The sequence below is a fragment of the Pinus tabuliformis genome, chromosome 5_2 (assembly GCF_031772625.1).
Source record: "Pinus tabuliformis cultivar Carrire ecotype Pingquan chromosome 5_2, CPIR1, whole genome shotgun sequence".
In the NCBI taxonomy this organism is placed as follows: Eukaryota; Viridiplantae; Streptophyta; class Pinopsida; order Pinales; family Pinaceae; genus Pinus; species Pinus tabuliformis.
The window spans coordinates 702530180-702674358 of NC_142306.1; the positions used below are offsets into that span (position 1 = coordinate 702530180).

At 36.7% G+C, this 144179-nt stretch overlaps 1 protein-coding gene and 1 long non-coding RNA gene across 2 annotated transcripts; one reads left to right on the top strand and one right to left on the bottom strand.

Moving 5' to 3' along the window:
• Positions 1–10233: 10233 nt before the first annotated feature.
• On the bottom strand, positions 10234–105955 carry LOC149161078 (putative serine/threonine-protein kinase PBL7). Its single transcript, XM_089436875.1, has 2 exons — positions 105238–105955; positions 10234–11167 (listed from the first exon to the last, which is right to left on the bottom strand). Exons 1-2 carry the CDS (start codon positions 105815–105817, stop codon positions 10536–10538), a joined length of 1212 nt encoding a protein of 403 aa, XP_089293001.1. The 5' UTR covers positions 105818–105955; the 3' UTR covers positions 10234–10535.
• On the top strand, positions 52548–59213 carry LOC149161079 (uncharacterized). The gene is made up of 2 exons (XR_016261831.1): positions 52548–57109; positions 57230–59213. It is a non-coding gene; the product is annotated as an uncharacterized LOC149161079 (long non-coding RNA).
• Positions 105956–144179: the final 38224 nt, after the last annotated feature.

The following is a 144179-nucleotide window of genomic DNA, read 5'->3' on the forward strand; positions in this document are numbered from 1 at the left end:
AGTGTAAGATGAGACTCATAAGTTAGAACAATGTAGGTAGCTATCAATTTCCATTTCACTCATAAACATAAGAGTAAGGAAGAACAAAGAACATATGTATCATTTTCCATTTCATGTCACAAATGAGGAGAGACTAAGGAAGAAGAATACAATAACTATCCATTAATTCCATACTAAAGAAGAGAAAATCATATAGCTATCCATTTCTATTTCAACAATGAACAAATATTAAGAAATAACAAAGCACATAGATATCCATTTCCATTTCACTAATAAGAAAAGACCATTGCCATCTATAAATCACATTTAATTGAGAAGCATGGAATAGGGTAAAGCAAAGAATATAGATATCCAACATAGGTTAAGTAATAATAAGATAACAAATAAGGAAGAACAAATATTAAGTAGAGACTAATAAGGAAGAACAAATTACATAGTTGTCCATTTAGATTTCAGTGTGAGCTCAGACTATTAAGTTAGAACAAATCATGTAGCTATCAATTTCCATTTTGCTCATAAACATAAGAGTAAGGAAGAACAAATTAGATAGGGAGAATTTTCCATTTCATGTCATAAATGAGGAGAGACTAAGGAAGAAGAATGCAATAAGTATCCATGAATTCCACACTAAAGAAGAGAAAAGCACATAACTATCCATTTCTATTTCAACAATGAGAAAAGATTAACAAAGAACAAAGCACGTAGATATCCATTTCTATTTCACTAATAAGCAAAGACTAAGGAAGAGAAAAGAACATTGCCATTTATAAATCACATTTAATTGAGGAGCATGGATTAGGGTATATCAAATAAAATAGGTGTCCAACTAAGATTAAGTAATAACATAACACAAATAAGGAAGAAAAAAGATGAGAATAATGAGTTAGAACAAAGCATATAGCTATCAAATTCCATTTCACTCATAAACATAAGACTACAGAAGAGAAAAGTAGATAGGTAGCATTTTCCATTTCATGTCACAAATGAGGAGAGACTAAGGAAGAAGAAATCAATAACTATCCATTAATTCAACATTAAAGAAGAGAAAAGCACATAGCTATCCATTTCCATTTCAACAATGAGAAAATATTAAGGAATAATAGAGCACATAGATATCCATTTCCATTTCACTAATAAGAAAATACTAAGAAAGAGAAAAGCACATTTCCATCTCTAAATCACATTTAATTGACAAACATGGATAAGGGTAAAGCAAAGCACATAGTTATCCAATTAAGTAATAACATAGCACAAATAAGGAATAATAGAGATTATGTAGAGACTAATAGGGTAGAAAAAGTCATATAGCTATCCATTTCCATTTCAATGTGAGATGAGACTAATAAGTTAGAACAAAGTAGGTAGCTATCAATTTCCATTCCACTCGTAAACATAGATAGCATTTTCCATTTCATGTCACAAATGAGGAGAGACTAAGGAAGAATAAAACAATAACTATCAACTAATTCCACACTAAAGAAAAGAAAAGCACATAGCTATCCATATTCATTTCACCAATGAGAAAATATTAGAAAAGAACCAAACACATAGATATCCATTTCCATTTCACTAATAAACAAAGACTAAAGAAGGAAAAATCATATTAACATTTATAAATCACATTCAATTTAAAAGAATGAATGGATTAGGTAAAGCAAAGCACATAACTATCCAATAGAAATTAAACATTAACAAAAACACAAATAAAGAAGAACATAGATTAAATAGAAACTAATAAAGAAGAACAAATCACATAGCTATTCATTTACACTTTAGATAAGACTGATAAATTAGAACAAAGCAACTAACTATCAATTTCCATTAGAGTAAAGTAACAGTAAAGGGAAAACATAGCTAGCATATTCCATTGCATTCCAATCTGCCGCAAGTATGCTCATAGATAGATCGTGAGCATCTTGACCACCTTCATCTTTTAACTCCAACGATTCTTCCTCTTCCTCTTATTTTACAGAGTGATTATCTTTATTGTAATTGAATTGTATCTGGTACTATCTTTTATCATCATAAACTTCATCAATATCATCTATATTGTCATTGGAAAATTCTCGCTCAAAGTTTTAATGTTCTAAAATTTCCAACATTATTTCAAGGAGATTTTTCATATTTGTTCAATATTTTTTAAAATAACTCTAATTAATATATATATATAATACATTGATTACAAGATATGAGTTTCGTAACTCTTCATGGAAAGAGTACAAATGCTACATGGAATACAAAATATTATTGTAAGTGAAAGAGATTCAATTTTCACTAGAAATATTTGGACAAAATTATTTTCTTGTTTAGATACTCAATTTAATAACAACTCATCTTATCATCCTCAATATGATGAGAAAACTGAAATTGTGAATAATTTTTTAGAAGGATATCTATATTTTTTTGCATATGATAAAACAAAAGGTGTTACCATTTATGAACCTTTATGGATATCATCTTCCATCCATCTCATCAACCTTGAAAGGGAATATAAAAAACTTAAAATTAGAGAGCCACACACAACACCAAAAAAATGTTCTCAAACTATTGAAGGACAACTTGGTTGTTGCACAAAATAGGATGAAACAACAAGTACATCATCCTCACAGTGAAAAGGGAATTTGAAATGGGGGATTCGCTATTTTTGAGACTACAACCATATAAACAAATGTCCCTCAAGAAACAAAAGAAGGAAAATAAATTAGTACCAAATTGTTATTCTTTAAGGAAATCTATGATAATTTCCTAGTCCAAGCTATTCTACCAAAGATTAATGAATAAGGAAAAATAATACTAGAACCAAAAATAATCTTGGAAACAAGACTAAGAAGCTAAGAAATCGAGCAATCATTGAGTACCTCATCAAATGGAAAAACCTACCAATTGAAGAAGCTACATGGGAAGATAAGTTGTTCATGCAGAAATATGCATGGATATTCAAGTGTTGAGGAAGAATAAAGCAATAACTATCCATTAATTCCACACTAAAGAAGAGAAAAACATTTTGCTATCCATTTTTGTTCAGCAATGAGCAAAGATTAAGGAATAACAAAGCACATAGATATCCATTTCCACTTCAGTAATAAGAAAATACTAAGGAAGAGAAAATCGCATTGTCATCTATCAATCACATTTAATTGAGGAGCATAGATTAGGGTAAAGTAAAGCACATAACTATCCAACAAAGACTAAGCAATAACATAACACAAATAAGATAGAATAGAGATTAATTAGAGACCAATAAGGAAGAACAAATCATATAGCTATCCATTTCGATTTCAGTGTGAGATGAGACTCATAAGTTAGAACAACATAGGTAGCTATCAATTTCCATTTCACTCATAAACATAAGAGTAAGGAAAAACCCCTCGATCGGGGTGTGGTAGGTACAAAGCAGTGACAGCAGATGAGGTGGGCCATAGGGCATGGGGGGTCGAGGTGAGAGCAGACACCCAGCTGGCTCGAAGGGCAGAGGTGGAAGTGGACGGTGTGAGGCCATGAGTGCAGGTGGGGCAGCAGGAAGTACAGGGCATTGGGGCAACAGGTAGTACAAGGCTAAGGCAGATGTGGACGAGGGTGGAGGTGAGAGACAGTGACCTGGTGTCAAGTGCAGGAGCGGGTAGGCAAGAGCAGATGGCAAGTGGCAGGGCGGAAGGAGTAAGCCCACGACAGGAGCAGCCGGCGGTAAGTGTGGAGTTATGAAAGGCAATTATGGCAGTGTCAGGGAAACCCCATCCCGAGTAAACCGAATGAGGGAATGGGTGGCAAAAGGAGGACGAAGGCACGTGGAGTTTCCTTTGGACAGCAGGCGAGGCAATTGGACAGAGAAACAAAAAGGTAAGACAGTTAGGAGAGGAGGCATTTGCATGTAGAGTGCGAAGGCAGGACATGCTGCAGAAGGTGGTGGAAGTGGGATGGAGGACGTTGAGCTGCGACCATGTTTCGTCAGCAAGATTTGGTATGTTATGTTGGCTCCCATTCTAGACTACCTGACAAAAATTATTTCTACAAAGGATTACTGGTTAACAGCTATGGTAACTCAAGACTCAGTAAGAGTAGAGACCTGTTTCTTTTGGGGCTCTAGCGCGTTAACCTAGAGTGATTTTTCTTGGAATGTCATCGAGGTGAGCAGGTTCGGGAACTCTGTAATGGATCTCTTGGTAGAAAGGTCCCAAGGGACTGTGGCTCGCTAGGAAATCCTTTGGGGTTTTCACAATGGAGGTAGAATGAAACCTGTCACACCGGTATGGTGGAGTTTGTGGCCTGGGAGGGAAGGAGTTATAGTCATGGGTGGGGGGTCAGTTTCTTTCTTGGACCCGGTAACAAGGCTACATATTGTTCGACTCAAGTTGAGCCCAGATCTGGCTAAAGGTCGCGAGTTCAAAGGTAGTATTAGGGGTAGCAACTGGGATAGGGAAACAGCAAGGAGAAAATCCTGGTCCCGCCCCTCTAATGGGACCTAGAATAGGGATGTCTGCATAATTGTTCATTCTGAAAAGCATTATCTCATCCGTTGGGGTGGGGATAAGCAGGGGGGGAAGAAAATTTAGTAGGGAGGAGAAACAGAGAGACCCCGTGGGAATTGGAAAATTGGGTTCTTCAAAATTCAACAGAGAACCACTGTAATGAAGTGGAGGAAAAAAACCTCAATTTCCTTGAGGAGGAAGGGGGGAATTCGGGTGTTAAAGAGGGCCACTACAATTCTCCAAGCTATGAGTGATTGGAAAAGCTCGGGCCGAAGAAGCCTATGTTTACTCTGTTCAAAATAATTCTGACTTATAAGGAATTTTCACTGGTTTATGTTTTAGGTAATATAACTACCAGAGTGCAGTGAATCTCGAAGTATCGAAACTCATATAGTGCTCCAACCCAGGAATAGGGGAGTAGCCCAGAAAAGGTGAGCTACCTGAGGAAAAAGGAATTAAGCTGGGAGGAGAACGGGATGGCAAAGGAAGGAAAATAAATGGGAAAGAGAGGAAATAAAGGAATGGGCAAGGCAGGAAAAAAGACAAAAGGGTTGGAAGAAACCTCCAGCAGAGGACCAAATAAAAGAGGAAGGAAGACCGGGAAAGAGAATATGCAGAACCTAATAAATGAGTACGTGGTTGGCACACTGTCGGAGGTGAAAGCACAAATATCCAAGTGGGAGAGGGAGCTAAACCATAGTATAGCAAATCAGAAAATCGAGGCAGAAGAATGGGAAACCATGGTTAAAGACCCCAGGAATACCAGAGGACATCAAACAATGTTCCAGAAAACAATTCAACGGTACTGGGTTATGAAGAATATCCTAGCCCGAGAAATGACATCATATAAGGAGCGAGAGGAACCGGAGGAGGCCAGACCAGTTGAGCCTAGTATGAAGGATCTGCATAGGGAGATTGTAGTTGTCCAGATGCAATTGTACCGAAACAATCTCACGGTGAATAGGATTGAACAAAGCATACAGGACATGAAGAGAAGTGAAATCCCGGGATCTAGCGCGAAAGCCCCAGCGCCGATGGACTCATCAGATGAATGAAGAAGGTCTTCAAATAGAATTTTGTTTATATGTCAGCTAGCATTTACTATTTTAATTTGAATTTTATAGTAGATAAAACTGCCAATGTAGCCTGGATGGTCATGAAAACTCTCTTTAAATTTTGGACAGCATTCGATGCAGACAGGTGGCCAACAGACCTGGTTTCCTGCGGGCAGGTTGAGGCCACCTGCAATTTTTGTTAAAGATATACTTATTTTCAGAAAATATTAATAGAAAAAGGATCTACCAAGCTTACACAAAAAAAAAAAGAGTAAGGAAGAAGAAATCACATAGGTAGCATTTTCCATTTCATGTCACAAAAGAGGAGAGATTAAGGAAGAAGAAAGCAATAACTATCCAATAATTCCACACTAAAGAAGAGAAAATCACATAGCTATCCATTTCCATCTCACTAATAAGAAAAGACTAAGGAAGAGAAAATCACATTTCCATTTATAAATTACATTTAATTGAGGAGCATGGATTAAGGTACAGCAAAGAACATAGATATTCAACATAGGTTAAGTAATAATAAGAGAACAACTAAGGAAGAACATAGATTAAGTAGAGACTAATAAGGAAGAAAAAATCACATAGCTATCCATTTACATTTCAGTGTGAGATGAGACTAATAAGTTAGAACAAATCTAGTATCTATCAATTTCCATTTCAACCATAAGCATAGGAATAAGGATGAGCAAAGCACATATGTAGCATTTTCCATTTCATGTCACAAATGAGGAGAGACTAAGGAATAAGAATGCAATAACTATCCAACAATTCCATACTAAATAAGAGAAAAACACATAGCTATCCATTTCCATTTCACTAATAAGAAAAGACTAAGGAAGAGAAAAGAGCATTGTCATCTATAAATCACATTTAATTGAGGAGCACGGAATAGGGTAAAGCAAATTACATAGCTATCCAACAGAGATTAAGTAATAAAAAAGCACAAATAAAGAAGAAAAGAGATTATGTAGAGACTAATAAGGAAGAACAAGTCATATAGCTATCCATTTCCACTTCAATGTGAGATTGGACTAATAAGTTAGAAAAAAGTAGGTAGCTATCTATTTCCATTTCACTCGTAAACATAGAGATCATTTTCCATTTCATGTCACAATTGAAGAGAGACTAAGGAAGAAGAAAGTGATAACTATCAATTGATTCCACACTAAAGAAGAGCAAATCACATAGTTATCCATTTTCATTTCACCAATGAGCAAAGATTAAAAAAGAACAAAGCACATAGATATCCATTTCCATTTCACTAATAAGCAAAGACTAAAAACGAGAAAAACATATTAACATTTATAAATCACATTCAATTTATAAATCACATTCAATTTAAGAGCATGGATGGATTAGGTAAAGCAAAGCACATAACTATCCCATAGAAATTAAACATTAACAAAAACAAAAATAAAGAATAACATAGATTAAATCGAAACTAATAAGGAAGAACAAATCACATAGCTATTCATTTACACTTCAGATATGACTAATAAATTAGAACAAAGCAGGTAACTAGTAAAGTAGCAGTAAAGGAAAAACATAGCTAGCATATTCCATTCCATTCCTCTCAGCCGCAAGTACCCTCACAGATAGATCGTGAGCATCTTGACTGCCTTTGTCTTTTAACTCTAGTGATTCTCCCTCTTCCTCTTATTTTACAGAGTGTTTATCTTTATTGTAATTGAATTGTATCTAGGCATGTCTTTTATCATTAGAACCTTTATCAATATCATCTAATATTGTCAATGGAAAATTCTCGCTCCAAAGTTTTAATGTTCTAAAAATTCCAACATTATTTTAAGGAGATTTTGCAAATTTGTTCAATATTTTTAAAAATAACTCTAATTCAAATTTATATATGTATATGTGTGTGTGTGTGTATATATATATATAATTTAATTTATAATACTAATGCACTAATTACCAGATATGAGTTTCGCAACTTTTCATATGATCATGTGTTAACAAAACAAAATCAAATCACCAACAAGATGTTCTCAAACTATTGAAGGACAACTAGGTTATTACACAAAATAGGATGAAACAACAAGTGGATCAGCCTTACAGTGAAAAGGAATTTGAAGTGGGGGATTGACTATTTGTGAGACTACAACCATATAAAAAAATATTCCCCTCGAGAAAGAAAAGAAGGAAATAAATTAGCACCAAATTATTATTCTTTAAGGAAATCTATGATAAGATCCTAGTCCAAGCTATTCTACCAAAGATTAATGAAGAAGGAAAAATAATGCTAGAACCAAAAACAATCTTGGAAACAAGACTAAGCAGCTAAGAAATAGAGCAATTACTGAGTACCTCATCAAATGGGAGAACCTACCAATGGAATAAGCTACATGGGAAGATAATTTGTTCATGCAAAAAACACACATGGATAGTCAAGTGTTGAGGAAGAATAAAGAAATAACTCTCCATTAATTCTACACTAGAGAAGAGAAAAACACTTAGCTATCCATTTCCATTAAGCAGTGAGAAAATATTAAGGAAGAACAAAGAACATAGATATTCATTTCCACTTCACTAATGAGAAAAGACTAAGGAAGAGAAAATCACATTGCCATCTATCAATCACATTTAATTTAGGAGCATGGATTAGGGTAAAGCAAAGCACATAGCTATCCAACAAATACTAAGCAATAACATAGCACAAATAAGGAAGAACAAAGATTAAGTAGAGACTAATAACGAAGAATAAATCATAGAGCTATCCATTTCGATTTCAGTGTGAGATGAGACTCATAAGTTAGAACAACGTAGGCAGCTATAGATATACAATTTACTCATAAACATAAGAGTAAGGAAGAAGAAAGCACATAGGTAGCATTTTCCATTTCATGTCACAAAAGTGGAGAGACTAGGGAAGAAGAAAGCACATAGGTAGCATTTTCCATTTCATCTCACAAAAGGGGAGAGACTAGGGAAGAAGAAAGCACATAGGTAGCATTTTCCATTTCATGTGACAAAAGGGGAGAGACTAAGGAAGAAGAAAGCACATACCTAGCATTTTCCATTTCATGTGACAAAAGGGGAGAGACTAGGGAAGAAGAAAGCACATAGGTAGCATTTTCCATTTCATGTGACAAAAGGGGAGAGACTAGGGAAGAAGAAAGCACATAGGTAGCATTTTCCATTTCATGTGACAAAAGGGGAGAGACTAGGGAAGAAGAAAGCACATAGGTAGCATTTTCCATTTCATGTGACAAAAGGGGAGAGACTAAGGAAGAAGAAAGCACATAGGTAGCATTTTCCATTTCATGTCACAAAAGGGGAGAGACTAAGGAAGAAGAAAGCACATAGGTAGCATTTTCCATTTCATGTGACAAAAGGGGAGAGACAAAGGAAGAAGAAAGCAATAACTACCCATGAATTCCACACTGAAGAAGAGAAAAACACATAGCTAACCATTTCCATTTCACTAATAAGCAAAGACTAAGGAAGAGAAAATCACATTTCCTCTATAAATCACATTTAATTGAGGAGCATGGATTATCGTACAACAAAGAACATAGATATCCAATAGATATTAGGTAATAATAAGAGAACAAATAAGGAAGAACATAGATTAAGTAGAGACTAGTAAGGAAGAACAAATCACATAGCTATCAATTTCCATTTCAGTGTGAGTGGAGAGTAATAAATTAGAACAAATCAGGTATCTATCAATTTCCATTTCAGCCATAAGCATAAGAGTAAGGGAGAACAAAGCACATAGGTAGCATTTTCCTTTTCATTTCACAAATGAGGAGAGACTGAGGAAGAATAATGCAATAACTATCCATTAATTCCATACTAAAGAAGATAAAAACACATAGCTATCCATTTCCATTTCACCAATGAACAAAGATTAAGAAAGAACAATGGACATATATATCCATTTCCATTTCACTAATAAGCAAAGACTAAGGAAGAGAAAAGTGCATTGCCATGTATAAATCACATTTTATTGAGCATGGATTAGGGTAAAGCAAAGCACATAGCAAAAATAAGGAAGAATCCATATTAAGTAAAGATTAATAAGGAAGAACAAATCACATAGCTATCCATTTTGATTCAATGTGAGCTGAGACTAATAAGTTAGAACAAAGCAGGTAGCTATCAATTTCCATTTCACTCATAAGCATAAAAGTAACAAAGAAAAAAGCACTTAGGTAGTATTTTGCATTTCATGTCACATTTGAGGAGAGAATAAGGAAAAAGGATTCAATAACTACACATTAATTCCACACTAAAGAAGAGAAAAACACTTATCTATCTATTCCATTTCAGCAATGAACAAAAATTAAGAAACAACAAAACACATAAATATCCCTTCCCATTTCACAAATAAACAAAGAAAAAAAAAGCATTGCCATCTATAAATCACATTCCTCCAAAATTTTAATGTTCTAAAATTTCCAACATTCCTTTAAAAAGATCTTTCAAATTTTTTCAATATATTTAAACATAAGTCTACAGAGATCTTTCATATATATATATATAACAACATATTAGTTTAGTAACACTTTGTATCCTAATGTATACACAAAACAAAAACAAATCACATGATTATTCAGTCCCATTTCACAGATCGTGAAATTTTACATGTTCAAATTAAAATCTTCACCTATACAAAATAGTTTAGGTTCAAAAGCCTATCCTCATTTGTGCTCAACTGACACCACAGTAAATGGTAAACATAAATCACGTTCAAAATAAATCTAATTCAAAAAATTAGCCTATGCCGAAAGCGAAGTAGTGCAAAAAATAAATAAAAATCAGAAATATATTAATGTTATTTCTGAATATGTCTATAAAAATTTCAAAATACAGTAATGCCATGTCTGGATATGTTTACTGTATAGGTCAAAGCCTATATTTTCAAATTGTATCATATTCATGAGTCGGTTTGCATTAGCAAATAACTGCTAAAAACGAAATTACTGATTTAACAATAAAATTATAAAAAATTAATAATAAATATTAAAAATAAAAATAAAAATTATGCATTTCTAATTATATCCATCAGATTCACGACCTCTGCCATTGAGGGTCTGTTACCTCTCTCACTTTCTAAGCAGAGATTAGCAATTCCGATCATTTCCAGCAGTTCGTGTCTGTACTCAAACATTTCGGGCAAACTTGGATCAACAATTTTGATGATGTTGTTCGTGTCTGTACTCAAACGATCTGTGCGAGTGCGATTTACCAGAGCCTCTGTTCCAATTACTGCTCTTGAACCTGTTACAAGTTCCAGCAATAGCACACCAAAGCTATACACATCACTCTTAGCCGAACATGTGTGTTCACTCACGCATTGCGGATCCATGTATCCAGGAGTCCCAGAAGGAGTGGTGCGTGTAGATCGGTTATTTTTTGGGCCCAACTTTGCTATCCCAAAATCAGCCAATTTAGCAGAGGAATCATTCTCCAGCAGGACATTTTTAGACTTAACATCACGGTGAATTATCGGGGGATTTGCTCGTTCATGAAGATGTTTCAATGCCTCAGCAACCTGACGCGCTATCTTCTTACGAGAAGCCCAAGATAGTGGACCTGCTACACCCTGGTTCTCATGCAGACGACTAAACAAGGTCCCATTGGCAACGTATTCAAAGACAATCATTTGGTCACCTGCAAATGCGTTATCCATAGAATTGTTAAAATTACATTCAAAGCAGCCACTCAAGTGGGTTTAATAGTTAAGAGCATGCAAATAAGTTATTGATAGAATTGTTAAAAGAATATAGAAAGTCATAATATATATATATAGTTTGAATGGTTTTAATGGTTAAGCGTATGTGTTCTTGCTTTGGTAGAAATGGCTGTCGGAAGTGGGTCCTTGTCCCATAAACAAGGGGTCTTATACACCAATTTGATGTTAGGTTAGCTATGACCTTAAAATTAGATAATAATAATGATAATATAAACAGATTGAATGTTACCGGCAAATTAGATAATAATAATGATAATATAAACAGATTGAATGTTACCGGCACTTTAAATATTGAATATGAGATTGGAGTATAAGATTGTGGAAAAGTGGCTGGAAAGAGCATTAAAAGCAGTACAATTTGTTGAGGGCAACTAGACGTTGAAGCCTGTTGAATGATTAGAATTATAGAGACCATGGTTTGGTCAATAACCGTGGAGTTTCAATACAGAGTAGTGTCACCACAATTTTGGCTTGAAATTAGCGGAAATTCAGATAGAAATTTTGAGAAATCGAACTAGCTGCTAAATCTATTTTGCTTTTAAAAATATATTTAAACACTGGTATAATTAAATTAAAAATAAAAAAATAACCCTCAGACCGTTTCAACGATAGTTAATGTGAGCATCATTTACCGACCGCCCCGAAACATGGGAGATTATCCAAATTTACTGGATAAACGATGCATCATCGAGGAATTCATTAGGAAAAGCCAGGAGTGCAAAAGAGACGATAAAAAGAATCATAAAACAGCTGCACCAAGTAATTAGTTAAGAATGCAAAAGAGACGATAAAAGGGTTCATAATTTGACAGTTGAAGTCACCAGTATACCATCCATGAGAATTGTCTAAACATGCGAGTAATCTGCTAATTGAACCATTTTTGTTATTGTTATGTACACAGAAAGGGGAAATGACCTCAAAATACAACTACTGTAAAAAGCAAAAGATTCGCAAAAGGAAACACAAATGTTAAGATTATAATAATATTATAGTTTGTAATTAAGGTTTATTAAATTAATCATATTAGATTTTATAATATTAGGGTTTTTATTATGATCTATGAATAGGATTTATTTATAGTATTTGGATTGATAATATGGGTTTATATTAGTATAATCACATTTAGTTGTTCATAATAGGTTTGTGTCATGAGATGGTTGACATGCTTAATGTGTAGGAGTCACCTAAGGACATCCCAAATCATTTAGAGGGCATCTAAGCCCTCAAAATCAGCTACCACACTAGCCCTTAGCATGATTGTATTTTCTCAACATCTAAAGGGCATCTAAGCCCTCAAAATCAGCTAGGGATGACACCCTTCCTAGACCACACTAGCCTTTAGCATGATTGTATTTTCTCAACCAATGACTTTTACACCATAGAGTGCATTAATAAAACACCTTATCATGTTTATTCTAAGCCCAGTAAGCATTATTAAATTTAATAATTAAAGAAAATATTTTTCTACCCTTTAACATGGAGTGCCTTAACAATACACCCATTTACCCTCAATCCCAAACCCATGAACAATGAAAAAATAATTAAAAATAAATAAAGACAAAATTTTAAACACTTAGAAATATTAAATTCAATTTAAAATTACAATATGCTAATTTTATAAATATAAAAAAAATTAAAAAATTAAATTAGAAATTAATTTTTTTTGTTTAAATAAGTAAAGAAAATAGCGGAGAAAAGACTATCTTACCCTTTCTAATGATTCACATGGAGTGTTGCTCCAAATGAGGAGGAAAGTTAGACAATATATAATAATAATAATAATAATAAATAAATAAATAATAAAATGTATTGTGAGCATTTTTTCTCATTCAATTTTTATTGGTGTCTATATAATCATTCTCTTAATTGAATGAGAATTTAATCTCTTTTAAGTGTTCACTTATATTGGTTTTCAACACAATTGTTATAACATGCCGAACTTATTGAGAAAAAATATAAGTTTTTATGTTTTAACCTAATCATCATTAACCAAAAATATGTGCAAAAAAATGCTACAAATTTACAATAAAATAAAATTTAGATTTAGACTTTTTACTACAAAATCTATAAACTTTTTATTTGATTTCCCAACTTAAACAATAGAGTTTGCAACTTCTGCAACTTCCATAACATATTTAGTATTTTAATTCAAACCTTATCCTATAAAACTCCAAAAGTCATTCATTCAATTTTAGTACTTTCACCATACCAACATCAAAACTTTATGAAAAACAATAATCACTTGTATCTAAATCTGTATTGTATCGAAATCTAAATGTTTAAATAAATTTCTATAAGCTCATCTTCTTAATATAATGTGAATTTAATATTCCACAAAACCAAAGCGTTTTACAGTAATTTTGTACTCTTATGTTACAATTATTTATTCCATATACTAAAAATATTAAAAGCTTATTCAATATACTAAAATATATTAAAAACTTACTTAATTAAAGCACATTTAATATACAGAATGGAAGGAAAAATGACTACCAAAAACAACCACTTTAAAAGATTAAAGACTTTCAACGACTGTAATGCGTACTGCGTGGGTTAATTTAAGTGATGAAAAGGTTTATTTAGTAATTTTATGGTATAACATATATTTATCAGTATTAAATATTTTTAATTATTTTTTTATTTTTTTAAATTTAAATATAACTAGGAATCAAAATTTATTTCATTTTTAAATCTTTTTATTATGAAATTTTTGGTCAGTTTCATTATTTATGGAGAGATTTTAGTGGTTTATTGAAAATTTACATAAGTACAAAAAGTAGAGATATATATTGTCTTAGATTTTAGTGGTTTATTGAAAATTTATATAAGGTACAAAAAGTAGAGATATATATTGTCTTATTTTTTTGTGAGATGTTTTATTTCTTTAAAAAAAAAAATTAGTAAAGGGAATTTCTTATTCTCCTTTTTCACCCACCATATATATATACACAATTTTTTCATTTTATTAATAATTTTTTTGTTGAAATTTTATGGCAAGTGCAGTAAATTCTTGTTTTCATAATTACTTCCTAATGATTCTCAACCAACATTTCTAATGCCACTCATATTATTGAATAATTACACATATAAAATCTCAATAATTACACATATAAAATCTCAACAATAAATGCAGTAGAAAAAATAAAGATCAAAGAAAGACAACCATGCACAATAGAGACAATATTTTTACCCTAGGAAACCCAACATGGGGAGAAAAACCCAACAATCTTTTCTTGAGGATAAATTGTCTATTAGCAAGCTTACAAATCAAAAATTTGTCTAGAAATTAGTGCTAATATACAAGTCAAAATACTAGTCAAACCTGGCCAAACATTTGTGGGTCAATGCTGGTCAAACTAGCCAAACACTCCAAAGTAAATGATGGTTAAACTACCAAACTCTGCAATCCACTTGGCCTAGTTAGACTTGGTCCTCTAGTCAACCCGGACCTACAGTGAAATCCACACATGCGGTTGTGGTCGAACCCACACATGCGACCTCTAAAACTCGGTCAAATAGCTCAGTGAAATCTCAATCATGTTTGATCGAGATAGCTTAGTCAACTCTTAGTCAAATTCAGTCAACTCATTCAAACGTGCAACCTTAAGAAGAACAAAAACAATGATGAAGACGATTCTCCAAAACAGGTTTCTCCTTAGTTGAAAATTTCTCCTCCACTATAAAAGGTCAATTGAGCTTTCTATGCTGATTATTTTCCTCTCACATGCTTTTCTATTTATATAGAGCTCTAATGTTTAGTGCAGACCCATTAAGGTAGCTCCTGATCACAAGAAACCCCTTCAATAACGGAGCCTACATCACAACTCAACATTAGACTAGAATAGTTTACCTCACAGTTGGGTGAAAAACCCCATTCAATAAACAATTCAAACCCGCTCTATAAAAAATAGATCACTCCAATCCATCTCGGAGCACAATGTGAGCATCGTGCGCCAATCTCCCCTAGCCAAATCAGCATGGCCTCATGGGAGAAAGAATGTCTTTGGACCATTCACCCCTAACCAAATGAGCATGGTCCCATGGGTGAATGTATCATTCTCCCCTAGTCAAATCAGAATGACCCCGTTGGAGAATGTTTGCTCGATGCTACAAAAGCATCAACGCTCCCTCTCAGCAAGGGAGACATTATGCTTCATGCCAAGCTTGTCTCTAAAGTATACAAACTTCCCCCTAGGAAGAGGCTTGGTGGGAATGTCTGCAATCTACTTGTTTGTGGATATGTACTAGAGTGTTATGAAATCAGCTCACAAAAAGATAGAAAAGATAGATAAATGCCTTAGAAATAAGCCTCTTCAAGGGGGCAACCTCCTTTACTTTACATAAATGAACAATTCTTGGATGATACAAATGACAATACCTCCTTTCTATATATAGGAGTCTAAGGGGTCATAATATAATCAGAGCTGACATAACAATAATAATGTAAGGGCACAATAATAACAATAGTGGACTTCTATGGGGCACAATAATAACAATATGGGGACTACATGGGCACAACAATATAATAAGGGGGTTGTACTAATAACATTAAGGGGTTACACTAGTAGTATAGGGACCTAACATGCCCCTCTCCTTCAAAAAGTGTTGTCCTCAACGCTTGAGTAGTTCTTGATGCTTTTGTATAAAATTCTCATCCTTCCATGTGGAATCTTCAGCGGGTAAGTTCTTCCACTTGATGAGATACTCTGAAATTGATCGATTTCGTAGTTGCCAACTTCTCGGTTCTGTGAATGCTTCAGGTTCCAATATGATTTTTCTTTCCTTGTCAAGTTCTGGTAATATTGTTGGAACTCGGATCTTCAGAAACTTTTGAATGAGTTCCCACCCTGCTTCGCCATTCTTCCATTCATCCCTTGCTTTGTTTATCAAATTTGGTTGGATAATTATACCAACCTCTACCATTTATGCAACCATATGTTCAATTTCACTCCTTTGGGCATATGGATATCTATAAGCCCTGATGTTTGGAGGAACATTTCCTGGAATCAAATGAATAGCGTGATCATGATCATGAATACGTGGGAGACCTTTGGGGGTCTCAAATACCTTGGAATGATTGTCCAATACTTTTTGGAGATCTGGAGAAATAAATGATTTCAATGTAGGAACCATTAGCAAACATAATTGTGCAATTACGCCTCGTTGTTCTTTCTTTAGAAGCTTTGTCATTCCATTAGAGCTGATTATCTTTCTTGGTTTCCCTGTGATACCCCTTAATTCAACTTCCTTTCCTTTGAAAGAAAATTTCATGAAAAGTTCTTGAAAATTAAAAGTTATTGTACCCAAGGATTGTAGCCATTGGACTCCTAGTACAACATCTGCACCACCCATTGGAATGGAAAGCATTAGGCTATTCAATACATATTCTCCCATGGATAGCTTGATATTATGGAACTTTCCAGAGCAATTTATGGTTCCTCCACTTAAAACTGTCACTTGACACTCTAGTGTTGGATGTAGGAAGCAATTCAATTCCTTGGCTATCTTACAATGAATAAAATTATGGGTACTACCTGAATCAATCAACACTGTTACCTTTTCCTTCTTGATATGTCCTTCTATCTTTATAGTTTGAGGAGTGGTAATTCCGACCAATGCATTACAAGATATGGTCGAATTCATTTCTTCTTTCTCTGGGGTTGGTTCCTGGTGAGTATCATTTTCTTTTGATGTTTCTTGATACTTTTCTTCCTGATATTTCACTGCTTGAACCTTCTTCTTCTTGATATTTCCTTCTATCTTGAGAGTTTGAGGAGTGGTAATTCCTGCCATTGCAATACAAGATATGTTCGGATTCATTTGTTCTTTCTCTAGGGTTGGTTCCCGGTGTATATCCTCTTCTTTTGACGTTTCTTGATCCTTTTCTTCATTAGGAGGCCTTTCTTGTAGCAACTTTGTCCCACCTTCCTTCAAACCTTCCATGTCTTTCTTCAAATCTTCCATGCCTTTCTTCCAATATGCTTTCATACCATCGATATCGGCTTCCATGGCATAGATAAAACTATTTATCTTTTGCTTCTCTAGAATATCATTTATCCTTATATTCAATTTTTGAAAGTCCCCAATGTGCTCTTCCATTGAACCCTTTTGTTTGAGATTTATCAATTGGCTAAATAAGGTGTTTCTCTTTCTATCCTCATATTGTGTTATCACTTCCTCCGTGAAAATTGACCACGTGACAAGTGGTTTAACAGAACAAAGCCCTTTATACCATAAAAATTGATTCACTTCTAAATAATTAGATGCAATACGTACCTTTTGTAACAGTGGTACACCATGTAGATCAAAATATTTCTCCATCTGTAGTATCCAATTTACCGGATCCTTTCCATCAAACTTCGTCATCTCGCTTTTTCTTGATTTTAGGAGCTCGATCTTGAAATGACTGTAACTCTGTAATTTCAAATCTTTAAGTTCTGAAATTTCGGCCTGTAATATCCCTCTAAGTCCTCTTTCTAACTCCTCTAGTTTGATCACAATTAGATTCCCGAAGAAAGATTTATTCCCAATATCCCACGATGACCTAATTATAGACTAGTCCAGCAGAGTGAACTTGTACGACGTGCCACATGTCATTGTTTTAACCTTGGGTTCTGAAAACTATACCGAAACAAAATACATTCCATCCTCTTTCTGTAACTTCTTACGAAATTTCAATCTGATGCTCACAGAGAAAATTATGACGATTTTCCCAAGGTCACCTGTTTAGGATGTAATTTAAGAGTCTGCAAAAACCCTAACTTCCTCAAATCATATATCAAAAAATATAGCGAGCCAAGATCTGAAATTCGGACTCCTAGTTCAGACTGATTTCTTCACAAATGGGTTTTAGTTTTAGCTTTTGAAACTTCGTAGTGAAAAAGTTATAGCGAAAATTCCACGATGACCTGTTTTACATGAAATTTTGGAGCTTGCAAAGACCCTAACTTCCTCAGATCATATATCCAAAAATATAGTGAGACAAGATCTAAAATTCGGACCCGCGGTTCAGTGTGATTTCGTCTCAAATGGGTTTTTTTTAGCTTCTGAAACGTCGCAGAAAAAAAGTTATAGCGAAAATGTCACAATGACCTGTTTGGAGTAGCGAAACCCTAGAATCCAAAGCTCTGATACCAAATGTTATGAAACGAGCTCACAAAAAGATAGAAAAGATGGATAAACGCCTTAGAAATAAGCCTCTTCGAGGGGGCAACCTCCTTTACTTTACACAAATGAAAAATTCTTGGATGATACAAATGACAATACCTCCTTTCTATATATAGGAGTCTAAGGGGTCATAATATAATCAGAGCTGACATAACAATAATAATATAAGGGCACAACAATATAATAAGGGGGTTGCACTAATAATAATAAGGGGTTACACTAGTAGTATAGGGACCTAACATGCTTGTCTATTTATATATAGAGCTCTAATGTTTAGTGCAGACCCATTAAGGTAGCTCCTCATCACAAGAAACCCCTTCAATAATAGAGCCTACATCACAACTCAACATTAGACTAGAATAGTTTACCTCACAGTTGGGTGAAAAACCCCATTCAATAAACAATTCAAACCCACTCTATAAAAAGTAGATCACTCCAATCCATCTCGGAGCACAATGTGAGCATCGTGCGCTAATCTCCGCTAGCCAAATCAGCATGGCCTCATGGGAGAAAGAATGTCTTTGGACCATTCACCCCTAACCAAATGAGCATGGCCCCATGGGTGAATGTATAATTCTCCCCTAGTCAAATCAACATGACCCCGTTGGAGAATGTTTGCCTGATGTTACAAAAACATCAATGCTCCCTCTCAGAAAGGGAGACATTATGATTCATGCCAAGCTTGTCTATAAAGTATACAAACTTCCCCCTAGGAAGAGGCTTGGTCGGAATGTCTGCAATCTACTCATTTGTGGATATGTACTAGAGATTCATTGCTCCCTTCTGCGCAATGTCTCGAACGAAGTGATATATGATCTCAATGTGATTCAACCTGTCATGAAAAAATAGATTCTCCAAAATCTTGACACAACTTTGATTATCACAATATATCAAGGTCATATCTAGCACCTGATCAAAGAGCCCTACAAGAAACTTTTGAACACTACTTCTTGACTTGCGGAAATGACTATGATATACTTTGCTTCTGTTGTACTGAGTGTGACATAATTTTTCTTCCTACTAAACCGGGATATCATGGTTGATCTCAAGTTAAGGTAGCACCCCAAGGTGCTATTTCTATCCACTACACTCTCAACCCAATCAAAATCAATATATCCCTGCAGCCTCACTTCACCACCAGAGACATATCTCATACCATATCCAATTATACCATGTAGGTACCTCAACACATGCTTCGATACAACCCAATGTACATACCTCAGCTCAACCATAAACTAGCTCAGGGTGTTCACTGCAAAACAAATATTTGGCCTGGTGTTAACCAAGTACATCAAGGATGCAATCAACTTTCTGTACATTATGGGATCCACCAAATCTGAATCTGAAGTGGAATCACTCAACTTATTCAGATTTGTCTCTATGGGTGTATCCATGGACTTTTAGTCCATCATATCGAATCTCCTCAAGATCTAAATTCTATACTTTTCTTGTCCTATAAAGATCTCACCAAGTCTCTGCCACACCTCCAATCCCAAGAAATAATGCATCAAAACCAAGATCCTTCATCTCGTGTTGAAAATGTAGCAAGGAATGGTTTGTTTGACTTGTGCCTTAGTCAAAGATGTTAATTCAAATTCAATCTCATAGTTGCTTGAGTTAGCTTTCAGTTAACATGCGTGATGTGGCCTATCACTGAGTTATTATCAGTTAATTCGAGTTAGATGGATTTCAGTGAGTTGTGTACTAGTTGATGGCTAAAATTAGTTATTTAGTGGATTTAACTCTAGTGTTTGTTAGTTAACTGATCTCTAGTTCTAGAATAGAGATATTTTTTATTTTAGTTGAGTAGTGTACTTTTAGTTAACTCATCTTACTCTCAGTTAACTAGTTGCAAAAATTAACCCTAGTGGGTCATGTAATTTGAATTTCCTATTGAGATTGAATGAAGGCACAAATTGTATTTATTATGGTACATAGGTTTTTGTGTGTAGAGATTGAGAAGCAAGTAGAGCAATTCTTGTTATGCAACCAGATCACAAACAAAATAAAAAAATAGATCGATGACTTGAAAATTGGCCTCTTCGAGGGGGAAACCTCCTTTACATCACATAAATGAACAATTCTGGGATGATACAAATGACAAGACCTCCTTGATATATAGAGGAGTCTAAGGAGTCACAATATAATCTAAGCCTACATAAAAATAATAATATAAGGGCACAACAATAACAATAGTGGGTTTCCATTGGGCACAATAATAACAATAATGGGGCTACACTAGTATTATAGGGACCTAAAGTGCCCCTCGCCTTCAAAAACAGTGTTTTCCTCAACACTTGGGTAGTTCTGGATACTTCTATATAAAATTCTCATCCTCCCATGTGGAATCTTCAGCAGGAAGTTCTTCCACTTAATGAGATACTTTGAAATTGATCTATTCTGTAGATCTTGGGTTCTTGTTTCCATGACTGCTTCAGGCTCCAATATGATTTTTACTTCTTCGTCAAGTTCTGGCAATATTGTTTGAACTGAGATCTTGTCACCGATAACCTTCTTTAAGCATGAAACATGGAAAATTGGGTGTACTCAGGAAGATGCGGGCAACTGCAATTTGTATGCCATAGTACCTATCTTTTGCAACACCTTGTAAGGACCATAATACTTTGGTGTATTATCCTTCTTAGCTTGTTTGAGGGACATTTGTTTGGATGGCTATAGCTATAAAAATACCCAGTCACTTACGTCAAAACTTCTTTAAATGTGATGTTGATATTCCTGTTGTTTCATTCGATTTTGTGATAGTGTGAGGTTATGTTTTAGGAGTTGGAAAACTTATTGTTGATGCTTGATGTGATCTTCCACTGCTTGAACCTCAGATTTTTCTCTTAAAGATGATGCGATGGACGGTGGATGATATCCATAAAGTGCCATAAACAGGGTCATTTTTGCCACCATTCAGCCATAGGTAAGCATTTGACCCATTTTGTTTTTTTATCAAATACAAAGCAACAAAGATATCCTTCCAAACATTTGTTCACTATCTTAGTTTTCCCATAAGATTGAGGATGGTAAGATGATCTATGAGTTAATTAAGTATTAAGATAAGAAAACATTGCCTCTTTAAGATGTTCAAAGGCCTTAGTTGCTTCTCGAGTCCAAGAAAATGCATCTTTCTTCAGTAATGTTGCTAGAGTCGTTGCTATTCTCCCATAATTCTTAATAAACTTGCGATAATACCCTTGTCAACCTGAGAAATCCTCGAAGATGCTTTAGGGTTGTGGGGATTTTCTATTCCTTAATAGCTTTAATTTTGTTAGGGTCTACTTTAACACCCTCATGAGATACAGTATGACCCAAATTTTCCACCTCTTTTACTCCAAAGAAACATTTGGAGGTTTTTGCATATAATTATTTCTCTTCCAATAGTTTGAGCACTTTGTCAACATGTTGAACATGATCCTTCCAAGACTTGTTGTAGATTAGTAGATCATCAAAAAATACTAACACAAATTTTCTAAGGGTTTGAAAATGGAATTCATCAAACCTTGAAATGTGGAAGGTGCATTAGTAAGGCCAAAAGGCATGAACAAAAAATTCATAATGACCTTCATGAGTTATGAATGTTGTTTTCGAAATGTCTTTAGCCTTCATTCTAATTTGATAATATCCTGAGCGAAGATTCAGTTTGGTGAAGTAAATTTCTCCGTGTAATTCATCCAACAATTCATCAATGATAGGAATGGGAAATTTTCTTTAATAGTGAGCTTGTTAATCTCCCTATAATATGGAAACATATATCATGATCCATCCTTCTTATGCACCAATACTACTGAATTATACTGGCCTCTAGCATTTCTGCAACGATACATTCAATTTCACTCTTTTGGGCATAGAGATATCTGTAAGGCTTGTTGTTTGGAGGAACACTTCCTAGAATTAAGTGAATATCATAATCATGAATAGGTGGGAGGCCTTTGGGAGTCTCAAATACCTTGGAGTGATTGTCCAAGACTTTTTGGAGATATAGAGAAATGGATGATTTCGATGTTTGAACCTCTAGTGAGCATAATTGTGCAATTACGCCCTGTTGTTCTTTCTTCAAAAGATTTGTCATGCCATTAGAGTTGATTATCTTCCCTGGTTTCCCTGTGATACCTCTTAATTAAATTTCCTTTCCTTCCCAGAAAAATTTCAAGAAAATTTCTTGAAAATTAAAAGTTATCGTCCCAAAAGATTGTAATCATTGGACTCTTAGTACAAAATCAACACCACTCATTGGAATGGAAAGCATTGGACTATTCAATACATATTCCCCATGGTTAGCTTGATATTATGGAACTTTCTAGATCAATTTATAGTTCCTCCATTTGCAACCATCACTTGACACTCTCGTGTTGGATATAGAAAACAATTCAATTCTTTGGCTATCTTACAATGAATAAAATTATGTGTACTACCTGAATCAATCAACACTATTATATATATATATATATATATATATATATATATATATATATATATATATATATATATATATATATATATATATATATATATATATATATATATATTTGATATATCCTTATATCTTAAGAATTTGAGTAGCGGTAATTCCCGCCAATGGATTACAAGATATGATCGGATTCATTTCTTCTTTCTTTGGGTTTGGTTCCTGGTATATATCATCTTCTTTTGATGTTTCTTGTTCCTTTTCTTCCTCCTCTTCACAATCTATGTTAAATAATTTCTTCTCAACACACTTATGATCTTTAGTGTATTTTTTATCACAGCTGTAACAAAGCCCTTTTTCTCTCTTTTCCTCTATTTATTTTTGTATCAACCTTAGGTTGTGGGAGGCTAGGAGCATCAACACTTCCATATTTATAGTTGTGAGTGGTAGACTTCCTTGTTGTCATAATTTTGCTTTCAACTTTTCTTGCCACCTTGAATGTCTTTTCTAATGAATCAAGTTCCCAAAGGTGAACCTCGTGTTGGATGGTATCCTTTAATGTCCCTATGAAGACATCAATATTATGCTCCTCTAGAATAACATTTACCTTGATATTCAATTTTTGGAAGTCCTCAATGTGCTCCGCCATTGAACCCTTTTGTTTGAGATCTATCAATTGGCTAAATAAGGTATTTCTCTTTGTATCCTCATAATGTGCTACCAACTCTTCTACAAAAATTATCCAAGTGACAATTGATTTGTGATAACAAAGCCATCGATGCCACATAAACTAATTTTGTTTTAAATATAAAGATGTAATGTGTACCTTTTGTGCATGCAGCATGTCATGTAGTTCAAAGAATTTCTCCATCTGTAGTATCCATGTTGTAGTATGGTTTCTGGATCCATCACATTTTTTTTATTATCCGACGTTTCGAACTAACTACTGTGGTTCATCATCAGGAAGTACAAGGATGTGAAAGATTGATCTCAAGGGAATGTCTAATAAATAGGTAATGGATGGAGTATAATAGGAAATGGCCGATAGGTAAAACCTAAAATTTAAAGAGGTTAAATTAATAATTATGTTATTAATATACATATATACATATTTTGCTTAAGGTAATGTTTCGAAAAGGATGATATTTAGGTTAATGTTAATAATATTTATTATAATATTACCTAATATTAATAATCTAAATTAACATTATCAGTAAGTGACCATCAAACTTCCTCATATATATCTTTGGAATGTGGTGGGTCTTAAACCCAACATTAAAGTTTCTAAAATCATAATTCATATTCCTTTTTTCCTCATCATGATTTTCATGGATTACCTTGTCACCACTCATAAGTCTTTCTTCTAGAAACTTTTCCAAACCTTCCTTCAACCCTTCTATATTGACATTCAACATTGCTCCAATGTATCTTTTAAACCATCATTCAAAACTCCGATTTCCCTTTTTATACCATCTATCTTAACATTCATCATAGATTCCAATTCATTTTTTGTTACTTTTTGCAACAGCGAAATTTGTTGCACTTGGTCTCCTAATTTTGACATATCATGTTGCATTGCTTCCTCTTCTTCATATGTCGTAGTAGAGCTTTGTGGTTGCTTACTAGGTATATCCATTTTTTTTAGACATTATGGAATCAAACAATGATATCTATGCTTCACTATTCCCTTTGAATCACTTCAAACTTATTTTATGCAAAATTTAAAAAACAATACACACATTTTTCTTTCTTTTAGGAGCTCAATCTTGAAATTGTTGTATCTTTGCAATTTCGGCTTCCAGAGGTCTAAAATTTTGTGCTTTGATAGTCCTCTAAGTATTCTTTCTAATTCCGCAAGTCCGACCAAGATTGGATTCTTCAAGATAAAATTATGTGAAATCTCCCATGATGCCCTGATTATGGACAGGTTCAGTAAAACAAACTTGTATGAGATTCCAAATGTCATTGTTTCAACATTCAGCCCTAAAATTGATACAGAAGAAACTAGAGTTTGTTGTCTTTTGGTCACTTTTTATGAAATTTAAATAGAATATTCGATGAGAAAGTTATGATGATTTTCCCTAGGTTACCTGTTTGAGACTGGATTCTGGAGCTTGCAAAAACCCTAACTTCCTCAGACCATATCTATGAAAATATAGTGAACCAAGATCTGAAATTTCTACATGAATCTCACCACAATTTCAGTTCGTTGTGGTTGAAATTTCAGCTTCTGAAGCTTCGTAGAAAATAAATTATAGTGAAAAAGCCAAGATGCCTTGTTTGAAGAAGCAAAACCCTAGAATCCAAATCTTTGATACCAAATGTTATGTAACCAGATCATAAACAGAAGAAAAAATAGATCGATGACTTAGCCTCTCTGAGGGGGAAATCTCATTTACATCTCATAAATGAACAATTCTTGGATGATACAAATGACAATACCTACTTGATATATATAGGAGTCTAAGGGGGCACAATATAATCTGAGCCTACATAACAATAATAATGTAAAGGCACAACAATAACAATAAGGGGGCTACACTATTATTATAAGGATCTAACAATTCTCTTGGGAATTGCACAAGGAAATAGGAGAAATTCCTATTTTTTAGGGGCTAAATTCCACAAGAAAATAGGAGCTTCCTTGCAGGTTTATTTGGCTAAGTGTTGGGCAATTCTTGAGAGGAGTTCATCAGTGTTGCAGGGGCTTCTAATTAAATCAGATTCTTTGTAATTGATCATATTTCTCAATTGATAATACAAGCAAGAATGGTTTTTCCCACTTGGGTTCCCTAGATAAATTTCTATGTGTGATTGTGTTTCTATTCATTGTTTTTTTCACGGAATTTTGGTAGAGAAATCCTATGTATTTTGCATATCAGTTTGCTCCCATTAATAGTTGCAAGATTTCAAGAATTTTCTACATGGTATCAGAGCTAAAAACAAGATAGAAATTGAGTTCCTTGATCATATTCAAAGTGCATTGAAGGGAGCATCAGTTGGTGCAGTAATTCTACAAGTGTAGGAATCATGTTAGTCTATGGTTTGAGGATAGAACATGCCCTAGAAGGGACATCGAATTTATCTGCACATAATGAAAAAATGGAGGTTGTGTTAGGTGATAATGGGGTTTTGAAATACATCAAGACTGATATTCCTAAACCTCATGCATCACATGCACAACAATTGACTCAATGGAGGAAGGACAATGCCAAAGCTAGGAGTATGATCCTATAAGAAGTTAGAGACTATATTATTCCAAATTTTCTTGCGAAGGAAACAACATTCCATATGTAGAAGGCCCTTACTGATCTGTTTGAGAGTATTAGTGATGCCAGAAAACTCACTTTGAAGGAAAAAATGAGGAACATTTGAATGGGAAAAATTGAGTCCATTGTTGCATATCTATCCAGGTTTGCTCAAGTGAGGGATGAACTTGGAGGTGTTGGAGAGATAGTTCCACTAGTAGATATTGCGAGCCTTGCTCTTCGTGGACTTCTTAAATCCTGACATGGTTTCCAATATGTAATGAATGGTAGAGATAAGCTCCCTAATTGAGAGAGATTGTGATCAGATCTTGTGCAAGAAGAGATAAGGAGGAACACAAGGGATGAAGTCTCATTTGGTATGGAAGATGAGGAGAACCTTGCTTTAGCTGGAAAAGGGAAGAAATCCAAGGGTGAGAAGGCCCAAGGTAAAACCAAGTCTAATCAGAATGGAGGCAAGAAAAAGAAGGATATTAGAAAGATCAATTGTTTTCATATGCAGTAGCAGGAGGAGAAGCAATATTTTTTGAGTTCGAATTGGATTTCTCTTTGATATCTTGCATGGAAAGATCAGTGTGGAGTACTAAAAAGGTATGTTTTTGATGACTATTTCAGTATCTTTTCAGTAGAACTTACAAACCTTTTTGCATCATGAACTTGGAAAACAATAAAGAATTATAACAAAACATGTGAGATTAATATGCAAGACTAAAACGCTGACAATTGTCATTTCCTTATGCAGGAAGGAGTGAAAACGAGGAGTTGTCGTTCCAAAGGAAAGGACAAAGACAGGATAATCGTTGTCCCTTTGACGGGAGACCGAATGCAAACACGGCAAAGCAAGTCAAAGCAAATCGGCCCAGAAAAGGAGTTGGGCGCCGTTGTCGGGGATGGTGCTGTCAACCCCCCTTCTACCATGGCAATTAGTTCTTCCCAGCTGCTCTGTTGCTGGGTGAGGCTATGACTGATAATTAACCGAATCAACCCATGATGACTAACAACTGACTCTACATGCTGTGCCTTTTTAATGCTCCGTGCAACATCATGAAGTAACGAATTCAAAAATGCAGGTAAATTTACAGAGCATTTCTGCTTTAGTACAGCTAAGAGTTTAAGATGTCGTGGTCTTACCACGTCTTTTCTGCCTTCACAGGTGATGTAGCTTTGCACGGTCTTTGCCAATTCTGCCCAGGGCTCTCCTAGTGTTGCTGGCAGAACTCCCTTTCCTTTAATTGCCAGGCTCTGGCCTTCGTCCCGGAAGATTTCTATAATCTTCTACAATCTCTCCTTTTTTAGCGTCCATACAAGTCCGGTGGCTGGTAGTCCCGAGACTTCTGCGATTATGTCATCGGTGACTGTTATATGTTTCCCCCTCACTGTGGAGTGATCCTCCTGCAAATTCTGCAGGAATTCAATTGCCACCGTCTCGTTAGACTCCTGCAAGCGATTGAGATAAGTCAGCCACCCTGCTCTTGCCAGGATTTCCCAGGCAGCAGCGGAGACTGTCAACACCTGCGGTTCCCTCTGGATCGATCTTCCTCCCATGGTCTCACTGCAAACTCTTAATGGAACGGCAGCTGTTCGTGCTTGTTGAAACACAGAGAGGCTAATGGACGCAAGACTTGCTCAAAAAAACAGAGTATACAATAGAAATGGCTTATGAACAGCAATTCATGCAGAAAAAATAAAAATAAAAATAATATGCCGTTGAGCTGTGCCATACCCTAGTACACAACTTCCTGAATAGTGAGCTGACACGTAATCCAGGGAATGATGAGGTTAACCTCCCCCCCCGTAATGTGATAGGCTGTCCCAGCCGTCAAATAAAGGAGCAGCGGCCGTTCTGAATCAGAGTCATAAAGGAACAGCGTATGGCAATGTGCCATGTTTACAAAAACAACAAATTACCGAAATCGAGGGATAACGTTGGATCACTTATTACGTAAGAGGCTGCTGTGATATGATGCGAGGCTGGGGGGATAGGACATCTATCGTACCTTCCAAATATCATGCGGTCATTGTCAACTACTCTGCCATGATTGGTGATAATAAATTTTCATGTGTTATATAATTCGGGACATGGTATATGATTAATTACTAGGATATAAGAAACAAAAGGATATTAGTAACTTACCTATTGGTGTAAATAATGTGACTTCAATACCATTAACAGTGCTCTGCTGCCGACAGGTGTCCATAACCTTGGCAGAGTTGTTTATTTCACCCATGGAACCATGATCCTTTGTGTATACTTAGGGAATGTTGTGATGCCAAAATGTAGGCCATTATGCTGGCTTGGTGACCAGTTAACCATAATGCCATTCACGAGGAAGGAGTGAAAAGTGGGCAGGTCGGCTCGTGAAGACCTCCTGTTCCAAGGGTTGTTTATTTGATATACCTTTTGGACCATATCCCTAGTGTGGTGGCCATAGTGGGAATGCCACTTCGCTTTCATCCTCATGATCATGGTAGGCTGGCTCTTGATGAGATCCCATATCCTGCATTTGACAACTTATAAGTGATGTTTGCTCTTTTTTTTTCTTTTTTTTCATAAAATACTTTCCCTTATTTATACACAAAGGGTGGTTCAACACTCCTTAAGAGTAGGAATGGTGGAAGAAGTCTTAACATCTCAATAGGAAGATATGAACCCTTTGCTCTTATTCCTAAATAATAATCAAGGGGGATTAAAAGGGATCATCATGATAAAGATAACCAATCAGAGCAAAATTAGTAGAACAATGAGAGCAAAAGATGATAAGTAAGTGTGTCCTTCCTTTTGTCCTCTTGCCAATGCAAAGCCTTATAAAGATAGCGATTTATGATTTGCTGATTTCAGTATGTTGTGATTTTGTATCCATTGCATAAGTGCATAGCTGTATTCTAGAAGACTTGAAAGAACAGGAGCAATAAGCATCCTCAATTTAGATCAGCAAAAGGAACGAGCTGTTTCTCAAGGAGAGCAAAAGCATGCTAGCGGTGTTCCTTTTGGAAAAAGGAACAACGAAATAACACAAATAGCAGAAAATGTCGTTCCTTTGAAAAAGGAACAGCAGAACATTACAATGTCGTTCCTTTGAAAAGGGAACAACAGAAATCAAAAAATGTTGTTCCTTTAGAAAAAGGACAGCAAACACACGGAAATTCCGTTCCTTTTGAAAAAAGGAACAGCAGCAATCAAAAATGTTGTTCCTTTGGAAAAAGAACAGCAAAACATGCAAAAATGCCGTTCCTTTGGAAAAGGAACAATGGAAATCAAAAATGTTGTTCCTTTGGAAAAGGAACAGCAAAACATGCAAAAATGCCATTCCTTTGGAAAAGGAACAACAGAAATCAAAAATGTTGTTCCTTTGGAAAAGGAACAGCAAAACAAGCAAAAATGTCGTTCCTTTGAAAAAGGAACAGCAGAAATCAAAAATGTTGTTCCTTTGGAAAAGGAACAGCAAAACATGCAAAAATGCCGTTCCTTTGAAAAAGGAATAGCAGAACAAGCAAATATGTCGTTCCTTTGAAAAAGGAACAACAAAAATCAAGAATGTTGTTCCTTTGGAAAAGGAACAGTAGAAACACACGAATGCCATTCCTTTGGAAAAGGAACGGCAAAAAATCGAGAACGCTGTTCCTTTGGAAAAGGAACAGCAGATCACACAAAAATAAAGAAAAAGATGCAAATGACAGCAAAACATTAATTCAAAAATATGTACAAAAATGATTCAAAGAAAAAGAACTTATGTACAAACTGTAAAAAAGAAATGAATTCCTTAATGAATTACAAGTGAGGAAGACTTCTCTTCCTCCCCCAAAATCTCCATATCAGAATCTTAGCGTAGCTGCTGGCAGAAGGACTCCCGAGTGAGTGGTTTGCGATAGAGACGAACTCGGTGGCCGTTTGCCTTGAAGGTATATCCAGAACCGTCAATAGTGATTAGAGTAAGGGTCCCATTGTCATGTACCTTCTGGATTTCGTATGGTCCCAGCCAACGAGTCTGGAGTTTCCCGGGGAAGTCCTGAAACCTGGAGTCATACAAAAGAGCCCAGTTTCCTTCGTGGAAGACTTTATTTTTGATGAGAGCGTCATGCCATTTAGCTCGTTGCTGTTGGATAAGGGCAGTATTTTGAAGTGCAAAGAGCCTGATTTCGTCCAACTCATTGATCTACTGTAATCGATTAATCTGTGCCTCGATTAGATCTAAGCCAACTTCTTGTGTTGTCCGTAATGTTTGGATTTAGAATTCTATGGGAAAAATGGGTTGTTTTCCAAACACTAATTGATAAGGTGAGTAACCAGTGGTACTTCTCCATGTTGTTCTGTAAGCCCAGAGTGCTTCAGGTAGTCTGGCAGCCCAATCACGTCTATGTGACACAATGGTTTTTGTTAGGATTGATTCTATTATCTTATTGTTGCTTTCTACTTGCCCATTTGCCTGTGGGTGGTATGGAGTAGTGATTTTATGCTGGACATGATAGTTGTTGAGTGTTGCAGCTATTCTATTCCCAGCAAACTATGGTCCACCGTCTGTAATTATTTCTCTTGGAAGTCCATAACGTACAAATAGTTGGAACAGGAACTGTATGACAGAGTCCTCTGTAGCTCTGGGCAATGCTTCTGCTTCAACCCACTTGGTGACATATTCTGTTGCCACCAAAATATATGTTTTCTGGTTTGATGATGGGTTAATAGGTCCAACGAAATCAAGAGCCCATCGCTCGAATGGTTCAATGACTAACTGTGGTTTCAGAGGCATCTCATCAGACTGACCAGGGCGTCCTGCTCGCTGGCAACTGTCACAGGCTTGGACAAATTTCTTTGCGTCTTTGAAAATTGTGGGCCAATAATACCCTGTCTGCAGCACTTTATGTCCAGTTCTGCGCTCAGCGAAATGTCCACCACATGGTCCATCATGACAGGCTTTTAAAATGTCAAAGATTTCATCTTCTCGAATGCATCTCCTGATATGCATGTCTGCCCCTGTGTGAAACAAATAGCCCCCAATCCACGAGAATCGAGCACTCTTCTGAACAATCTATTTCCGCTCATTAGGGGTTAGATGTTTCGGTAGTTTACCTACTGCTAGGTAATTCGCAACATCAGCATACTAGGGTGTTTGAACAGTGACAGCAAACATATGCTCGTCCGGAAATTGATCTTCAACTGCTGTTGCATCGATTGGTTTTGGTATTCTTGAGAGAAAATCGGCTACAGGATTTTCTTTGCCAGGTCGATCCTTGATTGTGATATCAAATTCCTGCAATAAAATCCGCCATCTAGTTATTCTTCCATTTGTGACAAGCTTGTTTGCTAAATATTTTATGGCAGAATGATCTGTATACAAGATTACAGGATATCTAGTAATGTAATGTCTAAACTTATTGACAGCATGTATTACAGCTAGGAATTCTTTTTCAGTAACAGTGTAATTTAATTCAACAGGGGATAAATTTTTGCTGATGTAATAAATTGCATATGGTTTTTTATCCTCCTCCTGCCCAAGGACTGCTCCAATGGTTGTATCTGAGGCATCAGATGATATCTGGAATGGCAAATCCCAATTTGGTCCTCGAAGGACTGGGGTTGTGGATACGAGCTTCTTCAGATCCTCGAAAGCATGTTCACACTTTTCTGTCCAAAGAAAATCAACGTTACTAGTTAGTGCATACAAAGGTGCAGCAATATGCGAATAATGTTCTATAAACCTCCTGTAATAACCAGAAAATCCAAGAAAATTGCGTACCTTTGTTTGAGTAGTAGGAGTGGGAATAAGCAAAATTATTTGGAAAACAGAAGCATGCCACCAGTACATCCGAGCGTCCAGAAAAATGCAAGGAATTGGCAAAGCGGAAGCATGCCACCGGTACACCCGAACGGCCAGAAAAACGCAGGAAATCGGTTCGGTCAGCACGGATACATGGGAGGCTAGAAAAGCTCCAAGAAAACACCAGTCGGCTGGTAGAAATTGGAGATGAGCAACCCTCACGATCTGAAACAGAGGCCGAGCAATCTGAAGAAGAAGAGAAAGAAGAGGTCGAGCAATCTGAAGAAGAAAATGAGGAAGGAGTCGAGCATTCTGAAACAGAAGTTGAGCAATCCGAGCAGGAGGAGGAAATGGAACAGCAGGAAGGTAGCCCATTGCAGGACCCTGTGGGAGAAGATGAATTAGCCGAAGTCTTGGCCAACATGGGTGAATATGGCCAACCTTCCAGTCCATCAGACCTCCATGACGAAAAGAAACCCCAGGAGGAAAATGCACCTGAAGAACCACATGCAAAGGAGGCAGAAGAAGAGAATCTGCCTGTTCATGATAAAGAGACGATAGGAGATACTGAACAGGAACAATTCGTTCCTAAACAGAAGACACCGGAAGAAATTCCAGAGGAAGCAGGGGAAGAAAGAGAAGTCGCCCAAGAAATGATAGAACCAGTTAGGGTTCCTCCCCCAGAACAGCCAGAGCAGAACAATGAAGAAATACCCCAGAAGGAAGATCCGGGGACTAGTCACAGTCCAGGCCATAATGAACAGCCTGCTGTTCCTTCTAAGGAAATTTTGGAAATCAAATAACTCTGAAAGGAACAGCAGAGATTATTGAATATAATAGTCCAGCTCCACCAGCAGATTAGGATCTTGAAAGCGAGGCAAAGGGTAAAATAGACTTCAGGAAGGAAAAATGTGACCACTCCAGCAAAATCCCTCAAGGAAAAAAGGCGGAAGACTAGAATCCATCCTGCTGTTCAAAACCCCGACGAAAATCAGCCTGCTGTTCCAAATGATGCTGAAGAACAGATTGTTGTTCCAATTGAAAAGGAACAGCAACAGACTGATGTTCACGTTAAGATAGAAATGGATGATAAGGAAACTCAGACGGAGGCACCACTTTCGGGAGTGATAAGGGTTCTGAACACAAAGCAACGTAATAGGAAAGTTCAAGTAAAACTCCTGGCCTCCACTACTGCATGGAGAAGAGATCCAAAAACAGTAACCCTGCAAAAAGGGTTGAAGCAAGTTCAGCAAGAGGTAGAAAAGCTTAGAGAGCAAACGGTCCCTCGCGAAAAATATGAAGAGCTACAGTAGCAGCTTAAGAACGTCAATCAATCCGAAAGCCAGGCTTTGAAGGTTGGCGGAAGGAACAAGAGAAAGTCACAAAGGTAACTCGTAGGCTAGATATTGTTATCAAGCAGATGGATACCTTGTGTTCTTTATACAATGACGTCTTAGCATGTAGAGCCCCTGCCAAGAAATATGCCCTGTTTCTACTGGAACGGTATTTGCAATTAAAAATAAAAGCTGTTAAAGCAGGTGCTCCCATACAAATTAACACTGTCAATGATTTTATAGACTGTTGTAAGCGCTACGGGGTAAAAGTTAAGAGATTGCTGTGTGAGTTCTATTTACATAACCTTGTATTAGACTAGGAGACCGAGCTGAACCCTGGCCCTTTTGTTGGAGACATCCAATTGCAGGCGTTCATCTCATTTGGGGTTAATCAGATTAAATGGCTTAAAGCCTATAATACTTTCCAGAGGCAAGAAAACGGCGTAGGTTTGTGGGTAAGGGTCGAGCCTAGGAACCTAGTTTAGTTGTGGAAAGCACATAGAAACCTGATGAAGACTCCGGGTGTATTTGAAACATTAGGACCCATGCATGAGGCACTCATTCGACAGGGATTAGATTACTTTCTTTCTATAAAAGATCTTGCCATTGATGCAGCTAAGTTTCGGTATCAAATCTCTAATCCAAATATCCAGCTCAGGGAACCATTTAAGTATGAGAATTTTAAATTAGTTGCCGACCGCTTGCACCTCTATGGCAAAATCATTTTGAGGGCGGGGCCATCCTGGTTAGGATATAGGTTCCGGAGCTCAATTATTTGGCACCCTGCACCCGCATATCAAGCCCTGTATGAGATGCCCGAGGGTCAGACAGGCCATCTCTTTGACTACCTAGTTACTCATCATGGCTGTAGGCCTCCACATGAGATTCCATCTCCAGCCTATTCTCTCACTGCCTTGCATGTCAACTACAACGTTTTCATGAGGGCATGAAACAGGGTAAGCAGGGGGGTGTGTGGAGTACTAAAAAGGTATGTTTTTGATGACTATTTCAATATCTTTTCAGTAGAACTTACAAACCTTTTTGCATCATGAACTTGGAAAACAATAAAGAATTATAACAAAACATGTGAGATTAATATGCAAGACTAAAACGCTGACAATTGTCATTTCCTTATGCAGGAAGGAGTGAAAATGAGGAGTTGTCGTTCCCAAGGAAAGGACAAAGACGGGATAACCGCTGTCCCTTTGACGGGAGACCGAATGCAAACACGGCAAAGCAAGTCAAAGCAAATCAGCCCAGAAAAGGAGGTGGAGATACCAGCTCAGCGCAGGAGAGAAAAGAAATGATTGAAGATTAACGGTTTGGCAAATCCCTCAGGATCCTTGATCCTGAGGGATCACTGTATTATCTATTTTTGCACTTAGACATCTCCGCCGTCACCCTTATAAAAGGGACAGCACTGTTAGCTCGAGGGAGGAGTTAGAGCGTTAGACATGATTATGTTTTTATGTAATTTCTGTTAAGATCAAAACTTTGATCATCGAGTCTCGATAAGAACTGGTTTATTGTAATTTTGCTTTATGCATTAATACAAGTTTGGAGATTACTTCATCTCTGAGTCTGGATTAACTTCAAGCGGTGTACCCCTGGAGGCTAAGGGCCCGGCCCTGGAGGACACTTGCTCCTGTATTATTACATTTGGTTTATGCGTGGTTTTCTTATCGTCATTATTTGGTAATCTGATGTGTTTTATAAGTTTACATCACAAGCTCTGTTATATTTAATTCATTAAGGTTTCTGCAGAGAGAACTATTGTATTGACTCTGCATTATATTATCGTTCCTTTAAGAGTTGATCGAATATTGCTAGTCTTCACCGTATACTATTACTATTCCATTACAGAGCTTTTGTGATGTGCACCTGTTTAGCAATGTTACGGAATTCATCTTGGGAATTACGTTCTTTACGATTGTTGGATTTATGAGCAATGTTGTTCTATCATTGAAACGCAGTCGTATTCTTTCTAACCGAGATTGATACTTGGATCAGATTACTACTTAAATGTGTTGTGTGTGTATATGGTTTTCCAGTGCTGTTCCATAATTCATCCGTAATCAGTGTTGTTCCATTAGTGTGTGATGTTCAATTCGCCCTTAAGAGTGAAAGATTGCCGTTTGATTACGATTAGTGCATTTGATTTGATAGATTAAGTTTGTTACTGCTTGTGAGATTTAGTTGCTGTTCTATTTCTTAGTTGCTGTTCCATTTAAGAATTGTTGTTCAATTTCAGACTTCTTGTTCGATTTCTTAATTGCTGTTCCATTTCTCATTTGCCATTCCATTTATTTAGAGTTGGTGTGGAGAACAATCTACAGTTGTAGTGAGCATTGGCATTCACTGTCCGGCTCCCAGATCCATGATCTGTTCTATGATTTCCTTTTCCATCAGTTTCCAAAGGGATGGGTTATTACTACTGAACCCTTGACTGATAAGTACTTAGTCTTTTGAATGTGTGGATTGGTCTTTCAAAGTAGTTACGCTGTAGACAAGCATCTGTTTACTCTTGTATTTATGAACGCTGTACTACTAGCATTACTCTGACAAATGATAGCCTCAGACTGAGACACTCTTTGAAATAAACAAACGTTCCTGGATTGACATATTAATGTGAGGTAATTAGAGGTGAAAAAGACCCTTTTTATAGCTCTACACTCAGTTCGAGGCAGAGTGTGGTGCATTGACTCAGGGGGGTTCATTCCACATGACAGGGAACAAAGATCTCTTCAATAGTTTGGAGGAGAAAGACATGCAATTCCATATCGAGCATGGAGATGATGGCAGATACTTGACCAAAGGAGTTGTTACAGTGACCTTTAATAGGGAGTTCAATTCCCTTCTCCATCTCAAGAATGTGATGTATGTCCCAATATTGAATAAAAACATTGTCTTAGTAGCAACCATTGAAGACAAAGGGTATGATGTTGTATTCAACACAGGGAAGGCCTATCTCAAGCATTCTACTTCAGGACAGGTCAAGCAGATTTGTGTTAGGATCGTGAGCCTCTACAAATTGGAGGTCAATGCATTTGTAGCCTTGGGCAGCAAGGCAGAGACTTCCCAAAGTAGAGATGTCATGGTTGAGCGAGAGCAAGATAGAGATCTCAAGATGGAGCCTCGGCCAGTATCTCAGTTTCAGTCTAAGCTAGTGAGTAATTGGGATGACTAGTAGGATGATGACAAGGACCATAGCCCAAGACGAGTGGAGACAACCACTCAGTTAGAGACTTCCAGTATAGGGAGATTTCGAGGCAAGTGGTAAAATTATTTGGTTAAGGGAAATCATAAGAGAGTTGAGTCTCCCAACACCAAGAAGTAGACACCTAGATACACAGGGCACATTGATCCAGGTGGATATTGGTGGCCACCCGCCAAGTCCACTTGGACCCCCACCATTGTTTCTTTCAGCTTTTCAATTTCCGTAATTGTAGCACAGTTTACTATTTTTAGCAATTCTTTTGGTCCTGAACTTTCGGAGCCGTTTTGAGGCCCTAAACGATGTTTTTTGGGAAAATTGGGAGCATCACTTCCCAAAGTTGTAGTTCTCGGATAGATCTTTCTAATGAGATATTATATGCATCAAACGGAGATCGTATGCCAAAGTTACGACCCCGGGAAGTTGATGTACCAATTTACCCAAACGTGGGCCCACAGTTTGGCGTTTCATCTTCTAGGGTTAGGTTTTTGGATGTTTAGGGTTTTCCATTGTTTCCCAATAATAAATAGTCCTTTGAGCCTCATTGTAACACAGTTCAGAGGCATGTAGCTGCCACATCTCTTCTCAAAGATAAGCTACCATCGCCCTAGCTGGTTTATTTCCATTTCTGTCTGTAAGCATATTTCAGTATTTTACATTAATGAAATGAAGTATTATTTCCACTGCATCTCTGTGTTTATGGTTATCTCTGTAATTTGTTGCGTTCCTGTTTAAATCCGGATCAGTGGTATGAGAGCGGTCTGCTTTTTTTCTCTGTTTTTCTTTGCATGTCCCCAACAAGGTCGGGATATAAGGAGTTAAGGCTTGAACTGGTCGAACCTTTGCAAGACCAGCCTCGCAAATCCCGACGGCCTCCCATGGAAGATGAAAATAAAGACGAGGGGGCAGGAGATCCTATCAAAATCTTGCTTGAAGAAGCCCTCGAGCAACAAAGGAATGCAATGATGGACAGTTTTGCCTAGATCCTTCAGCGGCTAGCTAAGGGCGACACATCGGCTTCCAACAGCTACTCTGGAAATGCCACACCGTTTAAGGTACAAGTTAATTTTGAAATCTCCATATTCAAGGGTCAGATAGATGCAGATACCGTCAATAGATGGTTAAATCTACTAGAGGGTTATTTTTCTGTTCATGGATTTTCCATTCGGGAAAAGATTATTTTCGCTCTTCTCAAAGCAGCCCCCACGTCAAGGACTGGTTGGAAACCTACTACCAGCAGAAGGATGAAACTACAGGCTCCCTATTTTCAGCCGCATCCACTTGGAATTCATTCCGGGATGCCATCAAGGAGCAGTACTACCTTGTCAGAAGCTATGAGGATCAATACATAAAGTGGACCACGCTGCAGCAAGGAAGGGACCAAGACGTGCCGAAGTTTACCAATATTTTCCATACCCTTCGCACAAAGTTAGGTATCAAGGATTCAGAGCAGCATTTGGTACTCATATACCGCGGCTGCCTGCACAAGTACATCTAGGAAGAAATATAATTCCTAAACATCTCCTCGCTCGACACGGCATACCGATATGCCATCAGGGTCGAGCAAAAGTTTAAACAGAACAAGCAAGACTTTGGATCTGCAAATCCAAAGCAAGGGAAAGGTGCCCCCAAACCACAGAACAAAGGACAAAGCCAAGGTGGGGCGGCCCAAGACAACCTGCCAAAGTTGCAAGCAAAGAACAGCGCCGTGAAGCCAAAAAAGGACATGGGAAAGTGGTGTGAGTTCCATAAGAGCTCCACTCACAACACAAGTGAGTGTCGGGCCAAGTAGTCACTGGTGGCCGAGCTAAAGGTTTCAGAATCAGATGCATGTTTCGACTCTGAGTCAGAACCCAACAAGGGGAATGACAAAGGGAAGCAGATTATCGATGCAGAGCCCAACGCCACCGTTTCCACCATGAAGATCCAGAAGGAGGAACCCGAAGATCCAGAGGAGGAGGAGCGTCTCTTCCACTCCCAGATGTGGGTAAAGGGCTCCCTACTACAGTTCATTGTCGACAACGGGAGCCAAAAGAACCTCATTTCGGTAGAGATCGTGAAGCGGCTAGGCTTACCAACCACAGCACATCCACAACCGTACACCATCGGGTGGCTTCACCAAGGACGGGATCTTCACGTGAGCCAGCAGTGTCACCTTCCATACAACATCAAGCCCTTCACAGATGAGGTATTGTGTGACATTGCTTCCCTTGAAGTTTGTGATGTATTATTAGGACAACCATACTTGTGGAAGCGACATGTTGTGTATGAATCAAGGCCCCGTGCTATTATTGTTACATTGGGAAATAAGTTTTATAGGATACCGGAGGTAGCACTGCCTACTACCATCTCTTTGGCTACTGCAAAATATTGCAGTAAGCTCATTTCTAAAACTGAGAAATTTGTTTTCCTGATGATACGCCCTCAAGGAAAGAAGAAGACGGTGGCCACGACCTCCAAATAGGGCCCCTCCGCACGATAACTACAAATTGACAAGGTCATGGAGGAGTACAAGGACATCTTCACCTCCCCTGTAGGGGTTCCTCTACATTGTCAGGTCAAGCACTCCATTGATCTAAACCCAGGTGCATCGCTACCCAATGGACCAATCTATCAGCGCTCCGTTCGGGAGAATGATGAAATCAAGAGGCAGATTCAAGAGCTGTTGCAGAAAGGTCACATCCATCTGAGTTCATCACCCTGTGGGAGCCCGATCGTGTTGGTACAGAAGAAGGATGGGACTTGGAGACTCTGTATTGACTATCGGGCGTTGAACAAGATCACTGTCCATAATAGGTACCCGATCCCACGGATTGATGACCTCCTGGACCAACTGAAGGGGGGAAAATATTTCAACAAGATCGATTTGAAGTCAGGATATCACCAGGTACCAATCGAACCCTCCGATGTGTGGAAGATCGCCTTCAAAGCCAAGGAGGGCCTTTTCAAATGGTTGGTTATGCCTTTTGGATTGAAGAATGCTCCTGCAACCTTCATGAGGATAATGGATGACATCTTGCAGCCATTCACCAACTCATTTGTAGTGGTATACTTGGATGACATCCTGATCTTCAGCCAAAGTTGGGAAGAGCACCTCCACCACATCCGATAGGTTCTCCAAACACTGCAGCAACACAAGTTATGTGCCAATTTGGAGAAATGCACTTTTGGCATGACCCAGGTTCAGTATCTGGGATACATTATTGATGAACAGGGGGTGCATGTGGATCTAGCCAAGATCCAAGTCATTCGGGATTGGCCATCTCCAACCACTCTTACAAAGCTCACAGCTTTCTAGGCCTTGCCAACTTCTACCGTAGGTTCGTGTTGGGATTTTCTCATATCACTTGGTCCTTGAGTCAAGTCACCAAGGGAGGAGCGAAAGCAAAATTCTTTTGGTCTGAATCTCAATAGTAAGCATTCACAGAGTTGAAAGATCGCCTCTGCTTGGCACCAGTGCTTGCATTACCAGACTTGCAACAACCATTTGAGGTCAAGACAGATGCCTCTGACTATGTTATTGGGGTAGTCCTTACTCAACACGGGCATCCAATGGCACATCACAGTGAGACACTTTCAGACACAGTCCAGAAGTATCCCACTTATGACAAAGAGATGTATTCCATTGTGCAAGCCTGCTGACAGTGGAAGCATTACATTTTGGGGAAGGAAACAGTCATCCACACAAACCACCGACACCTGCAGTTCATACAAACCCAAGGGAAATTACAAAATGATCGCCATCAGAAGTGTCCACATACCTGCAACAGTTCCATTTGAATATCAAGTATAAGAAGGGCAACACCAATAATGTTGTAGATTGCCTCAGTCGACCATCAACAATGGCATTAACCACTGTGCTCAACTCTTGTGGGCACGAGACTTCTGATTGGCTACTTCTCTACAAAAGCGACCCAGAATTCGGCCACACATACCAAAAACTCTTGGAGGGTCAGCATGTTTCAGATTTTCACCTCCAGGATGCCCTGTTATGCCACTTGGGTCACCTTTGTGTTCCTTCAAGCGAGCGTGCCAATATGATTTTGGAAGCACACTATAGTCGAGCTGCTAGGCATTTCGAGGTCGAGAAAATGGTGGCAGTACTGCAGAAGTATTTCTATTTGCCGAATCTTCGACAGGATGTCGGGAAGTACATCAGATCATGCACTACCTATGCCATTGCCAAACTGACCATCAAGAAGCAAGGCCTCTATACCCTGTTGCCTACCCCTAGTCGACCTTGGGAATCCATCTCCATGGATTACATGTCAGGCCTTCTTTCCACTAAGCATGGAAATGACTGTGTTTTTGTGGTCATCGACAGGTTCTCAAAGGTGGCCATTATGGCGGCCTGCAAGAAGAATATCACAATAGAAGCCACTGCTGAACTCTTCTTTGAACTAGTGTGGGTACACTTTTGGATCCCATAGTCTATCATCTCAGATCGGGATAGTAGGTTCCTTAGTACATTTTGGTCCAGTCTCTGGTCGATGTTGGACACCAAACTCACTAAGTCCACAGCCTTCCATCCTCAAACTAATGACCAGACAGAGGTTGTCAACAGGATGATCGTACACATTCTGCATGTATAACTCAAAGCATCCACGCACAAGGGATGAGAGCCTCCCCTATGTTCAGCACAGCTACAACCGGGCTCTCCACAACTCGACTGGCCACAACCCTTTTCAGGTGGGCTTGGGATTCTAGCCACTATGTCCCATTGATGTGGTCATGCCATTTGCAGCTACTCACGCAGATTCGGCTCACGTCCAATCCGAAACAGATAAGGCAAACAACTTCATTGAGCACATCCAACATATTCGCCAGCAGGGCCATGACATTCTGGAGAAATCAAATTCCAAGTACAAGCAGCAACATGATCAACATCGGGTGCCACACAAGTTTCAGGTGAGCGACAAAGCCTGGTTGTATTTGCAAAAGGAACGCCTTACCGAAGCCTATCGGAAACTCAGACCACTTCGATATGGTCCTTACACCATTACCAAGGCTATGGGAGACAATGCATTTGAGCTCAGCATTCCCCCATTCCTTGGCTTGCACCCAGTATTCAATGTGGACTGCCTTCGGCCATACTTTCCACCATTACTAGACACATCTGACATTGCAGAACAACTTACACCCACAGAGTTAAATCCAGATTGCATGGAACAAGCTGCAACTGATCGGATCATGGACACACAGATCAAGCACACTTGCCAGTAGAATATCCAACTGTATCGAGTTGTCAAAGCAGGCCAACTCCTTCACTAGGGCAAGTGGCTCACCAGGGACCAAGTTCAACAAAAGTTTCCTCATCTCATGGAGGAACTCAACGCAATGGGGACCATTGCTTCCTAAGGGGGAGGAATGATCCAGGTGGATATTGGTGGCCACCCGCCAAGTCCACTTGGACCCCCACCATTGTTTCTTTCAGCTTTTCAGTTTTTGTAATTGTAGCACAATTTACTATTGAACTTTTGGAGCCGTTTTGAGGCCCTAAACGGCGTTTTTTGGGAAAACTAAGAGCAACATGGGTCCATGGACCTATGATTTTCTTCCCAAAGTTGTAGTTCTCAGACAGATCTTTCTAACGAGATATTGTGCACGTCAAACAGAGATCGTATGCCAAAGTTACGACCCCGGGAAGTTGATGTACCAATTTGCCCAAACAGGGCCCACAGTTTGGAGTTTCATCTTCTAGGGTTATGTTTTTTTATGTTTAGGGTTTTCCAATGTTTCTCAACAATAAATAGGCCTTCGAGACTCATTGTAACACATTTTAGAGGCATGTAGCTTCCACATCTCTTCTCAGAGATAAGCTACCATTGCCCTAGCTGGTTTATTTCCATTTCTGTCTGTAAGCATATTTCAGTATTTTACATTAATGAAATGAAGTATTATTTCCGTTGCATCTCTGTGTTTATGGTTATCTCTGTAATTTGTTGCGTTCCTATTTAAATCCGGATCATACATGGCTCTTTCTAGTTCAGAGGGAGCAGCTGTAGCAACCGAGAACTTGGTACAGCTGAAGAAAGATCCGGGTGGATGAGGTTCTTCCAAGAAGCCCTTCCTCGCTAAGAGGGAGTGTTGAAAATGTAGCAAGGAATGGCTTCTTTGAATTGTGCCTTAGTCAAAGATGCTAATTCAAATTCAGTCTCATAGTTACTTGAGTTAGTGTTCAGTTAACATGTGTGTTGTGGCCTATCACTGAGATATTGTCAGTTAATTCGAGTTAGATGGCTTTTAGTGAGTTGTGGACTAGTTAATGGCTAAAATTAGCTATCTAGTGGAGTTAACTCTTGTGTCTTTCAGTTAATTGATTTCTAGTTCTAAAATAGAATAGTTTTGAGTTTAGTTGAGTAGTTGACTTTCAATTAACTCAACTTACTCTCAGATAACTGGTTGCAACTGCTAAAATTATCCCCAATTTGAATTGTCTACTGAGATTCACTTAAGGAAAAAATGTATTTATTATGGTACAAATGTTTTGTGTGCAAATTTTGAGAAGCAAGCAGAGCAATTTTCTTGGGAATTGCACAAGGAAATAGGAGAAATTCCTATTTTTTAGGGGCTAAATTGCGCAAGGAAATATGAGCTTCCTTGCAGGCTTATTTGGCTAAGTGTCGGTCAATCCTTGAGAGGAGTTGATCAGTATTGTAGGGGCTTCATGCTTGAAGCTAATTCTTTGTAATAGATCAGATTGCTTAGTTGATAATACAAGCAAGAGGGGTTTTTCCCAGTTGGGTTCCCTAGATAAATTTCTATGTGTGACTGATATATGTGTGATTGATCTATGTGCGATTGTGTTTTTATTCATTTTTTTCTTTCCGAAAAATTTTGGTAGAGAAATCTTGTGTCTTTTGCAAATCAGTTTGCTCTCATTAATAGTTGCAAAATTTCAAGGAATTTCTACATCTCGAACTTCGACGCAAAATCCCTCTTGCACCCAACAATGAGCCTTTCTGCCCCACTAAGGAATAGATCATCAACATAAAAAACCAAGATCAAAGGATCACCATTAACAACCATGAAGTATAGTTTAAGATCTACATCACTCTTGGTGAAGCCTACACTCATCAAGTATCCATAAATCCTAGAATACCATACCCTAGGTGCCTTCTTGAGTATGTATAAAGCCTTATTCAATCTACAAACATGGGACCCCTTCCCATGTACAAAAAATCCCTGAGGTTTCTCCATGTACACTTCCTCTTTAGTCACACCATTGAGGAACGTGGTCTTTACATCCATCGGACATAAAATCCAACCCATAACTGAAACAAGAGAAACAATAGTTCTGATAGAAGTGTACCTAACGACTAGAGAAAAAACCTCCTCATAGTTCACTCCCTCTTTTTGGGATAACCCTCTCCCCAGAAGCCTCACTTTGCACTTCTCTATGTGACCATCTGTTGCATGCTTGATCATATAGATCCACATGGAAGTCACTGTTGACTTCCTCTTTGGTCTCTAAACTATCTCCCACTCATCATTCTTCATGATGGACTGATATTTCTCCATCGTGGTGTGAAATTTTCACTATTGCAGCTACTGGAAATTATTCTTCTAACTGAATAATATTATGTGCATTTTATTTACTATTACAGAAAACAACAAATAAAATTATTATTGCAATTTTCACCAAAAATAAAATGCACTACAGAAACAAAATTGGAATTGAGAACATAGAGCACACACACACACACACACAATAAAATTGACATTGTTATTTTTGGACAGAAGTCCCCGAAAAACCCAATGTGGGAAAACTAATGCAACAGATGAGGGTTTTATTATTATATGTAGCAGTGAAATTAAAGTACATTATTCGGATGCTCAAACTAGAAATCCTCAGCAAAATAATCTGGCCAAAAATTAGTGAAACAATTTTTTGTCTCACCCGACATTGATCTAGCTCCAAAACTAGCACAAACTAGGCTGCTCAAAACCCCTGCATCAGCCTCTATGTTGCCTCTACGCACACCAAACTCGCACTACCTATGGAACTGCTATGATGTTGTCGTTCTTCCCAACTCAACCTCTGAAGATGACTCCCTTGGCCTTCTGGAATTTTTTTAGGCCACTAGCAACTGAATCAAACCTCTCTCTAGTGAAATCAAATGCCCTCTGAAGTTTCCTTCGCAGTCCCTACGCAACCTCGCTAAGGAAAACTTGGCCCTCTTGGTGCTGACTCTCTGACACTGGAAAAATCCACCGGATTCATTTTCTCTACTCCCTCTAGCCTTTGTGTCCTTTCTAGCTTGAACTCTTCTTCCCTGCTCGACCTCTGCAGTTGGATAGCTCGATCTACCAAGGAACTCGCTCTCCTGATGTGTCTTCTCCATCCCTATCTTCTGCTCTTATAATCACTCATTGGCGAACCAACGGTCATGATTAGATCCCCATCAATGGCTAGGATCATCTCAAACTCAATTCGTGTGAGTTTCTAGAGCATTCTCACCTTTCCTTAATTAATTGCTATTAATTAACCAAATTTCCTAAGTTAGGAAAAATTTAAATGATGGTTAATTAATTTAATTAAGGTTTTTCGCAAGCTTATCTTACAAAACATTTTTTGGGTTTTGAATATATCGCGTTCTTATCCTCTCTGACACAAATCGAGACTATAACACCTCTCTGATGCTACAAAGACTAACACTCCCTCTTAACGAGGAAGGTGTTCTCTCCCATAACATCTTCCCTCGCGTTGTTAATGTCTAACAACTATGACCACCTCTCACTGCCCACCAAGCTACTGTGAATACTCTAATTCACCTGTCAACCCTATAATTGAACCATATTTCATCTATGTTGTTACTGACATTGCATTGTACCACCTTGTACAGTTGCATTCTCATGTTGTTGTTGCTGCAATTGAAAAATCTAAATCAATTGTGTCCCTGTACTGGCTCTGCATTTGTCTCATGAGTCTCTAACTGCAACTAGCCTTTGCATTGTCTATTGAGTATCTATCTACGCCCTGACTATTTCTGCACCCCTTAATAAGTAGTTGCAACTAGTTCTGCAACTATCCCTCAAGATCTGGTTGTGCCATGTTTAACATCGTGATCCATCTGCTACTAAATAAAAAATAAAAAATTGGGCCCTTATTGATAGGGTAATTATTCAAGAGGAAACACTTGTTTGATGTAGTCCTCCTTGGACATTGCTCAAATGTCTGCAACTCTAGGAACTAGAGCTCAAGATCTCTCCACCACTCTCCTGGAGGTATAGTTGAATACAAAGTGAATTCGTCCTCCAACTTGTTGGACAAATTATCGATCTTTGCCGAATATGCTACCTGCTCGTGCTTCTCCTTCTTCTTCTTGGGACACTTGGTAATATAGTGACCAAACTCACCACATCTGAAGCACTTGATCTTCGATAGATCTTTCTTCTTCTTTTCTTATCCCTTTGAGCTTTGTCCCTAACTGTGACCTTTCTTCGCCTTCTCTTTCGATGCAAGAGCTACGTTCTCCTCGTCTTTCACACTCTTCGGTCCTTTGCTACTGTTGCTACCGATAGTACTCTCGACAAGAGAAAGCCTCATCTCTTCCTGAGTGAAATCACTCCTCAATTGATCCCATCCAGGTAGTTGATCTTATCTAGTGATACCTTGGACGAAAGTTTCCCACTCATTGGTGAAACCGTTGAGAGTTGTATGTACTAGTTCACTCTCATGAGGTGTCTCTCCAACTATTGCAAGCTCATCTTATACATTTTGAATTCTAGTGAGATAAGGAGTGACTCCACCCTTATGAATCCTAGTGGTCCTCTACTTCTCTTTCAAGAACATATTCTAGTTCTCGAAAGGATTATGGAAAAGTGTTGCGACTGCATCCCACATTTCTTTGGCCATATTCTTTGCAGCTAAATGTGAGACTATAGGATCTTGAACTCCATCGAGGATCACTCTCTTCGCTTTGGCCATCTCCTTATTGTAATTCTATATTTGTTGCAGATATGTAGGTATGGGTATAACTCTTTTTGCATAAGTCTTCAAACCATGCTCATCTAGAAAAAAAGTCATTCTGGCTTTCCAGATACAATAATTAGAGGCTCCTTCAAGCCTATCTTGATCTTGAAGTCCTACTGAGGCCATTTATGTGAAACTCAAATATGGGAAAAAAACTGGAATATCCTACTTTTCTTGCTCGTTTGCCTGCTCTACTACTCGCACTCCCTCCTAGAATGCACAGATCTGTCCTGCTACTACCTTATTCTATGTAAATCTCATATTTCCTCCAGAAAACTAGATCTGGAAACTCTAGAAAATTCCTTTATGTGTGTGCTTTTTCTCTTCTATCTAATGCCGATCTGCTCCTACAAAACCTGTTGCAAAATCACTGTGCCCAGATCTGCTCAACGATCTAACTAATCTGCTCACTGGAACTGCTTCTCAGAAACACCACTTCTTGCAAATCACTATAACTAAGGCTTTTTGAATTTTCTACTACCTGCAAAATGAAAATCTAACCCCTACCTCTACTAATTTACACACATGGCCAACCTCTGCATAGATCCAAAATTTTTTCCTAAAGAATCCCTCTGAAGCGGAAAAATTTCTCCCTCGTTACTAAGCCATTGATCTGTCTTCAACTCTTCTCTAATACCATGTGAAACTTTCACTATTGCAGCTACTGGAAATTATTCTTCTAACTAAATAATATTATGTGCAGTTTATTTTCTATTATAGAAAACAACAAATAAAATCACTACTGTAATTTTCACCAAAAATAAAATACGCTACGGAAACAAAACTGGAACTGATAAAATAGAGCACACACAAAATAAAATGGACAACAATATTTTTGGACAAAAGTCCTTTGAAAAACCCAATGTGGGAAAATGTTGCAGTAGATGAGGGTTCTATTATTATATGCAGCAGTGAAATCTGAATACAATATCTGGATGCTCAAACTAGCAATCCTCAGCAAAATAATCTGGACAAAAACTAGTGAGACAATTTTTTGTCTCACCCAACACTGATCCAACTCCAAAACTAGCACAAACTGGGCAGCTTGAAACCCCTGCGTCAACCTTTGGGCTTCCTCTACGAATTAAAAATTCTCACTTCCTGTGGAACTTCTCTGATTCTGTCATTATTCCCAACTCATCCTTTGATGATGACTCACTTGGCCTTATGGATTTTTTCCCAGCAACCAACAACTGAATCAACCCTCTCTCCAGCTAAATCGACTCCCTCTGGAGCCACCTGCACAACCTCATTGAGGAAAAATTGTTCCTCTTACTGTTGAATCTCTAGCACTAGAAAAATCCACCAAAATCATTGTCTCTACTACCTCTAGCCTTTGTGTCCTGTTTGGCTCAAACTCTTCTTCCTTAACCTCTGCAACTAGATAGCTCAATCTGCCAAGGAACTTGCTCTCCTAATGTGTCTTCTCCATCCCCATCATCCTACTATTATAATCTATCGTTGGTGAACTAATGACCATGATTAGATCCCCATCAACAAATAAGATCATATCAAACTCAATCTATGTGAGTTTCTAGAGCATTCTCACATTTCCTTAATTAATTGTTATTTGATATCATTTTTGGGATTCAACTGCGTTAAGTAAGTCATTCAAACGTATGACCATTTCCATGAGAGGTAGTCGTAACTGACTAATTTCTCATGATTTTTGAATAGTTCACTTAGCACTCATTGCATCGGGTGATGCTCACAGGGGTGAAGAAGTGGGATTGAAACTAGTGAAATGTGGAGAACGAATCACATAGCATCAATCATCACTTCCGGGGCTTGCACCCGGTAACCAGGACTTCCCAGGAGGTCACCCATCCCAGAACTCCTCTGGCTCAAGCGCGCTTAATTGTTATTAATTAATTGTTAATTGTTATTAATTAACTAGTTAATTGTTATTAATTAACTAGTTTTCCTAAGTTAGACTTAGGAAAAATTTAAATGATGGTTAATTAATTTAATTAAGGCACTTCACAAGATTATCTCGCAAAACCTTTTCTAAGTTTTGAATATCTCGCATTCTTAGCCTCTCTAGCACAAGTCGAAACTAGAACACATATACGTTGCTAAAAAAACTAACAAATGGCATCCTTGCAAACCCATTGGCCTACTTCCTCCTCATAACTCTAAGGCTCATAATCAATGATGTGGCTCATCAATGTTATATAACATGAGAACCTCTATGGTTGTTTTCTCCCCCTGAAAGTACCCTTGGGAGCTACATGCTTCTCTACATCCTACAAGGTGTCACAAAGCCATGCCAGTCTCTTCCTGGTCACTGCGATATTTCTAGGCATGTCCACTGGCTTTGCTGGCTCCACTGACTCCTCCTGATAGTCTAAAGGATGAATAATGGTACTAGATCAATCCACATCCTTCAGAGCCTCTTGCTCCTCACTATAAATCTCCATATGAAACTCTCTAGACCTCCTAAAGGTTACCTTCTCATCAAAGTGACATCCCAAATAACCTCAATCTGATGTTGTCCTAGAATGTAGATCCATGTCTTCCGTAAGAAATCGTTAATGAATGTCACATAGTGTATGAAACCACTCAAAGATGATATTTTCATCAGTCTGCATACAACTAAATGTAATAGATCCAAGATTCCATTTGATCTCCTATCACTGTTCGGAAAAAATCCCTCGGCATTCTTTCCAAGTGGAAAACCCTTGCAAACACCCTCAAGCTTTGCCTAGAGATCTAGAAGACCTATAACCATCTTCCTCAATGTTGGAAAATCCTTGTAATGTAGGTGAGAAAATCTCTGATTCCATAGCTCACATAAACAAATATTTTCATGTACCAATTCCTAAGGTTGACATCCTAACAATCCATATAGTCCTCGCTCTCAAACACCAATCACTCCTGCTAAGTCTATGCTCAAGCCCTTAGGCCATACAAGAACCCGACCATCAACAAATGCAACTTTGCAACCTTTATCTTCCAATGTTGAAATAGAGAGCACATTCTTCTTTAATCTTGATACAAACAATACATCTCTCATGTGTAGAGAATCTCTAGACTCTAGCTGAATTGATGTTGTCCCAACTCCTTTCACTGCATACTTGGAATTATCTTCAAGTTCCACCTGCAATGTTGAATCCTTCTCTGACAAATATGTGAGAGAATCTTGTGAACACGTCATGTGCCTAGAAGAACCACTGTCCACCAACCAAATATCACTATTGTCTGTAATAGTGCCTGTAAGAGCGGAGACAAAGAAATATTCTTTTCGAAGTCCATTTGTAATTTCATCAAGTTTATATTTTGTTGTCTTCTTCTATCATAAATGCTCATCATCAACATCAACATCAGTTGTTGACGCATGTTGCTTCCCCTTCCTTTTCTTATGAGGGAACTGGGAGGCGTAGTGACCAAAAGTATGACATTTGAAACATCTGATCTTTTAAAGATCCTTCTTCTTCTAATCTTGAATTGGAGCTTATTTTCCACCTGTATTCTTCTTATCAAAGTTTTATCTTCGTTTTCCTTTCCTTGCATGAGCTACAAGGGCTTGAGTTTCTTCATCCTAAGGTCTTTGCAAGTTGTTATTGGACAACAATCCGGCTTCCTCTTGGACACAATCAGTGCAAAGTTGACCAAAATTGCGCATCTCAGCTCATGCACAAATACCCCACACAAATGGATCCCATGAAGAAGGAAATCCATTAAGAGTCACTATAACAAGCTCTGCATCATCAATGGTATCTTGAATACTATAATTTGATCTCTCAACTAGAAGACTCTCATGAGATAAGAGGCAATTGAATCTTATCTCGACATCATGATACTATGAAGTTGATGCCTCAAGGCTAATTTCCTACTAGAGTTCTTACTTTCTAACAATCACACCAAGGCATCATACATCTCTTTGGAAATATTCAACTCAACATGTGGAATCAAGATCATCTTAGCCTTTGCTTCATGCTTCTTATGCTTAGCTTTCTCCTTAGCATCTTGAGGTTCTGAGACACTTTCCTTCACATAATTTTGAATGTCATTTTCATCCAAGAAAAGGAATATCTGATCTTCCAAGATCTGAAACCAGTAGCACCATACAACCTATCTTCTACTCTGAGACTGGGCACCATATTGACAAGAGATATGAAATATGATCAAGTTGTTGAATACTGAAATATTAGGCTTGTTCAATGGATGATCTTTCAACAAAGCTCGGATAACATGTTGAAATTTCTTGCCAAGTGCAATAGAATACAATTTTTTACTATTATAATTACTTCATAATGATTTTCAACCAGTATTTCTAATGCCACTTATATCATTGATAATTACACATAAAAAATATCAATAGAAAATGTAACGGAAACAGTAAAGATCATAGAAAGACAACCATGCACAATAGACATAGTATTTTTACCCTGGAAACCCAACCTTGGGAGAGAAACCCAACAATCTTTTCTTAAGGAGAAATTGTATTTTAGAAAGGTTTACAAATCATAAATTTGTTTAGAAATCTATGCCAATATACAATTCAAAATACAACTAAAAAATGGCCAAACAACTGCTAGTCAAAACAAGTCAAACACATAGAAGTCAATGCTGGTCAAACTGTCAAACTCTTTCGTCAACCAGTCCTGGCCAAACTAGATCTCGCGATCAACTCGGATCTATGGTGAACTCCTGCAGTCAAATCCGCATGTGTGGTTGCGGTCAAAGTCTACAGTGAAACCCGCATGTGCGACCTCCAAAATTTGGTCAAACAACTCAGTCAACTCTCAATCAAATTTGGTCAAGACAACTCAGTCAACATCTATTTTGAAGAGCATATAATGCTTTCTACCCTCCTAAAATTATCTTCTTTCTGCAGTGCTCCCAATTAAGCTTGTTGTTGAAATCAATCCCGAGGTACTTGTATTCATTTACTTATTCAAGAATGTTGCCTTCAAATGAAGAACGTATGCCGGCTCTGCTTCTTTTTATTTGAGAAAATCATTATTTTGGTCTCGCTAGTATTGACTTGCATCCCCACTGCTTTACAAAAATGCTCAAGGGCATATAGATGCATCTGCAATCCCTAGGCCGATTTAGCAATCAATACAAGGTCATCAACATATAAAAGAAGCTTTATCACAAACTCCCCCAACCAAACACCATCTCCACCTTGCAGATTTAACCACTCTTCCAATTTATCAATATATAAACCAAAAATAGTAAGGGATAAAGGGTAGCCTTGCTTGACTCCGATGTCACTTCTAAAACTTTCTGAAATACCTGTTGAAGTTCTAATTTTGACTTTCACCTCTTCATAAAGCCTATGGGCAACAATTCTATAATGCAAAGGAATTTCAAGTTCTTCCATTCTACTCCATAACTTATCTTTAGGGACTGTGTCAGATGCCTTTTTGAAGTCAACAAAGCAGCAAAATACTTCTTCTTTGCCCTCCCAAACCTTTTCAACAACATGTCTCAACGTGATACCATGATCTATTGTAGAATGCTTCGGCCTAAAACCTGCTTGCCCTTTTGCCCACTTTTCTTTGACTTCCACCCACTTACTAATTCTATTTTCCACCACGCTGCTGAAGAGCTTTGCAAACAAATGATTGATCATAATGGTTCTATAGTTGGAAGGATTATTAATGTCTCCACTTTTGAAAAGGGTAATGCTAGACTAGTTGTCCAATCTCTTGGGGATCCTTGCCGAATGACGTTGCTGAATATTTCCATGATGTGCGGTGCAAGAATGTTCATTCCCCATTTTAGATATTCCGCTTGAAGTTCAACCAAGTCCTTTGCCTTTCCTATTTTCAACTTTTCAATTCCTGTCTCTACTTTCTGTAATGTGAAAAGCTTTTTGGTTGTAATGTGAAAAGCTTTTTGGTTGTGTTGATCTTGGGAGAAGGTTCTTCCCCTTATTCTTTCTCATAGAGTTGCCTTGCATAGTCAAACCATTGATTTGCTGTAATATTATTTTCAATTTGCTTCTTCCTTGGTTGGAGTTCCTGGGAAAAATGCTTTGGGTGACTCTTGCCTAGATATATTAAGTCTTCTCACCTTGTTTGCATGAACACATCTTTTTTCTTTTTTAAAATCTGCTTATATAACTTTACATTCATCTCCTTTTCAAGATTTTCCTTGCCATTTTGCATGCCTCATCAAACCAAACATTTACAGGGAAACACTAAGCATATATGACACCCTATAACACAGAGTTGGTGACCGTTATACGTGATATCACAACTAGGTTGCAACACTAAGGTTGTATGGGCTAAAAGGAAAATACAAAGCTGAAAAGCAAATTTCACTCCATATTTGTTACTGCACTTGCATGGGGTCAGGATAGAGGACAGGAGTGAAATTATTAACATACAAGCTTCTGCAACAAGTAAAATAACCAGAAATATAAGCCAAACCACGTTGGTGGAAATGTATATGTGGTATTTGGCTCTTGAGAGGATGAACGTAAAATATTTGACAAATCACGTCAACAAAGCATATTTATATGCCATATAGAATGAGATGATTAAGTCCCATGTCAGGAGGCATTTTCAATTCTAACGCCAAAATGCAACAGGTAGGCGTACAACCGACCTATTCACCTTTCCTTTTGTTTTTTAAAGCCTATGAGGGGTTTTTGGCCTTGCAGCGGGGTATGAAAGTCTGGGCTGAAATAAGTCGAGGGCATTGTATTCAAATATTTATGAGAGAACTCTCATAAATACGACATTGCCCGTGATCTATTTGACAAATCTCTTGGAAGGATGTGGTTTCAGGCAAGCAACAGCGTACATAAGTGAAATGTGCAGGGTAATCCTTCAAACTGTTTAACAAAATACCTCAATTAGGTGTTATTTCTTGGACTTTTATAATCTCAGAGGAAGGGCATGATATGTTTGACAATATCCTTGAGTGAGATACAGTCTCACGTGCAATGTGATTGATAGCAGGGTATGGCCATATTGGGCTGCGTGAGCATGCTCTGAAAATGTTACATGAAACGCAGAGATGGATGATTTCAAAATATTTCGAAACTGACAGCCGTGCCTTTAGCATCATGGGTAACTCTTACATATTGATAATCCAATGAACATGGGCTCTAAGGGGAATCAACGTGGAACAAAGCCTAGAGTTTGAGCTTTGGTGAGAGATAATTAGATGCTATGGCTTCTTCCATCTTGTGGCAATCATAATATTTGTGCTATGGCCTAGACTCGTGCCTACTTCATAAGTTTAAACCAGCAATAATACTGTTGGGTATAATCTACAGAGCAGAGAATGACTTTATCAGCAATATTCCTTCTAGGCGGCTTGTTTTTCAGGGGGATCTCTTTGACTCCATGGATTTCTCCCCTCTAATTCACGCTAGACGCCTCTTTAAACTCCCCAATTTTCGAACACTTGCAGAACATAAAATGGTGTGCAAATGACTCGGAAAGAGCCCAAAACTATCAAATATCTTTCATATAGCGACGTAGTTCATTTAATAACTGAAGAACAAGACTGTTAGAAGATCGTTAGAAATCTTCAACAATGCCGCAAAACGGAAAGGGTTTTAGGGAAGCTCTGAAGAGGACCAACAGATAACTCTGGAAGTGTAGATGGTGGAGGCAGCAGGATTTTGCAACTATAGGGCCTCTGTATTTAAGGCCACTGGCTATAAAGGTTTCTAGGGTTTCTTCCCTTAGAGTATCAAACCAATGGTGAATAAGCTTATCCCATTGCTTAATAAGGTTTTGATAGAGAAAATTGTTGCTGCAAGCAAGACCGCTGGCAGCATCTTGCTTCCCGAGAGCACTAGCAAGGGTTGATGGAGAGCAGCTTGTTTTCCATGTCATACGTAATATGGTAAATCTGCTGTTGAACATTCCAAATATGGACATGCCACAGTTTGACAACATCCCAAGGCACAACAAACCGCTCTTGTCTAAAACCATGTAATTCTCTTTGGGTCAATGGTAATCCGCTCCCCGGAAATGAAATGTAATAATGGGAAATTTTGGCAGAGACCCCCTCGATGCAGTCGGTTTATGGCACAGGTCCAACGCAATTTGAGAGCCATGCGCTACAGGAAGCTTAATTAGAGAATTCAATTCCTGCTTCACTGCATCATAACCGGCTAGTTTGAGGTATGCTACTGTTATCCCAGAATCGATAACAAAGCCGCCAGGGTCACCAGATTGAAGGCTGAAAGTATCTTTCATGATATTCAACAATTTTCCGACAACACTGATGTCGTCCAGAGAATGATTATAGAAGGTTGATTCTTGATTGTTTTGGACAATGGGAGTCGAACTCGACACCTTGCCCTCAATCTTGCAGGTTCTCCAAACATCAGAGGCTCGTTTTTGACTGGGAATCCTCGATTGTTATCAGACAGTAAGAAAACTTCCTGGACATTGAAGCAGAGAGCTGTGAAATTAACGAGAGGGGACCAAGCCCACTATCCCGGCTCCTTGATCGAAGCCGTTGCCTTCATTATTTGACCGCATACAAAGGCAATATTTGGGAATGTTTGCTTTGTTCCAGATTTGGAAGTTAATGTCAAGGTCTCGTATGAGAAAATCCCCACAGTAATTGAGAAATCGCCATACGTATACTGGTATTCACTGCTAGCTATATTCTTGCTTTCAAACTCTGGCAGCGCGTTGCAAAGAAGGCTTTTGCATGGAACCTTGTCGTAAGTGGAAGAACGCGAAGGATAATAGATTGAAGTTGGTTGCTTATAGAAATAGTGCAGGGCTTGCACTGCATCCATGTTAGATCGCTTCCTGTGTCAAGAAATCGTAGAATAGGATAAGCTGGCATGTTGATTGCCAACTTCATGAGGAATTCTCCACTTCCTGTATTTACAGAAGCTCGAATTTCTGTGGCTTTTTACAAGTTTTGATTACCGAACTGGTCCGGTATGCATCGCAGCCTTTGCTTGCTTCGTCCGAATGCTCTTTGCAGGAAATCAGGGAAACTGATATTCCCTGGACTATACGGAGACAACAACGAGCTATATGTATCAGATTTTCTCTGAATCCAGAAAGTTGTCTGCTTGGTAGCTTCTCTCCATTTACAAGAGAAGTGTATCTGGCTGATACAGGAAGCAATAAGAACAGAATGAACAGAATCCCCATGCTAGCACTAAACATCAAATGCTCTGCAAAAATGTTAGTTGTTTTAATCATAAATTGCATATATAGTCATTGAGAAGGTCAGAAGGAATATTGAACTTGAGCAAACCAATAATTCAGCCCTGGGTTGGCATTTTAGTTTAGTGACGGATGCTGATTCATTCTCTTCAAGTAACACATCAACAAGGTTGCTACAGAATGGATGACTGAATTGGTGACTGCAACACTCAAGCTTGAGGACATGTGTTACAGACATATTAAACAGATTGTTGCAGCAGTTGAAATGCACATTCCAGATTGACTTATTGCTTCTAGGATGAAGCAAGCAATATTGTGAAGGCATCTCAAAACTTCATCTTGGCATCTCCACTCCCTTTTGGTATGGGATATGATGGTATTTTGCAAATTTTATATTCAGATTTGAAGATCTACAGCTACATCATACATGGACTTGAACATATTAGATTGGAGATATCCTGAGGGCTATGCTGCATACCATGAATTTGTATGGGCAGGAGTAAGAGAATTTTGCTCCAATTTCTTCTACTCCACAAACTCATTGAATCATGCCATACTGCTAGTCATATGATTCCCCATAATATGGTTATGAAGCAGCTCAACCATCCACGATTTCTGATTTTCCAAGACTTGAGTTTGTGTTGCTCATACTTACATTTCCTTAAGAGACAGTAACACTGCAGGCATTGGCGTTGTTGGGATTCTTCTTACAACAATCATTCTGTTTTAAAAACGAAAAGGATAAGATGATAGCCATGCCTATAAGAGGGCACCACCTTTGAGGTAAAAAATAAATCTTGGTCAATGCATCATCAGTGAGCAATTCTGCTTGTTCCAAACTAGGCAGCGTCCTTGTCACTGCTACAGCAATATGAAACATAAAGAAGGATCCTTTAAAAGGACAAAATCGTGGCAGCGACCATCTCACATGGATATAGAGGAATTTTTTTATCAAGGAACTTGGATGATTTCTTTATAGCGTGGCATCAATAGGAATGATGTACTCCTGGCCCCTTATGCTTCAAAAAGAAGAAACATGCCATGTCAGGACCTCAGAATAATTCAAAAGATGAAACGTGCCCTGCCAGGATCACTGGAGATGATCCTTTGTCAGGATGCTGCTAGGTTCACCGGACTATTCAAACTCAGGCTGACCATTCATCGCATCTTCTGGGTATATCTATTTTCTATTTGCTGGTGTAAAAGGCAGTTGCATGGCACCACTATACCAGCAAGTCTTCACTCGACAGGGTTGCAGTGTTTTCCAGAATAGCCACAGCCCCAGTATGATTTAATGTGCCCATTCATCGCATCTTCTGGGTATATCTATTTTCTATTTGCTGGTGTAAAAGGCAGTTGCATGGCACCACTATACCAGCAAGTCTTCACTCGACAGGGTTGCAGTGTTTTCCAGAATAGCCACAGCCCCAGTATGATTTAATGTGCAGCAAGCCTTGGGTATGAAATAAAGGCCGTTACAGTAGCTAAAAAATAAAATTCCAAATCTGTAATTTTATTACCATTCTGGAAAATGCCTTCCTCAAAAGCAAGGGAACGAATTACAATATGGGAAGATCAATGGTCAAGGATCAAGCATTTCAAGAAGCATTTTGGAAGCTCCTGATGAAGGTTACGTTTCAGATTTTCTTGATTTTACTAGATTATTTTATGGACATCATGCTTCATCCTTATTATTTATTGTATATTTCATTGATGTAAGGGCAAAATTTCATTTTGTTCATGAAACAGTGTGTTCCATATTGTCACCAATGATGTCAATTATAGGGCTATGCAAGCTTGGTATGCGATGAATGACTATAAAGGGGCAGCTAAATAAAGTAGATGTAACTAGAGATGGGTGGTGAGGGGACTCCCTTCTCCTAGAGGTCCCAGGGAGCTGAAGGAAATGATAATTCTATAGACTTCGCTGCACAGTTAGAGGACTACTCACAATTTGAGATTGAGAATTTTCAAGGGGCAAAGCCTGAATCTCTACTATTTAGTGAGTTTATAATCACTATTAGAAACCCAGAAGGAGCACATGGAAGGCATGTAAAGAAGCCATCAAGAGATAATGGAGTTAAAAATCAAGTTTGCTTCACTCACATAAGGAATGGCGCTAATCTTTACGGTCTGATGCAGTCAATCAAGCTGTTCCAGAAATTTCCAGTTTAGGGCAATGCACTACCTTCCCAAATGAACATAAGTGATGTTCTGAGAGAGTGCAAGCAGCTAAACCAAGGAATGATACAGAAATTGGTGTTCCTAAGCAATAGCATGTCTTCTTCAAAAGATGTTCTGGTGGGAAATTTTTACACATTCAATGTTCAGCACCTTCTTCCTATTGCATTGACATGTGTTTTGGGTGATTTCTGGGTTTTTATCTCCAGATGTTGATATTTCAGTTTCCTGGTTGATGCAATACAATGACGAAAAAAATATCAACTATTCTGTAGCACTTTGCATGTGTTTCCTATATTCTTCAATGAATATTCAGGAGTGCTAAAATTCAGGTCAGATAGTTTCAAAGCAAAGAAAAATGAAGCATGACTTAATTAATGACCTGCCTATAGTGAAGCAGATACTACGTGCTGCAAAACAATGTCCATCATGCAAGATGGCTTTCTCCAAAACAGACAGCTGCAACAAGATGACTTGCTATAATTGTGGTCAATATTTTTGTTATAGGTGCAACAAAGTAGTGGATGGATATGACTGTTTCAGTGGTGGAAATTGTATATAAGTTGAGCAACAAGATATTCAAAACTGGGAGAGGGAAATGAATGATTGCCGATTTGAACATCTAGTTCGAGTGGAACCTTGGCCTCATCTTGGTCGTCCATGTCCAAACTATGGTCAACTAAATCTAAAGCTAGGAAATAACAATACATATTCTGTCGGTCTGGTGAAAACCATTACAACGCTTTGTGTTGTAAAGTTGCACGATGCAGCTCTGAACATTATGGACCACAAGGGTGTGAACAACATACAACAGATTGACAAGTATAAATATAGTCTGGTGTGAAGAAGTAAATTCTTGTGAATTGGTCAGCAATTATTGACCAGTCTACCTGAATGGTGGCCACAACTGAATACAGAGCTTCCTAAATTGTTTCATCTAACTGAGATGCCAAGTGGTATTACATTTTATAGTTTGATAAAATCATCAGACACCCACAGAAACTTGTACCGTGGACGGTGATTCATCAATCTACAGATTACACATAAGGCACATTCATGGAAGAGGCTATGACCTGGTTGACAGGCTGTTGGATCTTTTGAAGAGGTGGGTAATAGCACCACTAACAACAGAAATTATGAGCATAAGCAATAGCATACAAACAGAAACAAAAATGAAAATTATTCCTACTTAACAGCTGCATTCATATAGTCTTGCTCTCTCCAAGATAGCATGGCAATCAACACATCCTTAGGTCCATAATCATAGGAAGGCTGCATACCTATGAAGACATGGTTAAACTTAGTAACAGTGCATTTCTTGGATGATGATTAAGCATATTACCTTCAACAATACAATGTGTGTAGGAGCTCTCTATCTGCAATCAAGGAGAGAGGATTATCTTGCACTCAAGTATGTTCTTAGACAGAAAAGGGCAGCCTTTTAAGGTGTCTATTTCAAATGAATTTCCAACATTTGAACAGAGTTCTTGGATATCTAAGTTAGTCTGGATTACTCAAAATTTCCAGGATTGAGGACTGGGAAAATAGCACATCGAGGCTTTGCAACCTAAAATCAGGATTGCAAATCATGGAAACAACAGTAATGTTATATGCAAGAGTAGTGCTCATTGAGGAAGCGCTTAAATGCCTGATGTGGTTTGCTCATTGATTGTCATGTTACCTTGAGAGTTAACCTCTTGCTGCTAATCATGTGTTATATGGAGGATTCTCTGTTCAAGAAAGAACAATGACAGGGCACTAATGTGCAGAATGTGCCTTAATTATTCACTAAAGTTTTATCTTGAGAATATTTCTTGCTGTCAACTGTGCAGTGTGTATTATATGGTTGTATTTTCTCATTTGGAGCAGAGTATGTCCGTGAATTAATTATTGCAGGCATTAATCCTATTTGATTTCATGTCTTATCAGGTATAGTGGTTATTGTACTGGGCTGCATGCCCTTCAATGTGGGGCATGATAAAAACCTATGGATCTTGTTTATGCACAGGAAATTGAGGATGCCCTGAAATAAAGACATCGGCATAGCATATGAACAATGCACCTACAATATACTGACTGCGAACACGAAAGAAGGGAGGATAAATCACATGAGACAACAGTTCTTGCATGTTTTGACTGTAATTTAATGCATTGAGGACAATGCATAAATAAGAGGGAGGGGAATGTAACACCCCAATCAGGATCCCCTGGATAGTGATACGCAAGTATAGGTGACATTAGGTTAGTGAGCCAGAATGTGGAATAGGCTGGTTAGACTGTAATTCATTGAGGCTTGTATGCCTCTGTATATATATACATGTTAGGTCAGTGGAGCCAAGTTATATATATGGTTAAGGCTGGTGTGCCTATGTAATGGATCTGAGGACCATGATCATTAGGCTGGTGAGCTAGGGAAAAATTAATTAGGCTAGTAAGCTGAGAATTTCTTTTGGGCGGTGCGCCCATGTGTATGTGTGTGTCTATGTGTCGGGGCCGAGATGCCCATGTGTATATGCTTTTATATGCTATAAGGTTGGAAAGCATAAGTGTGGCAAGTATGTTTAATTTATGCATAGTAATAAACACATAATGGTTGTGGACAGACCCAGATGAAAAGATTTTGGGAAGCCAAGAATCCATGGCAAGAAAAGGCATCTATATGAAAATGTATATTATAATATTATAATAATAAAAAGAGAGAAACATGGCTATAAAAGGGGTATTCTCCCCTAAGAGGGATCAGGCAGTTAGATAGTGAATACCTAGGATGGCAGTAAGACTCCTGGAGCCCTAGAGGACCACCCCTGTCCAACAATAAGACACCCTATAGGTGATGGCATGAGACTTGAGGTATTGCAGGTGTAGAGAAGGGTGTGCACCACTTGGGCGCAGGTTGATGGGGGATGTGAGCTTTGTGGTTGGAGGGGTTTGACACGAGAGCCTAGAGGGTACTTGGAGTCTCAGGAGGGCAGCAAGAGCTCCTAGAGCCATAGAGTCGAGAACATCCTTTTCCGACAGTTAAATGCCCTGAAGGTGGTGGCACGAGACTCGAGGGAGTGAGGGTGCAGAGAAGGGTGTGTACCACTTGGGCGCAACCTGATGGAGTGTGTGAGCCTGGAGGTTGGACGTTGATGGGTTTGGTACCTTGGCTCTTTCATGTATGGTATGAAGGATGTACCTGGCTCGAGTAGTTGACACTGAGTGGAGTCATAGCCCTAGCTCTTAGGTGACCTGTGAAATTTCATCTATTGCAGCAACTAGAAATTATTCTCCTAACTGCAAATTTAATTATGCAGTTTATTTGCTACGAAAAATAATGAATAAAATCACAACTACAATTTTCACCATAAAAATTATGTGGAAAATAAAATGCTGGAAACTAAGAAATTCTAGCACACACCCAAGAATTTTAACACCGTTATTTTTGGACAATTATCCCGGAAAAAACACAATGCAAGAAAACTGGTGCAACAAATGAGGGTTTTATTATTAATCTGTAGTAGCAAATATGAGTAGAATAATTTCGATGCCAAACTGGCAATCCAATCTGAGAGAATCATTGGAAAAATTATTGTGAGGATTTTTCCTCACCCCACAGTTGATTTCAGCTCCTGAAACTGGCCCCTCAACAATTCACACTTCCTTCTGCGTCAACTTTTGCGTAGTGCTTGCGTAGTTCTTGCTGTTATTTCCTCCAAAAACTTTTGAAATCTACAACTCTACTTCTCTCTGGCTCTAGAACTAATTCACTGGTCCACCAACTACTGAATTGATTGCTCCTCTAGCTAGATCGAACTTCTCTGCTGCTGCTGCTTGCGCAATCCTTGCGTAGTCCTTCTGGGCAAACCCACACTCCCTCAATTTGACTCTTCCGACACTGGAAACCTCCACCAAAATATTGCTTCACTCCTTTGCCACTTGCTACTCGATCTCTGGCTCTAATCCTCCTGCTGAATCACTCTGCTACTGGAAAATCGATCTGCCTAGATCACTGTGTGTCTGCACTTGTGTGTTCATCTACCCATCGACTTCTTCTTATAATCTTCTTTTGGACCTCCAACGACGAAGATTAAAACTTAATCAAAGGCCAAGATCATATATCAGAGTCAATCTGTGTGAGTTTGTAGATGATTCATACTGTATCTCAATTAATATTGATTAATTTAACAATTAGATAAAATTAACTTAATATTATTTTCTTATTCTAATATTTATATTTTTATATGTATTTATTAAATACTTAATACCTTTTATAACTAACTATTGACTTAACAACCATTTAAAATTATATATATATATATATATATATATATATATAAATTAAAGGTGAGGTCATATGTCCCTCTGTCTTAATATAACCATCTTCCAATTTAATATATTAAATTAACTTATTTTTATGACCTTGGTCTAACTAACTGATCCCCAGTCAAATTTAGCCATTGGTCAATATAGTCGTTGCCCGATCAAGAATTGTAGCCGTTGGAGGTTCTGCTCTGACTATTTAACATGCAAAGCTTGATCTAATTCTTCAACTTGTCCTGACGATGAACCACATTGGTTGGTTCGAAACGCGTCGACAAATGAAATATCATGTGATTTACGTCGAAAAATCTCTCGTAAACTTAATATTGATTAATTAATCAGATTTCCTGAGTTTGGATTTGGGAAATATTTAAAAATAGGCTAATAATCTAATTGAGACACTTATATGTGGAATTTCCAGAAAATATTTTTGGGTTATGAAGAACTCATGTGTTTTAGCCTATCCACTAAGTTTCAAGGTTAGAACATCTCCGATGGTTCAAAAACTAACAGTCCCTCTTAGCGAAGAAGGTGTTCTAGCGCTACACCACTGCTACTACAACGATCTGTCTCTGTATCGCCGCTCTGTCACGCTATTGATGTCTAGATACTGCCCACCAACCACTGCGCAACTCTGACGCTATATATGTGCTGCTACTGACATTGCCATACTGCTACCATCTCTGCATCTGATTGTAACTCTCTCTCATCTATTACTGCTACAGCTGCAACAATTGCAACTGAGAAGCATCCAAAATAGACTGTCCCTACTACAAAAATGAGTTCTCCATCCTACCCATATGTTCTCTAAAATAGATGAACTTAGCTCTACCTAGAGCTTTTGTGAGTAACTTGCTTATCTGTGGGAATATACTGTAGCTGGATTGCTCCACGCTGCACGCAATCTCTGATGAAATGAAACCAAATATCTATGTGTTTTGACCTGTCATTAAACACTAGATTCTCAAAGAGCTTAATGCAACTCTGATTATCGCAGTAGACACTGGTCGCCTCCATCCTCTGCGTGAACAAGCTTACCAACAACTTCCAAATCCATATAGTTTCGCACGTAGTTGTGCTTGCTGCCATATACTCTGCTTCAGCAGAGCTCAGTGTTGCTGACTTTTGCTTCCTTCTACACCAAGAAACCATTCCTGATCCAACGTTGAAGCAATACCCATAGATACTTTTCCTGTCCACTAAATTGCCTGCTCAATCTGCATCCGTGAATCCCCATAGTCTGATGCTATCCCCTTGGGTGTATCTCAACCTATACTTGATTGTGCCATGCACATACCTCAAACTATGTCTCACTGTTACCCAGTGTACTCTCTTTGGTTCTACCATAAACTAACTGAGGGTATTGACTGCAAAGCAAATATCTGGCCTAGTGTTGACCAGATACATGATAGAACCGATGAGTGGTCTATAAAAGGTGGGGTCAACATCCTTGTCATCTGACACATCATTCTTCTTCCAGTTGGTGATCATGGGTGTAGACATGGGTCTACAATCTTGCATTCTGAACCTCTTCAGAATATCTATAGCACATCTTCATTGCCTAAGGAAAATCTGTCCGTCCTTCTGCTACACTTCCAATCTTAGGAAATGGTGCATCATCCCCAAATCTTTCATATCAAATTCTGCTGCTAGGTTCCTCTTGCAAACTTCTATGAGCCCTGATGATCCTGTAAGGAAGAGATCATCCACATACAATACTAGGATGAGTGGCTCACCCTTTACCATCAAATATTAAAAGTTTGAATCAATGTCACTCTTGATGAATCTCATCTGCTGCAAGTAGCTATCAATTCGACCATACCATGCTCTGGGAGCCTGCTTAAGCCTGTATGGAGCTTTCTTTAGTCCACACACATGAGTGCACCTCTCATGAGTCTTGAAGCCCTCTGGTTGTTCTATGTACACCTCTTCCTCTCTCACCCCATTCAAGAATGTTTTCTTGATGTCCATTTGGTGAATTTTCCATCCCATTTGGGCTGCTAGGGATATAACTGACTAAATAGAAGTGTATCTAGAAACTGGGGCGAAGGTCTCATAATCTATCTCTTTTTTCTGTGTTACCCCTTTGCCACGAACCTAGCCTTGTATTTCTCCACACTGCCATTTGCAACATACTTGATCTTGTAGATCCATTTAAAACCTACAACTGACTTGTCCTTAGGCCTTAGCACCACCTCTGAAACATCATTCATCATGATAGAGTTGTATTCTTCTACCATGGCATCTACCCACACCTGATGTTGTGTCGCTTCCTGAAAGCTGGAAGGTTCTGCAACCTGAGCTACCAATGCTTGATATTTATCAGGTTTCTTGCGCTCTCTTTTGTTCGTTCTAAGAACTCCAACGAGATCCTCTACATCTCTCAATGTCTGACAAACTTCTCTATTGGTTCAGGAGGTTCAACTAGCCCCTGCTCATCTTGCCTCTGCTACTCCATCTCCTGAGATCTCATTGGGTCCCCTACACCCGAGAAAATGCTAGTACAGGTCACTATATTGGATCCCTTTCACTGTCCCATTGGTGGTCCCACTGGCTACCCCTGTGGTTGGACCAATGGAGCTTCACCTGGTTGATTTTAATCACCTACAGGTATCTCACGAGATCTCTTGAAAGCTCAATCTTCAATGAACTTTATGTCTTGTCTCACTACAATCTTCCTATTTCTAGGAATGTAGATCATGTATGCCTTGGTGGTTTCACTATAACCAACGAGAAACCACTTCTCTGCTGTCTGATCCAATTTGGTGTGCTTCTCATCTGGCATGTGGCAATAAGCAACGTTACGAAAGATCTTGAAGTGACTAAACTCTGGCTTCTTCCCTGTGAAGACCCCTTCTAGTGTTTTTTTCCCTAATGCTCTATGAGGAGTCTTGTTCTGAATATACACTTTTGCGTTACATGCCTTTGCCCACAAAAACTTGGGCAAATCCTGGTCATATAACATTTCTTTTGCAACCCTAACTATAGTTATGTTTTTCCTCTCTGCTTCCCCATTCTGCTATGGATTGCAAGGAGTTGTCCACTCTCTTTTGATGCCTTCCTTCGCAAAAAATCTGTAAAATCTTTATGAATATACTCTTCACCATTATTTGAGCGAAACACCTTGATCTTGTTCCCTGTTGCATTATCTACAAGAGCCTTAAACTCCCTGAAACGATTGAAAAGACCTCATCCCTGGTCTTCAAGAAGTAGATCTAGGTTTTCCTGGAATGATCATCAATAAAGGTGATGAATTATTCGACCCAACTGAGAGCTCTAGTGGACATCAGGCCACAAATATCTAAATGTATAAGTCCTAACACGCCAGCTGCCTGCTATCACTTCTTGGGAATGTTGCCTTAGCAAACTTCCCAATCATGCATCCTCTGCACACATCATCGTGTTCCATGCCAAGTTCTGAAATCCCTGTTACTGTCTCCCTGAGCATCTTGAATGCTCCATGGTGTAGATGTCCCATTCTCCTATGCTATAGCTAATTTAGTTCCTCCCCACTACTGCTGTAACTGCCTATCAATGCCATTGGAGAGTCGAGTTGCAACCTGTACAACTTGTTGCTTCGAACTCCAATACGTCTCACCCTCTTCCAGCTCGAGTGTTTGACTAACACTTTCTTCCCTACAAAGTAGATATCATATCCCTTATGTTGTAACTTGGACACTAAAATCGGGTTCATACCCAGTCTTGGTACATGTAGTACATCTGTAGTGCTAATACTTGCTCCTGACTCCTGAAAATTGATGGTACCTCTCCTTACTGGAGTACACTTCGTTCTGTTTCCCATCGTAATCTCGAAGTACATATGCTCCTCCTTTTAGCTAGACAAATATTCTCTAACTCCTACCATGTGAGCTAACACTCTACTGTCTATATACCAGATACCTGTTTAGTCAATTTAGTATGTCCTAAATTGCTACATTAATTATCAATCCGAGAGTCGTAAACTGATGAAGCGTAGCGCACTATATGTGCAAGACAACATCTTTCTTACTTTTTATTGTTTTCAATTTTTATTTTGTTTTGGGGGTTTTATCTTCGTTTATCTCCTAATGTGAATGGAAATCCTATCCCTGAGTTTTAAGAATACTCTAGAAGGCAAGTATGGATATAGATTTTAAGGCAATTATGTCCTCTATAATGATTTCCAGAACTTAACACTTCAGAAGATCTTAAAACATACTAGTAATGAAATTAGTACTTGAACAAGAATGGAAATGTGCTGCTATTCAAATCAAACAAATAATGAACTACTGATCATGAAATCACTATCTCTGCTACTTATCTAAATACAGAAAAAAATAAGTTAAGCTACTGCACTCAAACAAATCAAAAACTGCAAACTAATAAAAGTAAAATCAATTCACTTCATTTATAGTCCGATAGCTTGCCAAGTAGTCTTTTCGGGGTTAAGCTATGGCTCTGGAGATAACGTCAATAACATGAGGAACTGATATCTAATTGCAGAAAAATAAAACTAAAATCAAATCACATCATTCATAGTCCGATAGCTCGCCAAGTAGTCTTTTCGGGGTTAAGCTATGGCTCTGGAGATAACGTCAATGACATGAGGAATTGATATCTAATTGCAAAAAAATAAAACTAAAATCAAATCACATCATTCATAGTCCGATAGCTCGCCAAGTAGTCTTTTCGGGGTTAAGCTATGGCTTTGGAGATAACGTCAATGATATGAGGAATTGATATCTAATTGCAGAAAAATAAAACTAAAATCAAATCACATCATTCATAGTCCGATAGCTTGCCAAGTAGTCTTTTCGGGGTTAAGCTATGGCTCTGGAGATAATGTCAATGACATGAAGAATTTGATATCTAAACTAACTAACAAAGAAAATGAATAAGACTGAAATCAAAGCATAACTGAAATTGAAAAGCTAAGAAAAACAAAGTCAGCAGAGAGGCTAATCTCATGTCACTAGTTATTGTAAAAATTGTATGAAAATGCCCGGGCCTAGCCTATCCTGAAACACACACTGATCAGTGTTAGCAACAATATACAGTGCTTGAAAAATCATGTATAGGAATGAAACGTTAACATCATAACTAACTTGTGAAATATACACATATGAACAAACTATGAAATATGTGCAATGGAAATAAGGAAACAACACATAAAAACTTTACAGAAATAAAGAAAACAAAACCTCAGCCAGCAGGGGCCCTCTACACGGCCTTGGTCAACACGCTATTAGTCTGGAATTATGCTCACACAGTTATATAAAACAGAGTCTTGTTATATTGCAAAACAGAGGAAGACTCCTCTCGTTACAACAGCAGAACCAATTCACGGCACAGTACAATGACTAACAGCGAAACGACATCAAAAACTAACTAGCTCTATGCGTTTGCAAACGCGTTATTTATAAGGGAAATTACATAACTGTTTTCTTATGAAACACCTTCAACAGAGGACATGTAAAAAGACAACATCTGTGAGCTTAGCATGATGGTTGCCAAGATCATTCAATCTATTAAAAAATGGCTGTTGGATTTGCGTCGTGGAGGCAGTCTACAGCTGTCAAAATGAACCCATGAATCTAGGAATGGTCTTGGACCCTTCACGTGTTTGAAAACAGAGACTTGTTTGCCGTAGAACTCTTCGTTTGACCACCGTTTGACCAAGGGCTTCCTTTGCGAATTTCGCTGAACCAATAGGACCTGATCCATGTCCAGATCATTCCTGAACTGCCCACATGCCTCGTTTTGCTTGATGACACCTGTAACCTAGAGATCAACAAAAACAGCTGCGGAAAGTCGAATCAACTGCGGAAAGTGGCTACATTCTGCAACTAATGAGCAAAATCTAAGTCAAATAGCAAACACAAAAACATAGTTAGAAAACCACTTAAATGCTATTTTAGAATCAATATGTAATGATCTTTGATAGCTTATGAGGTACTAGTGAGGGGAAAAAGTCTAGGAAAGTGTGTAGGAGAGATCTAGTTTCAGGGCTCAACATACCCCCATTGTGAAGGTGTTGCATGTCCCCATGCAACAAAAACTTTGACCATTTTCCCTTCAGTTCATGTGTTCTGAGACCTCTACTAACACATCGAGCCTTCTTCTCTTCTTTCTTGGTACCACTGTCATCCTAGGCTTTTTCATTAGGCACCTGAATTTGAGGTTGATAAGGGCTCTGTTCAACCTCCTGCTCTTTTTCTTCAATTTCCTATTCTTCTTCTGCCACAGCCCAAGATGCAACATGGTGTTGTCGTGAATAATTTTATCCAACCTACTTTGTTCCTTCAATGTTTCATTTTCTCTTTTGATGTGTTTATTCAAGACCTCCAGTTCAAAAACTTCCTGTTTTAGTGATTGGATTAGAGCTTCCTGTACTATATTAGGCTGGGTAGATGAAGTACCTGGATCTGTGGCAGTGTTCTCCAACGACTCTAATCTCAATATCTGGAGGACTGGTCTCAATATTTGGTTGAGAATGTGGTGGGCTACGGCCAGGAGAGATCACTGGAGACTGTTTTGTTGTTTCTTCTCCTAAGTCAATGAAGTGGGCCACTTTAGTTTGTACTTTCCTCAGTTTTCCTTCAAGTCTGGAGCTCCTCTTTAGATTCTGTGAGCTGGGGTCCCCTTTCTCCACACTTTGTTTTTCTTTCCCTTTCCTCTTTGCTGCAGCTGATTGTTCCCTAAGGTAGATTATTCTTCAGAGAGTATTTGATCTTCCCCTGAGGAAGGTTCTGGGGTTTGATAGGCAACTTCAATGTTTCTTTTCCCTTTTTGTCTCCCTTTCTTCCTACTCTCAGTGCTTTCCTTCCTACTTTCAGACAACTTCTTTTCCTTACTAGTGTCTTTAGCTATGTTAGTAGGAGTGTCCTGAATGTTCACACTTGTTTTCTTTCTCCTACTTTTCCTTGCTGAGCTACTTTCAATAGTTTCAGGTGGGTCCTGAAAGAAGTTTCGAATCAAAAACTGTTCCCAAGTATCTTTTCTTTCCTTCAACTATTTTTCAATCAAAATTTTGACAAGGCCATGATGGTAAAGGTGGGGCTCTATGTCATCCAAGTTCTTTTGTACAGTTGTGGACATCTTTTTCAGGCTATTCAACAAAAAATAGGGCAAATTGATAGTTTGATTTTCTAGAAAAATCATTAGCAGCTGGGTGTGGCACATGTACATGGACCCAAACCGTCCTTTACATGTAATAAACTTCTGGATTATTAATAATAAACTAATCCACTTTTCCTCTAGAGCAGTAACAGGGATTCCACATTTGAAGACAGTTATATCCATACCTGGGTTACGCAACATAATCCTCCAGGCCTTCTCATCAAAATTTTGTTTTTGAACCACCGTTCCCCTTCCTGTGGGAGTTCCGTTGCTGCCGCGATAGATGCCTCCGTGACTGAGAATTTAAGATCTCCAACCTCAACTTCCACGCCATCAAAAGACCTTGCAAATGTCTTCGTAACTTCTTTGTTGTGACCTCTGAATTTCCGGATGAACTGCAGCCACCGTGCCTTCCTTAATACATTTTTCAATTGTGGGTAACCCTCCATGAAGTTAGGCCCGTCCGGCTCTGTTCGCACCAGTAGGCCCATTTCTTCCTCTGCCTTAAAAATACGTCTGTGAGTGATGGACTGTGAGTAATGGACTGACAGAGGTGAAACGGTTGTGTTAGCGGGAGATGGAGAAGGACTGTGGAGAAAAACAAGTAGTTGTAAACGGAAGAACAGAGAATAGGTAGCGAGAATGAGTTCACGGAGCGCAGGCTTATGTGAACAGGGCAAATGCAACTTCAATGGGATAGTATGGAAATAGAGTGAGCCCGGCAGAGCTTTGAACTAGACGGCTGTGGAGCATGCTCATAAAATGGCTGCGGAATTTGTGCGGCAGGAAAGAGCCGTGATCAAACCGATTACATCCTCATAATGACGCGGCTCAACAGGTGGAATGTCAAAGTACATTTAAACACGAGTTAAATTCGGAGACGGATCATGAGGCCGTTAAAAATTAATGAAAAGTTCATAGTGGAATTATGTAAAGGTCATGGAGCGGTTATGAGAGCTATCAAGGCGAATCGTTACATATAATGGAGCTGGTGGTTTCATAACTATATAAAATGTGCTTTAAAATCCTATTTGAAATGAACTTTGATCATACCTTAGAATCTTACCACTTCCGTCCACTGACCTTTTGATTGGCTGCTTCCTGTTGGTGCTTTAGGTACTTTATATCTTCAAAATATTTCCTTTGTCATACCTGGTTTTGGTTCTTATTATTATTTGGCTAACATCTGACTGTCAGTGCTGAAATACAGAGTGTTAGCTGTGGGATCTACAATCAGCTGCGGAATCAGTTTTTAGCTGCAGAAACTGACACAGTGATCATATGACTAAATGGAGATGGATGAATGATGACTGAGTGAATGAAAACTGGTCATGAAAAGACTTTTATTGGCGGAATATGATGATAAAATGAGATGAAATGAAGTGAAGTGAAGTGAGATGAAGTGGAGTGACATGAAACTATGAAGGAAATGAGAGGGATTTTTTTTTGGAAAATATAGGGCGTTAGATTTGGAAAATATAAGGCGTCAGAAGTTTCTGATTTTCGCCCTGTATTTTCTGTATAACACTGCCAATCAGTGATTGGTTTTCATGCTTATACAATTATTATTATTATTATTATTTTATTTTTTTTTAAACAGAGAAGGACAAGGACTAGGCTAGTGGAGAAGAAGGATTCTTCTTCACCAGCCTTATTGCAGAATTATCCTGAAATATTTTGACAAATTCCTACTTTGAAAGTGGCTTATGATAGATCTTTAATCTGTGACCATTCACAATAAGAGGAGTTTGATATTCATCAATGGTTTTGATTCTTACCGCTCCATTGCTAAAGACTTTGTCGATCTCATATGGCCCAAGCTAATGAGTATGAAATTTACCTTTTAAATCTTTGAACTTAGAATCAAATAGCAATGCCCAATCTCCTTCTTGAAACTTTTTCTCCTTGATGTATTTGTCATGCCATTTAGCTCTTTGATATTGAACTAGATCAGTTCTTAGGATTGCTTCTTGTCTGATCTCATCTAATTCATTCAGCTGCTCCATTCTATGATTTTGGGCTTCTGATAGATCTATTCCTAACTGAACTGTCATCTTGAAAGTTTTAACTTGGAACTCAATGGGGAGCAGGACTTCTTTCCCATAAACAAGCTCATAGGGAGAATGTCCTGTTGTATTCCTCCATGTAGTTCTGTAGGCCCATAAGCCTTCGGGAAGCCTTTTTGCCCAATCTCTTCTGTGTAGATGAACAGTCTTGGTAATGATGCCTTCAATAACTTTGTTTGTAGACTCCACTTGAACATTTGCTTGCGGATGGTAAGGAGTAGATTTTCTGTGCTTGACCTTGTATTCTTCCATCAGCTTCTCCACCAGTTTGGATGTGAATTGACCTCCCTGATCTGTCACAATTTCTCTTAGAACACCAAAGTGAGTAAAAATATCCTCATAAAGAAAACTAACAATTGAATGCTCAGTAGCAGAAAATAATGCTTTGGCTTTTACCCATTTAGTGACATAATCAGTACATACCAATATATACTTTCTTTGTTTAGATGGTGGATTAATAGGTCCAATGAAGTCTAAAGCCCATTTTTCAAAGGGTTCGATGAGTACCTCTGACTGTAATGGCATTTCATTTTAGAGGGTAGGTTTCCCTACTCTTTGGCAGCTGTCACACCTTTTGACATATTGTTTTGGATCTTTGAAGAGGGATGACCAATAATATCCTAAAGAGATGATTTTATAGACTATCCTTTTGTCAGCAAAGTGTCCACCGCATGGTTCATCATGGCATGCTTTGAGAATATCAGACATTTCATCTTCCCTAACACATCTTCTGATCACAAAATCTGGCCTTGTTTTAAACAATTCGTTAGAAATCCATGAATATCTTGAACTCTCCTGAATAACCTTTTTTCTTTCACCAGGAAATAAATGTGGAAGTAGTTTCCCTGTAACCAAATAGTTAGCTATATATTCATACCAAGGGGTCTTAGTAGTTACTGCACATAAATATTCATCAGGAAACTTATCCTCTACAGGAGATTCTTCTTTAGTATTCTGAATCCTAGACAAGAAATCAGCTACTGTATTTTGTTTCCCTGGTCTATCTAACACAGTAATATTGAATTCCTGTAAAAGTAGGAGCCAACTTGTAACTCTGCCATTAGTAATGGGTTTGTTCATTAGATATCTAATTGCAGAATGATCAGTATGAATAAAAGTTTCATAGCTTGTTATATAATGTCTGAACTTATTGATTGCATGAACAACAGCTAAGAATTCTTTTTCAGTCACAGTATAGTTCAACTCAGTGGGAGTTAAATTTTTACTGGTATAGTAAATGACATAAGGAACTAAATCATTTTATCCCAACACAACCCCTAGAGCTGTATCTGAAGCATCTGTAGAAATATGGAAAGGGAGTTTCCAATTTGGTCCTCTCAAGATAGGTGCTTCAGATATTCTTGTTTTCAAAGTTTCAAATGCTAATTGGCAATCAGGACCCCATTTGAATTCACAGTCTTTTGTAAGCAATTTGAAGAGTGGAGATGCTATTTTGGTGAAGTTTTCTATAAATCTTCTATAATATCCAGTAAATCCCAGAAAACTTCTAACATCTTTTTGACAATTTGGAATAGGTAACTTGGAGATGACTTCAACTTTTGATCTATCAACTTTAATCCCATCCCCTGAAATATGATGTCCTAAAACAATACCTTCAGTAAACATCATAAAGCATTTTTCATGGCTTAATGAAAGGTTCGTTTCTATACATCTTATAAGGACTTTTTCCAAATTTTCTAATGCCTCTTCAAACAAATCACCATAAACTGTAAAATCATCCATATATACCTCTACACAATCATGGATTAGATCAGAAAAAATTCCTAGTACTGCTCTTTGGAATGTTGCGGGTGCATTACATAATACAAAAGGAAGCACTCGATAAGCAAAAATTCCCCATGGACAGGTAAATGTGGTCTTATCCTGATCTTTAGGTGCTACTTGAATTTGATTATAGCCACTAAAACCATCCAGAAATGAAAAGTACTTTTTGCCTGCTAATGTATCTAATGCTTGATCAATAAAGGGCAAAGGAAAGTGATCCTTCAAAGTTGCTTTATTCAATTCCCTATAATCAATGCATACCCTCCATTTACCATTCTTTTTGGGTACTATAACCAAAGGAGAAACCCATTGGCTATCTGAAATTGGGTAAATGAAGTTTACATTGAGTAATTTTTGGAGCTCTTCTTTCACTATCTCCCTAAGATTTGGATTCATCCTTCTCTGAGGTTGCCTGATTGGTCTACTATTTTCCTCAATATAGATATGATGGATGCAAGTTTTAGGGTCAATACCTTTCATATCAGTATACTCCCATGCAAATGCAGTAGAATGTTTTTGCAAGATTTTGGTTAGTTCTTCCTGTTGTGACTTTTCCAAATTTTTGTTGATATTCAGTGTTTTACCTGGAAAAATCTCAATGGTAGAACTACCAAACTCTTCCATAGAGTAAAGAGACATTTGTCTTGACGATAAATATTCAATATCAGAATCTAATTGAAATTGTGTGTGGTCATATTATGAAGATGTTTCAAAATTTTCTAATGTGTTCAGAATTTGACTATCTTCACTAATTTCAAAAATAGTAAAGACAGGTTGTATAATGTCTTCATCATTGACCCATTCATTGTCTCCTATTTCTGTAATTGTTTTTGCTGGAGGATACAAATTGAATTTCTTTGTCGAACTACCATAAAAAATGTACATATCCCCAGATCTACAACTAATGAAAGCATCAGTTGTGGCTAGCCAAGGTCTTCCTAAGATGAGTGGGTGACCTCCTAAATTACTCTTGGGAGTCAAAATTATGAAATCTACTGGATATTCCCAAGAATCTAAGGAGACTAAAATCTCTTCTAGTACACCATCTGGTTTGATTATTGATCTATCTGTAAGTTGCAGTAAGGTGGGTGTAAAAAGAAGATTAGGAAGTTTAAGCTGTTCCATAGTCTGTCTGCTCATAATGTTTATAGCAGCTTCTAAGTCAATCAAAGTATTGGGAATTTCTATCCCATTTATATGTGTCTTGACAATTGGACTACTTGGATCCACATATTTCTGCATGGTAATTTTTCCCATCATGATATCTGCAATTTTTCCTACCAGGTGGATTCTTCTTGTATCTCTTGGTTTCCTTCTTAGTCTTTTGAGACTCAACTCTTTTATTGTTTTCGCTAGAATAGGAATCTCTCTAATGGCTTGTAGCAAGGGAATCTTGATACAGACATTCTTTAATTCATCTAGAAAATCATAGTCAGGGAACAAGATTTGTTTTTCAACCCCTTTGTCAATCTGTAATATTTCAGGGAAAGGAGGTGTGGATGAAGATGCAGATTGCTCAACTATAGAAGTTGTGGGGGTTGACTCTTTTTCTTTTTCTTTTTGAATGATTGGGTTTTGAAGAGATGCTTCCTCAAAACCTTTATTGACTTTAAGAGAATCCTCTTCAAAGGTATCTTGCTCTTGAACATTTATAGAAGGTTTTTCTACAACTCTACTAGATCTGAGTTGAACATCATTAAGAGGAATAATCATATAGGTAGGAAATTGTTGTCCTTCTACCATGTAAGCATATGATGATTTTTATTGTTAAGATTTGGCAATGGCTGAGCTGGTAGTTGATTTGTCTTTTGTTGAAGTGGAAGCAAGAGTTGAGGATTTGGATTTTGTTGAGAAGGTTGTTGTTGTGGAAATGGCAATGAAAGTTGTGGGTTTTGATTTGAAAGTTGTGGATTTTGTTGATTTTGAAAAGATGGAGGATATTGATAAAATTGAGCAAATCTCCCATAAGGATTTTACATCCCTTGTGCCCATGATTGATATGGATTTTGAGGTTGGGGGCAAGGTTGTTGCCAAGAATTCCAATTTGGCGGGAGTTGAAAGTTCATAGGATTGTTAAATCCTTGATTTTGTTGCCCCTGCCAAAGTCTTCTTGAAACAAAACAAAGGGACTCTACTGAATTTGGATCTTCTTGAAAGACAGCCTTGAGCCCAGGAATTGAAGGAAAATCCTTGGTCTCATGACTTTATGAGCAAATCATACATGTTTCTACAACTTTTGCATCCAAGGGGCATTCCCTTAGAGCATGTTTCTTTCTACATTTTGGACAAAAGATGGCCAAGGCATCAACTTCTTCTTTCTGCGTGTTTTGTATTTTAAGGGTGTCTAGTTGTTCACTAAGGCTCCCTAGAATATCAGTTTTGAACTCATCAAGCATATTGCCAATCTCTGCCCTACTTACTGATCTAGTTGCAGATTTGTTTGCTCTAATAAGAGAAGGATCTCTAGGCCCTTTTCCTGTTTTAGATTTTCCCCTCGAGAGATGGACACATAGTTCTACTATGTCACGAAGTGGAAGTTGAGAAATGTCTCCCTTCCCCATCATGTTTAAAATATCTATCCATTCATCTCTAATGGCTTTCAATAGAAGGGCTTTCAAGGTTTCCTCGTCTAAATTACTCATTTTTGTTCTCTTTAAGTTGTATTCAAATCTTTCAAGTAAATCCTCCAAGTTTTCATCTTCTTTTTGCATCATTTTGAATACCTCATCCTTATGATTGGTGGACATACAATAGTCCAGGTATCTATCCAAAAATGTCTGTTTCATATCATTCCAAGTCCTAATAGATTGAGTGAATAATCCCATGAACCATTTCAAAGCAGCTCCTTTCAATGTTGAAGGAAACAGTTTGAGTTTTTGAGAGTCTTCCATATAGTCATAGGTTCGGCACAAGACTTCAAACTCAAATAGAAATGTTTCAGGATCCTCACTTCGCAACCCATAAAAGTTTGGGAGGACAGATGGTGAAATGTTTTTCATTGTTGTATGAGTTTCCTCATCAACTATAGGGAATCCAAATGAGTTATCTCCTTCCCTATTTCCTCCATTATTACCTCTACCTCCACCATTGTTGCCTCCATTATTTCCTCTTCCTCTACCTCTACCCCCTCCTCCAAATCCATCTACTACTTCCTCCGTCATGATAGTTTCCTCAGAGTCTTCTGGTTCTTCTATTAATGGTGGATGAAAGAGAGTTTCTCCCTTTCCCTCTTCTTCAAGTGATTCTACTTCTTTGATTACAATATGTTCCCCTGTAGAAGTGAAGAAAGGTTCTTCTCCTAGATCAAATTTAGTAGATAGTGTGGGAGAATCTTCTAATTCAGCTGCTGCTCCTTGAATTCCAGGAATCCTAAGGCTGGGAGTAGATGGAGGTGAATCTTGTCTATGCCTTGAAGTAGCTGGAGTTGTGAAAATCGAACTCTTGGCCCTAGCTATAAACCTTCCCCTAGAATCTCTTGCTCTATGCATGTCATTTTTTATTTTATTTTTTATTTTTTCCGTTCAAGTTGGGCTAATAGTTCTCTTTCTGATCTTCCAAATCACACTAGGTGCAAGAAGAGAGCATAATCAAGAAATTATTAAACTAATAACTCTCTTTTCTAATCCTCCAGATCACACTAGGTGCAAGAGGAGAGCATACTTCAAGAAGTTATCAATTTATTTATTTATTTATTTTTATTTTTTTTCTTATGTAAGAGATCGGCTACCTAGTTACACTTCCCCGAAAATGGCGCCAAAATGTTTAGTCAATTTAGTATGTCCTAAATTGCTACATTAATTATCAATCCGGGAGTCGTAAACTGATGAAGTGTGGCGCACTATATGTGCAAGACAACCTCTTTCTTACTTTTTATTGTTTTAATTTTTTATTTTGTTTTGGGGGTTTTATCTTCGTTTATCTCCTAATGTGAATGGAAATCCTATCCTTGAGTTTTAAGAATACTCTAGAAGGCAAGTATGGATATAGATTTTAATGCAATTATGTCTTCTATAATGATTTCCAGAACTTAACACTTCAGAAGGTCTTAAAACATACTAGTAATGAAATTAGTACTTAAACAAGAATGGAAATGTGCTGCTATTCAAATCAAACAAATAATGAACTACTGACCATGAAATCACTATCTCTGCTGCTTATCTAAATATAAAAAAAAATAAGTTAAACTACTACACTCAAACAAATCAAAAACTGCAAACTAATAAAAGTAAAATCGAATTCACTTCATTTATAGTTCGATAGCTCGCCAAGTAGTCTTTTCGGGGTTAAGCCATGGCTCTGGAGATAACGGATAACGTCAATGACATGAAGAATTTGATATCTAAACTAACTAACAAAGCAAATGAATAAGACTGAAATCAAAGCATAACTAAAATTGAAAAGCTAAGAAAAACAAAGTCAGCAGAGAGGCTAATCTCATGTCACTAGTTATTGTAAAAATTGTATGCAAATGCCCAGGCCTAGCCTATCCTGAAACACACACTGATCAGTGTTAGCAACAATATACAGTGCTTAAAAAATCATGTACAGGAATGAAACGTTAACATCATAACTAATTTGTGAAATATACACAGATGAACAAACTATGAAATATGTGCAATGGAAATAAGGAAACAACACATAAAAACTTTACAGAAATAAAGAAAACAAAACTTCAGCCAACAGGGGCCCTCTGCATGGCCTTAGTCAACACGCTATCAGTCTGGAATTACGCTCACATAGCAGAGTCTTGTTATATTGCAAAACAGAGGAAGACTCCTCTCGTTACAACAGCAGGACCAGTTCACGGCACAGTACAATGACTAACAGCAAAATGACATCAAAAACTAACTAGCTCTATGCGTTTGCAAACACGTTATTTATAAGGGAAATTACATAACTGTTTTCTTATGAAACACCTTCAATAAAGGACACGTAAAAAGACAACATCCGTGAGCTTAGCATGATGGTTGCCAAGATCATTCAATCTATCAAAAGATGGCTGTTGGATTTGCGTCGTGGAGGCAGTCTACAGCTGTCAAAATGAACCCATGGATCTAGGAACGGTCTCGGACCCTTCACGTGTTTGAAAACAGAGACCTGTTTGCCGTAGAACTCTTCGTTTGACCACCGTTTGACCAAGGGCTTCCTTTGCGAATTTGGCTGAACCAATAGGACCTGATCCATGTCCAGATCATTCCTGAACTACCCACGTGCCTTGTTTTGCTTGATGACACCTGTAACCTAGAGATCAACAAAAACAACTGCGGAAAGTCAAATCAGCTACGGAAAGTGGCTGCATTCCACAGCTAATGAGCAAAATCTAAGTCAAATAGCAAACACAAAAACATAGTTATAAAACCAATTAAATTCTCTTTTAGAATCAATATGTAATGGTCTTTGATAACTTATGAGGTACTAGTGAGGGGAAAAAGTCTAGGAAAGTGTGTAGGAGAGATGTAGTTTCAGGGCTCAACAATACCTTGTGAAGTTGAGCCTTATAAACAAGCAAATTCATCTTCTAACCTTGATGACAAATTTGAAGCTCCCTAAATGTCAATTTTGTCCATGGTCATACTGAAATTTACTGAAGACAAATTTGTGTTATTTCTCTTCCACGGATTCTGCGCTAGCGAACTGCTATAAAAATTCTCTGTGCCCAGACTAGAAATATGATTAGCAAAAACATTGAGCTATTGTTGCTCCCTCTGCATGCTGGAATTGATTTTCTGGACAAATCTACTTTTCCTACAATTGCAACTCGAAAATCGAAGCCTTGCCCAACACTCCACACTGCCTAGCTAGGTACTGCACAACACTATAAAATTTTGGCTTGCTGCTCCCTCTGAAGAGAGAAGTTTTTTTTCTTTGCTTCTGAGCTTCCCTACTTGATCAATCATGCTCTGATACCATGTGAAAATTTCATCTATTGCAGCAACTGAAAATTATTCTCCTAATTGTAAATTTAATTATGCAGTTTATTTGCTACGACAAACAATGAGTAAAATCACAACTGCAATTTTCACCATAAAAATTCCACGGAAAATAAAATGCTAGAAACTGAGAAATTCTAGCACACACACAAGAATTTTAACACTGTTATTTTTGGACAATTGTCCCTCGAAAAACCCAATGCGGGAAAACTAGTGCAACAGATGAGTGTTTTATTATTAATCCTCAACAACAAATCTGAGTACAATAATTTGGATGCCAAAATGGCAATCGAATCTGAGAGAATCATTGGCAAAATTATTTGGAGGATTTATCCTCACCCCACAACTGATTTCAACAACCGAAACTGGCCCCTCAAAAATTCACACTTCCTTCTACGTCAACTTCTGTGCAGTGCTTGCTCAGGTCTTGCTGCTACTGCCTTGAAACTTTTGAAATCTACAACTCTGCTTCTCTCTGGATCTGGAACTGATTCACTAGTCCCCCTGATCAAAATATTGACCACCAACTACTGAATCGATTGCTCCTCTAGCTAGATCGAATTGCTTTGTTGTTGCTTCCTACGCAATCCTTGCATAATCCCTCTGGGAAAACTCCCACTTCCTCAATTTGACTCTTCTGACACTGGAAACCTCCACCAAAATACTACTTCACTCCTTTGCACCTGTTACTTGATCTCTGGCTCGAATCCTCCTGCAGAATCACTCCTCTACTGAAAAATCGATTTGCCTATATCACTAAGTGTCTGCACTGGTGTGTTCTTCATCTACGCATCAACTTCTTCTTATAATCTTCTGTTGGACCTCCAACGACCAAAATTAAAACTTAATCAAGGGCTAAGATCATATCAGAGTCGATCTTGTGAGTTTCTAGACTATTCATACTTTATCTTAATTAATATTGATTAATTAACCAGATTTCCTACATTCATACTTAGGAAATATTTAAAAAAAGGCTAATAATATAATCGAGACACTTATAGGTGTAATTTCCATAAACAATCTCTGGGTTATGAAGAACTTGTGTGTTTTAGCCTCTCCACAAAGTTTCGAGACTAAAACACCTCCGATGATACAAAAACTAACATGACCGACTGCTGAAAGAACTAGAGCAACGCAGTCTATGGCTGGGAGGAACATCGAAGGACTGTAACCAACTCATAGAATTTATAGATAAGTATTTGAAAACTAGTTATGTGCTTATTCCATTGTACTCTTACATGGTTTGCATATTTGTGGTTTGAGTGTCATGGTTAATTTCTAGAATTGCATGTTGTGGTTAATTTATGTATATATTATGGTATATGTTTGACAATTTTGTAATTTACAATATAACAATGGTTAAATATATATGTGGTTTTTGATCACGTTAGTATTGTGTGAGTGATGCCCCCTAGCGGAGGTCTGGGGACATTTTAGGCAGAGTTAGATTGTCTGCAACGACTTCTTGTATAACTCGCAATCTGTGTGGACTTGGATTTTGAGACTATGTCCTCTTTCTTAATTTTTGAAGGAGTAACTTGGACCCTTGTTCGTTATTGGTTGTGGCAAGGCACTATAAGGGCCATGGTTTTGGCACTTGGGAAAAGTATCTCTACAGTTGGCGCATAAGATATCCCCTCATGTCATTTCCATTCATTAATATTTGAAGTCTAAGAGCATGGCCTCAAACCATATCACCCCAGAGTCAGGCTCTCAACCTTAAAAACATTATAATGAGGTAAGTGAAGAAGGGTGTTGATGGGTCCTAACGCTGAAAATTAATGGGGGTGGGGTCATCAGGCTCTCAAACTTTATGCCACTAGGTTTGTAGAGAAGCAATGTGGAACACCACTCACCATCATTGCTATGGTTAACTTTGCATTGGGTGAAGTGACAAGAGTTAGGTCGATTCAGCGGTGGTTTCAAATAGAACACTATCGCTAACCACCGCTAATCATTGTGAGTTTTGGCATGTTGTGAATGTGATACATGCACGTTAATGGAGGGTGACTCTGATCCAACCAAGGTTCCAATTCGCAGAACCATGTGGTTGGGCCATAATCTACCACCATAGATTTTATTGCTAAGAACTTAAAGGGGCGATGTTGAAGATGAAATGGCTAGTCTGGCTAAGGGTCTAGTGCGAGGACCCTGCCCACTGCTCATTTTTCGTTACTTGCTAGCATCCATATGTGGTGGGTAGGAATGTGTTGGAACACTGCTCTAGTGTGACATGGACTGCGGTGAGCCCTACTAGGTTTTTAGCCTTCGAGCAATTTGGTTAAGAAATGAGGTTTGGGTTAATGTGTTCGGGTGGGCCTAGTAGAACGGTGCTGGCAGTTATCAAGATAGTTCTCGTCGGTTGGATTCATTTAGTGACAGGACCACCCGTCGCCCATTAACACTGTTGGAGTGATATGTTTCTCAATCAAGTAGTGGTGGTTGTTGACGAGAAAGTTTCGGTAAGTTGGGTCCATCCATTTCCGTGGAGGCCCTTGTTAAAACATCATCACCTCTGAACAACACAATCATAAGGCGCTCATATCAACAATTTATGTTGATCCCAAAACCCCCCTGGTTTGCTAAAAGTTAATTGGGGGGGGGGGGTCAACATGGAATTTCCCGCCATCAACCCCTCATTATATTATGAACCATTTTCGACAATGTATCTAGGGTGTGGGATTGATCAACTATCCCTATTCACCCTAGGGCCCCCTTGGTCTACCAGGGGGGGTTTCAAAACCAAATACCATCAACACTAAAATTTGTCGGGTTTGATTGGGTCCACTCATGTGGTGCAACACAATCCCAGGATGGAGCCACATGGTAGCCTTATGTTGATGTGGTGTTATATAATTGGTTAGACTTCAAAGGGGAATAACTATTAATACGAGAGTTGAATTGAGATAAAATTTATATCGCCGAACATTTCTTGATGAGCAGAACACAAAGTTAGTGGTGGTTTCGAGTTTTAACGACATTCGAAAAATTAAAATTTTTGTAACTCCATCTGCATGGCAAACTATGGAGGTCAAGTCATAGGTAACACCTCACACAAATCAGGATGGTCAAGGAGGTGGGAGGAGTGTTACAAAGTGATATCAAAGCATGGTTCAACATTGGACCTGGATGGGCTAAAAAACAGAGAAAATTGGAGCTCAAAACTAGGTTCATGTTATATAAAAATAAATTATTCCTGTAACTATTAGTTTAATTAAGGCAGAGGGCATGATCAAAGATCATGTCCATTCACCAAGAGGCACTTAGGGCTATATTTAAGTGAGGGCCTCTCACTTTGTAAACCATCCATTCAATCATTTATTAATAAAATATGTATCATTTCTAATAATTGCTGAGTATTTTACTGCGTTTGGTATCAGAGCTAGTTGCTCCTCGGACTCGGTTGTTGTTTGACCCCAGTGCGCACCTAGTCACCAATTTCCCCTGCCCTCTTCTTCGTCGTCAAACCTGCAGCCATCCCCACCTTCTTCTCTGTCGTCGAACCGCACCTGTTCCCTGCCCTCTTCTCCATCATTGAACCCTCTACCTCTATGTGCCTTTGTTGTTTTCGACTATTTCCATCAGTTTTTGTCACTCCAATCGCAGGTACTGCTATCGTTCTTAAACACTAAACAAATGCCCTTATTTATTTTAATCGGGGATTGTGGCATTAATATTACAATATATATATATATATATAGATATATACATATATATATATATATATATATATAACACTAAAAAAACGCCCTTATTTATTTTAATCAGGGATTGTGGCATATATATATATATATATAGTATAAAAAATAATTTCATTATATAATTAAATTAATTAATTTAATTTAATTATATATATATTATTAGAGTCAAGTTCCGTTGGATATGTATACTTCACCTTAGACCCGCTCAATGGCTTCATCAATGTCGATGGCCGATTTCAGTGAAAGACTAGTAGACCTTGAGACTAAGGTGACCGGACAGGGCGATAAAATCGAAGAGCTCCAGAATACAACAAAGAGAATAGAGTCAACTTGAGGAGAACAAGAATGCATTTAAAAAGGATTAGGCAGACCTTTCAATTAAGGTGGATTGAGCGATGGTGATGTTGACCTATATTTGTCACAATATGAAGATTACGCCCGATCAAATACTCCATAATAATGAGGTTACTCAACATCTCAATTCTCTAGATTCGTCAAAATTGTCAGACGCACATGAGAATCGCAAGTCTCCAAAGGCATCTTCCACGCTTAATCAAGGAAATAGAAACACAGATGTTCAAAATAGGCAACTCTGGAATCCATACACCAATATGTGTTTTCAAGTCAACACCCTTCTCTCACCCCGACGATAGCTACATATCAACGAAGAGAAAAACTTGAGCTATTCAAGTTTGACGATAACGAAAAATGTAGCATTGCTTGGTTCAATAAAGCCGAATAATATTTCGAGATTTACGGTATTGACAATGATGACAAAAATATCAGGCATGCTTCCATGCAAATGGAAGGCGAAGCATACAATTGGTATATGTGGTGGAAAAAGATGACACTTGCGATCAGTTGGAGGAAATTCAAACATGCGTTCTTTAAAAGGTTCTAAGGTGTCAAGGAAGAAGAATTGGTTTTAGCACTCACCAGATTACAACAAAAGGGAGATGTGGATGAATACACTCGTGAATGGGAGACTTTAGCAACACGAGTACTTGGATTATCATAAATTAGTCTCATTTAATTGTACACCACGAGACTTAAACCCCATCTACAAGCAGAACTTGAGCTTCATGACATTACCTTGATAGAAGTAGCAAGATAAAAAGAAAAAGTTGCTGAAAAGAAATTTGAAAAGATGTTGTGGTCAAAGGATGAAAGAGTATATTCGAGACGAAGATCTCCCCAGTCTGCGAACATAGATAATATAAAATATGTTCCACCACATCTTCGTGAAGGAGACAAAACTAACGTGGAAATGCAAAGGATGAAAGAGGGAAAGTGCAAACATTGTGGTGAAAAGTGGGACCCTAAAGATAGGCGTGATAAAGGAAAAGAGACCAAGAACCTGTATAAATGTGAAGCAACTAATGAATCAGAAGTAGAAGAAATCGAAGATTCCCCATAATTCTCTCCAGATCTAGATGACGAGAGCATTCCAAAAGTATCATTATCGACTATGAGAGGTATATCATAGCCCCAGACATTAAAATTAAAAGGAGATATCAAGAAGAAAAATGTAATGGTTCTCATCGATACTGGTAGCACCCACAATTTTTTGGATTCAACCATGGCGAAGAGACTCAACATTTTCACATTTCCCATGCCCAACATGAACGTTATGGTATCCGACGGTAAGAGAATTGAAAAAGTAGGGAAATGACATAAATTCAAATTGTAGATTCAAGAGTTTAATTTAGAATATCCGTTCTACATAGTACCATTAGGAGGAGTGGATGTGGTCTTAGGTATCCAATGGCTACAAACTCTCGGTACTTACTCTACCAACCATCAAAAGAAATTTATAAAATTTAAATGGAATGGGCAGAAATACAAATTATATGGGTTCTAGCCACCTGAGAACCAAATTGTATCATCATCCCAGATGATGAAAATGATTTGGAAGGGAGCGCCAACCTATGTAGTACAGTGTCATCAATTAGAAATGTGAACTTTGAATCTAGTCAACGAAGAAGCACCAAAAGTCCAAGAGCTAATTCAAAAGCATGAAAAAGTATTCCAAGACCTTCCGATGAAGATGCCGCCTAAATGAGATATTGAACATACAATAAAAGTCAAAGTAAGATCAAATCCCATCAACATCAAACCATATCAATATCCACATCATCAAAAATCTAAAATTGAGAGATTAGTCCAAGATCTTTTAAAGTGTGGCATCATCTCAAAAAGTAAAAGTTTGTATGCTTCGCTAGTTAAATAGTTCGAAAAAAAGATGGATTGTTCAGATTATGCATCAATTATCGAGGACTAAACAAAATAACAATTAAAAACAAGTTCCAATTCTTTTTATCAATGAAATGTTGGATGAACTGCATGGCGTTAAATACTTCTCAAAATTGGACCTAAGGTCAAGGTATTACCAAATCAAAATAAGATTGGAAGATGTAGCAAAAGCTGCATTCAGAACACATGAAGGTCATTGCAAGTTTAAAGTAATGGCTTTCGATTTAACCATTGCACCGACAACATTCCAAGCTACTATGAACGAGCTTTTCCGTCCATATCTAAGGAAGTTTGAGTTAGTGTTCTTTGATGACATTTTAATTTATAGTAAAACTTGGAAGGAGCAACTACAACATTTGGAGAAAGTTCTTACTCTGTTGGAAGAGCATCAGTTATATGTCAAGAAGTCCAAATGCACTTTTGGGAAGGAAGAACTAGAATATCTTAGACATATAATATCCAAAGGAGTAAAAGTATATCCTATACAAGGGAATGACCCAAACTAGTTAATATCTCCAAGCTAAGAGGATTCTTAGGATTGACAGGGTATTATCGAAGATTTATTGAAAACTATGCCCATATAACCGCACCCCTATTGAACCTTCTTAAGAAGAACTCATTTCATTGGAATGATGAAGTAGAACAGTGTTTTGAAGACTTGAACGAAGTCATGTCTAATTCCTTTGTATTGGCAACTCCAGACTTCTCAAAACCATTTGTAAGTGAGTGTGATGCTTCGGGTTTTGACATAGGAGCAGTACTAATGCAAGATGGTTACTCAATCGCGTTTGAAAGCAGAAAGCTCAATAAGCACGAATGTCTCAAGTCTACATACAACAAGGAAATGCTTGCAATTATGCACACATTAGCCAAATGGAGAATATACCTCTTGGGAAGTAAGTTCTTAATACGAACAGATCATAATAGTCTTCAACATCTCCTCCAACAAAAAACACCATCTACAGAACAACAAAAATGGATAGAAAAAATCGCTACCTTTGACATGGATATATTACATAAGAAAGGGAAAGATAACGTAGTAGCTTATGCGTTGTCAAGGAAAGACGAAGAACTATCATTACTTGCAGTTTCAGTGGTTGTGCCTGAATGGCTTAATGAGATTCGAAGTGAATATGAAAAAGACCCTCAGAATTCAAAATTTGAATGGAAGAATGATATTCTATGGTACAGGGGAAGAATTTATCTAAATGTAGATTCCAAATTTAAAGCCAAGGTTATCAAAGAGTAGCATGATTCACTGTCAGCCAGACATGTATGATTTTTTAAAACCTACTATAATGCACGCCAGTCATTCTTTTGGAAGGGAATGAGTAAGGATATTCAAAAATATGTAGCCGAATGCAATAAATGCCAGAGAAATAAAAATGAGACTATTATGACACTCGGACTACTTCATCCCTTAAACATCCCGAATCAGAAATGGGAGGAAATATCAATGGACTTTATTGAAGGTTTACCTGTGTCTGACAACAAGGATAAAATTCTTGTAGTAGTCAGCAGACTCACCAAGTATGCTCACTTTATTGCAATGAGGAACTCAGATTCAACAAAACAAATCGCTGAGATATTTTGCAAAAATGTTATTGCATGGATTTCCTAAGGTCATTGTGAGCTATAGAGATGCCAAATTTAAGGGTAATTTTTGGAAGGAATTTTTCAATCATATAGGAATGTATCTCAACGTGAGTTCTGCTTAGTACCCTCAAACAGATGGCCAAACAGAGGTTGTCAATAAATGTTTGGAAGCCTACCTACGTTGTTATGCCATAAACACAAAACAAGTGGGTTTAGTGGTTACACCTTGCTGAATAGTGGTGCAATTATACTTACCACACGTCATCTAAAATGACTCCATTTCAAGCTCTGTATGAGTATGAACCTCCGAAATGGAAGGACTTTGCTATCATCCAGACGAAACTACCAGTTGTTAAAAACTAGTTAGAAGAAACCCAAAAAGTCGTCCAAACTCTAAAAGAAAATCTAAATAATTCATGAAACCGTACGCAAAAACAAGATGACCAAAACAAAACAGAGAGAGAATTTGAAGTTGGAGAATGGGTATTTGTCAAACTTCAACCATACAAGCAGTTGTCCCTAAAACAAAAAGGAAAAAATAAAATGGCACCAAGGTTTTATGGACCATATCAGATCAACAAAAATATTAGCCAAGTCACATAGAGTTTAAGCCTTCCTGATAAAAGTCATGTTCACAACATCTTCCATGTATCCTGCCTAAAAAAGACACTTGGTGAACATCAATCAGTACGGACAACACTTCCGACTTTAGATGATGAAGGGTGGGTTATTCTAGAGCCAAAAGGTATCATATCCAACAGGGAAAGGAAGTTGTGATAACGAGTAATCAAATAATACTTGATCAAGTGGAAGGACTTACTAGAAAAAGAAGTTTCTTGGGAGACTGAAGCGTTTCGTCAACAACATCCGTTGTTACGTATGCTTTAAGGACAAAGCATATTTTTGGGAGGAAGGCAATGTTATATAAAAATAAATTATTGCTGTAACTATTAGTTTAATTAAGGCAAAGGGCATGATCAAAGATCATGCCCATTCAGCAAGAGGCACTTAGGGTTGTATTTAAGCAAGGGCTTCTCACTCTATAAACCATCCATTCAATCATTTATTAATAAAATATGCATCATTGTTGATAATTGTTGAGTATTCTACTGCAGTTCAATGCTTGGATTAGATGGGCCTTGAAAGAGAAAGTTAGAATAAAATCTAGGTTCAACATTGGACCTAAAGAGGCTTGCACGCAAATGATTAAAATTTATTCTTATATATATGTTGACCTTTAAATTTACAGATATCATGTTTGCTAACCTTGGTAAAATGTTGATTTCAAACATACTATTGGTATGGTTACGAACTTGCTGATATGCCCTTTTTATTTCTTGGAATATGTGACTGACATGGGTTTTAGATATATGTTGACCTTTAAACTTATAAATGTCGTGGCTGCTAACCTTGGTAAAATGTTGATTTCAAACCAACTATTGATATGGTTATGAACACGCTTGGAATATGTGACTGACATGGATTTTAGATGTGTGAACAGTAGCAGATCAACATGCTTCAAATCAACATACTTAGTGTTGGCATGACAAGGTAACAAGTTAATATCGTCGTGCTTGATATAACTAACAACCATTTGTGTGTGATAGCACATAAGAGGATACAACTTGCAACAAGAAATTGAGGAATGGACAGCAAGATGGTGTAGTATAGGATGGACCGAATCCATCCTAAGCAAGAAGAGGAAGGTTCCCCTGATGGACCTGACACCCCCAGGATGTTGAGAGATGAATTGGAGACTTACAAAGTAGAGAATGAAAGGCTCATTAGAAAGAAAGAAGAATAAGAAAAGCTAAACACAACGCTTCTATAACACCTGTCTGACATGCAAGGGCTATTGCAACATGGACCAACCTCGTGAGATATGGAAGGGTGTCATGCTAACAAGATCAGAGAGGAACCTCCTAGGGTTGGGAAGAAGAAAATGTCATTGACATGTAGAGGTTGCAGAGAAGAACACCTAATTCTTGAGTCCCCTAACAAATAACAACAAAAGAATAGTTCATGTAAACTCCAAACACATGAACTAGCAACCAACACTACCAAAAGAAGTAACTCAAAGAGGAAGAGAGATGAGGGAGCATCCCCACAAGCTTTCTAAAATAATGAAAAGTCCTCTTGAACTATTTATAAATATTTTTGTGATCTTGTAGTTGTTGGGGAAGACTGATAAAAGTCTTGTGCATGTGCTAAGTGCTCTTGTTTAGATGTGTTGTGAATTGAAATGTTTTTCAATACTTCATGTGTCATTGGCTACATGGTTTTTTTGTTTTGTTGACTTTGAGCATGGCCATGCTGCTTCGTGTTTTCTATCATGTGTTGTCGTTGTTTCTCTTTGCTTTTCATTTTTCTTTCCTTCTTCATTTTCTCTTGGTTTGGTTTTTCGGTTGTGGGAAAGGGAAGGAAAGGAGTTGATGGAGAGAAGTTGAGTAAAACCCAACTAAAATTTCAAGACCCTAATTAAATTTTGTGGATACGATAAAGGGGGCAAATGATGATAATAGACCAACCAATGGGGCTTGGATGGGTCCACAAGAACAAAATAGATATCAAAATGACAACTGTGAAAATAGCATAAGAAGAAAGTTTCCTTAACTAAAATAGTGCTTGGCTGATATATGTTCGACATTCTATGAATATGTGAATAATGAGAAAATGAGAAAGTATATAATGATGCCATTTCATTTGAAATGACATTTTTTGAGTGCCATCAAAATAAGAAGATAAGTGAATTGATTTTTAAAACTATTATGACTATGTGAATGAAATACTACTTGCTATGTTTTGTCTCTTGAGTAATGTAGTGAAGTTATTTGATGGATTCCATGCTACACATAGGATCCATTAGGCAAATATGCAAGAATGACCTCTTGTTATTAACTACCATTATCAATGTGCTTATACCTATGCTTATGACAATTTTTGTGTGGATAAATGAAAACAATAGAAACTGAAAGTTGACTCTAAAATTAACAGTATATGAATAACATGGAATATGTGCATGTATGACACATGATTTTCAAATGAATATGTACAAGTTCGGGATCTTGGATGTAGACATGCTTGAATTGGATACATAATGAAAATATATTTATAAAGTTTCATTGAAACCTACAAACAACTGAATGCATAGAGTTATGGCTAAAATGTCAGGCTAAGACCATTATAGGGACCACTGAATATTGCAACAACGGGTATGCTAAAGGCCAACTGGACTCTTGCAAAAAGACTTTAGCTAAACGTTTTGGTAATGACAACCAAGTAAGGCAAGCAATAAGCGAAGATAAAAAGGTAAAGGGAAGGAATTTGGTAAGAATTCTTTTCAGCTGAATTTGATATATGTTGTTTCAAATTAATGAATGATTTGCATCGATACCTAGAAAGGGTACGGTTAAGGCACACAACCTTTAGTGCGAAAATATTACAATGACTTTGTAACACATGCTAAATGAAATGGAGAACTAAATCACTTATGAATTTAAGATATGCATTTCTCATTTCTGACTCGTTGGTCTGGTAGAATAAATGTTTGACTACATTATCAAATGTTTGGAATAAATGTGATGTACATATGATGTTGCGATATTTTCATTTCAATCTAATTGAAATTAGATGGACTAATAGAATCATTATATGTGCAATAATCCTGAGATCACTTTGGGATGATTTGAATCTTTGAAATGAAATGAATATATGTATGAATACTAATAGTGGTTTGGTTGATTGAACGATCAGATTGCAAGTGGAGTGCTCGAATGGGATATGAGATAAAATGCACCATGAGATAATAACACCGCCTATAAAGGATTCCAACAACATGACTACAAGTTTCACACTTATGAGATTTGGCGTCTGAATGAAGCAAAGTTGAAAAATTAAACAAAAAAAAGGGTTGAATTTTTTAGTACATCTCATGGAAATTAAATGTTGTGACACAAGTGAAATGATGGACCATGGAGCTCAAGAGGAAGAATGTTGTGGGGACATGGCAACCCTATGACACTTTGTTTCTTTCATGGGGACAAGTCATAACCAATACCTTGACTATAAGACTCCGTGAGTAGTGCAATTGAGCATGCTAGACCATCAATTGGCCATAAGACTCCTTGAACATTACATTAGAGCATGCCAGACTGATACTTGGCTCTAAGACTCTAATTATTAACCCATGTGGGAAATCCCTTGGATAGGTAGACTATCGGGAATGGAGGTTGCCTAGGCCCAAAAGGATGAGTAGTTAATGGGGAACTCTATGCAGGAAATCCCTTGGACAGTTAGACTTCCTAGAATGGGGGTTGCATAGGCCTGGAAGGGTATAACTGACTGGGCAACACTAGATTTGATTATCAAGCTTATAACTTGGAGTTGGTGTTTAGTGACTTGGAGTTTGTGCTCTATAACACTGGGTGTCAATCCCTGTGATTGTGTTTGAGACCATGCAACTCCTTGTCTAAGTCTATGTGTTTTATATGAAGCTCGATGAATGACCAAACCCCTTGTGTAAAATTCCCTTGAACAATCATCACCTCAAACTTTTTGGTTCGGGCTCCAGGGTGGTCAACTACAAGAAAAATTGCAGTGTAACTGACCTATGATTGGATGAAGAGTTGAAGTCCCTCCTCCAGTTTCTAGCTTATTTAACTCATTCAAATAAGTATAAATATTTATGTATAGTTTATTTGTGAATGATAAGTTATGCTTAATTTGACAACGAACTAATATATGCTTCTATATGATTCATGAATGAATGCTTAAATATTTTTGTTTCTATGGTTGACATCTTCTTGATATGTCCATGGCCATATGAATACCTAGTGTTGTTAATTCTGTTGTAGATCTTGGAAATTACAAATTATGTCATATGTCGAGCGTTATATAAATATCTAGATAATGCTGAGATACTTAGTTTATGAATGCCTGAATAGTGAACTCCACTATTTACTCAAGATTGGAATGATGTCTTGTATGTCCATGAAATTTAATGAATCTGGATTGTGCTTTCCAATATTGTGTTTATGGTTGATATGTTAATAGTGTCTAATGTCCTCTTTCACTTGGTTGGTATGCTTAAGGAATGGAATAAGATATGCATTTTGCGGACTTATGTTGTTTTACTAGAGGATCTATATTTCCTCACGCAATATTATCATCCTTGAATACTTGGATTATGGAGTTTGTTTCCCTATACATGAATTACATATATCTTGCATGTCTTACAACTAAATGAACATCTGGGTTGTGCTAATAATTACTTAGATCATAAAATGTGGTAAAATGTAGGTTTACGTACGCTCATGTTGCTATGGATGAAAAATGTGGTGTTGAATGTTTATAGATAATATATCGTTTAATGATTGGAACATAATCCCCCTTGAGTAGACATGCATCCTTGCATCTTTCATGATTAGTTAATTGGTCAATTGAATGTCTTTGCACTTGTATACTAGCCTACAAAGGGTCAACAAAGTTGTATTGCCTATAGAGCCTTGTCATACAACTTGCAACATTTGTTGACTTGGATTTTAAGACTATGCCCTCTCTCTTAAATTCTGAAAAATTACTAACTCAAACCCTATTCATGGTCAGCTATGGCCAGTCACTGTGAGGGCCGTGGTTCTAGCCCTTGGACAAAGTCTCTTTGAAAATGGCGTGTAGTATCTCCCCTCACGTCATTTCCACTCATTGATACTCGAATTCTAAGACTATGAACTCAAACCATAACACCCTAAAGTTGGGCTCTCGGCCTTCAGGCCTTTGGAACCTTAGAATGAGGCAAGCGAAGAAGCAGGTTGATGGAACCCAACATCGAAAAGTGTCGGGGTGGGTCCATCGAGCTCTCAACCTTTAGGCCACCATATTTTTAGAGAAACGACATGGAACATCACTTGCCACTAGAGATATGGTTAAATTTGTATTGGGTGAAGTGACAGGAGTTGGGTCAATCCGACCGTGGTTCTGAAATGAAACCTTGTCTCCCACTTCCCACTACCGTGAGTTCTAACTTGTTGTGAATGTGATATGGGCACACTGGTGGAGAGTCAGGCCAATCCATCCAAGTTCCAGTTCATGGAACCATGTGGTTGCGCCATCACCTACTTCTATATATTGGATCATTGAGAATTTAAAGGGGAAATATCCAAGATGAAAGGGTTAGTTTGGCTAAGGTTCTAGTGCGGGAACCCTTCCCATTGGGAGACCACCCACCACCCATTTTTTGCTACTTGTTAGTTTCCATATGCGATGGGCAGGAATGCATTAGAGCACTACACTAGTGTGACATGAACTGAGGTGGACCCTACCAGGATCTCGACCTTTGGGAATTTTGGTTAATAAATAAGGTTTGAGTTAATGTGCTCTATGGGCCAAGTAGAGCAGTGACAACAGTTGATGGGAAAGTTTTCATTGGTCGGATCTGTTTAGTAACAGGACCTCTCGTCTCACATCGATGTTGTTGGAGTTATATATTTCTTAATTGAGAGGTGTCGAAAGTTGACAAGAAAGTTTATGTTGGGCGGGTCTACCCATTGTTATAGAGGCCCTCGTTAAAAGGTTGACACCTATGGATGGTGCAATAGAAAGGTGCTTAGATCAATGTTTTATGTTGATCTCAAACCCTCTTAGTCTGTCGAAAGTTAATTTAGGGTGGAGAGGGGGTCCAACATAGGGTTTCCCACCATGGGTCCCCCATTATATTATGCACCATAGTGTCTGCTGAAATTTGTAACTAGGTTTGGTCTTCATAAATATATTGGAGTCACATTGAAATGTACTTATCAAAAGAATGAATAAAATAATTTCATTATTATTTTTATGACTTATTAAAGCATGGGTTTCATGCTTGGGACATCATGTTTTAGGTCAAAGTCCCCACTGAGGACTTCTAGGATTTATTCTGAGTTATTAGAGTCAATGTACAGTAAAAGAGACCCTTCTTGGGCTTTCGAATCATGTAAAAATAATTATTTTTTATTAAAAAATGAATTTAGTCTCCTCCACACCAAGTTAGCCTCAAGAAGATTAAGTCGACCTCAAAATAGGTAATTCGACCTCACTGGAAGGCTATATATAGAAGGTAGTTTGAATTCATTTGGAGCATCTCATTCTCTCACACATAGTTCAATATCTGAAGTTGGAAGCTGAGAAAGTGCAAAGTTGGAAAAGGGCTAGAAGGAGAGCTAGAAAGGAGTGAGAGGTTCTGGAGGAAGATCGAAGACCGCAAGATCGAAACTTTTTGACAACGCTCACTCACTTTTGAGGTGTATCAAGGGAGATCGAAGTTTTCCTAGTCTAGTGGAAGTTGTTGCTGCTACTGCTACTGGGTTGAAGCTACTACTGCATGTTGATGATGCTAGGTCGAAGTTGTTATTAAAGGGTTATCATCTGCAAGTAGAATTGAGGGCTAACTTGGTGTGGAGTAAGTCTTTATCTAGGTCAAGAGTCTTGGATTATCTGAAGAAACTATTGAAGGAAGAATTGTTGACTGGGTTTTCCCCTAGATAGGGGTTTTGCCCTGGTTGTCCGCCTACATCTGTTGTCCTTGTGTTATTGTTTTGGTAATTTCTTGATGAACTAAAAGATAAAAGGAAAACATAAAGATAAAAGAATCACAAGTAATTATCTATATAAGATAATCTTTCTGTCTTTAAGATTTTCTAACATGGTACTAGAGCTAAGGTGAAAGGAGGAAAAATGCATTTTTGAGTGTCTACTGGAAGGAATCTAAAGGATTTATCAAGGGATCATGTAAGGAGATCTAATAATAAAATAAGCTCACTACCTTCAACGACAATGTCTAACAAAATAAAGAGTGAGAAAAAATTGGAAGGAGCATCAAAATACAGATCTTGGAAGAAGAGAATTGAGCTCATTCTTGAAAAGAACAAGGTCTTGGATTTGGCCAAAGGAAAGGTAAAGAAACCTAGTGAATAATCCAGTGATGCAGACAAGGTGAATTATAGAGAGTCAAAGATATTGGCCATGACATTGATGATAGAAAGCATAAAGGGCAATCTTGTCCCATACATTTCCAATATAGACCATGCTCAAGAAATGTATGAAACATTGTCAAAATTATTCACTATCAAGAACCTCGGTCAAGTAGCAAGTTTGAAGAATGAGCTAAGGAATACAAAAATGGCAAAGCATGATACTGTGGCTTCTTTATTTGTGAGGATATCTAGAATTAGAGATGAATTTCAAGCCATAGATGAAATTGTACCGGAAAAGGAGTTAGTAATCACTGCACTATTGGGATTACCACCTACTTGGAGTTCTTTTGCTTCAGGTCTCAATAGTTGGAAATAAGCTCATACCTTTGAGAAATTGTGGAATGTTTGCAACCAAGAAGAGATGAGAATCTCATTAGTATCCAAAAATGTATAAGAAAAGGTTTGAAATGCATATTCTGCTTCTCACAAGAAAGGACACTCCAAGAAGTCAAGAGGGCCAAGAAGGAAGGTTAATATGTCCAAGATAAAATGCTACCAATGCCATAAAATGGATCACTATAGAAGTGATTGTCCTGACAATATGAAGAACAAGAAAAGAAGCAAAGCTGATTTTACTGAAGAAGGATCTCCAAAGAAGATTACGCCCGAAGAACTGGATATAAAGGATTTACACTACTAAGTCCTTTGATCTAAGCTTTAGTTATTTCATTTTTTATTTTTAGTGTTTGTGGATTTAACGTATTTTGGAAAAACAATTTTATTTGTTCTTAAGGTTATAGGTATCCCTCAAGCATGGAGGGAGCCCTCACCAACCTCCAAAGATAAGTATCTTATTACTATTTTTTCATTCTTAGTCTTCCTTACTTATCCAATTTTGTTTGCATTAAATAATAATCACATTTCTACTCTTATTTTCCTTGTTAATAGGAAAAACTTGCTAAATACTCAAGGAAGAAGGCCTCACAAGACAAAGAATTGGAATTACAAGGTTTGTTAAGAAACAAGAGGTATGTTTTGAACTACAAGTGCTCTTTTCATGATATTCATTCTTCATAAACTATTACTAACATCTTTGTGTCTAGCTTTCTTGAATCATAAAGATTCTTGCTTGGATGATTCATCATTAGATAAATTTACCGTCCTCGTACCTTTGATTACTCTTGTGGAACCCTAGAAAGGTTAGTTTGTGAAAACCCGAATTGAAGGGTATGTTAATGATTATGTGTGAAACCTTAACCTACTTAGGGTTATTGTTGAAGTCAAAAGAAAATGTTTGATGCTTTAATGGTGTGGGGAGCGAGGGAGGGGTGGCGTGGAGTGGAGAGGGGAGGGGGGCTAGGGTGAGCCTGTAACGGATGGGTAGCGAGGGAGGTGGGGAGCAAGTGGAGAGGGGGTGGGCAAGGCAATGGGTTGGGGCAGACGGAGGGAGGAGAGGGGGCAGAGTTTTTTTTCTTTTTTCTTTTTTAATTTAAATATCTTTTAATTTTAATTTTAATTTTATTGTTATTTTTTTAATTTTCACTGTTTTGATTTTATTTATTTTTTTAACAATTTTTTTTTATAATTTAGTTTTAAAAAATAATTGTGAAAATTTTATTTTTTATTTTTAATTTTGTTTATTTAAAATTATTTAATTTAAATATTTTTTTAATATTTTATTTTAATTGACTTTTTATTCTGGATTTAAGACCTCTGTGGTTTATTTCTTTTGACTTAGTTACCGGAGAATCCACAATAAGAACCATTTTCTGCCAACGTTTCAAATCCCAACTGGGATCCATCATCAGGACAACTTGAATGCTTAATAGAAGAAGAGCTTAATTGAGAGAATATATAGTAATGAGGAGAGAAAATTGAGATGAATGTCGGCTCTCTTTTTAATGATGAGTTAATTAATTGATTTAAATTAATGTAAATTATTATTATGTTGATCATTATCATAATTAAAAATTTATATTAATTTTAATTTTAACTAATTAGTTATAATATTTTAATAATTAGTTACTTTTTTTTTAATTTAATATGATAATTATTATTAATATTAATTGTAATTAATAATAATAATAATAATTATTATTATTATTAATATAATAATTAGTATTATAATAATTAATAATAATAATTAGTATTATTTTTTTCTTCTCAATTTTTTTTGGTAATTATTTTATTTTATTTTTTTTCTAATGAGGTTTTTATTAACTTAAAAATGGTTTTAGATTTATTTTTTTGGTTTGATTTGTTTTTCTTTAAATTATATATATATTTTTGAAATTTTTCATTTTTATTTATTTATTTTTTTCCGTTTTTTTTTTTTTTTACAAGTTAATTTTGGTTTTTTTTTTTTTAATGTTTTATTACCAACATGAAAATCACCAACATTTAAAAAAAAATATCCACAGTTAATTCATTAGAAAATTTAAAGTGTAAAAAATAAGCCCTCTAAACAAAAAAGGTTGATGCTCATCAACACTTTCCAAAATCAAGATGAAAATCACTAACAAAAAAAAAATGTTCACACTTGATACATAAAAAAATTTGAAGTGTAAAAAATAAGTCTTCTAAAAAAATGTGTTGATGCTGCATCAACACTTTTCAAAATCGGCTTGAAAATCAATAACATTTAAAAAAATTGTTCATACTTATACATAAAAAAATTTAAAGTGCCAAAAAAATGCTCCAAAAAAAAGGTGTATTCTGAATCGCCATTTTTCAAAATCGAGTGATTTTTTGCTACCCCAAAAAAAAGGGTACTACGTAATTTTCTCGTTTGATCAGTAACTATGTTGGTCGCTGCCCCCTGGTGAGGGTGATCTATTTACCAAGTAACATGTAGTATCCGTTGCCTCTGCCCAAAATTCTTGTCTTAACCCAACACCACCGAGAATGGTTTTTTTTCTCCATCAACATCATATTCATCCTTTCTGCAATGCCATTCTGTTAAGGTGTGGATGGAGGAGTCTTTTGCCTTGCTATACTACACTTCTTATAGAATTTTGTGAATTTATTCCCACAAAATTCTTCACCGTTATTTGTTCTCAACACCTTAATTCTTTTCTCTATTTGATTTTCCATAAGAGCCTTAAACTCTTTGAATTTGTCAAAGACTTTAGATTTGTTCTTAATGAAATAGTCTATGTATTCCTCGAGAAATCATCCATGAATTACGCATAGTACACAAATTTACCCAGTGATGGAACTAACAGAGGTTCAAACAATTCATTGTGCACAAATTGTAATATTCCCCCTAATCTTGTAGAACTAGTGGAGAATCTTACACAATTATGCTTCCCAGATAAGCAATGTTCACATAAATCAAAATCCAGGGAGAAATTAGACATACCTTAGATGGTACCATTACCATGTAGTATTTGAAGGCCCTTCTCTCTAATATGTCCCTGTCTTTGATACCACAACATATTTTTTTCATTTTTGTATTTCATTTTTTTTGTTATGTTTTTTTCATTTTTATTTTTATATTTTATTACCAACATGAAAATCACCAACATTTAAAAACAATTATCCACAGTTAATTCATTAGAAAATTTAAAGTGTAAAAAATAAGCCCTCTAAACAAAAAAGGTTGATGCTCATCAACACTTTTCAAAATCAAGATGAAAATCACTAACAAAAAAAAAAATGTTCACACTTAATACATAAAAAAATTTAAAGTGTAAAAAATAAGCCCTCTAAAAAATGTGTTGATGTTGCATCAACACTTTTCAAAACCAGCGTGAAAATCAATAACATTTAAAAAAATTGTTCATACTTATACATAAAAAAAATAAATTAAAGTGTCAAAAATATGCTCCAAAAAAAGAGGTGTATTCTGAATCACCATCTTTCAAAATCGAGTGATTTTTTGCTACCCCAAAAAAAATGGTACTAGGTAATTTTCTCATTTGATCAGTAACAATGTTGGTCGCTGCCCCCTGGTGAGGGTGATCTATTCACCAAGTAACATGTAGTATCCACTGCCTCTGCCCAAAATTCTTGTCTTAACCCAATACCACCGAGAATGGTTTTTTTCTCCATCAACATCATATTCATCCTTTCTGCAACACCATTCTGTTATGGTGTGGATGGAGGAGTCTTTTGCCTTGCTATACCACACTTCTTATAGAATTTTGTGAATTTATTCCCACAAAATTATTCACCATTATTTGTCCTCAACACCTTAATTCTTTTCTCTATTTGATTTTCCACAAGAGCCTTAAACTCTTTGAATTTGTCAAAGACTTTAGATTTGTTCTTAATGAAATAGTCTATGTATTCTTCGAGAAAACATCCATGAATTACGCATAGTACACAAATTTACCCAGTGATGGAACTAACAGAGGTTCAAACAATTCATTGTGCACAAATTGTAATATTCCCCCTAATCTTGTAGCACTAGTGGAGAATCTTACCCAATTATGCTTCCCATATAAGCAATGTTCACATAAATCAAAATCCAGGGATAAATTAGACATACCTTAAATGGTACTATTTCCATGTAGTATTTGAAGGCCCTTCTCTCTAATATGTCCCTGCCTTTGATGCCACAACATATTTTTTTCTCCAGAGATTATAAGACTTTTTCCTTCTTTTGCTCCACTATCAAGGACAATGGAATTGTTGCACCCATCCCTATTAGTGTTTCTTACCAACTTATATAGAGTCCCAATCCGAACTCCTCTTAGCAATAACATTGCTACATGAAGATTTCCACAGTCACGAAATTGATGATGATAAAAGCTTTTGGTATGTTGCGTGTTATTCTTACTGGAATGCTCGACATTTCGGGTGTACACTTCACCCATATTTTGGGACATAAAGCTTTATGTCCCTAAAGATGGCTGAAGTGTTCACCCGAAATGTTGGGAATTCTAGTAAGAATAACACACAGTATACCAAAATCTTTTATCATCATCAATAGCATTGTTCTTCAAACCATCCTATGGGTATGCACCCATCCTTCCACCCATGAGCTTCCGCTTGACCTTTCTTCATCCTATAATTACGACAATTGATTCATCTCTTAGTAAAACATCATCACCATCATATCTTTCTCATTCACAAAACCACTCACTATGAGGAGTCATACGAAAGGATGTTGTCGAGTCGACAAACCATGCCTCATCATTTACATCTGTACTGAACAAGCTAAGTACACATTGCCGCCTTCATCTGAGAGGTTTTTTTCTTCCTAATTGGAGCATCATCAAATCCCTTCCCTTTCTCATTAAATTTGGATTAATAATATTTCTTGTAATGTCCTTCTTTTCCACATCTTCAACATACATTTATGAATTTTCATAGAGATTTAGATCTTCCTCTAGATTTAGATATCCCACCCGACGACTTTATTTTATTTATATTGTGGAATCGTCTTCTTATATACCAAGAATTTGTGTTCTAACCTTCCATATTTTTCCATCTCATCTCCTATAGTAACAGGGATGAGACAATGTCATCAAAACTTAAAGTACTTGCATTACTACCTACCAAACTATTCCACGAGTCTAGTAAAGAACACAAAAAATGTATATACTATCTTCATATGAAATTTGAATATCAACAGATAATAGTTGACTTACCACAGTGTTGAATGTATTTAAATGCTTTGCCACCAAGTCTTTGTCTTCCATCCTCAGGTTATACAATTTTTTTATGTAGTAACAATTTGTTCACCAGGGACTTAGATTGATACAAAGTCCTTAAATTGTTCCATAATGCCTTAGTTATGACTTCTCTTAAAACATTTAGTAATACTAAATCTAAGAGACACAACCATATTGTGTTTCTTACCTTTCAATACAACTTGTTCCAGTCTTCTGTAGACATCGTTGTTGGTGCAATGTCTGGATTCACTGTAATCCACAAATATTTTCCACCAATAGATCTTCCATTTTGAGATTCCACAACTCAAAACTTTGCCCCTTGAATTTATTGATCTCCATCTTTGAGCTACTCACCATTTCCTTTCACTACAAGAATTGATTCTACAGATCTTCCACTGTGACAGGGTCTAGTATAAGATTGAGCAAAACCTAGTAGCCACAAAAACATCCCCTTGAAGCTAAAACCCTATGGAAACAAATATAGGTTTTAACCATAACAAGCACACATTAACATAGAGATTTTACCCCAGAAACCCAAACCAAGAAAACCATAAAGATTTTTTCAATGTATACTCTCTCTCTCTCTCTCTCAACCAATCCATTTACCCTGGACTAGAATATAGTTGTAGTTCCTTATTTAGAACTACAAAACCATGGGCTAAACCACAATGTGCCACAAAATTGCTAAAGGAGAAAACTATGTGTCAAAAAATATCAACAATGACGCAACTTACAACACGTGGACGATATGATTGTTCCATGGTATGAGTAGAGTGTGGAAAAGCTACTAAAAGAGAAAAGAGACATAAGCATATTGTAGATGAATTTATAAGACCATAATGTGTCATAACTTCATAATAAGATTGGAAAACTTTGTAATTTCTATTATAATCTCCATAATATAAGAAAACAAAAGGAACAATCCTTCATTAAATGTTGATTTTCTTAAATGGGTCTCTTAAGTAAATATTTGTGTTACATCGTATATTTATGTTATTGTAGTCTATTTCACAAGTCATACTAGTCAAATAATCTAAATAGCTTATTTTTTTTTTAATCTAAAAAAAATAGACACAAAATTGAGTACACTATTTTAAATATGTTTTAATGAAAAGACCATTAAAATATACAAAACAATATATATATATATATATATATATATATATATATATATATATATATATAGATAAGTTGTAAACTAAAATAACCTAGCTATGAAAACTAAAAATGATTTCCCTCACCTACTACCAATTTTTGAGTTTTAAATAGCTTAAATATTTCAATTTATAGAGTAGCTATTCCAGTTCTTTTACATATAAAAGGATAGACACAAAAATTCAAACATAGATTCACTATATTTGGTTTAAATACTATATTTACAGATTATATTTCTTTAATTTGTATAATAAATAAATTATAAAATCAAATAAATAGAGTATAAAAACTTAAAAAATAATTCCTTACTTACCACCACCAAATTTTGAGTTATAAATAACTTAAATATGTTTTGATATATAAATAACTTTGTTGAATTATGTTCCCAATAAATTGTGGCAGCAATTGAAGGGGAAAGGGGTGTGGGGTGAGTTGCAGCGTGTGGTCACAGGTGATTTTTTCTAACTTCCATTGGTGGTTTTTTTTTGTCTTTGAAGGAGATTGTTGGAATGAGTGTTTTGACAAATATATTGATTTGATAATCACCCTTGAGTGACATCAGTTAATTAATTATTGAATGAAGGTATTATAGACTCATGTGCTGGTGTGTGTCTATGTTATTTTAGGCAACGGATCAATCAGATTGCAAAATACACAAACACTAGAAAATGGGAAACAGTAGAGAAACACAGTAAGCAAATACAAGAACACAAGAAATTAATAAGGAGTTCACCCTATCCTCCAGGGCTACATCTCCAGTCCAGCTCTCAGTGGTGGCCTTATTTTATTGTGTCTTTAAAGCAGAGAATTACAATGAGGAGCTCAATTTGAGTCTCCTGAACAGAATTGCTTGGCAGGGTGGTTCTTGGATTCCCCAAGCCACTAGAGTGCACAGACTCTTTTCCTTACCAGCTCTTGACCTCTCTGGTCTTTAATGGAAGGAGCCCAATGTGGTGCTCAGTCTTGACAGATCCTCTCAGGGATTGCTCGATGTTGCCTTATGCTGCAGGTCAGCTCGGCTCTCTGTCTTTCTGCTCTTTGCTTCACTGTCTCTTCACTTCTCTGTCTTCGTCTTCTTTCCTCTGGCTCTTCCTCTCGACGTCCTCTCTCGGTGTCCTTTCTGTTCTCTGTTCATGGCTTTAAAGCCAGTCAATCTCATGACTGTTCGATTCCCCTTCTGCCTCCCATCGGACCGCCTGCTGTTGTTCGCTTAGAATCCCCTGTCTCGGCGTCATGGTCATCGGCTCACAGGGAGTGGCCACTTGTCTTCCAACGAACTGTGCCAGCTTTTCCTCGTCGGTTCGGTTCTTCGGTTACGTCGGGAAATGACTCATCCGCCACCTCAGCGGTCAAATCGGACCTCAATTCCTTATAGATCGCGGCTTAATCCCCTGTCAAATCCAGTTCTTTCATTGGGCGCGTTCTCAGCCGTTAGATCTGGATCCCCTAGATCCGACGTCATTCGCTCATTTCGCGCGGTTGACTTGCTCGACCGTTAGCGCGCGATGAGCGGCGGTTTTCTCTCTCCTCCGCCTGCCACGCGTCGGGCACTGAGTGGAATCACTCGCTTTTCTCTAAATCTGCTTACCGCCCAAGGGTGCCCCCGATAAATACCGCCGGTTTTGGAGCGCGGGTCCCGCCTTTAGCCTTTAGCGCTTTTTCCCACGGTTTTCCCAGCTTCCATGCGACCGAGCACTCGAGGCCTCTCCTTCTCGAGGGGTTTTGCCCAGCGATGCGCGAATTGCCTCCTTTTCCCAATCCGGGCTTCCCAGGTGCTAGTTTCGCCTCCTACGCGGTCTCCATGGGCCTCGGTCAGCGCGCTTTGACCGAGGTCCTCGTCGTTCCACGCTGGCTGCCAACTGCCACTGTTCAGAGGTTCTTCTGATCACTCTATGCTCTTTGAATTCGAAGTTTTGTCTTGATCTAATACAGTCATGATGCTGTGAAGAATCTTCATGGATCCAATTCGGATCACATATTGAATTAACTCATGTTTACAAGTAGTAGTAGAGATGTTGCAAGAAATGAGAAGAGGTCTGTGGGACTCATAAACTTTGGCCAAATTGAAGAACTGTCATGGTCTATCCGTGGAATGTGTCTGGGACTAGATTGTATCTGAGTAATTATGATGTTAGGAGGGTGAATGATACGAGACCGAATTCTCTGAGGTAGGAAATCAGTGCGCACATGATAAAGGAGAAGAGAATGATGCATAAGGACCCAAGTGATGTCTATCAAGATTGGCCTTTGCCTAAGGGCCCAAGTGATGCTTGACAAGATTGGTCTTTGCCTAGGGTCCAAGTGATGCTTATCAAGAATATAGAAACTGGGATAGGATTGGTGATTGTTGATTTTGTGAGAGATGACATTTTGTCAAGAGTTATTAGTCCAAGAAAAGATGATGATGATGATGATGATAGTGGTTAACGTCCACTGAGACCAAATTGGTCTATCGGACCTATAATTTTCTTAGTTTTTAATTGTCTGGCTCCTCGTCTTTCTTGGCAAGATTGATGTTGTAGCTTTCTTTTTTTTTTCTCTACGGTCTTCCAACTTCATGTATCTTGCATCTCCTTCATCTCTTCTGGTTCTTGGGACATTGGTGTCTTAGCTTCGCGATCTATTGTGTTCGTCCTCTTGAAGATAGACGGAGAAGAAGTTTGGTCTAGGAGATCTGCTTTGCTGTTAAATGAAGATTTATTTTGTGCGATATTCAAATCCTCATAACTGTTGATGCTTGAGGGGTTGTCGAGTTCACTTTTTTGTTGTTGGGCGGGGCTTTCTCCCTGCTTGTCTTGAGAGTTGTTTCTTTCTTGTGATTCAAAGTTTTCTCTAAAGTATTCTTCTTTGATGACAGTGTAGTCTTGTTTTTGTGCTCCTTCCCACCATGTAGATCTGTGGTGGTTTTTTGTAGCAGAATTTTTCTGGGAGGCTTTTGGGCAATTTTTGGCTAGATGGCCCGTCTCAAAGCAGGATCGACATCTGAAGAGGACACTTTCATAATCGAGTTTCTGGTTCCACATAGTCTTTACTTATTATGTTTATTTCAGCTGTGAATCCGGCGCTGAAGTCCATTTCCACACAGATGCGTGCATAGGTGGTTCTGGCATATTCCTCTGTTTCTGGGCACCTATAGTAAAATTTCCCAATTGCATTTCCAATGGCTTTTAGCGAGGAGAGATTCCAAAGATGCAAGGGTAGGCTTGGCAATTTCACCCAAACTGGTGCTGAGGTTATCACTGTTGTTGAGGGATCGAACGATGGGTTCCATGGCTTTATGAATAGGCCTGAGTTTTCCCAAAACCAAGGGCCAAAATTTAGAATACATTGTTTGTTTTCATAATTTTCAAAATCTACTATAAAGAAACCCCTAGCACAGGGGTAGATATTAATTTCATTAGAAATGACAAGCTTCCGTACCTCCGAAATCCAATTGTGGAGAGCTGTCAACCGTGGCCAAAAACCATTGAACTGACAGATTATGGCACTTTTGGAAAACTTCAAAGCCTCATCGAGTGAGACCTGGACCACCTGGACAGTGGGAGCTGGGGTTTCACTTACGATACAGGCAAGAGCTTGCCCTCCAGAAGTTGACGGAACTGAGTCAGCAGCTATTTTTGCGAAACTGAGAGCCATATTTGCCAGTAGAAAGCCGAGACCCAGCCGCAGAGAAATAAGACAGAAGATTAGATATAGATTTAGCCGCAGAAGATTAGATCTAAAACCCAGTCGCAAAGAAGATTAGATCTAGATCTAGATCTAGCCGCAGAAGATTAGATCTAGAACCCAACAAAAAAGTCTCAGTGAGTCTTTTAATCTACAAGAAACCCTAGTAAGAAAAACCCTGCTTTTAATACCAAGAATCAGATGAAAAAAGAAAAAATCAAATAATTAACAAAAAAAAATATTTGTCTATGGGGTGAAAAACAAATAATTAAAAAAGAAGAAAAATCAAAAGAAAATATTTTTTTCTTTTAATTTAAATAATAATAAAATTATATTAAATAATTAAAAAATGATAAAGAGAGAAATTTTGTCTTAGAAATTTTATTATCAAAGTCTCGTATCATTCAGAGTCTCATTAAAGTAGCACACATGTCTTGGATACGGAATAATAACATACCTGGGTCTGAGCATATTCCGAGTAGATTCACGAGATTTGGATGACGTGGCAGCCTTAGAAGGATAGATAACTCTTCGCCGAAGAGCGTGGAATCAACTTTCAGTAGTCTTTTGACGGCGGCGATTCTATTCCCTCCGAAATCGGCACGGTACACACGTCCAAAGCCGCCCTCGCCAACCAGATTTGAATCTGAGAAATTCTTGGTGGCCACAATCAGATCTCTCACAGGATATGTGACCCACGATGCTTCGTCTATACGCGTCGGCGGCCGATGCTTCGATTCTTCGTCTATACGGGGCGGCGGCCGATGCTTCGATTCTTCGTCTATACGCGGCGGCGGCGGCCGATGCTTCGATTCTTCGTCTATACGCGGCGGCGGCCGAGCTTTCCGCCAGTACCACCAGCCCGTCCCTAAAATCAGCAGCTTTGCCGCCACCAGTGCAATCAGCAGCACTGGCGCCACCAGCACGTTACTGCCGCCACCAGCCAGAACCTTGCCAGATGTGAACGAAAGGAACAACACAATTCTGAGCATCGTACGAGAATCCATCCTCGAAAGGAACAACACAATTCTGAGCATCGTAACCAGAAAGAGAGGCTCTCGGTAGCTTTATTTCTAGCCGTGGGCTAACCATGATGGTTTTTTTCCTCGAAATTCTGATTACTTTGGACTATTCAGACAATTTCTCAGCCGTGGGCTAACAATGATGGTGATGGTTTTTTCCATAGCCATGAGCTAACAATGATGGTTTTGACTATTCAGACAATTTCTCAGCCGTGGGCTAACAATGATGGTGATGGTTTTTTCCATAGCCATGAGCTAACAATGATGGTTTTGACTATTCAGACAATTTCTCAGCCGTGGGCTAACAATGATGGTGATGGTTTTTTCCATAGCCATGAGCTAACAATGATGGTTTTGACTATTCAGACAATTTCTCAGCCGTGGGCTAACAATGATGGTGATGGTTTTTTCCATAGCCATGAGCTAACAATGATGGTTTTGACTATTCAGACAATTTCTCAGCCGTGGACTAACAATTTGTTATAGCCATAGGTTTTGGATAATAAGCGAGAATGATGGTTTTGACTATTCAGACAATTTCTCAGCCGTGGACTAACAATTTGTTATAGCCATAGGTTTCGGATAATAAGCGAGATTCATGGAGACGAGCCAGAACCGTGCCAGAATTTATATTTTTCATATTTCCCTTTATTCTACTCTTATGTCCGTGAGATATGTTTTTCTCTGGCCGTGGGCTAACAAAATATCTAGAGGGTAGGTAAGAGAAAATTTATATTTTTCATATTTTCTTTTATTCTACTCTTATGTCCGTGAGATATGTTTTTATCTAGCCGGGGGCTAACAAATATATCTAGAGGGAAGGTAAGAGAAAATTCATATTTTTCATATTTTCCTTTATTTCACTCTTATGTCCGTGAGATATGTTTTTCTCTAGCCGTAGGCTAACAAAAATATTTGGAGGGTAGGTAAGAGAAAATTTATATTTTTCATATTTCTCTTTATTCCACTCTTATGTCGGTGAGATATGTTTTTCTCTAACTTTGGGTTAACAAAAATATCTAGAGGGTAGGTAAAAGAAAATTTATATTTTTTATATTTCTCTTTATTCCACTCTTATGTCCGTGAGAAAATTTATATTTTTTATATTTCTCTTTATTCCACTCTTATGTCCCTGAGATATGTTTTTCTGACAAAAATAGAGTGGGTGAGATAAGTTTTTCCTCACAAAAATATGTAGATGGTAGGGAAGAGAAAAATTATATTTATATTGTGGGTGAGAATTCTCAGTAAATATGAGAAAATTTGTTAAGAAGATAAATAATTTTAAGTGTAACTCTTCATAATCTAAATTATTTTCTATTTTTTTAAACATTATATTTCATTTCATTTTCAATAATTTTTTTTATAAGATTATTATATAATCACAAGTCACACTATTTTTATATCTTTTATAATTAATTAATGGTGTAGTCTAATTTATAGAGGAATTTTTTTTTTTTATTAATTTTAATCCAAATCTAATAGAGATTTTTAAAATTTTGAGTTTAAATGGTTTAATTTGCATAATTTGAATACCTTAGGGGTTTTTTAGGGTGCTGAATTCATTTATGCATTCAAAAATGCATTTTAAATAACAAAAAATCTTGAAATTGTTTTGCCATATTTTGATGAATTCAGCTGAAAAATGCAATTTAGTCTATAAGTTAGACTATGCCTTAATTAATTTGTATTTTCATATTTTTATTTCCAATAAAAATAATATATTCAAAGATGATGATAAATTTCATATCGACTTTTACTTCTTAAATTTTTTTATTAATTTGTATTTTCATATTTTTATTTTCAATAAAAATAATATATTCAAAGATGATGATTAATTTCATACCAACTTTTACTTCTTAAAAAATAGAATTGTTGCACACCTCTACATCCCAGTATGAGGGAGATGTTATTATGTAATGTTAATTTTTAAAATATTAAAATAATATTTATATTAAAAAATTAAGGAATCATAACAACAACAACACCAAATAAATTGATACTAGCCATAAATAAAATGCTTTAATTCCACCTTAAGATAAAACCAGTCTACATCAATAGTAACTACAGATCTACCAAATGCATCAAGAATTTTGATCCCTCTCAACCCTTAGTAGATCAATAGTTAAGATGGATCTAAATTGGTTTAATTTCCTCATTTAAATATGTTATATTCCAAATGAATACCATGGGTTCTCACTAACCTGGGTCTTTTTAATTTTAATTTTAATTTTATGTTTATATGGTTATATTAATTTGCATTACATTAATGTTTTTATTTAATTTTTATTTTTATGTAATTGTCTAAGTCAAAATGTTAAACATTACATTACAACATACATACCATACTGGGTTGGCCATTCATTCTATATTAAGTTAAAATGTAATATGTAAAACAAAAATACAAATATTTCAATATAAATATTGAGTATTCAACTAAAATAATACATAATATTCATAAAATAAATAAAGAATATTCATAATATAAATATCTCTATTTTTGTCAGAAGAACATATCTCACCCACTTTATTTCAAATATAAATATAAATATAAATATTAAGGAATTCTCTTGGATAAGGAATATTCTTTATTTATATTATGAATTCTCTTGGATAAGGAATATATGTTTGATTTCTTGGATAAAATATGTACTTACATGCACTAAATGAATAAGTCCTTAGAAAAGAAAATATATATATTTGCATAGAATAAAATGAATAAGTTCTTGAAAGATTATTTGTGCTAATTATTTGGAAAGAAAAATGTATGAATTCGTGTGCATTGAATGATAAGAACCAAGAGTATTTTATTGGAAACTTGCTTATAAAACATGTGCATATATAAAAGAACCCATGTTTGCTTTTAGAAAATATTATGTGTTTGTATGTATATAAGGAATAGTGATTGTGTTAAAAGACATCGATTTGATGCACAAAAGATTTAAGAAGACATTTTATTTTTCATAAACAATGTATTTGACTATTGCTTGAGAAAAGATAAAGTAATTGAGTTGATTTATTAAAGGACAAGAGATTGCACGTAATTATGTGATTAATTCCTTTGAAGCTATTCACATTATTCCTATGCATTAGATTCCTAAAAAGAATCACTAGATGTTTAAGAGGAATATGTGTTTATTTTATTAGATTTTCTTGATGAGAAATGTGCACAAAATAGAACTACCATGCTTGATATTTCTTGAGAAGAAATAAGTTCTTTGCATGCACCAAAATGGACTATTATGCTTGATATTTCTTAAGAGGAAACAAGTTATTTTCATGCACAAAATAGAAATACTATGTTTAATATTTCTTGAAAAGAAATATAATCTTTGTAACCATGAAAAGTATATCTACGATGTTGGTTTATTTAAAAATATATAATAGCTAGCAGGTTAGTTATCTTTTAGAACATACATGTAATTGCATGTACAATAGACATTGTAAATAGATCTATCCTAGAAAGGATGCTTTTGAAAAAGGGGTATGCATTTGCATGCACGATAATGGTATCTATTGAGTTAGAATGGGGCATGCATTTGCATGCATAATAATAATAGTAATATCTATTGCATTGGAAAGATTACTTAGTTACATGCACTGAGGGGCTGACTTTATTTGAATAATTTTTATTTGATTATATGCATGGAAATAAAAGCTAAGATGTTAGTATCCTTTAAATGAAAATGGATGGTTAGAGTGATTTTTCTTTGGGAAATAACGTGCGCCTGTGTGGGAAGAATCATAGTAATGTGGTACTTACTTGACATGCTTTAATAATTATATATTTATAATTAATGTATGAGCAATATTGTTAGAGGAAGCATGTTGCGATATTTTATTTACATTTCATGTATACGCATGAATTGACGTTGAGGGATCTCTTTTAAAGACTGATTATTGGTTGATAAATGTTTTATCTAATTATGATATCAAAATATGCTAAAGAAAACAATGGCAAGAAATGATGGTGACCTGTGTAAAGGATATATTATGTTTAACATTGTGGCATGTAAAGAACTAATCGTCCATGTAGACGAGAACGAGCTGCAGGATGGTCCATTGATGAAACAACTAGGCCACAAAGATATAAAGATTAAATATTTGTAGGTAAATTACATCATGATGATTGTACAATATGTTCTATTTAATGATATTTCTTTGTAAGAATTTATGACAATGGTTAAGGGATGGACTCCCTTATAAGCCATTGAGTGAGGGGTTAACATCCTCATGAAAGTTTAATAATAAAATTAAATGTTTGCTAGTTTTCACCCTACGGGGTTTCCAAGGTATATCGATGTTCAATGATGTGGTGGATTATTTTGTTGGTATGATGATGGTGATTCTTTGCATGGTGTGATGTTTATAATTTCAAGTATGTGATTAATTAATATGATTAAGGGAATCATGAAATAGATGCAAGGTTCATCATACAATTTATGTTAATATACTACAACAATGGTTGTTAATAGTTATGCGACTTACTATTCCTCCATTAAAAGTTACTCTATGTACTGACAATTTTATCTAATGGTTAATGAGGATCTAGAATAGTGATTTAGATAATTACTCGTGGGTAATTTGTGTAAAAAAATTCTAACTCCCTACATTTTCATGTGAGGTTACCAAGGGATGTTACAAGTGGTATCAGAGATGAAGGTTGCAACACTGGCGCCTTTGGGATTATTAAGAAGAAATGAAATCGAGGTATGCTACTAGTGAGCATCAAATTAGGTATGAGTCTAAAAATCTACATATTGATATACACATTAGACTAATTTTGGCTTGAGATGCATGCTGCACGTTTTTAACTAGATTGAATAGTAATAAGTAATAAGATCTACTATAAAACTGTATTCATGACATTTGAATCCCGATGAGGATAAAGAATAATAAAATTTATATTACACCTATGAACAATAGACTTGAACACTCACTAGTAAAAGTGAAATTTGACTACCAACCTTTGCAAATATGAAAATATTAATGATACATTTAATGAACATGACTAAAGTTACAATGCACTACTTTTAATGAGTGAATGCATGAATGTAGAAGATAGGGAATGTCTTTGAAGAGGACGATAAAATGTTTTATAAAGGACATTAAAAGAACCCCTTTAGATGTTAAAAAATAAACAATGAGTCAAGTAGTGAGACTTAACTTTAATAACTACTTATTGGTTGAGTCTTGTCATGGTTGCGTTAAGATGGTTGGTAGAATTGACTAACTAATAAAAATTATATGCATCAATTAGTTTTGATTAAAGATTATTTCAAGTTGTAAACAAGTGATTATGGTAGTTACTTCATGTGTTGGTCTATTGGTAACAATAGACTGTGGGAAGTGGGAATGTTTGGATTGTTACTTAACTGTTATTTCCATTTACACATTAATGAATATTTGCATATACTTTTATGCATGATGGTATTGTACACATGGAACTAAAATGATTTTGAAAGTGAATACTTATTTATGTCTAACGTTGTTGATGGGATTAAGTAAGGGTAGCTTAATCGAAACAAGAAAAACTATGAAAGTAAAACATTGCAATGTGAATTACAACCGTAAATGAGAAAGTATAATGTTATGATATGTATGATTTTGTTATTTGGAAAAGCCAAAATGCATATCACATGTATTTCATTTATGTTTCCTGTCAATCTAAATTTTGTGGAACCATGTTGAGGGTTAAGTATAGATTCATTGTGTACATAAATGTTTCTTTTGTTATGATAATGTGCATATGGTTCGTTATGTAAATCACTATGGGAAAGAGTGCTCAAAGATAATTTTACATTCCAGATAGTTGAGGTCAACTGTGAAAGGCGAGGAGGCCTTGGGTTGATGGCGGTTGCCTGCCCGAAGGGGTTGATGACACTTCCCTACTCGGATTTCCTCTCCCTATGGATAAATGATCTCAGTAAGGGAAAAGAGTTGGCTAATACGATGAAGAGGGGAAAAAGCCTGAGAAAATTTTATTGCTTTTGAGCCTGTTGGAAGAGGCCCAAAATTCCTCATAGACGAGACGATGTCAAAGGAATAGGCAGGGCACTGCCAAGAGGAATCATGTATTGGACCCTTTGTGGTCATTAGAATTCTTGAGCTGGTTAACTAGTGGAATTCCATAATGGATTTAGTATGGTCTCTATCAAAGAACTGTTTGTATGTGAAATTAACTCGATTTGGTTAGGGAAACTAGTTCCCATTGGTTGGGAGGAGCATTATTTTTCCGTTGTGGTTCTCAAAGCAGAATACATTAACTAATCATTTATGTGTTGTGTTGAAAATAGATTTTCTATATGATTGTGTAAATATTTTATGTACATCTTGACAAAAAAGCAGCCTAATGCTCGGTAAGGAATTATTGGTAGTGTAGTTCCTTTATTGTATTACCAATCTTATGAATGCCTCTAACAATAGCTAAGACAGTTTGTACTTGTTGCAATTATTGATCATTTCAATGATTGGAGAGCTAGTTTCTCTCTAATTACTTTTAGAAGTACTAGGTGGATTTCTTTAGTGGGAACTAAGACAGAAGACTGTGTGCATGTGGTGCAATGATTTATCATTTTGATGACTAGAGGGTTGGTGCTCTCCGAGTCCTTGTGGTAGTACCATGATTGAAATATCGCTTGACATTGCATGAATGATTTATAGTTAAAAGTATTTCATTTGATTGAAAATTTTGTGACTAATGTAATTATGTTGGATGTTTTGATCATAGATTATAGGGTGATTTCCATGGAGTACTGAAGGGTTGTCCAACCATTCCTAGAGTGCTTGCATAAAAGTGACCGTGAGAGTAATTGGTAAGTGACGGTAAGTTGGTACAGAGATTTTGTTTTGTTTTTATGAATTTGAATAATGGTTGAGTAATGGAAAGGATAACTTGCATATTTTGTAGCTATAAATACGTATGATTATTGATAAAATGTTATTGTTTTTACTCATCGATATTTCTTGGAAAATGAAATCCTTCATTTTGAATGGGAAGGATCCCCTTCTAGGTTGTTTAGATTATTATATCATTTGTAAAATTTAAATTTCCAATCAGAGAAGAAAACTGAGGACGATGTTCTCATTAAGGGGGGGAGTATGTAATATCTCTACTGTAACTCCCATAAAAACCTAAGTAAAAACTCTCATGTTTATAAAGTGAAAATGTTAATTAATAAGGTTTATCCCTATTCCGAGAACGTAGTCATGATTTCATAATGTAAAATACTATGGAGTTCAAAAAGTTTGTTTTAGTCATCAACATAGAATCGATTAGAGGTAAGTGGTTCTTGGTATCCTTTTATTCTTTATTTGTCAAGGATCAATTCTTAAAAAAAATGTTTACCCACTGATGATGGCACACATGGATATTTTTTTAAAGAGTATAATGTTCACGGTGTTATATATACACATGGAAATTATAATCAAATGTAGTTAATTCGGTTGCAACCACTGGAAATTAACATCCACGTTCTTTATCTCCCGAGGGTTGCAGATGAGGGGAGGTTTTTGGTATTGCCAATGATTGAGATGAAATGATGATTACAAGAGCCTGGTTAAAGCTCCATATTACCTGAGGCGGTCTCTACACTCAATGATTTCAACTTTTGAAAAATACTTGATTCATTTGATAGTGAACCTAGGGTCATCACATCAACGGATTCAGTAAATTCAATATGGAGGAAGGGTTCAACATTTATTTTTCTATGTAAGAGACTTGAGAGCCGAAGGTAACCCATTTTCCTTTTCTCATTGGAAACGATATAGGATCTATGGCTTCCTTGGTTGTTGTTTTATCTTGGGTTTTTGTTTTGGTTGGAGCCATTGCGTAAAATCCTGATCCTATGACGAACTTAGTGCAGACCACTCGTCTTCTACTTGGCCACCATTAGCTAGAGAAATGTGGTTGAGGTCATTGGTTCAACATACAAAGTTGCATTGGGAGCTCCTTGGGTTAAGAGATTCCAAGAGTTAAAAAGATAAGTAATCCTTGCTAATTTTTATGCATATAATCTTTGTGTGTTGAAAGATAAAAAAAGAATTCATAATATTCTCTTGGATAAGGAAAATGTGTTTTGCAGACAAAATTATTATGTTTGATTTATTGGATAAAATAGTCTTTGTGTGTTGAAAGGTAAAAAAAGAATTCATAATATTCCTTTGGATAAGGAATATGTGTTTTGCAGACATAATTATTATGTTTGAATTTTTGGATAAAATATGTACTTACATGCATCAAAAGAACAAGTCCTTAGAAAATAAAATATATACATTTGCATCAAATAAAAATAATAAGTTCTTGAAAGATTATTTGTGCTAATTCTTTGGAAAGAAAAATGTATGAATTCTTGTGCAGTAAACGATAAGAACCAAGAGTATTTTCTTGGAAACTTGTCTATAAAACATGTGCATATATAAAAGAACCCTTGTTTGTTTTCAGAAAAGATTGTGTGTTTGTCATGGGGGCTTCACTAGGGGAGCAATACCATAGCACGTGGGTTCATATTGAGGGATATTTATTAAGGAAAAAATGACATAATATATTGGGGGATATATAGGGGGTAAAGGGTTTTTATATTGGCAGGTATAAAAGATGGAGCTCAAAGTTAATGAGCACGTGGGTTCATATTGAGGGATATTTATTAAGGAAAAAATGGCATAATATATTGGGGGATATATAGGGGGTAAAGGGTTTTTATATTGGCAGGTATAAAAGATGGAGCTCAAAGTTAATGAAAAATTATAAAGGGGTATAAAAAAAAGTTAATGAAAAAATGGATATCTACAATATCTAGTGAAAGTAGGGGTTGTTTAAATTGGGAAGGTGTATTGGGTTTGTATTGGTAGGGGGTTAAATAATGTGATTTTTAGAGGTATTTTCCAATATGTAGTCAAATTAGGAGTATTGTTTAGTATGCCACGAATGCACGTGATATGCCATAGGTTCACTAAGTGAGGCCCCCGTGGTGTTTGTATGCATAGAAGGAAAGGCGACTGCGTTAAAAGATATCAGTTTCATGCACAAAAGATTTAAGAAGTCATGTTATTTTTCACAAAGAATGCATGTGAGTATTGCTTGAGAAAAGATAAAGTAACTTAGTTGATTTATTAAAGGAAAAGAGATTGCATGGAATTATGTGTGGGAAGTTAAACTATTAATTCCTTTGAATTTATTCACATGATTCCTATGCATTAGATTCCTAAAAAGATTCACTAGATGCTTAAGAGGAATATGCACTTATTTTATTAGATTTTCTTGATGAGAAATGTGCACAAAATAGAACTGCCATGTTTGATATTTCTTGAAAAGAAATAAGTTCTTTGCATGAACCAAAATAGACTACTATGCTTGATATTTTTTGAGAGAAAATAAGTTATTTTCATGCACAAATAGAAATACTATGTTTAATATTTCTTGAAAAGAAATATGCTATTTGCTTGCACGAAAATAGAAATATTGTGTTTGATCTCTTGAAAAGAAATATAATCTTTGCAACCATGAAAAATACACCTATGATGTTGTTTTCTTTGAAAAGAAATCAATAACTAGCAGGTTAGTTATCTTTTAGAAAAAGACATGTAATTGCATGTACAATACCCCTTGTAAATAGATCTATCCTGAAAAGGATGCTTTTGGAAAAGGGACTTGCATTTGCATGCACGAGAATGGTATATACTGAGTTAGAATGGGGCATGCATTTGCATGCATAATGATAATAGTAATATCTATTGCATTGGAAAGATTACTTAGTTACATGCATTGAGGGGCTAACTTTATTTGAATAAGTTTCATTTGATTACATGCACGGAAATAAAAGCTAAGATGCTAGTATCCTTTAAATGAAAATGGATGGTTAGAGTGGTTTTCCTTTGGAAAATAACATGTGCTTGTGCGAGAAGAATCATACTAATGTGGTACTTACTTGACATGCTTTAATAATTATATGTTTATAATTAATGTATGAGCAGTATTGTTAAAGGGAGCATGTTGCGATATTTTATTTACATTTCATGTATGCACATGAATAGATGTTGAGGTGTCTCTTTTAAAGACTGGTTATTGGTTGATTAATTCTTTATCTAATTATGATATCAAAATATGCTAACGACAACAATAGCAAGAAAGGATGGTGACCTGTGTAAAGGATATATTATGTTTAACATTGTGGCCGGTAAAGAACTAATGGTCCATGGAGATGAGAGCGAGCTGTATGATGGTCCACTGATGAAACAACTAGGCAACTAAGATATAAAGATTGAATATTTGTGAGTAAATTACATCATGATGATTGTAATAGCTTTTAGCTAGATATGTTTTTATTAATTAATAATATTTCTTTGTAATAATTTATGATAGTGGTTAAGGGATGAACTCCCTTATAAGCCATTGAGTGTTGGGTGAACACCCTCATGAGTGTTTAATAATAAAATTAAACGTTTTTTGGCTTTCACCCTACAGGGTTTCCAGGGTATATCGATGTTCAATGATGTGATGGATTATTGTGTCGGTATGATGATGGTGATTCCTTTCATGGTGTGATGTTTATAATTTCAAGTATGTGATTAATTAATATGGTTAAGGGAATCATGAAATGGATGGAAGGTTCATCATACAATTTATGTTAATATACTACAACAATGGCTGTCAATGGTTATGCAACATATTGTTCCTCTATTAAAAGTTACTCTATGTACCGATAAACATTTTATCTAACGGTTAATGAGGATTTGGAATAGTGATTTAGATAATTACTCATGGATAATTTGTGTAAAAATGTTCTAATTCCCTACATTTTCATGTGAGGTCACCAGGGGATGTTACATATATTCTTGTCACTAAAACAATTTTATTTTAGTGACAATAATATTTCTAATATAATAAATTATGATTTACTATATTAATAAATTAATTCTATTTTCATAGTGTTAATAAATACAATTTTTAATTGTATTAAAGTTTGCAAAATTAAAACAAATTGTATCTAGTTTGTTTTGATAAAACCAAAATCTTTGTCTCTCCCTCTTTTCATTCCAACCAAGTCATTACGGAAGCCCTAGAAATTGAAAAACACCCTAACAACTTTAATAGGGAATATGGATACCAATTAAGCCAAGCTTGAATGTCCACTGTCTATCTCTTATCCTCTAAACTCAATTAACTTCCTAACCATTTTTAAACCCCCCCTCTCCCCCCTTTTATATTCCATACGCCTCCCTCCATCTTCTTCCTTCCTCTTCTTTTCCTTTCTTCTATTCCCCGTGTACCTTCCTTTTCCTTTCTATTTAATTATTTCCTAAATAAAAGTTTTATGTCCCCCTTCACCCTTTTGTTTTAATTCCATTTTAAGTTCTATCTAATTCTATTTTCATTCTAATTTACTAATTCAACATTTGTTCTTTTTGGTATTCTTTATTACTACTATTCTAATCCAATATTCTAATATTTCAATTCACTTTACTTTTTATAATTAAAACATCTAGTCACAAATTAATTTATCAATTTTACATTGATATTATTTTAACCAAAATCAAATAAATCTAAAACAATATTATCAAATTGACCAAAATTTTTAAATATTAGATCAATTTTAACATCTTTTATTTTTATTTTTCCCAAATTTCCTATTAATTATTATTTTCATTATTAATTATTAAGACATATCAATGTTCACATTCTTTTCACCTACCTTAACAACCATATTCTAATTTCATCCTCTATTTATTCATGGTATGGCACTCTTCACATCATCATTTAAGCTTTACGTTCATAAAGATAAGGTGAATTGTTCCAAAGGGCATCTCAACTAAAAAAACACACAATTTACCATAAATTTTCATTATCATGAAAAATGTTTTCTTAATCTAATAAAGGTGGTGTTAGATCACTCTTTAAAATATTATATTTAAGAAAAATATTATAAACATGTTTTTAATCTAATGAGGCGTCTTGGATAACTCTTAAAAAACTTATATTTAAAAATATAAAATACTTTAATGAAAAAAATGTTATATATATATATATTTTATCATTTTTTCAATAAATTATATGAGATAATTAATTTGATAAATAAAATATATCGAATTTATTATATTTAATTGTCACAACCTATACATCAAAATCATATATATTATTTTTTACCATGACTACATGGTGTTAGAAGCTAAACTCATAAACTAGATTCATGAATGAACAAGAGGGGCTGCGCGGTAGCTAATCCCTACTCTATGTTGTTGTTGGTTGAAGATGTATCTGACACAAGCAGCATAGCAAGCAAAAACATCCTAGAGAGACGTTGATTAGTCAATGTTCAAAGCAATCCTAAGCATCCTATAGTGCACTGATTATTCAATGTTTAACCTGCTCTAACCGGGAAGCAAAAGATTGTTTTTGCGTATTTTAAGCTTGAAGGCCATGTTTTGGAATGGTGGGAGAGTGATGCAACAAGTAGAACACTAACCCAATCAAATATCACGAGAACCAACAGAATCGGGAAGCAAAAGATTGTTTTTGCCTAGTGGAAGCTTGAAGGCCATGTTCTGCAATGGTGGGAGAGTGATGTAGCAAGTAGAACACTGACCCATATCAGGAGAACCAACAGATTGTATGGCACTAATTCAGCTAGAGGCAAGGAAAATCAGTGTAGGAGTTCACGACAAAGTTCAGGACGATAGCAATTGAACTAGGGGTCTCTCCCAAAATCTTAGAAACGATCATAAAACACCTGGGAGCATTGCTACCCCAGATTTGGCATCAAGTAATGTCGTTCAAACCAAAGATAATTAATGAAGCCAGTTTGCAAGCACAACACCTCGAGGGGTGGAAGCAACAATCAAGCACGCACAAGAAAATAGAACCACAATAGAAAAAAGAAGAAAAAAGCAAAAATGGAATGAGAAGAAGATTGTGGCAGTCACACAGGAAGCAACACCTTTTGTCAAGCAGTGGAGGTTCCCTCACCCCAACTCAATTTTTCACGTGGTAGTGAAGCTAGAAAGTAACGTAGTCATTTCGAGGCAAGTCTCCCACCCGGGATGAACCTGAAGATAGAGCTATTTGGGCACCAACACCAACATTTATGAATTGAGATATGCTTCACTAATTGGGACAAAAGCATGGGCAAGGAACCTGACCACCGGATCGGAGAAGACTATGTAGACCAAAAACACATCTAAGAGGCGCTTTTGTTTCGAAGATTGATCTCTATATAAATCCATCTCATGCATGTGAATCTTTGAATACTGGTTTTGTCGCTCCACATAAGCATATTTTTTTTGTAAGATCCTTTTATGAATAAGGTGCTAGTGCATAGAGGATCTGAATCTTATCAAACTTCCAGTTCTCGTCTCCCAAAGCCAACTAAAGCCTAGCTTTTAGTCCCCAAGAGTAGGAGTTCATCCTCTGCAAATGAGCTAGATTGCCTGCTTCACTAAAATCGAGCGAGCAAAGAGTCTCGTGCACTAACTAGAATGTGAGATATCAAGGTTCATTCGGTCGAACACTCCATGTAGGCAAGCAACCATATTGAAGGTGTTGGTTCAGCTTGAACTCCGTAACTAAACTTGACTTGACCAATAGGGTTCATTAAAGTAGGTCAAGCTAGACATTGCTACTATTTGAAAAGCCTTTCTTGATTCAATCCAGCTATGATAGCAGTTAGTAAACTAGACTACATAACCTGAACACATTTCATGTGGGATTTAGTTTTGAGTAATAACAACTCTCTATCAACCAAACTCCTTATCCTCTAAGCAACCAACACTTTACAGAACTAGAAAAAAACCCAAAAAGATTATTCCAGTTCTATCACGTCTTCCCTTCCTTTTGTGAACTCATCAATTCCAGTCTTTGTGGAACTATAGAAAATCTCTCTGTGAAACAGTTTTAAAACAAATAGAAATTGTGTTTCCTGTGGTGAAGTCCTCCCTTCCCGTTGAGTAAATTCTTCGCGCAAATACAATATATCAATTTTTTGAAAAGTGGCCTTCTAGACTAGAGAACGTGGCTTGCATCCAAGTCCACATTTCATCCAAATGTTTAATTTTCAATTATTTTTTACTTAGCGATAGATTTATCATTTTAGTCAAATATATATATATACTAAAAAATAAAAAACAAGAAAATAGAAATAGGTGTTGTATTCATGGAAATAAAAGTAGGTGTTGTATGCATGGAAGGCATGTGTGTACGCCACAAGGTAATCTGAAAAATGTTGATGTCTGCGTTAGAGATACCCATTCTGTTCATGAGGTTTCTCCATGATGGCTCGGAATGAGTTCTACTTCATTATCATTTGGTTGCTGGTGGAATCGATGCATGGCTCGGGTACATTTTTTACAGAGATAATGGCTTCAATTTCATATATAAAGTTTTCAAAAGATATCTGACACATTTTGAGCTGCGATTACATGACACTTAATGTATAACCTCTTCTTCTTTGATGTTTGATGGCCGCTCTTTGCTGTTTGATGGGCAATATTTTCATTGGTAAAGGACTGCTAGTAATTCGGTAGCATTTTTCTGCTTTAAATTCTTTAGCTTCTTTCTTCTTTAAATTCTTTAGCGTCTTGAGTCGGTCGGCAAGCTCCTAAAGATGTATAGTTTTCCATGATAATTTAACTCCGAAATGTGCTAACTTTTTCAAAGCTCTAACGTGGATTCACAACATAAATAAATAAATGAAAAGTAGAACCCTAGAAACGAATTTTTATTTACTCATATATTTTCTTTAAAGCTTTGATTCCTTTGGTTGGCCTTTTAAGGGACTGTGATGACGGGAATTCACTATTTCTGTCTTTTCTTTTCGCTAAATTGTGTGCAGGAAGATAGTTGAGAAGAAAGTAGTATGTGTCCTCTAAATTATTTAGCTTATTTCTGCTTTAAATTCTTTAGCGTCTTGAGTCGGCCGAAAGGCTCCTAAAGATGTACCATTTTCCATGATAATTTAACTCCGAAATGTGCTAACTTTTTCAAAGCTCTAACACAGATTCACAACATAAATAAATAAATGAAAAGTAGAACCCTAGAAACGAATTTTAATTTACTGATATATTTTCTTTAAAGCTTCGATTCCTTTGGTTGGCCTTTTAAGGGACTGCAATGATAGGAATTCATTGTTTCTGTCTTTGCTTTTCACTAAATTGCGTGCAGGAAGATAGTTAAGAAGAAAGTAGCATGTGTCCCAGTTGGCCCAGTGGATGGAAGGCAGAAGAACGATGGACCGCCCTCTAGATAAGTGGGCCTATGGAAAATACGGGCAAAAACCTATCAAAGGTTCTCCATATCCAAGGTGTTTATACTTTTACCCAAATTTTAGTACTTTCGAGTCTCAACCTTTCTTAACTATAATTTGTCTAAATGAAGAAAAGAACCCTAGTTTTAGTATTTTTCAAACCCTTTCAAGGCAAAAAATTCATCTCCAGTGTATTCTTTATATATATCATGATAGAACGCGTACCTTGTATTTTACCTTCTTAACTATAATCTATTTAAATGAAGAAAAGAACCCCAGTTTCAATATTTTTCAAACCCTTTCAAGGCATAAATTTCATCTGTGGTGTATTCTTTATATATATCATGATAGAACACATACCTCATATTTTACCTTCTGCCTCTGGTTGTCTTACAATACCTTCTACAGCTTGGCCCGCAACAGTGCCCTGGCCAATGCCAGGTTCAATGTGACTAGATACATGTATGTTCCCAGATAGATTCATGTTCTCTATTTTTTTTTCTATTCTATAATAGCGATGCAGAAGCTGTCTCGTTTTCCTTTTGAAATACATTAAACTGTGCATTCATTTTCAAATACATAAACTGTGCATTGTATGAATGGTATGTATAACCATGGTTTTCGATGCACCAGCTACTCCAGGTACAGTAGCAGGAGAAGCAAGGGTTATGGAGCCTGAACGAGCCACTGAACGGATCGTCGCCACCCTTGAACAAATCACAGAGCTATAGATGCTATGGTGATATGTGAAATTTATTCAACCTCTCTGTAGGCTATGGATATGGAGTGTTGGTTATCAGAAACAAAGACATGTGCAAACATTCATCTGGCTACTCGGAAGTAGCAGCAGTCTAGAGGCAAAATCATGGGTACAACAGTAGTCCATAGATATGGAGTGCTGGTTATCAGAAACAGATACATGTGCAGAACGTTCATCTGGCTACTCAGAAGCAACAATAGTTCAGAATCTAAATCATAGGTACAACAACAATCCAAAATCCAAATCATGGGTACAGGAGCATACACTGCTCCTCCCTTGTTTTTTCTCCACGACGCTCCTAGAGAAACAAAACTATGAACATGCAGTAACACCAAAGCAACATGCAGTAATGGGTGGCAAGGGGGCAACGGGTGGAAAAAGGGGGCAAGCAACATTGTGTAACAGGTGGCAACAGGGCCTCTCATGTCAGTGTTCTAGGTTGCAAGACATAGAGAGCTAGCATTTCAAACTGCTAGACTAATGCTAGCATTAGTTTAAACTAATTCTGAATAGTTCCGGAATATGAATGACACCAAGTTAAGATACTATATGCTTATAACCTGTCTGCCTCTGGAAGAGGCCAGACAAGACCATGAACAAAAGAATATAGTTTTCAAACCACATAGCACGGATTGAAGTAAAAACATAGTAAATATTAACCAGAATTAATGTTATATTGGTCGATTCCGATTACTATAGTCCATGCCATCTTCCAGATGGTAGGGACTAATAAGACAGAAACATAAGTTACATTCACACATTATACTCATAAAGTTTAAAACCTATGTATAAACATTAGTCTTTATACCGATGTTCATACAATTATGCACCACATCGTTAAACCATGATAAGTTAATGTTTTGGGTGATGCATTTACGGTGCAGTAGTAACTTTGATTAATATATGTCAATGTATTATATCAAACTAAATATTGTGACATAATTATCAATACTATGTAAAAATTTCTAGAGAAGATGTTGTGATCGTCCACTTGGCATTTGACCCTATAGATGTGGGGTGAAATCCATGGTTCACTACGACTGAGCTTAATCGAATGGTTGGGATTGATTAAGTTAGTTTGTAGAGTAACTAACCCTCATCTCCTCTCTGCTTCTAGATTCTCATTTGTGTGATCTCTGTTCTTCGATTTTCACTCTCATCCATCAGTTAGGGTTTATTGCAGTGATTATTTCTTTTGCTAGTTCTGCTTCGGCCCTGTATTTTTCTGCAAGTGGGCAAGCATCGACCCTGGAGCAAGTGAGATTGTATCCTTTTCCGTGTCAAAGATTTTACATGTTCTTCTTTTGAATCTAACAATTTGACCAGGATGGTTCTTTATACATGTTACTCAATCCATACTATGCTACTTCCAAAGAGGTGTGTCACCTTGGCTACTCTCTTACAGGAAAGTTATATGTGGCTCAATGTCTAGTTAGGTTCTACCAGCGAACAATTTCTCTTACCGGTGGTTTTCCTTGTTGTTGTAGGTGTATTTTCTGTCGGGTCTTTGTCCACGAACATGCAGGTATGTCAGGTGAGCATACCCTCCCGACTTAATAACATCAACCCAATTCTTTTTAAATTTCTTTTATCAGGATTGTCAGTAATTATTAATTTAAAATTTTTGTTTTTGTTGTAATTTGTGTGCGGACTCCCTCGTTCGACCTTCATTTAGCTCTTAGTAGGTGATTACCCTCTCTTCTGAAATGACTGGTGCTCTCTCAGCTGAAACAGGTGCGGTTAAACTCCCAGGCCTCCGGCCAGACTTAAAAGAAAAACCCCAATAGGGTCTTAGCGTCTATCTATGTTAGTCTTTCTTTTTCGAAAGGGGTTTTGACATGTCGGTGTTAAGGAGATTGAGAGTTTTACTGTTATGATAAAGTAAACAATTTATATTTTAAGGAAACTACCCAAATGTACTTATTTATTTACATATCATGATTTTGTCTTTTGGGGTTTAGTTCCCTTTTAAATATTTCAGTCTCTTGGGCTAGTTTAGACCGATATTTACTTAATTGCTGGAAAGTTCAGAATTTATATTTAATATATCTGGCTCACAGTTCATTCAGGGAATGTTCCCGTGTTTTCTCTAAAATAAATGGCTTGTTTTTACATCATAATATGGATGGTTGTTTTGTTACTATTGTGATGTTTGTTATGTATTGCTTTAATTCTTTTAATATTTCCAATTATTTCTCATGGAAGTTTATGAAGACTATGTTTCTCTGTTTTCAATTATTGAAGTTGCAAATGTTTGTTCATTCTTTTGTTTTAGTTCCTGCACCAGCTTGTACTGTTTTCAGACATTCTGGTACCAGACTCTAGAAAATCAAGGACTGTTTCTAGGTTACCACTTCATTGGCCATGCCCAGAATCTAACCTTCCTCTTCCTAGAGTCATAGACTCACTAAACCAATTTCACTTCATACTACAGGCTTAATATATTTTTTATGTGCTTATTCTTGCAACAATAGGTCTGTTTTCCCTTAAATATTGTCTTAACTAATGTAGTCCATAAACCCTGAACTAATTTACACAACCTTATGTAGCATGTACAATGTTATTATATTCTTATATCAAGATCTAATTTGGTTGGTTGTCCCAACTTTTTACCTGATCAACGATAAAAATAGTTCAACTCTTCTTTCTTAAACATATTTACATTATCCATTTTAAGAACAATTACAAAATTAATAGAAGTACTTACCTAGAATTTACGATCAGTTTTGTCAGTTCCGAATTCTAGTAATAGGTGAATGATGCTCCACCCAACCTCGAGACCAGTCTTTCCACCGCGTCTTCCCCCTGAACTCACCTCACGCCTAGATTAGTTTATAGAACAGAAACCACCTCACGCCTAGAGTAGTTTATAGAACATAAACCAAGCTATCTGATCACTACCAAACCAACTCCACTAGTTAACCAACTCCATTAGTTAACCAACTCTAGAGTTTCTTTTCTTCAGCTTTTCACTGATTGTGTTCTCTCTCCTCCTCCTCAGGGTCCGATTACCCTCTTGGCTTTCTTTTTTATAATTATTGATAATCTTGCCTAGAGAGCTTAGGTGAGTAACTACCTCACTTGTAATTGTCCAACTACCTGATAGCTTAGGTGAGTAACTACCTCACTCGTAATTGTTCAATTACCTGGGGTGGCTTTTCTCTAGCATTGTTCTTTCATAAATCATGAATTTTTTTGGAAAAAGTCACATTGAGAATATTTGTTCGACGCGTTTCGAACTAGCCAGTGTGGTTCATCTTCAGGACAAGATGAAGAGACAGATCTCAGAAGCAGATTAAATAAGGATCTTCAGGACAAGATGAAGACACAGATCTCAGAAGCAGGTTAAATAAGGGGATAGGTCAACCTAACGCTAGAGGAAAACAACTATATTTGACTGGGGAGAGAAAATTATATTACTTTATATATATACTTATTATAATTATAAATCAACTAAACGACTATCTTTGACTGGGGGGAAATTAATTTGAATTGTTTAAATAAATAATAATTTAGTTTGTTTAATTAGTTATTTAATTTATTAATTAACTTATTCATTCCTTATTATTTACTAACTAATATTTTACTATCCTACCTAAAAATAAGAATTAAAAATAAAACTACATAAAAATAAATAAATAAACTAAATAAAATATTAATGAAAATAAAAATAAATAAATAATAAAAGGGATAAATAAAGATAAAAGTAATACCATAAAAATTATATAAACATAAAAGAGAGGGTGATTTCTTTTATTTAAAAAGTTAAAAATTAAATAAATAATAAAATAAAAATGCCTAAATAAATAAATAAACTATGTAAAAATACAATAAAAAATTATTTAAAAATATATAAAAATAAAAAGAGAGGGTGTTAAAAAAATAAAAACAATAGTAAAAAAATAAATAGATCAATAAATGAATAAAAAATAAAAGATAAAAATAAGAATAAAAATAAATGAGTAATAATAATAATAATTGATCATGAATACCTAATATTACTAGGAATTAATAAAATAAATAAGAGGGTAATCCTCTTCAAAAAAAGGGGAATAGAGAATGAAACAAACAAGAAAGGGGATAAAAAGCTCAGATAGAGAGGAGAAAGACTAAGAAGAGAGGGCGGGAATCCAACAGCTACTAATTTTCCAGTCGTCATCCCTATTAATATTATTAGAGGACCGCTCAATTTCAATGGCTTCCCTAAACTTGCGGTGATGAAAATGAGAAATTTTTGCGACGACCTTAGCCTCCTCAATGCATATATGATGCTTGGTCTTCACTGCATGTTCCGCTAAAGCAGAAGATTTGGTCCTCCCATGTTTGATATCAGCAGCATGTTCCTTAATCCTTTGGTTAATAGACCGACCTGTTTCACCAATGTATGAGGTCCCACATGAACACGGGATGACATAAACACCTTTCAAATCCATAGGGTTCACTTGGTCTTTAACCAACTTTAGGGAGCTTCTGATGGTGTTGAGGGGCCTAAAGGTTGAGGGAACATTATGTTTCCGGCAATTTTGTCAGTCGTCCCTTGGATGAAGGGGAGGTGAACTCCTAAACACCAATCAATAGTGTTAATCTTAAGCTTTAACACCTTGCTGCATACTGTAACCATTCTGGATGAAGACATTGAGGAGATGGGACTTTTCTTTAGAGAGGTGGTCTTCATCTGAAATCCTTATAGCATGAGTGGCTAACGTGCTGAGAACACCTATCTTTTGAGTAGGAAAATGATGGGAACTCGCATGAAGATACTGCTCAGTATGAGTCTTTTTTCGATACACCTGATGGGAGAAAGATCATCAGCCTTTCTAGAGATGACGACATCAAGGAAAGGAAGGCAACCATAAACTTTATGGAGTTAGAATGATTATTAAGATGTTCGAAAAAGCTATTTAACTTATCAAGCCTGTGCTACCAAATGGACAGGTGTCATCAACAAATCTTTTCCAAAGTTTAGGTTTAAAAGAAGCTAAGGATAAGGCTTTGGATTCATATTCCAAATGAAATATTATGCATAACACCTTATGCAAATTAAATATTCCACATGAAATATTATGAATAACACCTTATGTACATTAATCATAAAATTCAAAATAAATTTTATATACATATTTGTGTCCATCTATAATTCAACATAGCATAACAGGGAAAAAAAAAAACATTTTTCTATTGTGGTAAATAGTAAATAAACTTTTTACGAAGGTTACCAGGCGTCATGATATTCCCCCCCCCCCCCCCCCCCCCATAAACCAAGAATTGTCCCGATGTTTCCTAATTCAAAATAGGTTGGGGTATGCTTCTTTCATAAGATGCTCATCCTCCCAGGTAAACTCTTCTGGGCTAAAGTTCTGCCACTACACCTTAACCTGGGTAATGACTCGTTTATGCAACATTACTTCTCTCCAATCTAGGATGCGTAGGGATTTGACCAAAAACTCTCTGTTTGGTTTGACCTATACCCACAACCATAACCATTGTTAGTGTTTATCACTAACATTAGTATTACACACACACACACATATAATACATATCGTAAAAATTAATTACCTATATATTCTGCCAATCAATGATATGTCTAGGGTCATAAATATATTTTTTTAGTAAAGAAACATGAAACTCTTATACTATTATACAAGAGTTATTGCGATCATTTCTCACCTTTCATTTATTATACTATTAACCCTGTTGGAGTTCATCCATTTGCAAGTGGGAGTGCTCAAGGGCATCATCCATGAAGTTATGCCTAGGGTTCGTTCATTTCTTCCTCTGGTAATCTCAAGTCTTTACTTGTAGGAGTTTTTTTATTGCTAAACTCATGTAATGGCTAGGTTTGTTGATACGATGTCCCTGCTTCATTTGACATTTGGAATTTATATGACCCCAACTCGGATTACTCCTTCCCAAGTTCTCCTAAACGTTTTCTCTTGCTTCTTATTGAAACAAGGTCTACTATATTTTCGATGGATACCCCATTCAGACAAATTTATCTGTTAATCGAACAATGAATATTTATTTCCTTTTGTTTTGATAAGGTCCTGTGGCATTGACCCCATTATGACTGTGATATAATTTCTCTTTCACGACTAAACGTGTATTAATTCTCTTTTTCATTTATCTTACCGCCATGTTATGTCATTTTGGATTATTTTGAATTGTATTGAGTTTGGTGTTCTGGTATATGTGTGTGTGTGTGGGTGTGTGCCCTTCCATGTAGGTTCATAGTTATTTTATGATTGACTAGTTAGTTGATTTTGGTTGATTTGCAAATAATGACCAACCTACATAGGTCAGATGTAGTATTTGTTTCAAAAGGGTGGTTCCAGAAGATGTTATAGGCTATTGGTCCTTACTGTTTGGCCCATGGTTCAAACTAAATTGCATGCCTCTCTAGTTATTGTATTCATTTTTCATATTTTGCACTTAATAATCTCTTTGTACTGCGAACTTTATTAAATTTTGAATGTTGAACATATACTGCAAACCTTAGAATTGTTATGAAAGTTCCTTCACTTGGTTATTATTGTATGGTTGGGGTTTTAGTGAAAGAATATTTGTTCAGTTCTGTCATTTACTTTACTATTTCTTCAAAGAGAGGAGATCTTATACATTTTCCCTGCTAGATCTATTCATTGTTATTATTCATTTGTTTATAGTGCTAACAATTATTCTATTTACTATTGTTAGTCTAGCGTCGGGTAGGACCTGTTCCTTTTAGGACCTACCCTGACCCACTGGATTTAGTTACTTATGCTCAACGGAATAAGGATTGTTTCGTAGACAAGCCTTTGGTTCGTTAAAGCAGAACTAACCTGTTCCTTTATACCACTATTATTACTATTATCTCGTTTGCACTTCTAGCTTTCCTTTCATTTGTCTAGCCTCAAGGTTCTCTAGAAGTGCTTTCCTTGTTGTTAGTTTTTTTTTAAGATTATAGACACTTTCCAATGAACATAAAATAGAGTGTCCCTCTTATGCAAAGATCATACAGATTGCAGAAAACTTCATTGTATAGACAAATAAAGTCATTTTGTTTTCTTTTTATATAACATCATAAATATCACAACCATTTTCAGATTACCCTTTTTATTGTTTCCCTACAATATCAACAAGCAATAAGTGTTCAATATAATAACATTTGGTGCTTGTCAATCCATTCAATGTCCATATAGGCACTGTTAAGTTCTCAAACAATTTCTTACTCCACACATTTACAAAGACCACAACGATTATATAAAATCGCAACATTCACAAAAATTAGATAAATTCTAGAATAGTAAATGCACTTATCTGTTCAGTTTACACAATCAAGGAATTGGACCAGGAGAAGACCACTCCTGCCAACCAATGAGAATGGAAATTACGTCGAATTCTCACAAGTATGTATTGAGGTTTCCACTGGCCACCATCCAACTCAAGAATCCCCCAACTGGCAGCGTCCTACCTCCCTCAACGACGTCTTGTCTAAGGGTTACAAGGTTACAACTTGATTATCCTCTCTTGGACTTCCTCCAACTAGGTACCAAGTCTGCAAGGTTGCCTAGGGTTTTCTTCCCTATCACTCTCTTGGCTCCCAAGTACCAAGTCTGCAAGGTTGCCTAGGGTTTTCTTCCCTATCACCCTCTTGGCTCCCTTGTCTCAATTGAGATTATTTATCTCTAGAGAGAAAATAAGTGTCTTCTCACTATTTGGTGAGTGAAAACTTTTTCGTTCTCACTATTTGGTGAGTGAAAACTTTTTCATTTAGCTTATTTTCCCCACTTGTCATAACCTTTTAAAATAAATTAAAATAAAACTTTTAAGCATTAAAGTTTTCCACTAGGTTTTTCACTTAGCCTATGATTAACCAAGTATGTGCAATAAAAGTAAATTTAATATTTACTTTTTACCGAGGGGTGTTACATCTATTTATATTTAAAAATGTATAATATATTTTAATATGTTGATGATGATAATTAACATCCACTAAAATTTGTTTCTAAAAATATTATTGATAAACGAAAATTTAAACAATACACTTAAAAATAATAATATAATGATGAATATAAAGATGAACCGGATCATACCCTTGTATAGTAATAACAATTCTTGTATAGTAATAACATGCATAATCTGTCTGTTTTTAATAAACAAGTCCCTTTTTAATAAACAAGTGCTAAATACTAGAAACCAAAGTACATACATATTTCATTAATACTATATATTAATAAAAGTTACAATTTAAAAAAAACACCCAATCAAATGCATGAAAAATAAAACTCAATTATTTAAAAAAGAAAATTAGTTTCTTTTTCTAACGTTTAACTTTATATAATGTAATTTAATTTTTAGTCAAACAAAAAGATAATAGATATTTCCATTGGGTTATCTCTGTCTTAAGTAAAGATAATAATAAATGTTATCTTTCTCCACAATTATTTAGAGATACTACAATCCCAAACTTCATTTAGAAATACTACAATTATTTTCAATTCAAAAACTTCGGACTTTATGTTTATCTTCAACAATATAGTCCAAATCAAACTTGTCAAAAAAAACCTTGTGACACATAAAAATAACATAATAAGTCAAACCTTGTCACACATAAAAATAACATAATAAATGAAGGGATTCCTAACCTAAAGAATGAAGAGGTAAATTCCATACTCTCCTTACTTGGATTGAAATTTAAGCCCGACATTAATTCATTGTGATAAAGTTTGATAGGTAGACAAAGAATAGAGATCCCATTTGTGTTTTGTAATATTTATTACAATATTTTATTATTAATAAATATTTAGAGTTATTTTAAATTTTTAACCCATTACAAAATCACATTAAAAAAAAATGAAATTAAAAATAAAAAAACATGAAATTAAAAAGTAATCATAGTGGAAAAATTTGTTGCAGAATTCTTTATAATATAAAACATTTTTATACCGTTAAAAAATACCTTTCAAATGCGAAAAAGTTTAATGATGATAAATCTTGACATAAAAGATTATTTTACTTCTGAAAGCCTAAATGGAAACAAAAATAATTGAAGTGTTGCAAATAGTTATTCCCATGATTATTTTAATTTATTAATAATAATAGAGATGGTTCTCTTAATGCAGTCCTACCAAACAGTCAAATATTTGACCCAGTCAGTTTTTAATTTCACCAACTAGGTTGGTCACATGGCATATTATAAGAAATTTTGATGCAGCCACATTTTCATCTTCAAATAGGGGGATTGTATTGTTGAATTGAGGCTTTTGTGATTCATATCAAGTTTAAGAGAAATTGTTCGGTGTAAATCACAAGATAAATCATTTGTCGACGCATTTCGAACCAACAAGTGTGATTCATCGTCAAAACAAGTTGATTGTAATCATTTTAATTTGGAAAAAGAGATTAAATTGGTGACATAGCATATTATAAGAAAAAAAATTTCCGAAGCATAAAAATATTTTCAAAATAAATAAAGATATGGCAATATTTCTTTAATAAAACCTCCTTTCAATATTAAATGCAGATAAGAGTACATTATATCTATTTTGACACGATTCCTGTGCCAAAAATAATAAAGAGGTGCGTGGAGTGATGAACGGTTAGTGTGGTGTTTGGCCGCTTAAAAGCACAGCTAGCAGGGGTTAAATTTGACGGGCCCCTTACCCATGCAGGATTCTTTTAATGATGTTTTATTTTTAAACGGTTGTTTATATGATTTTTAATATTTTTTTAACTCCGCGTAATATTATTTCCGTAAATATATAATCAATGAAATATCATCATTTTCTATTTATTTTTTAAAAATATTTTTAATATATAATAGTTATGTAATAAATTTAAATAATATATAATAGTTATGTAATAAATTTAAATTAATTAGATATAAATAAAATATCATCATTTTTTATTTATTTTTTAATATATAATAATTATGTAATAAATTTAAATTAATTAGATATATGAATTTCAATTCATTGTTTAAAAATAATTTTTATATAAATTTCAAGAAAATATTAATTGTAGGAAAAAAATATTAATAAAAATTTGTGAAAATCAAATCAATTTGTCAGAATTTATAATATATGATTGGAGTTAAAATTGATGATGATGATGGTGGTGGTTAACGTTCGCTGAGACCAAACATTGGTCTATTGGACCTAAAGAAACAAATTATTTATTTTGATTTAAGATTTTATTCCTATGCTCAAAAAGCTTGGAGAGAAGCCTCCCGAGCTCACTATAATTTTGACATTGTAAAAGGCTAGGAAGGTCAGTATTGTAACAAAGATTGTGAAACTGAGATCTAATGTGGTTGTACGCAGGGCACTCTAAGAGGAAGTGGTTTTCATCCTTGATGTTCCTATTCTCACATATATGGCAGATCCTTTCCATCCATGGTGTTTTAGGAACTGCCCAACGACTTGTTTCACTATGGAGCTCATGAGAATTCGTTCTAATCTTTGCTATATTAATTTTCTTCTTTGAGCTAGTTAAAATAGAGAAATACTTTTGATCTTCTAGGGTGGGGTTGATGACTTTCTTATAATAACTTAATTTTCTTTTAGCCGCTAAATCTTTCTCACACCACATTTTTTCTTTGAACTTAGAAGTAACAATACCTTTAATGTTATTAATGTTTTGCAATGCATCATTCTTGTTGATCTCCCAATAGTTTAGCCAGGGCCTTGTGTCTTTATGCCACCCCCGATTGAGCCTTAGGTGGTTTTGGCTGGAATTTAAAGCTAGCTTAGGAAGTCTATGATCGTCTATATTATTGAGTTTGTGCTTGTACAGCAGAAACCTAATCATAGCTAGGCTCTCAATAGGGGAAAGACCTGCTTCTATAAGGAGAATAGGATAGGGTGTATTACTTTTAATTTTCATTTTATAAGTTATAAAAACGCTTCTGGATTTGCTCAATCTTTCTCCATGATTCTCTGGAGATGCTGCAACCCCAAACCTCACAGCCATATAAGATAACAGGAGTGACTAAAGTTTCAAAGAGGAACTTCCTTTTATCCCACATTACGAGGTTTGTTGTTTTACAATTATTTTCAAGACCAAAATAAGCTTTCCACCCCAAATTAATCCTTTTCTCAATGCTATGGTTCCAGTTGAGCTTGTGATGAATATCAATTCCTAGGTACTTGTAAGAATACACTTCCTCCAAGTTATTATTGTCATACATAAAATTAGCATAAGTGTCCTTCTTGGATTTGATAATCATAACTTTTGTTTTGTCAGTGTTAACAGTCATACCCATGGTAGAGCAGAAATCCTTAAGAAGCTTGAGTTGCTTATCAAGATCAGATGGGCACCTTGCAAAAAGAACAATATCGTCAGCATAGAGAAGAAGGATGACGACTATCCTAGCTAAGATCGTACCATCACATCCTGCTTCCTCTAAATAGCCTTCGAGCTTATCGATGTAAATGCCAAATAGGGTAGGGGAGAGGGGGCAACCTTGTTTAACTCTGATGTTACATTTAATATCTTTCGACCACCCCCATTGCTCTTTAGCTTGGCAATTACATTCTCGTATAACCTTATAGCAGCAGCTCTCAACTCAAGAGGAACCTTTAGCTCTTCTGATCTATTCCAAAGGTTGTATCTGGGAACCGTATCGAAAGCCTTTCTAAAGTCCACAAAGCAACAAAATAAATTGGATTTATCATTACGACATTCCTCCGCAATGATCCTAAGCGTAATGAGGTGGTCTATTGTTGAGTGATGCCTTCTGAAACCTGCTTGGCCTTTAGCCCTCTTGCCTTCACTTTCAAGCCATATGCTTAACTTCTTTTCCAAAATACTACCATATAACTTGGCTAAGAGAGGGCTGATCATAATTGTCCGATAATTAGAGGGGTTATTTGTATCCCCACTTTTAAAAATAGAGATAATAAGGCTCTCAGTCCAAGGTTTAGGGAACCCTTGCTTAACTTCTTGATTGAAAAGCTTGTGGATGTGGGGGATTAGGGCAGGACCTCCAATTTTTAAGATTTCCACCTGGTAACCTTCAATGTCCTTAGCTTTCCCATTAGCGAGGCGATTAACCCCAAACTTAATGTCTTCTAAAGAGAAAACTTCTTTCGTTGTGAGCAGGGTTTCTAAACTTCTTTCGTTGTGAGCAGGGTTTCTAAATTATCCATGACATTTGGAGATTCATAAAGCTTTTTAAGATAGGAATTCCAATCGTGAAGAGCAATTTTATTATTATCTTTAGTCTTCCTAGTCAAAATTTGCCTCCAAAATTTCTTAGGAGCTACCTTAGAGAGGTGAAAGAGATTCTCCTGTCTTTGACGAATGTACTGCCTCTTTTTCCTTTTAGTTAGGGCTTTGTATATTTTTATCTTGTCCATTTTAAGAGATTCATCAACAGCTTCCTTAATTGCTCTCCTCACACTTTTACAATCTTTGTCATACCATGGATTGGTTTTGCTATTTCTTTTATTATTTGAAACTTCAATTGAGAACTTGTTAATAGAATATGAGAGGGTTGTAGTAAAATTATGATAGAGGTCTTCTATGTTGTCTATACTAGATAAAGGAAGCAAATTAGTTTTTAATTCATTTAGAAAGAGATCGTTTTTATTTCTATCAAATATTAAGTTCTTTTGGCTGTAAGTATTATTTTCTGTGGGAACTCTATGCATGACAAAATTGAGAGTTATAAGTAAAGGCCTATGATCAGAGTCAGGTTCATTGTCGTTTAAGATGTCAAAATTTATTATTTCGTTGTATAATGGGAGATCGGAAATAACATAGTCTACCACGCTGCTACCAAGTCCTTGGATGCAAGTCATCTTGCTGGAATTGGGCCACTTCTTTAGACCGTTGCAAATTATGAGACCCTAAGCACTACAGAGCTTGACTAGCTCCGACCCAAATAAATTTTCCCCGAGGTCTTTAGAGATCCTTTTGTACCTATTAGCCAGAGTAGGGTCTTTGTCTAACCAAAGAGGATTAGGGTTGGAATGATTGCTTAGAAGAATAGCTTGGTTGTTTGAAGTTCGAGCATTAAAGTCACCTATTAAAAGGATATTACCATCATTCCCTAGGATAGAAATTGTTGGCATTATGATGCATGAGTTGTACTTGATGGAAACCCACTCATAGAAGAACATCTCACTCATTTATAACTAGATGAATCTACAGAAGAGATATCAAATGCAGGATAGCTCAAAGGAATCAGATGACAGTTCTAAGTGTGACAAGTTAGCTTTGCCATCAAGTCCAAAGGGGGAGATTGTTGGCATTATGAGACAAGTGTTGTCCTTGATGGCAAATCACACAGATGACAGATCATAGTGCAGCAGGTCAGTAGCAAGGAATTAATGATTAGACTACAAGAATGAAGAGAAAGTATATATACGCAGGTTCATCATGACCGAGCCGCGTATACATGCGGGTTAGTCGTTGAAAAGACGCGTATGCGTATACATGCACTTTCATGCAAGGGAAGGCGCGTACATGTCAAAGAACTTATGTTTGGTCCATGGTATTTAGTCCTTGGTATTTGAACCTATGGTTTTGGACCATGGTATCTCGTTAGAAGTATTGATCTCAAGTATTGGGTCCATGGTATTCGTTTGTTATGGTTTTGGACCATGATATTGAGTAATGCCTAAGACTATAAAAGGAAAAGAAGATCATTAGGCAAGGACATCGAAAAAGTCTTGAATATCTTATGAAGTATGAGATCCAGTGTGCAGGTTATGGGTTGATGATTCATTGCTTGATCTGAGCTATGGAAGAATCTCATCGGTTGATGGAGAACAAGATCTAAGGATAGATCAGGATCAAATTGTTTGAAATGAACTATCTCTATATGGTTGATTATGCTTATTCTTGATCTGCATACTGACGCATGTAATGTTCTGAACTAAGTATGATTTAAGTTTGAAATAGCCGCAAGTCATGATTGAATATTTATAGATCTGTACACGGGTTGGATTTGGTGAAAGCGCGTATGTGCGCGGGTTTGGTTCATCGTAGTAGCGTATACATTGTAAAGTATGATATTTGAAGTTGCAGTTGGGTTTGATTGTTGTTGGAGAGTTCTGTGTCTGCTCTGTGTTCTGGTGATTGTGTTGTTGACAGGGTTTCAGTGTTTCAGTGATCCAGAAATTGATGATGCTAGTATTGATTGTTTTGTGCTTCAATGATATTTATGGGTCCAGTATGAAAATTAGATGAAACGTGGCCTTCAGATTATATTGTTGTGCTTCAGGAGTATCTAGTCTGAAAATGTATGAAATGTGGTCCCTGGAGGTTGAAAGAAGATTGTAGGCCGGCGCCTATGTACTAGTACAACAGCTAGTACAAGAGTTAAGGGGGTAGAATCTCCCTTCCAGTAACAGCTGGAGAACGAGTGAAGATTGGAGCATTCAGTAGGTAGGCACCTATGTACTAGTAAATGGATTAGCTAGTACAAGAGCTAAAGGGGTTGTAGCTCCCATCCAGGAGAGTTTGGAAAATGAGAGAGGGTTGTAGCCCTCTGCAGTTTGTAGCCTGTGTATTGGTATAAGGCTGCACCAGTACAAAAAGATTGTAAAATGAAGTTTCTTATTAAAGGAAGATAGAGACGACTTGCAGCAGGTGGTTTTCACCCACATTGGGTTTCCACCTTATATCATGGTGTTCATGTGCGCCTCTTGTGTGTGATGATCTGTTCTATTTTACTGCACTTGCTTACTGTTCATATGGTTAATGAAGTTCTGATGCACTAACTAAAGATCCACATTTAATGGATTAACTGAATCATAAGTATTCTGGATATACGCTAGTTGCTTTAGACACAGTTGCGTATACACGCAGGTTCACTTAACTGAAGTAGCGTATATGTATCTAAATATGGAAATGAAAAAGTTTTATTGATTAGATAATACTGATTCACCCCCCCTCTCAGTATTATTTCCAACAATTGGTATCAGAGCAGGTCCTTTGATAGAAGCTTGATCGCTTGAAGGAGATCCGTGTAACAATGGGAAAGAAGCTTAAGAAGAAAGCACCTAAGAAGAAGAAGACATCTCAGAAGAACTATGACAGTGGGAGCATCGATTGGGGATTATGTGGAAGAAGCACTTCAGGTTCAGATTCACTTCAGAATGAAGATGAACAAGATCTATCAGGTATGAATTTGTTATCCTCTGGTGATACAGGTATCTGTCCATTTGGAAAAGATGAAAGTGATAGCGAAACAACTGAATTTTCTCTTATGGGTGAACAAGAAAGATATCAAATAGAGGCAGAATTTAAAAGGCTTACAGACAAAATTAGAGATCAACAAGATCTATTGAACAAAAGGGAATGTGCCTTCAAAGAAGAAGCTACCAAACTAAAAGCTCAACTAGAGGAAGGAAACACGGTAAGGAAGTTATTCAAGGACAAATATCAAAAGTTGCAGGATGAAGTAACATCACTAAGAGATGAAGTCAATGAAAGAAGCACAACCATCAAGAAACTCAGAGATAGATCCAGTGACTATGAAAGTCTTGAAGCCATGATCCGCTTGCTAAAAGAAGATCTTGAAGAATCAAAGAAGCAGAATAAAGAACTACTCCAAGCTCATGAAAAAGAAGTTCTTGAACTAAGACGTCAGTTGGAAGAAGAAAGAAATGCTGAAGAAAATGTGAAGAAGAAGTATCTTGAAAAGGAAGAGCAACATCAAGTTGAGGTAAATATTCTAAAAGATAAATTAGAAGAAAAAGATAAGCTCTTACGATTTCAAGATAGTACTAAAATCTTGGATGATATTCTTAGTAGTCAAAGATCTCCTGCTATCAAAACTGGTCTTGGTTTTCATGAATCTATTGAAGGTGAATCTAGTTCAGAAAATAAGACAAGGAACTCTAATGCAATGCTCAACAAGGAGATGAAAGGTCATCCCCATCAACAACCAAGGAAAGAAATTCTTCAAAGAAAATCCTTTACTCCTCCAATGAATAATGTTGAATGTTATGTATGTCATAATCTTGGACATGTTGCAGCCAGATGTAGAAGAAGAATGGTTCAAGACCATCACACAGAAAGATCATCACGGTCCAGGTACTTCAAGGGATATTGTTTCTCTTGCAATATGTTTGGTCACAAAGCTGTTGTTTGCTCCAGAAGGAATATGAAACAGGTAAGATGTTATGTCGGTAACAAGCTTGGACATATAGCAAAGGAATGTAGAAACAAAGTACGAGCATCATACCAAAAGGAGAAAACGTCATCATGCTTGAAGATATGGAAGAAGAAGGAAGTTTAGTCAGAAAGATGTAGCACCGCACAGACACAACACAACACAGACATCACAGACTCAGGGGGAGCTGAAAGTGTAAAACTTCAATGTCCTAGATCTAATATGCAAGTTTAATAAAGGGAAGTCGTGTATATACGCAAGTTATACACTGCAAAGTCACGTATATGTCAGTCTGAGGAAAAGCAGTGGGGACAGGCTCAGAAAAAGGGTCTGATATGATTCAGTCCATTATTTGCTCTATTGGTTAATAGTTACAGTCTGCTGAGGATGTGTGGAAATGTCTTGATACTTGTAAGATGTTTAGAAGTGTTTTGATCCTATCCTGATGATGATGATGTCTTGATGCTTATTTCTGACATATGCATGATCAGATCTAACAGTTAACAAATGGCACAAGTTGAGGGGGAGCATATGCCTTTAATAGTGCATCGTTGGCATTATGGTTAATAGTCCTTGGTGATGATGATTATATGGCTAAATGATACATCCTGCTATGATATGGTTATGAGTTGTCCATGATAAAATCTCATATGATTCTTGGGGTTACATAGTTGATGTTCAGATCATATTTGTGGATTGATTCTTAGATGGTGCATATATGATGCTTACATGGTAATCTTCATAAGGATAAGGAGAAGTACAAAGCTTGAATACACAACTTCATTACTTGATGATGAGTCACTCATATGCTGTTGTCGTCATATGCATAAAGATCATATAATACAGTTATGATGCAGGATTCCTATAGTTCTTGGTGCTCATGTGGATGAGGATTGTTGATGTTGATGATATAAAGAAGCCTTGACAAATGATCTTGAGCTCAAGATACATAGTGCTGGATACATGAATGATTACTCAAAGTTGCATTGTTGGAGACATGATGATGATGAGTTCTTACCTATATGTTGATAGGTTGATACTTACATATGTTGATTGATGCAGATATTCCCAAGTGATGATACATGGATGATCTTGTTGATAAGATGGCTATGGTGTCTTACACATATGATATAATGTGAATGATTTTATGATGATGAGGTGATATCTATATGTAGTCATACCTTGTCATAGGACATTTACAGGTTGCTGATCTGGAAATGGTTGTACGCGAGTTTCATGAGGAGTATCCACGTATATACACTTGTTTCTATGGATACAATCGCATTACTTTGAAGGAAATCAGTGGGCCAAACTCAGAATGAGAAGAATCTGATATGGGCCTTACAGAAACCATCTGGCACAGATGGAACAGGTACAGAGGGAGAACATGATTGCTGGTCTAGATGTTGTTGACAGATGCTTATGGAGCAGATCATACATTGTGTATGATAGTTGTTGATGACTATCATGGTCTTATTTAGATGTTTGGTCTCATGTAAAGGTCATATCAAGACTTATGATGTAATAGTGTGTCTCTATCTATTGTAGTCATTTGATGAAATCTCTTCTGATCATATGATGTAATTTGTACCCCCACTATGCATAAGAAGGATGATGAAATATTTCAGTCATGTATTTATTTTATCAAGGTCATGTAACGGCCTATTTTGGTTTCCCCACTATGCCTGGGATGAATAATGTAATGTATTTATTTGTCATATGTAAACTTCTGGTATATCCCCACTTGGTTGGGAGATGGGTGTATGTATGAGTCCTTGGTGATAGGAAGGTTATTTATGATAGGGTCATGTTCTTCTTGTAGAACATCCTTTTGCAGATCTTGCTTACAGTCAGGGGGAGCATGAACAACACTCTTCAGCAGAACAGAGACTTCAGCATGTACTCAGAGGGAGCATGGATAGATTGATACAAAGGGGGAGCACATTCAAAGATTTCATCAGGTACTCAGGGAGAGTGATTTGGTGTTGTTGAGCAGAAAGGTTATCAAGGAAAGAGAACATCTTGATCCGCCCTTTTGCCCTTGATGTCAAAGGGGGAGAGTGATTTGGTGTTGTTGCCATCAAGTCCAAAGGGGGAGATTGTTGGCATTATGATGCATGAGTTGTACTTGATGGCAACCCACTCATAGAAGAACATCTCACTCATTTATAACTAGATGAATCTACAGAAGAGATATCAAATGCAGAACAGCTCAAAGGAATCAGATGACAGTTCTAAGTGTGACAAGTTAGCTTTGCCATCAAGTCCAAAGGGGGAGATTGTTGGCATTATGAGACAAGTGTTGTCCTTGAAGGCAAATCACACAGATGACAGATCACAGTGCAGCAAGGAATTAATGATCAGACTACAAGAATGAAGAGAAAGTATATATACGTAGGTTCATCGTGACCGAGCCACGTATACGCGCGGGTTAGTCGTTGAAAAGGCGTGTATGCGTATACACACACTTTCATGCAAGGGAAGGCACGTACATGTCAGAGAACTTATGTTTGGTCCATGGTATTTAGTCCTTGGTATTTGAACTTATGGTTTTGGACCATGGTATCTTGTCAGAAGTATTGATCTCAAGTATTGGGTCCATGGTATTGGTTTGTTATGGTTTTGGACCATGGTATTGAGTAATGCCTAAGACTATAAAAGGAAAAGAAGATCATTAGGCAAGGACATCGAAAAAGTCTTGAATATCTGATGAAGTATGAGATCCAGTATGCAGGTTATGGGTTGATGATGCATTGCTTGATCTGAGCTATGGAGGAATCTCATCGGTTGATGGAGAACAATATCTAAGGATAGATCGGGATCAAATGGTTTGAAATGAACTATCTCTATATGGTTGATTATGCTTATTCTTGATCTGCATACTAACGCATGTAATGTTCTGAACTAAGTATGATTTAAGTTTGAAATAGCCGCAAGTCATGATTGAATATTTATAGATCTGTACACGGGTTGGATTTGGTGAAAGCGCGTATGTACGCGGGTTTGGTTCATCGTAGTAGCGTATACATTGTAAAGTATGATATTTGAAGTTGCAGTTGGGTCTGATTGTTATTTCAGAGTTCTGTGTCTGCTCTGTGTTCTGGTGACTGTGTTGTTGATAGGGTTTCAGTGATTCAGAAATTGATGATGCTAGTATTGATTGTTTTGTGCTTCAATGATATTTATGGGTCCAGTATGAAAATTAGATGAAACGTGGCCTTCAGATTATAGTGTTGTGCTTCAGGAGTATCCAGTCTGAAAATGTATGAAATGTGGTCCCTGGAGGTTGAAAGAAGATTGTAGGCCGGCGCCTACGTACTAGTACAGCAGCTAGTACAAGAGTTAAAGCGGTAGAAGCTCCCTTCCAGTAGCAGCTGGAGAACGAGTGAAGATTGGAGCATTTAGTAGGCAGGCACCTACATACTAGTAAATGGATAGGCTAGTACAAGAGCTAAGGGGGTTGTAGCTCCCATCCAGGAGAGTCTGGAAAACGAGAGAGGGTTGTAGCCCTCTGCAAGTTGTAGCCTGTGTACTGGTATAAGGCTGCACCAGTACAAAAAGATTGTAAAATGAAGTTTCTTATTAAAGGAAGATAGAGACGACTTGCAGCAAGTGGTTTTCACCCACATTGGGTTTCCACCTTATATCATGGTGTTCATGTGTGCCTCTTGTGTGTGATGATCTGTTCTGTTTTATTGCACTTGCTTACTGTTCATATGGTTAATGAAGTTCTGATGCACTAACTAAAGATCCACATTTAATGGATTAACTGAATCATAAGTATTCTGGATATACGCTAGTTGCTTTAGACACAGTTGCGTATACACGCAAATTCACCTAACTGAAGTAGCGTATATGTATCTAAATATGGAAATGAAAAAGTTTTATTGATTAGATAATACTGATTCACCCCCCCTCTCAGTATTATTTCCAACAGAAATATCATTCTCTAAACCATTGTAAGGGTTAGTTTTATCTAGATTCTTCTTCTTATAGAAGTTAGAATTGATGGGGGGGAAATAACATATTTCTATGTAGGACTTTTTATTATTAATGTCACTGATCTCTATCCAACTATATTGGTTGTGAGGGTCATTTTTATAAATCGTAGCATGGGGGGAGATGTTCTTCTTAATGTAACAAGCTATTCCCCCAATGCCTCTACAGGAGGATCGCTTGTTCCAGGTAGACCATAGCGTAAACCCATCTATGTTAGGGACCTTAGATTCTTCGTGCTCCGAAGTTTTAACAAGCAAAATAATATCAACTTCATTTGAAATCCAACTTAGCTTGGGGCCTTTGTTCCATGGGAAGCCCCAACAGTTCCAAGAAAGGATCTGGAGCATGTTTAATTGCTATTGATTACTATCTTTTTGGTTTCTATCTCGAATAAAGGCTTTTCTATTTCTGATTATTGCCCATTTTTCTTCCTTTCTAGCTTCTTTTACCTTTTGAACCTCCTTTTGCTAATTCTACTTGATCTTCTGGAATGAGATCTTCATTTATGAATATTCCTGTTCCTTTTCGACTTGAGGTTTTACTATGTATGTCGTACTTATGATTAGTGGAGCTCACCTTTATGCGGATTAGTCTTCCTTTATTCTCGGTTAATTTCCCCAACCTTGTTGCTTCTGTGAGACACACTATTTCAATTTGTAATCTATTATGTAATTCTGTCTGGGCTAAGGCTAAAGTATCCTCATCTAATTCCTCTTTTAAACCGAAGATTATAAGGTTCAAGACCCTTTTGTTACGTTCGTGGCCTAATTCTGTTAATTTTTTCATTTCATCTTTAATTGGTTTGATATCTAACTTATCTACCACATTATTTAGGGTGAGGCGGCTATTAACTTTTTCTTCTAGTTCTTTAATCATGTCTTTCATTTTAAGACTCTCTAAAGTATCAACATCTCCTTGCTGGGATGGTTGGTTAGTATCTTGGTTTTGTTTTTCTATAACCTACAATCTAGTCTCCATTGCCTCCATTTTATTCTCCAGTAGTTCTATTTTATTTTCTATTTGTTTTTGGATCATGTCTTCAAGAGATGCAAATTTATTTTCCAGCATGGCTTCTAACTCTTTTTGTAGCTTGGCTTCTCTTTCTTCTCTACATTTCTCTAAAGACTATATATACTCATAAAGGCCTCGAAGAGTAACTGTGATAGGTTTGCTCTTGGTAATCTTTGGTAACTATGGTGAATATTCATACTTGAAATTATATGAGCAAATTTGTATTAGAAAAAGAAAAATATAAGGAATATGTGCACCTGATATCAGCAAACCTGACTGCAGATCGCCCGTGCCCACCGCAGCCCACAGACCGGAGATGCGGGCCTCAGAACCCAGGTTTAAATGCTGAAGAATATATGCGAGCCTCTGCCTTGGTCATATAGCGAGCCTCAAAACTAATCACCGAAGATGCGAGCCTTATGGTCTTATATCGTAGAGGAAGTGTATATATAAAGTACGTGTTTAACTCTTTCACCGAGCCTCAGAACTCTTTCACCGAAGAATATATGCGAAGAATGCGAGGAAGTGTATATATAAAGTACGTGTTTAACTCTTTCACCGAGCCTCAGAACTCTTTCACCGAAGAATATATGCGAAGAATGCGAGGAAGTGTATATATAAAGTATGTGTTTAACTCTTTCACCGAGCCTCAGAACTCTTTCACCGAAGAATATATGCAAAGAATGCGAGGAAGTGGATATATAAAGTACGTGTTTAACTCTTTCACCGAGCCTTAGAACTCTTTCACCGAAGAATATATGCGAAGAATGCGAGGAAGTGTATATATAAAGTACATATTTAACTCTTTCACCGAGCCTCAGAACTCTTTCACCGAAGAATATATGCGAAGAGTGCGAGGAGGTGTATATATAAAGTACGTGTAACTCTTTCACTGAGCCTCAAAACTCTTTCACCAAAGAATATATGCGAAGAATGCGAGGAAGTGTATATATAAAGTACGTGTTTAACTCTTTCACCGAGCCTCATAACTCTTTCACCGAAGAATATATGCGAAGAATGCGAGGAAGTGTATATATAGAGTACGTGTTTAACTCTTTCACCGAGCCTCAAAACTCTTTCACCGAAGAATATATGCGAAGAATATATAGAGTACGTGTTTAACTCTTTCACTGAGCCTCAGAACTCTTTCACCGAAGAATATATGCGAAGAATATATAAAGTACGTGTTTAACTCTTTCACCGAACCTCAGAACTCTTTCACCGAAGAATATATGTGAAGAATATATAGAGTACGTGTTTAACTCTTTC

Coding starts and splice junctions, on each gene's coding strand:
- LOC149161078 (XM_089436875.1), bottom strand. CDS start 105,817: ATGCTCAGAATTGTGTTGTTCCTTTCGAGGATGGATTCTCGTACGATG. Junction 11,168..105,237: donor CGGAATATGCTCAGACCCAG/GTATGTTATTAT, acceptor ACGCATTTGCAG/GTGACCAAATGATTGTCTTT.